The 126,443-nt window shown below is 46.7% G+C and overlaps 1 protein-coding gene and 1 pseudogene across 1 annotated transcript; both read right to left on the bottom strand.

The window, feature by feature from the left end:
* Window positions 1-8,970: 8,970 nt before the first annotated feature.
* Window positions 8,971-9,074, bottom strand: LOC127688263 (uncharacterized; annotated as a pseudogene).
* A 38,258-nt stretch (window positions 9,075-47,332) lies between these two features.
* Cdhr3 (cadherin related family member 3) lies at window positions 47,333-106,909 on the bottom strand. The gene is made up of 19 exons (XM_052184740.1): window positions 106,864-106,909; window positions 99,896-100,098; window positions 96,301-96,466; window positions 94,470-94,567; window positions 83,576-83,670; window positions 82,797-82,901; window positions 76,794-76,942; window positions 73,842-74,031; window positions 66,892-67,063; window positions 65,614-65,716; window positions 64,547-64,645; window positions 62,127-62,353; window positions 59,707-59,878; window positions 58,061-58,305; window positions 55,458-55,639; window positions 53,435-53,448; window positions 51,934-51,965; window positions 48,936-48,984; window positions 47,333-47,481 (listed from the first exon to the last, which is right to left on the bottom strand). The coding sequence occupies exons 1-19, from the start codon at window positions 106,907-106,909 to the stop codon at window positions 47,333-47,335; spliced, it is 2,496 nt and encodes an 831-aa protein (XP_052040700.1).
* Between the last annotated feature and the right edge of the window lie 19,534 nt (window positions 106,910-126,443).

Here is a 126,443-nt window from a genome sequence, read left to right as displayed (position 1 = left end):
CCTTCCTTGCAGAGCTCCACATCTCTTGCTCAGGATGCAGGCCAGGTAAAGGCAATCTGGCAGCAGCTGACCACATCAATAGAGAAACTGACAGATCAGCAGCTACCCACATGAGCCGCTGCAGAACCTGACTTCCTACAGTGGCCTGCACAGGCCCCTAACAGCTGTTTCATTGCTGCTATCCAGCTCTCCCTGCCCTATTCTCTAAAGAGAACCAAGATCGAGAACCATCAGGAATTCTGGGAGGTGTAATTCAGCTTAACTAAACTGACACATCTTAAAATCAGGCACAGCAAAGATGTCAGTGTGGCCAGACAGGGGTGAGTGTGGGGCTAAGTGGTAAGGGAGGACTACAGAGTACGTTCTGAATAAAACATACCTGAGTAAACCATCTGAATAAACACAGATGACTTCCTCCAACTGTACCAAGAACAACTCACTAAATGTAGTGCTGTAGTTTTCCAGGATGAAGAAATGCCATCAAGAAATATGGATAGAGCGGTAACGAACAACACTGGTAATGAAAATTTTAACAAATGCTAGAAATTTCCCATTGGAAACTTGGGTATCTGAGAAGAAGTGGCCCATGATTTGGTCCTAAGTAATAGGGGGGTGGCCTGAAATAGGACCTTGAGTTCATGAAGTTGGAGTAATCTATGGGTTAAGGAAGTTGCTTTGCCCTGCCTTTTCTAATGTTGCTTGCTTTTTGTAATTTCATGGGAGTGCTTAAGGCTTGCAGATACCGGTGTAAGACTCACCTCATGGCCTAGTTTGGTGTCAGAACATCAGCAGGGTGTGGTGAAGCTCAATGGTCACTGTGTACTTCCCGGATTCACTTGTGTGGCTTTGTGGCTAAGCAGTGGCCTCCTGGGCACTGGGATTGCAGGTAGACGTCACCAAGATGGCTTTTTAATGTGGGTTCAAGGAATTGAAGGAAGATTCTCTTACTGGCTTAGGCAAAAACTTTGCAAAGAAGTCTTCTAATCCCCAGCTGTCTTAGTGTTCTATCGCTGTGAAGAGATGCCATGACCACAGCAACTCATAAGGAAACATTTAACTGGAGCAGTTCAGAGGTTTAGTCCCTTGTCGTCGTGTCAGGCAGCACATGGGCAGACTTGGTGCTGGAGAGGTAGCTGAGACTTCTATACCTAGATAGGCAGGCAGCAGAGAGTGACACACTGGGCCCGGCTTAAGCATCTGAGACCTAGCTCAACCCTCTGTGATACACTTCCTCCAACAAAGCCATACATACTCCAACAAACCCACAGCTCCTAATAGTGCTACTCACTATGGGACTATGGGAGCCATTTTTATTCAGACCATCACAACAACGAGTTCATTTTTTAATGTCAAAGTTTTTTTTTTTTTTTTTATTTAAGACAACCCTACCAATCCCAGAACTTGTGTCCCTATTGTCTCAGCCTCCTGAATATTGGGATTATGAGCATATGCTATCTACCCAGCTTGTAAATTCATTTTTGAAAAGCAGTGAATATCAAGCACCAATGTAGGAGGAGAAAGGATGTGATTGGCAGGTTAGGACCGAGCAGAGGCTATTGCTTCTTCCGGCAGAGATAGTAGGAGGGGATGGGGAGATTAGAGGGGGTGTGGAGAGTTGGAGGGATGGGGCCAGCCATCTAACTCACGATTGGGTGTCAGCTTCATTGTGTTCATCACTGTATAAGAGTGACACAAAGACCAACTGTACACTAGTAACAGTGGACTGTTGTCCACCAGGAATGTTTATCAATGCTTCAACACACTTCAGTGAATTTTTTAAAAAGCATATATCCATGAGAACTGTAAAGGAATTTCCCCTCAATCCCACTACACAAAGGCAGCAAACAGCTCCTTAAATATTCAGCTAATGATCTGGAACAAACTTTCAAATGAAGTGTGACATGTTGAAGGTCTCCTCAACCAATCACCAAGCAGAGCCCTGTGACACTCTCTGCAGTTAAGGATAGGGGATAGGAAACCTTGGCTCTGAACTTTAGGAGAGAACCACAAAGTGTCCTGTAAGCCTCTCTTGGGACAGATTTCCATTTGTTTATTTTAAAACCCAGCTCCAAAATGGTCATCTAAATTCTAGGGCTAGAAAGTATTGCAGGGTAAGTGTTCATCTGAGTGCTAACATTTGTCTTAGATCAGGTTAATACTGTTACATGCTTTATAATTTTCTTCTGTGTGATCACTTATTAAAGTTTTTATAATATTTATACACTCTTTATTTTTCATACTGCAACATAGAAAGCAGTTTTAATTCAGAAAGAGTTAAATAAATAAATAAATAAATAAATAAATAAATAAATAAATAAATAAATGTAGGGTTTCATTTTGCTTATTTATTTATTTATTTTTTACTTATTCAAGATCCTCCTGTCTCAGACTCTTGAGTGTGACACCATGGTTCATGGAGTTGCTTTAAAATCAACGTTCTTAGACGTGCTCACACACAGTGCTTACCACATCATGGGCAGAGTCTCATAGGTCGTCACCAGATACTGTGTTAAAGTAAGTGACCACACATAACATTCCAAAGAAAACTCATTACTCTAAGTTTCTCCTATGCTTCCAACTATCTGAACTTGGGACTGAGACCCTCCTTCCAACTTCAGGGTTAATATAAGGGTCTGTGGGCTGCCAGCATGCCAAGGTCACAGGTAGCAGTAGGAGGCCACCAGGTGCACACAGTAAGTCTACCTCCACTCTCTCACTAGCTCTTGGAACATGGGTTCACTGTAAAGTGCACAGGGTTCCGACAGAAAACATCCAAGCAAATATGATGTGTTTAATGTTGACTCCCTGGTCAGGAATGCAGCTCCAGATGTGAAAAAACTTGTTCTCAGGATTGAAAGAACGAACAAAATCTATTTTGTGGAAACCAGTTTTAGGGTGATTTGGTTTTGTGCGTGGGTGTTGAGAACATGAGTACTTTCACTCAGCTTACTGAGCTTCTTAAGGCAACAAGGAAGGCTAAAGTCAAAGAATGAAAGCTGGTGTGGAGTTGCGCCTCACTGGAGACTGCCCTGACACACTCACCCAGACGGTGAGCTTCTCTTCAGAAATGGAAAGATCTTGGCCTGCTATTTATTACAAAATTTACTGGAAATTTTTCATGGTAATGACTGAGGATGGCCGGTCACTGAAATTTTAATTACCTAGTCAGTGAAGAACTGTAGATGTTTCTGAAATGGCTGATGACCTGGTGCTTGTCACAATAGCTTCACATTATCATTCCAAAGGCTCTTCATACTTATTTCCACTTGATCACCCTCTCAGGCTGCCACTCCCCAAATGTCATCTTGAAATCTTTCTGCCCTACAGCTGCTCTGAGGAGTAGTTAATGTGTGTGTGTGGGTGGGGGGGCAGGAACAAACTTAAATGCCTCAGAAGCCCTATTAGAATTCTGAACTGCAAACAGCACTAGTGAATGACTGGCTGGACATTGGGCTTGGCTTTCTGGAAGGCAGTAAGCCCCTGAAGTCCAGCAGCAGCTCTCCTTGTGGTCCTCTGGTTGTCTCCCAGGATGCAGGGAAGAAGTGTCTCTGTAAATCTTATCTTGCAATCTTTTCATAACTAGGAGAAAGATCTGAAATAGCCCTGGCAGCTTGATCAAGACTGGCTTCCTCTGCCAGCAATATGTAAAATGTGTTTTTCAAGGATAAAAATTTTGGGTCCTAGGCCATAAGAAGATACATGATCTCTGTGCTCTCAACCCCCCACACTGTTTGTCTTTGTGCTTAAACAGGAATCATTGCCTTCCCCAGACCTAGGGCTGCTTTGAGCCAACTCCTTTCAACAGAGCCCCATTTGAGTGTCAGTCTCCAGTGAGGTGAAACTCCACACCAGCTTCCATTTCTGGCAGTTAAGCTTTCCTTGTTACCTAAGAGGCTCAGTAAGGTGAGCGCAAGCACTCTTGTTTTTAACACCCACTCAGGCAGTTTCCAGAGAGATCAGTAGCATACAGACGAAGGTACTCGTGGCTGCTAAAGCATCTTTGGGCAAGGGCTCCGCGATGGAACACTGTATTTATTTGTTATGCAAAGTACTGCTCAGAATGTCCTCGCAGGGATGTCTGGTGCACCATGCTTCCTGTTTTCTGTAGAATTAGCACAGCGTGCTCAAAGCATCGAGGCATGGAAGCGGGCAGTGCTGGTGGCAGGGCTAGTGGCTGTACCTCTTGTCTACCCTCATCTCTCTTGCCCTGTCTCCTAGGAAATTTACATTCTCAGGGAACTAACTATACCTGTGATCCTAACTCACTCCTCAACAGTGTAAGGCAAATGCTCAGGGGAAGCTGGGGTGGCCCTCTGCTTGTCCCCAAGACACCTGAAGGCCTGGCTTAAATAGAAACAGAGAGGAATAATTTGCACCCAATCCAGCTTCTCAAAGTGGGGTACATGTGTTTTGGAGGACAGCAAGGGCCGGTGAGTCTGAGAAGAGGAGCTACAGAAGAAAGACCGCATAACCCTTTTAGTTTCTCCGGAGTTACGCTTAGTTTTTAACTTTAAGCGTAAGTTAAGAAGTCCTGTTGTCACTAAGACAAGCCTGCTTTTCCTGAAGTGGGTCTGGCTGTGCCCACACCGGACACTTTGGTCTCTGGTCCCACCCATGTGTGTAGAGCTCCTGCCGTACTGCAGATGAGAACGATGTGACTCCCTCCTGGGGAGCTCACTGTCCAACCAGGAGGAACAAGTCAATCGTTGGTGTGACAGGCTCATCAGGGGCTGATGGAGGGCCACTGAGAAAAGATCCCTGAGCTGGTAGGGGAAGCTGGCGAGAGGATTAGTGCAGTGAACTAGGTAAGGATGGTACTCATTCTCTCAGCTCTTGTGTGACCTGGCCACATTCCTGCCTACCCAGCTTCCAGTCACCACTGCTTCCCTGCCAGATACAAGATAGAGAGACAGCACCAAGCCAGTGCCCTGCGTCTGAGTCTGTGGTCACAATCTCCTTCTGAAACCTGATGGCTTACAAGTCAGAGCTCAGCCTTGGGGCACGCCCTGCGGTGGAATTGAGTAATGTCATGCTCATCTTGACTCTAGGAACTCCAGATACCACTGGCCACCGGGCTGCAGAAATTGCTTTGTGAGCCAGGAGAGCAGAGTGTGATCAGTTGGCAGCCTGTCTGGAATCCTGCCTACTGGGTGGGGCGAACAGGCCAGGTGGAATTCCAGGCATGTTCTCCTCAGAGACCCAGAATGGATTCTAGCTGTTGCTTCTTGATGTTTTCCTGGGATGGTAGGCTCCCTGCCCAGCCTCATCTCAGGAAGTGTCCCCTAGAATCCCACGCTGACACTACAGAATGCACCCTCTTCCCAAAGCTCGCCGGGCTCCTCTGTAGTAATATCACCTCTTCCTCTCCCACCCCATAAGACATTGTCGTATGAAGTTCTAACCTTAAGAGGCTCCACCTCTCCTGTTCCTTTGTCCTTTACCATATGTTGTATTCATTCCAAAACCAATATTTGTCTTTTTGATGAAAACTTGAAGCTCACTGGCCTCCTCCTCCCTGGTCTCCCATACCCTTTTGCCCTCTGCCGCAGCTTAAGAATTCAGCCATGCAATCTATCTGTGGACTTCTCTGTCTCTGCACCAGGCCCTGAACAGATTCTATGGGGTAGAGCTTGCCTTTGTTGCTGCTATGAAGGTCTCAGCCAACACTGACTGTAAATGTCATGTGGACTTTCTTTTTAACCATCTTTAATCTGTGTGGTCTTAAGCTTCCTGTCTATACTCTGTCTATCTATCTTCTATCCATCTATCTATCTATCTATCTATCTATCTATCATCTATCTATCTATCTATCTATCTATCTATCTATCTATCTATCATTTGTTATTTTGGGAGACGGGTCTTACATTGTAATCCTGGGTGGACTAGATTTAGATATATAGACTCAACTGCCCCCAAAATCACAGAGATCTGCCTGCTGCTGTCTCGGGAGTACTTGAATTAAAGATATGTAGCCTCAAACATCTTATTTAGATTTCACCTGTCCTCTTGAATTGTAGTGTTATGAAACCTGGGCTCAGAAAACAGTATTAAACTGCTATTACTCCAGCTGCTGTGATTTCTTCTCACTCAGGATTCTCTGTCTCCTGGAAACATCCATAAGACAACTCACTGACTTATAGCCTGCAGTCAGGTAAACTCAGACCCTTCGCAGGATTACCTGGTACACAGAGTAGGCAGAGGAAGCAGAAAGCAATGTCCCAGAGACTTGGCTCCTGCTCTAGAATTGCCAGGACTGAATGGCTGTAGCACATGCTTGGTCTGGCCTGTAGTACAAAGTCTGAGACTCATTAGATTGGCCTCCCTTAACCATCCCATGTAATACAGCATGCACATGCCGCTTTTGTGTTTTCCATGGATAGCATGTGATTTCACATGAATGTGTCCTTTGTCTATATTTCCCCACATAGTGGCTAATTCTATAGAGACTGATACAGTTCTCTACGTAGAACAGAAGCCAACACAGCAGAGCAGGCCATCAGGACAGAAAGGTGTGTTCGTGCCATGCACCAGCATGTCAGCCCTGGTTCGTTCTTGGGCCTCTCCTGGAAAGTATGGGGGGTCCTTTAGAGCCCTAACACGTCAGCCATGTTAATAGTGGGTGAGTTGGTGTAGCATTTTGGAAGGTAGTTGGGGGTGTCAGGGAAACATACTCTGCATAGGTCATTAGAGCAGAAGTGAACTCAAATTAAAGCTATTAAGAATGTTAGATGAGGATGGCAAAATAGCTCATCTGATAAGTGGGCTTAGTGCCAAATCTGAGTTGAGTTCATTCCCTGGAAATCCATGGTTTAAAGAGGATAACTGATTTCCATGTGTGGATCTAATATCCACACATAAACATAAATTATATACATAAATATTGTAAGTACATTGTATACTTATATATTATATGTATAGATAATATGTATTATACATTGTATACTTATGTATTATAAGTACATGTATTTTTAAGTATATGTGTAAATATCTATGTGTATATATAAAAGGTTGCTTCTTGTATAATTAATGGGGTACAAAACATACTGAAAGGGGGTCACAGACAGCTGTTTGGTTGACCAGCAGAACATAGGAACATGATTGGAAGTAGGGTGCTTAAATAGGCTCAGTGCTACCTATAAAAGCATGGAGGTCATTCTCTTACAAGCACTGCTTGATAAAAATCCAAGGAAAAGTGATCTTCTGCTGGTGCCGGGCCAGTATGGGCATTACTAGATGTGTATAGCTCACAGAACCCCAAAGAGACAGCGAAGGGGCTCTGGCTGGCATTCCTGTGGTCAACTGACCATCAGAGAGGCTCCAGTTCACTCCACTTTTTTTACATTTCCCTTTTAAAATATTTTTCTTCTTCTTCTTTTTTTTTTTTTTTTCCTGTTGGCTTGAAGTCCTGGCTGGTCTTAAACTCACAGAGATCCGTCTGCCTCTGCATCCTGAGTGCTGGATTAAAGGAGTCCTCTATCACGCATGGCCTCCTTTTAAAATATTTTTACTTTTTAAACTTCTGGGCAGAAGAGGTATATCTTGGAGCACGTCTCTATGAATGCTGATTTAGGCAGCCACATAAACACTGTCCAAATCAAGACACTGAGCGTCCATCCCAGAAGGTTCTATGCCCCCTGCGAGTCCTTATCCAAGGTAACTACTGCCGAGTATCTTCATCTAGCCCGTTCCTTTTGAGCTTCATGTAAACAGGACCACAGGCGTGGTTGTTTGCTGTTTGCGTGCTCTTGTTTTTGTATGCTTTTTCTGTCTCTCAGCATAATTACTGTGAGGTTCACACTTCTGCGAGTCTCAGGGATTTTCTTTCTGTAATAGCTGTAATTTTCCTTTGTATAAACATACCAAGATTTGTCTACCATTTCCTGTTGTTGGACATGGGGGTTGTTTGGTCTAAAATTGCACTAGACTTTCTCGTACAAGTCTTTTTGTGTCTACTCACTTTGCATGCATGGGTTTGTGGTGTGCATGCATGTATGGTGTGTGTGTTGGGGTTGATTTTATGCATATAGTGTGTGTGTGTGTGTGTGTGTGTGTGTGCATGTGAGGCCAGAGGAAGAGAGGACAACCTCAGGTGTTGCTCCTTCTCAGGTGCTGCCGCCTTCTTTCTTGATACTGGATCTCTCCTAGGAGCCAGGGCTTGCCCATTAGGCTAGACTGCCTTGATCCACCTGTCCCCACCTACTTCCCATTGCTATTACAGGAGCACACCACCCCCTGGCTTTTTACGCAGATGCTGAGAGTCAGACTTCACCGAGTGAGCTGTTTCTCTAGTTCCTGCTGCTCACATTTGACCATTGCGTGGAGGCTGCATTTTTTTGTCATTTTTAAATTTTATTTTAAAAATGTATCATCATCGCCATTAGTGTGTGTGTGTCTGTGTCTGTGTTTGTAGTATATGTGTCACAGAGGACATGTGTAGGTCAGAGGGTGACTTTGTAGAGTCAACTCTCTACTTCCAACTTTATGTGGGTTCCAGGGATTGAACTCAGGTCACCAGGTTCACAGGACACACACCTTCACTCCCTGAATCATCTTGCTGGCCCATATAAATGTTACTGACAAAGCCCTAGTACAGTAGCTGGTCTTGGCCTGAGGTAGCATTAAGGAACACTGTGTAGGAACTCAGTTGCCATGCCCCAGATGATGTCATTTTATTCTGCCACTTATATTTTATTGGAAAAAAGAGGATCTGAGAGAAAAGATATGAGATTTTAAGTGATTATTTTGTTTTTTTTCTCCCGGCCCCTCTTTTGTTGTTGTTAGTTTGTTTTTCTAGACAGGGTTTCTCTGAACACCCTGGCTGTCCTGGAACTCACTCTGTAGACCAGGCTGGCCTCAAACTCACAGAGTTCTGCCTGCCTCTGCCTCTCTCTCTGCCTCTCTGCCTCTCTGCCTCTCTCTCTCTGCCTCTCTGCCTCTCTGCCTCTCTCTCTGCCTCTCTGCCTCTGCCTCTGAAGTAGTTGCCACAACCTTAAGCATGTGGGTGTTGTTAGGCCAGAGGGCCTCTTCCATCCTTGTCAAGGGGAGTGTTAAGCCTCTCTGTTTTCATTCATCACTTTTTTCCCTTTGAGGCAGAGTCTCACACTGTAACCTAGGCTGACCTCAAACTCATAGAAGTCCTCTTACCTCAGCCTGGAGTGCTGGCATGATGGGTGGATGCCCCATGCACAGCTTCAGGGTATCATTTTTATGTGCTTACAAAGGAGTTTGCATTCTTTGGAGAGACAGGATCTCTCCACATAGCCCTGGCTGTCCTGGAACTCACTACATAGACCAGGCTGGCCTCTGGAGTTTGAATACTACTCAGGAATTTGTATTCTTACCAGAACCAGGAGAACAATGAGATAGGATACGAATTCAGGAACCCAGCAAAGTGCTTGGGAAATGGCACTGAGCCACCGACAGCATGTGGCCCCAAGGGAAGGAGGAGGCCCTCCTTCATCATCCTCGCAGAGGACGCGCTCACCTTCATGAGCGCTGTATCATCACTCGCCCTGTAAAGCACCATTTCCCAGAACTGAGATGAAAAGCGGGCTCTCCCTAATTTCTGCAGAGAACTTCTATTCGGTGTTTCCCAAGTGATTCTCATCTCCATGGCAACACCGCTAGTAAATACCCAGTTTCCTAATTCTAGCCTCCTCAGGCATCACAGGATTCAGACGATCGGATGGTCGCTGATTAACAAATTGCTGTGTGTGGCTACCACAAGAGACAGCTCATACTAATTTTAACTTAACCCATACACAGAGACACAGCTTTTATTGTTCCCCTTTAACAAAGAAACAGGAGCACAGAGAGGTGGTTAACTCACCCAAAGACACAGCAGAGCCAGGATATGAGTTTATACTTCTGGCCCTTTGGCCTAGCACTAAGTCTGACAGGCTGCTTATGAGGAGGGCTAAGGAGCTTAGCCTCAGCTTGGCCTGGGGAGGAGGGTTTGGAGACAGCAACCACGCCCTTCTCCTCCTGCATGCTCTATTGAGTCTACACCTCTCCTCCTCAAGCAGATACATACCTGGCCTCTGATGGCAGAGCCAACATGATTTCATATGTTCTAACTCGGAGGTCTGCCCATCAGTATCCCTGTAATAAGAGCTCATTCAGAGAAAATCCTCCAGAGAAACAGTCACAGAGAATCATTTAGGACAACAAGCAGCTTAGCCAGAAAAGGTGGCCACGCCAAGAGTCCCAGCATTCAAGAGACTGAAGTGGGAGGAACCTGAGTATGAGACCCACTTGGGCTCTGCAGAGAATCTTTCTCTCCAAGAAAGAAGAAGAAAACAATGAGTGTATAAATGAATATTTTCTGAATTACATGGAACAATCTGTAGTCAGCATGGGGCAGTATGAAGTTGGGAGAGGCAGTTCAGAGGAATGAACACACGTTCTATAGATCATTCCAGAAAAAAAATGCTATTCATCCCGAACACAGGATTTCAAGTATTAACAGGAAGCCTTGGAGGCAAGGAAAGAGTCAGGAGACAAAAGTAAAAGGAGGTGTTTGTCCTCTAGTGTCAAACTCAGCATGGAGACATACCTCAGGGCACCCAAGGTGAAGCCATGTTTCAGACATTGTTGGGGTGCTCTCGTCTTTAAGTGAGTTCAAGGCACTGTGGCCAGTGGAATCCTTTCCTGGAACTCTAACATTAGTGTCTGAGTCCTTGGAGCTGTTAGCTGTGATATCATCTAAGGTGCAGGAACTTACCTTAGGTTAAGTTGACTTAGGATGATTTGCTTTCTCCACCAATTAAAGAATTAAAAGACAGGAAAGAGCTTGAAAGCCAAGCAAAGCCAAAGTCTGTTCAAAGTGATGCGGCAAGTGCAGAAGCCAACCCTTGTGAAAGGAGAGGGTGGAGTCCAAAGGAGTCCTTCTGGGGCGCCAGCTGATATCCAGATATCACAATCCCCTTTGGGGTTCTCAGTCTCATGATCAGGCTCAAACAATCTCTAGGACAATGTCAATAGTGTTTAAAAGTAAACCCCCAGGGCAGGCAGGCAATGAATGTAGGTGGCTACTCAGAGGAGGAGAATGGAGAAGAGAAGGAAAGCCCATAGTGTTAGAGTTACCCTGTCATGGAGGTCAGACACAGGGGACACACAGTCACATGTCAGGTAGGAAGGCTGTAGAATCAGAAGCCCAAAGTACCAGAAAAGGCCAACATTAAAAACTCCTCTTGAGTAGAATGAACCGGTTTTCCCTGAATGTTCTGTCAGACAGACATGAAGTTGCTCTGGTTGGAGGTTCGGGGTTCTAGTAGACAGCAACTTCAGGGAAGGAGTCAGGAAAGCCAGACTGGGAGGCTCAGCATGAATGACCTGTGTCAGGGACCCCAGGAGGAAATGCCTTCCAGTCCTATGAACAGTGGGGACATGTCTAATAAGATGCTGGCTCCAGGGGCCCTGGGCAATGCTCTCTTTCCCAGAAAGGGAAAGGCCTCCAAGTACCAGTCTGCTGCATAGAGTGGAAGTTTCAGGGAGAATGGAAGCAGCTGCTGGCTGGGCCAGTGGGCTTGGCATGGGTGGGCCACACAGATGCTGGAGGAGGAGGGGCAGCCCAGGCTCTGTGCCCTGAGGTCTGTTCCTTAGCTGGCCAGAACCACCAGCTCCACCCTTCAAGGCTGAACTCATGCCCGATGGTAGAGGTAGATGCTTGACTGAGTGAGGAGTCAGGCTTGACTGAGCTAAACAGTCTCTTCAACATGAGCATGAGTCATTGACGTGGGACCCTCTGAGCACTGAGGAGTTGAGATGCGGTGACTCACACAGCCCTTCTGGTCCAGCTAACCTGATGTGTTGAGCCAGAGTGGCTGCCAGGGCATCAAAATGCTCATGGCTCTTAATCCAGTCTCCCCTCTGGCCTTAGAGTGGGACAGTGCGACGGGAGACTGAAGCTGTGGACTTTCCTGGTCATAATACTCTCTGAACCCACACACCCAGGGCCTAGCCTCCTGAGCGCCTCACCCTCTCATTCCTCCGCAGTATAGGGCTGGGACAGAACCATACTTAGGCAGTATTCATGGCAAGCTTAGCAATGAGCCTTGTCAGAGACAAATCTGGGCCTCAACAAATCCGAGTTCCAATGTAAGCTGTGCTGCTGCCTGCTGCCTTCTGTGAGACTGAGATAGATGCTGAGTCTCGCTAAGGTTCAGCTTTCTTGTATGTAAAGTATGGCTAATTCTTCATGGAGCTGACGGAGGATTAAATGCAGAAGCATATGGTAAGCAGGAGGGGGCCCAACAAGCGAGAGAGTTTCCTTTATCTAAGCAACCGAACTGCCTGATCACTCGAGAGGGAAAACCAGTGGAACCTGTCAGGGGAGGCACCCTGTTGGTTTTAGGGTCACATCTGTCACTGTGGAGGGTGAATGGAATGTGCTGGGTCCCACGTTTATCCTAGGGAGAGGCTTATCCTGCAGCTGTTGCCACAGCAAGACCCACAGGGGGATGTTTGCGATGTGGCTCTGTTTCAGCCCAGCATGGCACTATTCCTGGATCTACAGCCCAGACCTGATGACACCTGTTTTCTCCACATGGCTTTCCAGCTCCTCACTCCCACAGCCTCCCAGCTAGAGGAGGGAGGGAAGGGCTCGGTGGGCTAGTCACTGCAGAAACCTTTAAGGGAAGCATGTCATTCTTTAAAAGTTATTTGAATATGATAACTGTGCATGTGTGCACATTGTTGGGGGCCGGTATGCATACCCGGTGTGTGTGTGTGTGTGTGTGTGTGTGTGTGTGCGTGTGCGTGTAGATGACAGAACAACACTATAGAGTCAGTTCTCTCCTGTCACTTCTATGGAATCTAGAGGGTGAACTCAGATCCTTGAATTTGTATAGCTGACACCTTTACCCATGAAGCCATCTTACAGGCCTTACATTAATCTTAAGAGTGTTTCTGTATCAAAGCAAAAAAGACTCTTACTGGCTTTGGCTTGTTCTGATGAGCTGCAGTTTCAGCCTCAGCTTTCTCTCACCTGGACCTACTCTGATTCGAGTATTTGATCTCTGCAAAGTCACTACACATCTTGGAGTCACTATAGGGTTTACAGGAGATCCTTAGGGACATTACTTCTTGGAATGCCTACTAAAATCCCAGAGGCAGGAAAGTTCTTAGCTTGATTTTTTTAGGCAAAGACATCATGTCTGAGAGAAGTTGGGCAACTTGCTGGCGGTCACACAGTTTACTGGTGTCTCGCTATTCTTCCTCCATGAATCAGGAAGAAGCAAGCACTATAGCTTGTCTTGTAGAACTTTAGAAATGCATTTTGTATACATGTAAGCACTCTGCTTCTCACTTGGATTTTAGCCTCCTGTCACTCTTGGAACAGAAGGCACATATGGAAATACTACCCTTGGACCATGCTGTAGACTCTGCTTTGGGGAAGCAGTATACAAGGGTTCCTGGGGTGGCTGGCCTTCTGTATTCTAAGACATTTATTCTCTCCTAGTACAGGCCTGCTGCATCAGCAAAATCAGCCCTGTTCAGAGAGTCCTGCACCAGAAGCCTACAGATGTCCCTCTGACCCTGTGCTCTGTCAGGCTAGGCAGTAGTCTGTCCAAAGCAGACCTGTATCCTTGAGAGCCTCACACATAACAGAAGAATAAGAGGTCCAAAAGGTCACTACCAGGCAGCTCTTGACAGGTCGGGTCAGATGGGTGTATCTAGAATAGAAAGAAAAAGCCTCTGCAGAAAAGGATGACAGAGGCTGCTTCAGTCGCACCAAAAGACCACTGCATCACCTTTATGGAAGAGTTATATTACCTCTTATCTTGGTCACCGTTCTATTGCTGTGAAGAGACACTATGACTGTGGCAATGCTCGCAAAAGAAAGCTTTTGATTGGGCTGGCTTATAGTTTCCGGATTTAGTTCCTTGTCATCATGGCAGGGAGCATGGTGGCCCTCAAGTGACGCGGTGCTGGAGAAGTAGGTGGAGTTCTACATTGGGATCCACAGGCAGCAAGGAAAGACAGGGACTCTGGGCTTGGCATGATCTTTTGAAACCTCAAATTCCACTCCCTCCAACAAGACACACCTCCTAATCCTTTTAATCCATTCAAATAGTGTTACTCCTTTTTGACTAAGCATTTGGATATCTGAGCCTATGGGGGCCATACTCTAAAATAGTCATTAAACTTTAGTATGAGTTTTGGTAAAGATGTTCAAATTATATCACAGGAGAGTAACCATGGAGATTCAAGAGTCTCTTGGTTTTGCATTCAATCCAATTCCATTTCTTAGGATATGGGTGATGACAGGCTGGAGAGATGGCTCAGAGGTTAAGACTGCTCTTCCAGAGGTCCTGAGTTCAATTCCCAGCAACCACATGGTTGCTCACAACCATCCGTAATGGAATCTGATGCCCTCTTCTGGTGTGCAATGACAGCTACAATGACATGTGTGTACTCATATACAATCAATCAATCAATCAATCAATCAATCGGCTATAGATGATGGTGGGAAGTCACTGTATCTCTCTGTAACCTCATAACAACAGTCCAGTACCATCTGAGTGAGTTACTACATGGTTGCTCCATCATGTCCATTAGTAAGTGGTCAATAAACGGTGCTGTTTTCACAGGTGGGGTCACTTAAGAGTTCTTCTCAAGACTACATGTTGCTGTTAACATGCAGTAGATGTCATTCCTTGCTTCAGCTGTAATTCAAACCCCTGGACGAGGCTATAAGGTTGCCTTGCACATGGATGTATCCCCACTTCCTGCAATGCTGCCTGGTGCCTAGTAACAGCTTGGCTTGCAGAGAGAAACCAAAGGGAGAAGGACTAAGAACCCAAGAAGTAAAATCTCCCCGTGCAGTTGGCCGGAGCTGCGTGGAGACCTGTCCAGCCAGCCGCTTATGTAAAGGTCATGGAAAATGATAGCAGCCTCGGCTGTAGAACAGGTTGGGACATGAGGTAGAGAGGAAACTCAAAGCAGGAAGGCATTGCAATAAGGACACAGATTGTGGCTAGGTGGCCCACCAGGAAGCAAAGGGCTCATGGGCTCCTAAGTGAGTCACATCAGGAAGTGGCTCCCACGCCCTGGTTTTGTTCAGCACTCACACTCTCTTGGACATAGAATGGCACAGAAGTTTCTGGTTATTCCAGAATGGCTTTCCTGATTTCAGAATGTGCTTTCTAGTGCCTGTGTGGGTGGTCCGAGACAAACAGAGATAGGCATCTCAACCTCATATGCTCCAAAGGAAAAGTGCCCATTGCCACTGAGGCCACCCCTGTCTATGCCATGCCTTGTTGTGTGGGGGCTGCTCACAGGGGAAGGGTAGCTTTGTCAGCTTAGGGAAGCCATTTCTTACCTGTCTCTGACATAAAAGATGCTGATTGCCAGTGTTTCCCCGCCCAGGGTCCGCATGGAGCTCAGTCTGGAGCAGTGAGGGGAAGGAGGAGTTCATATTTGAGATGTGATCCTTCTAGCTCAGCTGGCTGGCTGGGACTGGAAGACCAGCAAAGGAATTCTCTCTCTCTCTCTCTCTCTCTCTCTCTCTCTCTCTCTGTGTGTGTGTGTGTGTGTGTGTGTGTGTGTGTGTGTGTGTACAGGAAGGAAAGGCTTTGGGAAGAATTCTGGAGGGAGGGCAAGACAGAGGGTTCTGCAGAGTCCAGGCTAGGTTTCACAGACAAAGGCCCACACTGGGGGGAAGCCTTGGACCTGGATTCAAGATGTGGGTCTCGCCACATTCACTGCCCGTGTGCTCTGTGTGTAAAATGCCGATTCACACTTCCTCCCCAATTCTTTCTGCTCCTCCAGAATTATATGACTCAATGTACTTGTTGATTCTAGGCCTTTTTATAATGCTATACATACCTATTTTTTCTAGTTTATGGTTTATCTTTTAGGTTTCTTTACAGTATCTGCAATAAACCAAGAGTCTAAATTATAATATAGGTGAAATTATAAGTATTCAATGAGTTGAGATTTGTTGTTGTTGTTTTGTTTGTGTTTTATTGAGACAGGGTCTTACTATGAAGCCCTGACTGGCCTGGAATTCACTCTACAGACCAGGCTGGCCTCAGACTCACAGAGCTCTGCCTGCCTCTGCCTCCTGAGTGCTGGAATTAACATGTATAGCACCACACATGCCTTGAGCTGTGATCTATGGTGTGTGTGTGTGTGTGTGTTGCTTAAGAAATTCCAATAGACATCACTCTTGGTCTTGCAGAGGACCCCAGTTCAGTTCTCAGCATTCACTTCACTCCATAAATCACCAGAAACTCCAGTTCTAGGGAATCTGATGATTCTAAACCCCAAGGGCACTCAACTCACATATACACATATAACCACCAACACATACAAATAATTAAAAATAAAATAATCTTCAAAAAAAGAAAGAAAGAAAGGAACTTAGGCCCTGGAGGAGGCAGAATGAATAAGAGCTGGAGGCTGGGAAGAACTGTGGGGAGCTCTTCATCAGGGACGACATGACTGATGCACTCAGGAAGCTCGCGTGCACCTGCGCGAACTCTGAGCAACTGAGTGCATCAGTCATGTCGTCATGATGGGTGCATCAGTATTCTGGCCTGGACTCGGGAGGACTGCATGCGGTCTCCTCAGTGGTGTTGCTGCTGGTTAGTAGTCGACCCTTTGTTAAAGACCCCCCCCCATTAAATTCACTGGGTCTCAGTCTCTCTCTCTCTCTCTCTCTCTCTGTGTGTGTGTGTGTGTGTGTGTCTTTGTCTCTCTGTGTCTCTTTGTCCCTCCCTGTCTCTGTCTGTCTCTCTGTGTCTCTGTCTGTCTCTCTGTGTCTCTGTCTCTGTCTCACTATCTTCCTGTCTCTGCCTCTGTCTGTCTGTCTCTGTCTCTGTCTCTGTCTCTGTCTCTGTCTCTCTGTCTCTGTCTCTCTCTCTCTCTCTCTCTCTCTCTCACACACACACACACACACACACACACACACAGGAACCAGGAATGGGGGTGCTGAATATGACGGAAATGTGTTATTATATCTGTGAAAATTGTTAATTAAAGTTAGATGAAGAGGGAAGAAATTTCCAACCCCACAAGCAAGAGAGCACTTGATTTCATTTTCTCTGGATGAATGTCCCCCACACAGGGCTGCTGCTGATCGCTAGTGTTCTAAGGTAGGGATGGGCAGACCCTAAACATACCACGTCGTTGCCCGTGGTGTTAGGAGGACTGCGGGGACCCTGTTCCTATAAACTGGAATAAGTTTCCACTACAGTTTAGCTTCCAGCCACAGCTCTAAGCAACCACTATGAACAACCCCAACTTGGGCTCTGCACACAAGGTGCCAATGAGTGGAAGGCCAGAAGCATCCATGGGGAGGTGGAGGCAGCCCATCTTGGAGAAATCTCAAAGCCCAGCTGTTGTATCCTCTGAATACAGTGGCTGTCACACAGCTGCTCGCCACATGCCAGGCTCTGCCAGGGACCAATCTCCTCGCTCATGACAAATCTTCCTGTCAAGACCACAGAGCGGGGCATTGTAACGCTGTGTTAGCCTGCGTCTCCCCAGGGTCGATCTCCAGACCGAGATCATCCCAGAACACTGTGGACAAAGGAGCCATAGTTGGAGCTGGGCTCGAGAGGGAAGCAGCGTGGAGAGCGGAAGCCCCTCCCTCCAGCCAACAGGTCTCCGCCCACCTCCCGGGGAGGGAGGAGCCAGAACAGGGCACAGCAGTGTAAACTAGGCAGCTCCGAGCTAGCAATGCCAGGCAGGCTCCCAGGCAGCTTGCAGACACCTGCCCTGGCCTGATTTTCCTGTTCTGCCTGTCAAGGCTCCTGGAAGACACTTGACAAATACGCCAGCTCTCTGGCCTTTGAGCCAGGTCTGGAGGCCATTCTTAAGCATTGAACGGAAGAGAAGTCAGAGGGCCTTAAAAGAAACCCTGTACTCGTGTCTCGTGTCTCTTTGCTCTGCCAGTCTGGTATTTAAGGAGCCCGAGAGGAAGGGGTGGAGGGTGGAGCACTTGGGGTGTGAACACCTGAGTGGGGGCACTGGGCGGTGCTTAGGTTCTAAATCCAGGTCTCCAGTGAGAAATCCGGTAAGAAGGTGTGTGTGGCAGGAGTAGGGGTGGGGCTGGGGAAGCTGCCAGGGTACTGGGGATTGAAGGGATTTATCTTATCGGCAGATGTTGCATTTGATGACACCAATTTTCAAACACCAATAGCAAGAAGGGCTGTTGGGAAATGATGCGCTTTTGGGTTTTTTTTTGGGGGGGGGGGTGTTATTCACTTAGAAGATACTGAAGTATAAATTTGCATCGTCCCTCATCAAAGGAGCCAGCCTCGGCCTCTTTCTGGGTTCCACTTGGCCAGCCTCACACTCTCACTTCTGCCTTCCTGCCTGCGGCACGGCCCACCTCAGCTCCCTGGGTCTTTCCCTCCCCTAGAGACCCCCAAGTGCTCACACTGCTCCCTGCCTCTCTCTCCCTCGACAGGCAGCGAGCGATTCTGGTCATGTTAAATGTAAACTTTCCCACTTAGATCAAAATGGTTAACAGACCCCATCCCACCCATTGCTAGTAGACTCACTATATACTGTAAGATATATTGGACGCTCAATGAACTAATTACACAGCAGAGGTTTATAGACGACCCAGCGGGTAGAAACTTGCCAGTGAAGAAAGTAACCATGAATCTGAGAACCATATTAAACGCAGCCGTGTTTACATGGGTGCAGCTAGATGCCTTTGGAAGCCACTAGATCACAGATACCAAAAGCATGGTTAGCATCTGTAGGCTGGAGACTAGTGGAGAGAGAGTGTGGGTGCGTGCTGGCTTCCCCAAAGCACTCTCTTCTTGAGGAGTGCGGTAGTCTGCTCAGGCCCAGCAGTGTGCTGCTTTCTCTGGGGTTTCCCACAGAACCAACTCAGGGCTTCTGCCTCTAGAACCCTGTTGTACTGATGTGGATGTGACCCAGACTGCCTGCTACTGTGGAAAGTCAAGACCCGTCAGAATGGGAACACTGGTTGGAGCCAGAAGGTTCTTCACCATTTGTAGGTGAAGGAAACAAACCCCTAGAGAAAGCTAGGAGGCTCCTGTTAGGTGCGTTTTTTACAAATGTAGGGAGTTCCCGAGTCCTGGAGGTGAGACACGGGCACTATGACCTCCACAAGGCCACGTAAGACATTTCCAAAGTTCTCCCAGTTCTGACTCTTAGGGTTTGCCTCACGTCTGCTGGACTGATTTCCTGGCAGAGACACTACACAAGTGAGAAAATGTGTCTTCACCTCCAGCACGTGTGGGCAAAATGCCCATGAAGGGTGTCGTGGCGCCACCTTCTGCCTCAATCCTGAAACTGCACGTTCACGGGGCTCATGCTCGTGGGCCCATTCCCTGCCGTCCCAACCCCAGTCAGTCTTCATGGACAGAGAGAGTCTTGGGCTGTTCTTTTCTTAAGGTCCAGTTACAAAGCTATTTGTAGAAATGTGTTTTGTACAGCCATATTGTGAGTCAATAAAAACACTTTTATTTTAATTAATTAGTTAATTAATTAACTTTACATCCCGACATCTGTTTCCCCTCCTTCCTCTCCTCTCCTATCTATTCCTCCTCCATTTCTCTTCAGAAAATGGATATTAATCAGCTTTGGCATATCTAGTGTCAGTGAGAATAGGCGCCTCTTCTATTGAGATAGACAAGACAGCCCTGTAGAAGGAAAGGGTCCCAAAGGCAGGCAACACAGGCAGAGTTAGCCCCTGCTTCTGCTGAATCCCACACGAAGACCAAGCTATGCGACTGTTACATATGTGAAGACATTCTAGTTCAGCCTCATGCGTGTTCTCAGGTTGGTGGTTCCGTCTCTGTGAGCCTCTATGGGCCAGATTAGTTGATTCTGTAAGTTTCCTTGTGGTGTCCTTGACCTCTCCTTCTGACTCCTTCTATCCTTCCTCCCCATCTTCATTAGGATTCCCCAAGCTCTACCTAATGTTTGACTGTGGGTCTCTGCATCTGTTTCCATCTCTGCTGAGCTAAGCCCCTGTCTGCGAGTAGAGCAGGATCTCGGGGTGGGCCCATGGCGTGGGTCCCAGGCTGGACTAAGTCATTGTTTAGCTCTTACCTCATTTTCTGTTCCAGCTTTACCCCGGTACATCTCATAATAAGAATAAATTGCAGGTTAAAGGTTTTGTTACTGCACGGGTGTCCCTATCTCTCCATTTGGAAATCTTGGCTGGTTACAGGAGATGGACATTTCAGGCTCCATATCTTGCATCGCTGGGAGCCATAGCTAGGATCACCTTCATCGATTTCTGGGAGTTTCCATTGCCCTAGGTTTCTAGCTTGCCCCAGAGATGACCCCTCTGACTGATTCCAGTTACCTCACCCAGTACTCTCTCCCTCGATTCTCCCCCTCCTGTTCCCATTCCCACCCCCCAGTCCAGACCCCATCCTACCCTCAGCCCCCATCCACCTGCAATACTTATTCTATTTCCCCTTCTCAGTGAGTTCCACAAATCCCCCCTTGGGCCCTCCTTGCTACTTAGCTTCTTTGGGTCTGTGGGTTGTAGCATGGTTATCCTTTATGGCTAATGTCCACTTATAAGTGGGTGCATACCTGGTTTGACATTCTGAGTGGGTTACCTCACTCAGGATGATTATTTCTAGTTCCATCCATTTGCCTTCAAATTTCATGAATGTCACTGTTTTTAATGGCGGAGTAATATTCTGTTGCATAAATTTTCTTCACCCATTCTTCAGGTGAGAGGCATCTAAGTTATTTTAGCTATTATGAAATAAAGTTGCTATGGACATAGTTGAGCAAGTGTCCTCGTGGTATAATGGAGTATCCTTTGGGTATAAGTTAAGGAGCTGTGTCTTGGGTAGGTCTATTCCCAATTTTCTGACCAACTGCCAAATTGATTTCCAAAGTGAATGGACAAGTTTGCACTCCTGCCAGCAATGGAGGAACGTACCCCTTGCTCCACAGCCTCAGCAGCATGTCCTGTCGCTTCGTTTATTTTTTATCTTAGCCATTCTGATGGTATAAATGGAATTTCAGAGTCGTTTGATTTGCATTTCCCTGTTGGCAAGGGATGTTGAACATTTCTTTAAGTGTTTCTCAGCCATTGAAATTCCTCTATTGAGAATTCTCTGTTTAGATCTGTTTTTCTTTTAAATTGGGTATTTATTTTGTTGATGTCTAGTTTCTTGAGCTTCTTATATATTTTGGACATCAGCCTTCTGTTGGATGTAGGGTTGGTAAAGATCTTTTCCCATTCTCCCACTCTGTAGACTGCTGCTTTGTCTTTTGATGGTGTCCTTTGCCTTACAGAAGCTTTTCAATTTCATGAGGCCCCATTTGCTAATGGTGGGTCTTAGTGCCTGACCTGTTGGTATTCTGTTCAGGAAGTTGTCTCCTGTGCCAATGCATTCAAGGATATTTTCCATTTTTTCTTCTATCCAATTTAGTGTACCTTGTTGAGATCTTTGATCCGCTTGGACTTGAGTTTCGTGCAGGATGATAGATATGGATCTATTTGCATTCTTCTGCTGCAGACATCAATTAGTCCAGCACCATTTGTTCCATATGTTCTCCCCCCCCCCCCCCCACAGTGTGCAATTTTGGCTTCTTCATCAAAACTTAAGGTTTTACGTGTGTGGCTTTACTTCTAGGCCTTTGATTTGTTGATGAACCCGTCTGTTTTTATGTCAGTACCATGTAGGTTTTGTTACTATTGCCGTCTACTCTCTGTTTGCTTCTTTGTGTTCTAGAGCTTTCAGGTGTGCTGTTAAGTTGCTAGGAAGAGCTCTCACTAATTTCTTTATGAAGGCACTTAGTGCTGTGAACTTTCCTCTTAGAATGCCTTCATGGTATCCCGTAAGTTTGGGTATGTTGGGCATTCACTTTCATTGTATTCTATAAAAACTTTAACTTCTTTATTTCTTCCTTGACCAGTGGTCGTTGAGTAGAGAGAGCCATTCAGTTTCCATGCTGTTTGTAGGCTTTCTGTTGTTTCTGTTGTTGTTGAAACCCAGCTTTAATCCATGGCAGTCAGATAAAATACAGGGAGTTAATTCAATTTTCTTGTATCTATTGAGACTTACTTTGTGACTGAGAATGATCAGTTTTGGAGAAGGGTATTTGGTTAATTTTAGAGAAGGTTCTGTGAGGTCCTGAGAAGAAGGTGAATTCTTTTGTGTTTGGGTGAAATGTTCTATAGATATCTATTAGGTCCATTTGAATCATAACATCCTTTAGTTCCATTATTTCTCTGTTTAATTTCTGCCTGGATGACCTGTCCATTGATGAGAGTGGGGTGTTGAACTCTCCCACTATTAATGTGTGGTTTGATGTGTGGTTTAAGTTTTAGTGATGTTTCTTTTACAAATGTGGGTGTCTTTGCCATTTAGGGCATAGATGTTCAGAATTGTGAAGTTGTCTTGGTGGATTTTTCTTTCAATGAGTATTTGTCATGGGGTATCTTGTTTTCTCCATCTATGATCATTGAAGGTTTTGCTGGCTATAGTAGTCTGGGCTGACATCTGTGGCTTCCTAGGGTCTGCAAGACATTCTGCCTAGGATCTTCTGGTTTTTAGTTTCTGTGTTCAAGTGTTGGGTGTAATTTGATAGATCTGCCTTTATATGTTACTTGGCCTTTTCCTCTTGCAGCTTTTAATATTCTTTCTTTGTTCTGCACATTTAGTGTTTGATTATTATGTTGCAAGAGGGTTTTCTTTTCTGGTCCCAACTATTTGGTGTTTTGTAAGCTTCTTGTGGTTTTACTGACATCTCTTTCTTTAGGGTAGGGACATTTTCTTCTATTATTTTGTTGAAAATATTGTCTGCCACAAGATGAGGCAGGAGGGCTTCCGAGCTCATGAGAAGACTTCAGCTGATGGCAAAAAGAAGAATGGGAATCAGGACGGAAAAGCAGGCGCCTGAGGCCTGGGTGGGGTGTGGCTGGCTACCCAGTCCCTTGGAACCATTCATTCCAAGTTGACTGTTCTTTGCCAGCCTCTCACTAGAGCCCCTTTTCTCCCAGGACAGGGACAGCCCAGCTGAGAAACACAGGTGATTCCTTCCCTTCCTTAAAAGATCTCTTAGCCCCCAAGAAACAAGTTTCAAAGTTGATTGAGAAAGGAAAGGGTGGGATTCAATACGGAAAAACATAAAGAGGGGACAGATGGAGCTTGCTAAAACGACCAGATTCCCCTCCACCTTAGTTAATCTGGGAATGACCTAATTTACATAGTATTTGCATGAATTTCCATTTCAAATGAAAGCTGCCTAACTTCAAACATATAGGAGAAAATAAATGAGATCAAGCAATCTACTGTAATTGAGCAGAAAGGTTGAATGGCAGATAGACCTAGCCTTTAAGCCCTGGCTCAGAAAGGGAAGGAACTGGCCCTTACCCTGAGTAAGAGGGAAGCTTTCTGCAGATTCCCACTCCCTCAAGAGGGTCTGTGGCCAGCGATCTGGAAAGCCTGAGGAAAGGCCACTTAGTCTCTGTCCCAGCCCTCCTCCCCTCGGGCAGTCTTCTCAGGAAGAATCTGAGCTGGGAATAATACACAACAGGCAGGAACTCTCTGTGCCAGAACTGGTACATCAGCCAGTGATCCCCATGTGATGGGGATCATTTCTGCCCCACCTCAACCTCCGCTTCTGCCTTCTGTCTTCTGCCTGCCACTTAGCTTCCCATCCCCTAATTCTCACCCTTCATCGAATCCCCAGATCTCATCACACACACACACACACACACACACACACACACACAGCCTCAAACATAAGTGAGCTTCCCATGAACATCCTTGCTGGGCGTGGCCCCCAGGCTGGCTGCCCACTGGCAATCTAGTGATGTCACTCTAGGACATGCCACTCACCATGTTTACAGATCATCAGTGCTTTTCCTAGTTTCCGGTCTGATTCAGATCTGGGGAGACAGCAAGGGCAGACCGGATGGGCACAGAGCCAAGGCTGGAAGCTAGGGTGTACCTTGTTCTGTAGGAAGTCACCCAGGCAAGGGCTGGCTGTGGCCTGTCACCAGAGATGAGCTAGTGTGAGTGAAGGATATGGCTTTGAGCGCGCTGCTTATTGGCTTACAGACAGTTCTGCTAGGCTCATCCCAACAGCGACCTAACAACACCTAGCAATAGCTTTCGTCATCACCTGTGCTGTGTGCTAGATGCTAGCAGCCTGCTAGCTTATAAGAGGACTGTTCACTACCACAGCCCCCCTCTTCTCCCTCTCCCTCTCTGTCTCCCTCCGTCCCTCCCTCTCCCTCTCTCTCTCTCTCTCTCTATCTCTCACTCTGTGTGTGTGTCTCTCTGTCTCTGACTCTCTCTCTGTCCCTCTCTCGCTCGCTCGCTCCCTCCTCTCTCGCTCTTTCCCACTTTCCTTCTCCCATGTGTTTCTGGCCAGCCTCTTTCTGTCCTTCTCCGTCCCCCCCTTTCTCTGCCTCTACATTTTTTTCTAGGTCCTTGCTCCTCTCCGTTTCCCCACAATAGACTTTTCCTTGTATTAGATCTGTCACATGGTGTGGTCTCTCAGGGGGACACCTCACAGCATGGGCCTGCCAGGTACCTCCTTACCCCCCACTACTGCCACATTATATTTCATAACCTTCTTGTAAGTCCATCACAGAATGTCTTCCCCAAGAAGCATCTCCTGCTGAGACTCGATCCCTCCCATGTGATTCTCTCACCTTTGGTATCTGCCTCCACCCCACCACTTCCTTCACAGAGATGCAGGTCATGCCTTGTGCTGGCATTTATGTTCTCTGGATGCAGTGTCTGTAGAGAGTCCGCAGGGCATCTGTCTCTCCCTGTACCTGAAGCTAAAGCCGGAAGGAGTCTCTCCTCCTGACCCCACTCCCTTGCTCCATGAAACAAAAGCCAGAACAGTCTAGCTCCTTCCTGGGGTGGAAGGGGATGTGAGGAGACATGACAGAGGAAGAAGAAGAAAGGACTGGAAGGAGTGTGCTCGTTAATATTTCAAACATGTGCTTGCCCTACACTTCGCTAGAAAATAACGACCTATCCTGTATAAACCAACAAAACCCATGGCGATGGTAGAGAGGAAATGAGATGAGGGAAGGGAGGAGATGAAGGAAGGGAGGAGATGAGGGAAGGGATGGTAGCAAGACAGAAGAGGAGGAGAAAAAGACTGATTGAATGGTCAGCACTGGTCAAATTCTGTGTGTGTGTGTGTGTGTGTGTGCAAGTGTGTGTATATGTGTGTATATTGGTGTGTGTGTGTAGTGTGTGTATAGTGTGTGTATATGTGGGTGTGTGTATGAGTGTGTGTATGTGTGCATGTATGGGTGTGTGTATATGTGTGTATGGGTGTATGAGTGTGTATAGGTGTGCATGTATGTGTGTAGTGGTGTGTGTGTATGTGTATGTGTGTGTATGTGTGTATTGGTGTGAGTGTATGTGTGTGTGTATGTGTGTATTGGTGTGTGTATGTTTGTGTATTGGTGTGTGTGTATGGGTGTCTATGGGGGTGTGTGTGTATGGATGTGTGTATGAATGTGTATAGTGTGTATAGGTGTGCGTGTATGTGTGTATTAGTGTGTGTGTATGTGTGTATAGGTGTGCATGTACGTGTGTATTAGTGTGTGTGTATATGTGTATTGGTGTGTGTATGTATGTATTAGTAGTGTGTGTGTATGTGTGTATTAGTGTGTGTGTATGTATGTATTGGTGTATGTGTTTGTATTGGTGTGTGTATGTGTGTATATGTGTGTGTATTGGTGTGTGTGTGGGTGTGGGTGTGTGTATGAGTGTGTGTGTGAATGGGTGTGTGTCTGTGTATGTGTGTATATGTATGTGTGTGTATATGTGTGTATGTGTGTATATGTATGTGTGTGTATATGTGTGTATGTGTGTGTATAGGTGTGTGTATGAGTGTATGTGTGTGTATGTGTGCATATGGGTGTGTGTATAAGTGTGGGTGTGTGTGGGGGTGGGTGGGTGTTTTGCCTGTATATATGTCTATGTAGCAAGCATGTACCTGGTGCCCAAGGAGGCTAAGAGAGAGAGTCAGGTACCCTGGAACTGGAGTTACAGACAATTGTGAGCCACCATATAGGTGTTGGAAATCCAGGCCCTCTGGAGAGCAGAGAGTACTCTTAACTACTGGGCAATCTCTCCAGCCCTGGTACTGTTGAGTTTTTCCAAGACTATACCCCCTGAGCCCTCGCCTACTAGCACCCCTGGGCCAGACCAATGGTGCTTGATTGCCAGGCAGGGGTCTGAGGGCAGCTGTGGGAGACCAGCTTACCCAGTCCTGAGATGGCTGGAATTCACTGGACAGCATCCACCAGTCAGTGGATGCCCCTGCAGGCCAAACAGAAGGCTCTAACACCTAGAGTTTTCTCATTCTACCCAACCTCTAACTAAGGCCAGTTCCCAGCCATCCCACTTCCTTTCAGGGCATCTCAACCCAACACAGGAGTTACACGGATGTAAACTTTGTGGGCCACACTGCTCAGGTGCAATAAGCCAGCTCAACAGGGGGAGGGGGATGATAGCGGCTGAAATATGCAAATGAGGAAGTCGGCCCATGAGTCAGTATGAGGAGACACAGAATGTGCGTTTGATCTCACTTCCATTTGCTGTAAAATTATTCATCTTCAGATGTTTTTCATTTAAAATCATTCTTAGTTCCCAGGCCACAAAACAAAACAAACCAGAACAGCAGACCGGTCTTGGCTTTAAGTCAATTCTAAAGCAGGGGGTGGATCTTCTTAAAGGTAGGTTGGAGCAGATGAACTTAGGGAAGAGTTGGCTCTGGAGCTGTGAACTGAGGCTCTTTGAACGCAGCCAAAGCTATCAGCTTTCTAAAGTGCAGCACTTAGCAACAGAAACGAACATCAGGTGTGTGTGTATGTGTGTGTGTGTGTGTATGTGTGTGTGTGTTGTATGTGTTTCCCCAAGGAGCATCACTGTGACATGAGGATTCAATCATGGAGAGAACTCTCAGACTTTGTGGCTAGAGAGTTGTGAGTGATGTCCCGCTCTTTACAGAACAGGGAAGAAATCAAGTAGACCACGCTCGCTGCATGACAGAGTAACAGTAGGCGTTTCTCCACCATCGCTATCTAGACTTGAGATGGATTCCACTTTCTCTTGTGTTCATGAGCCTATGTCATCAAGTAAATAATGTTAGTTATTAGATTAAAAACAGACGTGGGTAGAGGCATGATCCTTGAGAAGAACGCACAGGAGGTCCATTCCTGTTAAGGGCTGAACTTTAGAAAGTCTGTAGCTTTACCTCTAGGACATAATTGGGAATGTTTTTCAAATTTTTAATTTTGTGTACATGGGTGTTTTCCTTGCTTGCTTGCCTATTACCCATGGGGGCTGTACTGGCTGGTTTTGTGTGTCAACTTGACACAGGCTGGAGTTATCACAGAGAAAGGAGTTTCAGTTGGGGAAGTGCCTCCATGAGATCCAACTGTGAGGCATTTTCTCAATTAGTGATCAAGTGGGGAGGGCCCCTTGTGGGTGGTACCACCTTTGGGCTGGTGCTCTTGTGTTCTATAAGAGAGCAGGCTGAGCAGGCCAGGGGAAACAAGCCAGTAAGAAACATCCCTCCATGGCCTCTGCATCAGCTCCTGCTTCCTGATCTGCTTGAGTTCCAGTCCTGCTTCCTTTAGTGATGAACTGCAACGTGAAAGTGTAAGCTCAATAAACCCTTTCCTCCCCAACTTGCTTCTTGGTCATGATGTTTGTGCAGGAATAGAAACCCTGACTAAGACAAATTGGTACCAGGAGTGGGGTATTCCTGTGACAACCTGACCATGTTTTGGAGAGGACTGTGGAAGGACTTTGGAACTTTGAGCTAGAAAAGCCATTAGGATATTAAGAGCTCTGTGGAAAATTCTGTAGGAGCTTGGAAGACAATGTTACAAACATTGCAGAAAATGGAGGCCTGGCTTGTAAAATTTCAGAGGGAAGATTAAAGACTCTTACAGTGGCCATGTTTTGATTGTGAAGATTCTGTGGTTTTGGTTAGCTGGGGCTGAAGAATCAGCTGTGAGTAACAAGATACCAGAACCACTAAAGCAAACCTTTGTGTTACTGGGACTACTGATGCTGGTTAGCTGGAGCTAAGAAATTAGCGGCGATTAAGAAAAGACTAGCATCACTGAGATGAAATCTTCTTGGAAGTGTTTTCTGAGAGCATAGAGACTGTGTTCCAGAGATAGCCACAGTTGTATTTTGTGCTGTGGCTGGACTTGGTACTGTGTAAGAGTCACCCAGATGGTGCTGGTTTTGAAGGCATGAAGGGGTCATGAAGAACAGCTGAGGCTCTTGGCACAGTGAGAGGCCACGGAAGGCCACTGGTGAAGGTGCAGCCTCAGTTGCAATTGATAGCCCAGGACTTGAAGGGGTCATGTATAGGAGCAGAGGCCTGTCACCATGAAGAGAGCCTATGAGAGGCTTTTGGTGAAGCCTAATTACAGTGGAAGATAGCAGCGTTTTGGAGATGCCAGTACCATGGGATGACCACCAAGAACAGCAGCAGCAGTGGAGTACAGGCAGCTGGAGCCTAGAAGACAAGCTGTGTGCTACAAAGGGCAGAGGTGGAGAAGTGACCCAAGTCCTTGGAGGAACCCAGAAGATTGTGAGTTGGATCCCAGACATTGAACCATTGGGGTTTGAGTTTTGCTTTTGGTTGTGACTGTGCCCTGATATGTTTCCCTCTTGAAGGAAGAAAGCATTTTAGTGGAGCCACAGTTGAGAGACTTTGAATTTTTAAAAGACTTTGAATTTTAAAGATACTGAACATTTTGAAGTGATTGAACTTTTAATGTGTAAAGACTGTGGAACTTTTAAAATCATTTAGATCTTGGGGATGAATAAGAAAGGGTTGAGGTTTAATAGTGATGTGTTTGTGTGTCAAGTTGACAAGGGGTCAATTGTACTGGCTGGTTTTGTGTGTCAACTTGACACAGGCTGGAGTTATCACAGAGAAAGGAGTTTCAGTTGGGGAAGTGCCTCCATGAGATCCAACTGTGAGGCATTTTCTCAATTAGTGATCAAGGAGGAGGGCCCCTTTGGGCTGGTGCTCTTGGGTTCTATAAGAGAGCAGGCTGAGCAAGCCCGGGGAAGCAAGCCAGTAAGAAACATCCCTCCATGGTCTCTGCATCAGCTCCTGCTTCCTGACCTGCTTGAGTTCCAGTCCTGACTTCCTTTAGTGATGAACTGCAATGCAGAAGTGTGTAAGCTCAACAAACCCTTTCCTCCCCAACTTGCTTCTTGGTCATGATGTTTGTGCAGGAATAGAAACCCTGACAAAAGAGACTTCAGAGTCCCTGGAGTTGCAGACAGCTATGAACTGCCATGTGAGAATTGAACATAGGCCCTCTGAAAGAACAGCCAATGATCTTTACCACTGAGCCACCTCCCTAGCTGGGCATAGTTTATGTTGAAGCAATGAGTGCTATTTATAGATTTTAGAAGCAATATCTTGTTATAAAAAAAAAATCCGCCAGGCGGTGGTGGCTGGCACATGCCTTTAATCCCAGCACTTGGCAGAGGCAGGTGGATTTCTGAGTTCGAGGCCAACCTGGTCTACAGAGTGAGTTCCAGGACAGCCAGGGCTACACAGAGAAACCCTGTCTCGAAAAATACAAACAAACAAACAAACAAACACAATAAATAAATTAATTAATTAAAAATCTTTTTTTATTTCAAATGACTTAAAATATTATTTTCTTTTTAAAATACATATCTTTTACTAAAAATATTTTTTCTCCTCTACCCATGTCTTATTGTCTACTCAGAAGCTTGTAGTGAGGTCTCTGATATATAGCTGATGCTCAAAAACATGTGTGATGAATGAGTGAAAGAATTCCAGACCTTAAGGTTGAGGTACAAAGGCCCTGCACATTGAGGAAGCAGACCGCAGCTTCGGGACTGGGTGAAGCTCAGTCAGCCAGCCTAATCTTACAGACATATGCAGTGAGGGACTGGGAACGACATCAGGAAACATATTGTCCTGTCCACTTGGTCTTGTGAGAACAGGATTATTTTCCCAAGAATAAAAGCTACACACACACACACACACACACACACTCACTCACTCAGAAGCATTCACTTGGTGTGAACAGAGGCATGTTTACGGTGGACCATGACAATGTCATCTATTCTCCATAATCACCAGCTTCTGGGAGACACGAACATACTTTAGGGAAAGCCGGCATGGAGAGTGACTTCTAAGTAAAGTGGGTAGTGGTGGCATGTGTGCTGAGGTCACCTGGGGTTGCCAGTGCTGGGGGTAGTTTGAAGGACAAATATGGGGACTGAGCAGGGGTATGGACAGAAGCAGATCTCTAGCCCTGTTCCTTACAAAAGTCCTCTTCCAAGGAACGCCCCAGAACTCTTCCAAGATGCCCATACCTCCCTTGGCCTTACGTCTCCGATCGAATGATGCAGTGACTATTGTGTCAGGAGGTTTCCTGGCTCAGACAGGGAGGCTTCAGGATGATTCTGATCTGGGGGCGCTGGTACAGGCATGTTTCAAGTAGGGTCATCTCGAGTTTCCTCCTAGATGCGGAACATTCTATAATATTATGTAACAAATGGGTTAAGGACTGGGCTTTGGTCGTGTGGCATGGAAGTGGGTGGCGAATCTCAAGACTAAAGAAGAGTAAGAAACAAAGCAGATGCTTGCCTCCCAATCTCCCTCCGTTCTGAGGACTGCGATGAGCTGGGCTCACAGTGTCGAAGACACTTCTCCTGCTGCATGAGGAGACGGGGGAGATCCTTGGCTGCAAGCAGAGGGGGATACACAAGCTCTAGGGACTGGGCTGTCTGGGGGAAGAAGACCTGCAGTCCTAGAAGCTGAGGCTGTAAACAGCCTTTTCTGCCAGAAGCCACCTGAACCCTGGTGGCCCACCGTTCAAGTGTTACAGACAGCTCCCAGGGGCTCCGCAATGCCTGGTCTTTGCTGGGTAGTCCCAGGAGGATCGTCTCTCTGCCAGCACTGCCTTTGAGCTAGCCCTAGAAGCAGCAAACTAAGCACCAGAGGCTCTCTGAGTGTGAGGCCCCCAGATCAGCAGAGGCCCGTGCTGTATATACACTAGTTGCCTTGGTCAATGCTGACTTACAGGAACTCCATGGATAGCAAGCTACTTCTGCCAAGCCTGAGTGACCTCCCAAGTGGAAGCCCAGAAAGAAATGAGAGGTCCCAGAGTCCCTCAGTCCTCTCTGTGAAAGAATTTTGGATTTAGCGTTTTGTCTCATCACTTTGTTTTGCTTATTTTATGTAGGTGAGACAAACATCTGGTACCCAGAGCTCCATGCATTTTTCATGTCTTGCTAGCCCCTTGAGGTGTTATAACCCTTCTTCACTTCCACCCTGGTAATTTGAGTATGAACTTCACAGAGGCTAAGTAAGTCAACAAGAAGCTTTTATAGTTGGCTGAACAGATGTGTTTCTGGGAAATGGGTGTGTGTGAGCAATGTCCCCTTAAACATAACTCTTGGCAGCACCCCACCACCATCACCTAGAGGAACCCCAAGAGAAAGCCCTAGGGACAGGCAGCTGGCAGAGTGTCTAGGGGTGGGCACGGGACAGCCATTCTTTCAAAGAGATCCCCTGCTTCCCTTTAGAGCCTGCGCCTTCACACAGTGTCCCCTCCCCCCTTTCTTAGGGACACTGGCCCAGCATTGGGCAAAGGACAAGGGCCAGACAGCCATCCTGCACATCATGTGGCACAAGGAACACTCCAATGTTAAACATGTGCTGCTCAGCCATTCTAGTAGATTAAAGGCAGAGGCTTTGGCGTTCTGTGCCAGTCATGACTCAGCCCTTTGGCATACTGGGGGAACAGGGGTTAAGCCAAGGAACACTCAGCTGAGCTGAGCCTATGCTGACTCATCCCAAGGGCTGACGAGTTCCCATCCAAACTCAGAGAATCTTGAATCTAGACTTGCAGAGACTTCAAGAGATTCCTTAGGGCAACTGAAAGCTAGAAAACTCACCCAGCCTGGCTTTGTCCCCTTTCAAGAACAATACTGTTCCTGAAGCTGCATGGGTAGCAAGGACAGCAATTAGGGCATGCAGCAACCAAAATCTGTCCGCCAGGATTTTTGTGGAAAAAAAATCCCAAGTAAGTTCATTGTTCCCACTGCTCCAGAAGTGGTTAGTCAGGGAGGAAAAACAAAGGTCTAGTTTTCTAGTTTTCTAGTGCTGTCTAGTTTTATGTCATCAGAGAGGAGGGAACCTCAGTTGAGAAAATCCCTCCATCAGATCAGGCTATGGGCAGGCTGTAGGGCATTTTCTTAATTAAGGATGACAAAGGAGAGCCCAGCCCTCTGTGGGTGGTGCCACCTCTGGGTGACGGTTCTGAGTTCTACAAGAGAGCAGACTGAGCAGGCCATGAGGAGCAAGCCAGCAGGCAGCACCCTCCGTGGCCTCTGCATCAGGCAGGGCTCCAGTTTCCTGCCCTGCCTGAGTTCCTGTCCTGACTTCCTTCCATGATGATATGGAAGTGTAAATCAATAAGCCCTTTCCTTCACAAGTTGCTTTTGGTTATGGTGTTTCATCATAGCAATAGAATCTAAGATAGTCACAGATCTTGTCCCTGGAACTGTTGATAATGGTGGAGTAATAGGGTCTTCTCTAATTTTCCTTGTCTATAAAACAAGGAGCGAGGCTTATGACCTTGACCTCATAGCCTCATATTCTGACATAGGTCCCGCATTCCAGGGAGAGTTTTCTCTCTAAGTTCTGCTCAAGCTACAGGGTTAGGTGGGCTCTGTGCAGTTCAGCAGCCTGCAAGGTACATTCACTCCAACATTCACAGTGAAGTTCCCAAGCCCTGGACCTGCTAGGCTGTCACCTTCCAGATGCTGATCTTAGCACATTTACCAGCCTCTTAGATCACTGAGCTAACCAAAGACTGACTGATTTGTGGATTCATTCTCCTAGAGCCTGGATGCCCAGCCTGTTTTGGTGAGTCACTTTCTCAGAGCGATGTAATCAGGCTGAGGTGGGGGGCGGGAGTGCCATTCCATGAATTGGGAGTATGGTGACGTCAAGTCACGGTGCTTACAGTAGCCCAGTGACATCAAGCAGAAAAGCTTGCCACTTCTGCCAATCCATGCTTAATGCAGTTTGTACTCCGTTAATGGCCCAGGCTCAGGTTGTATACCTGAGCCAGCTGTTTCCTTGGCTGCTTTCTTTGGAACCAGTTGATGCTTGACCTGAAGTGTCTATTGGCAGAAAAATGGAGCCGGAGGATGAGTCCAAGGTGCCCAGACATGGTCTTTCTGCCGTCCTCTGCAGGAAGGGTCCCAGAGTACAGGCAGCCCCACAAGTCTCCAAGAAGGTCAGAAGCTTTCCAGGCAAATACCCTTAGCCAGAGGAAAATGGGGTAATTCCTAAGTACATCTCATGCATAGAATCTCACGGAGTGGACACATTCCTATTGTGCTGGTGCCTTATTATCCTTATCTCCCTTTGGCTTGGGAGGAAACAGATCCTACCCTACCCGTGGCAGAGTTGGCTTTTTAATCAAGGCATCAGGCAATAGCAGAGTCCACTCCTTCAATCAGCCATGTCTTCTCCAGTGTGGAGACAGGTTACCTTGGGGTTGGTTACCCAGACTAAAAAACCTTTTTTGAGCTAGGGAGATAAGTCAGTAAACTGCTTGCCTTGCAAACACTAGGGACTGAGTGAATTCTCCAAACCCATGTAAAAGGCCAGATGTGGTAGTGCATGCACTGGGAGATGGAAACAGGTGGATGCCTGGGCTTGCTGGGCAGACAGACCGGCTTACTCAGCAATTTTCAGTCTTCAAAGAGACCTTGTTTCAAAAAACTAGGTGATTGGTAAGTGAAGAACAACACCCACATGTGTCCTCTGGTGTTCACATGCACTTGCATACAAACATGCACACACAAAGCCACATATGAACCCATACCCACATGCATGCATTAGGCACATACACATACACACATTGCACTGGCTGGTTTTGTGTGTCAACTTGACACAGGCTGGAGTTATCACAGAGAAAGGAGGTTCAGTTGGAGGCAGTACCTTCATGAGATCCATCTGTAAGGCATTTTCTCAATTAGTGATCAATGAGGGAGGGCCCTTTGTGGGTGGTGCCAGCCCTGGACGGGTAGTCCAGGTTCTATAAGAGAGCAGGCTGAGCAGGCTAGGGGAAGCAAGCCACTAAGTAACATCCCTCCATGGCCTCTGCATCAGCTCTTGCTTCCTGACCTGCTTGAGTTCCAGTCCTGACCTCCTTTGGTGATGAACAGCAATGTGGAAGTGTAAACTGAATAAACCTTTCCTCCCCAACTTGCATCTTGGTCATGATGTTTGTGTAGGAATAGAAACCCTGACTAAGATACAGAGAGAGAGAGGGAGAGGGATAGGGAGAGGGATAGGGAGAGGGAGAGAGAGAGGGAGAGAGAGAGGGAGAGGGAGAGGGAGAGGGAGAGGGAGAGGGAGAGGGAGAGGGAGATGGAGAGGGAGACAGAGACGGAGACGGAGTCTCTTTTGTGACACTCCTTTAAAGATGTATTTTATTTAGGTATGTGTTTGTGAATGTGTTGCCTGCCTGCCTCTCTCTCTCTCTCTCTCTCTCTCTCTCTCTCTCTCTCTCTGTGTGTGTGTGTGTGTGTGTGTGTGTGTGTGTGTGTACCTGTGGAGGCCAGAAGAGGGCATCAGGAACTGAAGTTACAGGTGGTTACAAGTGGCTGTGTGGGTGCTGGGAACCAAACCCTGATCCTTTGCAAGAGCAACAGGTGCTTTTAACCTCCAGACCACCACTTTAGCCCCATGTGATACTCCTTTAATGGGGGAAACAATCAACTCCAAATTAAGACACAGCTCTGTTGAGATGGGCCACAGGTTTGCCAGGGTATAACTCTGGCTGTATAGGGTCCTTTAGGCTCAGAAGTAGTTAACTTCCATGATTAACATTCCTCCAGGAGATGAAGTTACCAGCAGCCTTAATACTCTGTCTACCTAGGGACATGACATACAAAGGAGACTTTTGGTAGAGCCAACCCACCAGTCAGATTATCTCCTACTGCCAACCCTGGTGGTTAAAGATTTTATTTTATCACAAAAGGGGGATTATCATGTCTTCAGGTTCATTAAAAGCTCACATACCAAGTTAACAGCACTACTTCCTACACCTCCATAGCGATGGGCCCAGGCAGGGTTTCCAAATGGAGCCTCCTGGTAACCTTAAAGGACCTTGGCTTGAAGCTGGAGATCTTGACAGTACAACACTACAGAATTTACTCGGGTAAATTCAGAATTTACTGAGGGCAACAGGTGGTTATCCACAGCCCTGCCCCCAGTCACAGAGGATGATTACAGGGCAACTATTCCTTTACCCAGACCTTCAAAAGGAGTGGAGAGTGCTCAACCCTCACTGCCACGCCTCATCTAGAGACCACTAGTCCCACAGTGAGGACGATGTGGTCCTCATATGTATGACACTCCTTGCCCCTCAACGTCACTCCAGAAACCCACAGCACAAAAGTCACCAGAAAATCACAAGCCAACTTCTGAGATGATAAAATCTGGCACTGTTCAGAGAGCCAGTAAGCATGATGCAAGAAGAAGAGACACGCTGTGGGGGAGCCAGCCCTTCACACCCATCTTTCCTATCAGCAGCAGCATCACCATCTCCCATTATTAATACACCAGGGAGTATTCCAGACCTATCCATCACGGAAGATGACACATTGACACTCTCACCTCCTACCGGAGGAAAATTGTCATTGTCCCCAAGGAGGGAACTGTCCCCAAGCTTTCCTCATCCAGTTTGCTGTGTTCTCACCAGGTGAGTCTGTGCAGAAACCGCCAGGCATTGCCTGATGTGCCCCCACTCAGCCAGTTCTGCCCAAATGAGAGACTTCACGGATAGATAATTCAGGAAACTGATTCTAAGAACAAAAGGAAAACGAGTCAGCCAGAAGCAGAGAGGAGCCATGAACACGTGCAGAAGAGCTAAGTGGAAAATACAGACACTCAGGCAGCAGTTGCAAACCCTGCGTGCAGCGGCTGGCAGCCTGCCTTTCACAGGTGGGTACCGCTCTGTGCTTAAGGGGAAACAGGGACCTGCTGCTGCCTCGGAGGTGTATATTGTTACAACAGTGTTTGTCAGAGAGAGTGTTGAGAGGAGCTGCTTCATGGAGAATGGCAGACTTATATGGGCAAGCGTTTACATTGCAGGAAGGAGGCAGATTCACAGGGACAAGTGTATGCCAACACGACCATGTTTCCCAGGATGCTAATACAGAAGAGAGCACGGCCGGGGCCTGTCTCATCCCTTTGCTGCCATTATAACAGGATATTGAGATTGGGCCATTGCTGATGGGAAGAAATGTATGTAGCTCAGAGTCCTAGAGGGAAGAAAATGTAAGCTAAGGTACAGGCTGGCATCGGCTTGGCTTCTGGCGAGGGCCTAAAGTTTCTTCGCTTCAGAGCAGAAAGCAGAGGGGCAAGTGGGTACCTGCAGACGACAGAAAGCAAGGACCAAACTCCCTCAGCAGTTAAAGCACCAATCTATTCATGAGATGTCTGCTCTCTACTGACGAGCCCCTCCCTGGAAGCTCCACCTCCCAACATGCCCCAGTTACAACCAAGTCCCAACATGTTTCAAAGGGTACAAACCCTATTCAACCTGGAGCAGGTTCAAATCAGTTATTTCCCAATGAAGGTATAGGCTGGAAGAGTAGCCAAGTGACTATTACAGTAAGTAGGGTAATTCGATCCCTTTAAAGGATTGCCAAGAAAATCTAGTATTTGAACATGGGCCGTCATTTTCATCAGAACCCTATGGTTTAAGGTAACAGAATCCAACTTGATGAGCTGACAAAGGCATTTGGCGATTTCCACCACAGGGAAGTGATCTAAAGCAAGGACCAACCTCAGTAATGCTAGACACATGTGCTCCACATCACTCAGGAAACGGCATTCGTCGCAGCTCCCTCCCAGCTGCAGGCCTCCTCTGGCCGGCTGGCCCTTTCCTCAGCCCATCAAGTAGCCAATACTGGTTTTCCAGGTTGGCAGCCAGTAACGACAGCACTAATCTCGTGGGTCCACCTTGAGAGGTGTAGCCATGACTGAACAGTCATAGAGCTTGGGAGCAGCAGTCGTCTGAATGGCCTGGTGTAGGTCACATGCGTAGTTGTAGATACAGCAAATCTTGGGAGCCCCAGCAGAACACAGAGCCTAACATAGAAAATGGTTGTTGCCTGAGAGATGCTGAGCAGGTGACACTCATAACTCCCACCTTCAGCAGGGAGTTGAGCAAAGATCCTCCTCCTGTCTTTAACCTCTTTAACTGCCAAATGATTTTTAAATGATTGTGTGTGTGTGTGTGTGTGTGTAGTGTTGTGTATGCACACATGTGCATACAGTGCTGGGATTCAAAGCCAGAGCTTTCTGCATGACAAGCATGGCTTCCTGATCTCGGTCATTATAATTTCCTGGTGAATTTATGTTGTGTATGCACACATGTGCATACAGTGCTGGGATTCAAAGCCAGAGCTTTCTGCATGACAAGTATGGCTTCCTGATCTCGGTCATTATAATTTCCTGGTGAATTTATCAGTTGAGGTTTTTACAGATATGGAAGTTTCACTATGATTGATTTAAATAGAAGTCGTATTTATGAAAGCACCTTAACGGCTCACAGACTGTCCACAGGGCTCAGGGTAAAAAAAGCAACTTGTGCTCTGAGTCAATGAACAGTTTGGCGCCAGGCCTTAGTTACATGCTGCTGTGAGCATCTCTGTCCCTCTGCTGTACTCTACCCCTATCACCAAAGCAATCCCATCTTGAAGCAGTCCCTGGCTTCCAACCCTTCTAGACTCGTGACGCTTCTCTGATGGTCACAGCCTAGATCATATGCCTGAGGCCCAGCTCAGAAGTCTATAACAGAGCTCCGACATCTGCCTTAGTGAAGCACCATCTAGAACATGGCTGTTTGGCAGCTTCCTGTTACTATAAGAAAACACCCGAAGCAGTTATCTTATACAAATAAGATGCTTCCTTTGGCTTACAGTCCTAGGAGGTCCAGTGCAAGACTGGGAAGATCTATTTCTCTGGGCTTCTGGTGGGGGTGCGAGACAGCGAAGGCAGAGAGCACATGGCAGAGAAAAGTGTTTACCCCCAGTGTGTGTGTGGGGGGGGGGATAGAAAGAAGCTGTCCAAAATTCCTCTCAAGGACAAATCCCCAACAGCCTTCTACCAGGTCCCATTCCTAATGGTTCCACTGCCTCCCACCTGTACCAGCCTGGAGCAGGGGCATGCCCTTACCACAGACCTTTGGGTGAGCCATTTCCGAGGCAATGCCATATTTCCCAGGCTTAGGAAAGCTATCTAAACGCTGGACTGGCATCCACAAGACCACGCCCACTCTACCATCCCTAAAAGGTCAGGCTGCTTATCTCCCTGGCTCTGGAGAAACTGAGAGATTGAAACAAGGCTCTTGGTTTCCACGTGGGTCCTCCCAACTAGCCGGTGAACCTATGCCTATTGGAACAAAGGGCGCCACGTTGACACTATTGGCCAATAAAACTTGAATTAAAATGTGGCTTGAAGGTAGTTCTTCTCAATGAGACTGGCTGACTGGACGCTCACAGTTTCCTTATAAAGAAGACCTAAGTGGGTCGTCACTGCATGCCTGTGCCCCCACTCACCCTGGAACCCCTACAAGTAGCTAATTCAGCCTGTCATGGTCATGTACAAATGCTGCCCTGAGCTACTACCACCAACAGAACATCTCCCCAGCCGTGAATGGGGACCTGGCAAGGCTCTCCTGGTTTGACAAATTTTGCGGGACTCTCAGGTGCTCCCACTGATAAACTCGACTTTCTGCTTTATTAAGGAGCCAAAGTCCCTCATCGAATATTTCTTTTTGGAGTAACAGCAATGTTCCAGACACTTAGCTAACAGTAAACATATTCTGCCCCTGTGAAACCCTCAGATTAGCCAGAGCATACGTGAGGTGAGGGAGGAGAGGCGGTGTGTGTGTGTCGGGGGGCAGACTCTGGGTCATGTGCTATTACTTTGAAAGATGTACAGCTTTCCGTTTTAAGCAGAGGTCTCTGACCTAACACAGGAGCATAGTCATTCTACCTTCTGAACACATAACCCAACCATAAAACATCTCCTGGTGGAAAACATTGGTGTCATCACCAACTCGTTGTTACATTTAATAAATGAAAAGACTATGGCCAGAGGAAATGATGACCACTGCAGAACATCTCAAGCATGCCAGGCATGCGCAGCTCCTGGTAAGCGCCAGAAAGAACGGCCTTGGAGCCAGTCCCCCACCTCCAGAGTGTGATATGTTCCCCTACACTGGGACGGTGCGCAGAATCTCGACCTTGACAGGACATCTTTCTCCGCCAGCTTCACCATTTCTGAGGAGGCGGCAGCTGCCCAAGGAGACCACTAGGTGTCGCTGTGAACCTGTGAGAGCCAGGCCTTCCACGGAGAAGGGCATGGCTAGGTCTGTTTTCAATCAACACGTTGTCAGTTTTTCACCCCCGAGGCCCCAGGGGTGTGCTAGGAATTTTTATTTCTTGAGAAACCCTGTGATTCAGCTGCCCTTTGCCGGTCCTGCTTGAGAGAACAGAGGTTGTCCTTGCTCCTGGCAGCCCCTCTCCATGCAGGGAACTTCCCAGCCGGAGAGCCACCAGCTATAGCCTCAGGTCTCTCTTCTTGTCCCCCACCTTTCTTCCTCGTTCTTCCCCTTTTATTTCTATCTCCTGTCCGTGACATCATGACCTATTCCCTATCAAAGTCCCCATCCCCGGAGGCCTCCTTGAACCCTTAGGACGTTCAGGATATCCAGAGCAGAAACTCTCTCCTTCTGACTCAGCCTCAACCCTTGAGACCCTCTGCCACAGGACCAGCTGTGAGGCCTTTGGCAGCTCGCTGGCTCAGTGGTCCTCAACCTACCTAACACTGTGATCCCATAACGTGGTGACTCCCAGCCAGGTTAAGAACCGTTGCTTGCCCTTTCTGAGCTTCAGTTCTCTACTACATAGTGCCTTCAGGTGCACACACCGAGCAGAAGATCACTCCGAAAGCATCAGGTATCTCAGCATGTAGCAGACAAAGGTGGAAAGTGCTTTAAAATACCACAGGGACACTCATATAAACAGGGTGACATGCACAGCCGCACAGAATCTGGGACCTTCTCCGGAATCTGTGGAAAGATAATTGTTCAAAGAACAGAATGTCCTTAGAAATGCCCACACTGTGGCTTACTATACCTCCTTACTTTGTCAGTCCTGATTAATTTGTGAAAAGACCAGCGGGGGGCGGGGGAGGGGCTGCCTTGGTTGATAGCCATAGTTTGCTTGGCAAGGGGCCATGATAACTGTCCTGGAGCCTTCCTGGAAAAGGCCACTTGTGGGTAGCTGGATCTTGTCTCCCCTCCAAGTTTGGGCGGCATTTTCTGGTTTCCAATAACCACATTGCTGACGCGGTTTGCGGGAGGTGGCGGCAAGCCAGATTCTGACCTTGGGTGCCTGAGGCTGCTCTCTCTGCAAGTGTGGAGACCACAGGCCCCAGAACCTCCTGCGCAGAAGTGGAGAGTGACCAACCTGGAAGGACTTTCCCGGAAGCTTATCTGGATCAGACAGGTGAAGCAAAGGGCAAAAGAAGAGCAGGCCTCTGCTGGCAGACGTGAGTAACTGCTTCCCTTCAGCCTAGGGAAGAAAGTCTCCTGCTTCTCCACCTTGGGAGGCACCTGGGTCAAGAAGAGCCTGCCCTTGCTGAGCTGCATGTATACCATGTGGTCCTCTTGTCTTGGGCGCCGCTATGATGTGTAAGTGTGTGGTGGAGCTAAAGTAAAGCTGAATGATTTGTGCACTATGAAGACAAGCGAAACTGGAGACACTCAGGATGTGCAGAACGGGCTGATATGAGAGGCCTGCGCTCCCACCTGAGGCATGGTGATGTCCAAGCAGGTGCTGCCGCTGAGCGCCAAGTCTGAGTCTGTGGCCTTGCAGCAGCAGAGGTCTGAGGCGATGTTTGTGGCACATGTTACCACCAAAATCCATGCCGGATGTCCCTGGTCTGGGCTGCTGCTTGGGGCCATGCTGATGTCCAAGGGCTGCCCAGAGCTTGCCCCGCCCCTCACCTGCTCTGGCATTCTGGGAGAGCAGGCTGCACTTCTGGGGCAGCACTGGAGAACTGGATCTGGCATGGAATCTAAGGCAGTGAGAGCAGGAGAGCTGGCCACACCCCAACCCTCGCAGACACTCTTTTTTACACCATCCAAAGCAAAGTCCTGGGGTGGGCAGGGTTGTGGGAGACTCTTCAGTCAAAAGACCCATTAGGATCTGGTCATCTTCAGAGCACAAATCAAAGGCCTTTACAGTTGAGCCTTCCCCCATAGGCTCAGCACGTTTCCTGGCTCTGTGGCTCCTGAGCACATCCTCCAACCTCCACTCATCTGTTTTAAGGAGGTGAAACACAGACCCCACTTAGGGAAAGCCGTGAGGGTCAGCAGTGAGCTGGTGAAGGTGAGAGGCCTCACTCACGCATTAGCCCATGGCAACCAAGAGGCTCGTCCAGGCCAGCCTCCCGGCCCTTATGGCTGGGGATGGCTGCTGGTCTGAGCGGTACTCCAAACCAAGCCTGGCCCCTCGAGCCAACAGGATGGGATCCTGGAAGGGACAAATGGCACACTCTGCAGCTGGGCAGACAAATTCTCACCTATCTGTTCGAGATCCTTGCGAGACCCTCGCGCACTGCTGGGCAGAACGTGCGACAGAGCAGCGACTGTGGGATGCCATCTGGAGGCATCTCATAAAAGCTGTTACTATATGACCTGCTAATTCCATTCCGAGACACATGCCCCAAATAAATAAGAACCGTGTCCACGCAAAAGCCTGTACGACAGGGTTCATTTGTGGCAATATTCACTGTATCAAAAAGAATTAAACAACCAAAATAAATACCCACTAATGAATGAGTAAATATGTGATGCATGCATCCAATGCACCATGAATTATGTAGCTAGGAAACAGATGACGTACTGACACCTATGGTAGCTAGGAAACAGATGACACCTATGATGTGCCTGGATCCTGGAAATGTTATGCTAAGCGACGTATGTAGGACAGAAGCGGATACATAGCAAAGGGTTTCATTGATATGAAATACCTTAAGAGGCAAATCCATAAGACAGATGCTTAGCAGGAGCCAGGGCCCGGGGATGGGAGATGACTGTTCGGGAGCATAAGAAAACATTTGGGGATTAAATTGTGGTGCGAGCTGCATCACTTTGTGAATACAGTCAACCGCACTGAATCCTATGGTATGCGAATTAAATCACAGTAAAATGGTTACTTTTAAAAAGCCCTTTGGCGTGCCAGCTGGAGTGTGCGCACTCTGACTGGATGAACAGATGAGGCGGGCAGTGCAGGCGTGGGGCTCTTGTGAGCTTTGCCTATAAATCAGATTAACCGGCGGAACCTCAGTGAGCTGTGCCAGCTCCCAGGCAGCCACAACCGCCACAGGCTGCTTCGTGGAAACTTCAACAGTCCTGATTGTGCTGAGGTCTAGCACTTGCTCCGTGCTTGGGCCTGCTTCTCCTCTAGACACTATGCAGAAAGATGACAGAGATTTGAAGCACGCCTTGCCTTCTGTGGTCTGGAGGCTTCGAGAAACAAATTCCGGGTTTTCCAGACCCAAGACTTGGAGCGACCATCCTGATCTGTGCCCATGGAAACAGACAGATGCACCATTTCAAGCCCTGAGTGCTAGCTTCCGAAGGACTGATGTGGAGTCACGTGCAAAAGTGAGCGTGTCTCCTTGCAGCTCAGGACCCCAGTGGGAAGCAGGCAGGCAGAACTGTACTTTTCTGCAATGAGCTGATCCAACATATTGCTTATTTGGGTTGAGCAAGCGCCCTTAGCCTTTCTTGGAGTCAGGGGAAGAATTCTGACTAAGAAGCCCTGTCCAAGCTTGTCTCTGCTTCTTGGTAACATTGCTTAGAATCTTGGCAGGAAATTCAGTGTTGCAGAAACACAGAGGGGGCCCTCTGCTCTGCCAATACATCTCTGAGAGCAACAGCTACAGTGGGCTAGATACCAGGTGTTGCCCTCAGGGGAAGTAGTTGTGTAATCTAAAGTAGCTTGGGGAGACTCCACAAAGGACCTTTTACCTGATACAGGCACAGGGCCTGGGAGAACCCAGCACTCACTTCTTACCTGAGACCTCAAAACCAGCTGCAAGATTCCCATTATCACCATCTCTGCTGCCTGGCCCAGGCCACCACTGTCTTCCGGCTGGATTAACCCAATAACCGCTTGTCGGTCTTCTCCTTCCACGTGGGTCCTCGTTCTCGTTATATCTGGTCTCACATCAGCAATTGGAGGGTGCTTCAGCCCCTCAGAGGCTGCAAGGGCTCCCCATAGCATTTGGAGAAAAAGCTAAAGCCATGACAGTAATCCACAACCCCCCCAGGATGCGCACCTCTTGCGTACCATGACAGCATGTCCCCAACACCCCACACAGACAGACAAGCCCGTGTCTGTGTGCACCCACACCTTGCCCATGTCTGAAGCTCTCTGTCTGGAAGGTTCTTCTCAGATATCTGAATGGTCCTCCTCATACCTCCACTGACAGATTCCCCCTTCACTCTGTGGGCCTTCCCTGAGCCTCTCTTTAGAGTTATGCTCCTGGTCCACTAGAACACCCGCCTTTCTTCTCAAGGGTATTTACTACCATTACTATATCATCTATAGGATGTGTAGATTTTACATCATATTTATATCAAATGTTTCCTTCTCTCAGTAGAATTAGAGATTAAGTCTCAAGGGAAAGGCAAAGGCTGTTAAAGGGGCCAACCAAGCTGTAATGGAGGGGGTTCCTCAGGTGTGCTCTGGTTCGAGGCTGCTACTCTGGAGAAGCTGTGGGTGGGATTGGTGTGTCTTTGCCTTTCTCTGATTGGTGCTATGTTAGAACCAGGGCCTGCTTATTTGTGGCCCATTGTTACATTTAGCAGCCTAGACTGTTGTGGCAACAGTGGTCTTGTGCCCACTGATTCTCAGCAGGCAGCTTCCTGGGCTGAGAACTGTGGGTAAACAAGGTACTTTACTGGGAAGGTTGTGGGCCAGATCTATTTTTATGTACATCCCATAAATACATTTTATTTACTTACATGACTCTCATCCCCTCACTAGAACATAAACACAAAGGACACTGGTTCACTGCTGTGTGTGCTAAGTCCTTACAGAATGCTGTCCTCATACTTTGTAGACACTTGGTAGCGGTCAGCTGATTCTGGGTCTGTGTATCAGATCTAGATTAGAAAAGCCGTGGCTACCATTTAGAGTAGAACGCACCTCAACTCTACTTGATTCAGCCCAGTCCTTCAAACGTTTGCTGAGTGCTCGCTACAGACTGTGTCGGTCACTCCAGGTTGTATAACACAAATACAGCCTGAAAAAATGTATGGAACGGTAGTTTCGGTGCTTCGATATAGGTTCCAAATGAATCAATCCTCAGCTTGGATTTCTTCCGACCTTCAACGCCACCTTCAGGTTCGAGGTCTTACTTTCAGATACTGCTCTGGTCTGTGTCTACTTTCCTCTAGCCCTCATTCAGTTCTCTAGACGCACCCATGTGGTAAGAAAGGAGAGCAGAGGGGGCAGTTTGAGGGGAGGGAGGACTGGGATAGGAGAGGGCTAGGGAAGATTAGAACACAGGTGCTCACCACAGCACCGAGACCCCTGGTCTCCTCTGTGAGCTGAGCTGGTCATCTTCTGAGCTGGTTATTACCATAGGGCAAGTGCCACAGTGGGTCCTGATACAGGTGACACAGGAAAGTCTGCATGATCTGTGTCTCCCTTCCTTCCCCTCTTGACTTTTTCATGGGGTCCAGATTTAAAAGCCCATTGGCCACAGGATTTATCAGCGTTCTACAGAAGAGCCTCATGGGAATGTGGGTATAACACCTGAGGCTCATGGGAATGTGGGTACATCACCTGAGGCTCATGGGGATGTGGGTACATCACCTGAGGCTCATGGGAATGTGGGTACATCACCTGAGGCTGGTCCTCCACTTAGGCATCTCCAGTACTTTTTGACAAAGGCTCCTCAGTAAGTAAACACACACACACACACACACACACACACACACACACAAATACATACACACCTATAAGAATGCACAATTCTGAGTTACCTATTCCTCCACAAAAGAGATTCCGTGCTTTGGTCAATTTCTTTTCAGATAGAAACTCAAGGAAATAAATTTTTAAAAATTGAGACGGGACAATCCATCTGCAGCCCGCAGTCTGTCACAGCAGACGAAGGACAAGCAGCTAGCTCTATGGATTCTCAGCCATGGACATCAAACTTCAAGGCCAAATACACAGAAGGAAGTGTGGAGAGCTGTGCTCTCTCCTCTGTGGCCTCCAGCTGTCCTGCCCATTCCTTGGGCTCCCCTGGTCTCAGCTGAGAACAATCAGCTTTCTTCTTCACACAAACCCGGGCTCTCCCAAAGCCTGGTCTCCTGCCGTCACAGAGAACAGAGAGCTCCCTACATCCAACTCTTTACAGCCTTAATGGTCTGGTAAGCTGCTGTGAGGCCCCAGTGGCCTGCATGCTGTCATAGAACTTCATTTTCCTTGCATGGACGCTGAGAATTTCTGAAGAAGGTGTCTGAGTCAGGGATCCATAGACTTAAAACAAACAAACAAACAAACAAAAAAAACCCTCTGAAATGGGCAATCAACCACTTCACCCGCTTTAACCCCACAAGGAAATGGCTTAGCTTTCTTTTGGACGATTTATACCCATTCAAGGGAGTTCCCTGGCAGCCCAGTGTTATTAATAAATCATGTCTCCGGCTAGGTCAGTTTTACAAACGTCTGCTTTTCCTGAGAGGCTGCGCCGGCTCAGGCGTAAAGAGAAAACGTGCTACCATGCTCCCTGAGGTCTTCGTCTTCTGTGGGGATTCTGCTGTGGGGCCTCCACGGTGGAGAAATGGCTTGCTGAACGGGTGCATTCTCACTGACACTTGCTGGTAATTATTGCACTAAGGCCTCTGCAGCTGGGGATCAAGGCAACGAGAGCAACTGAGGCCCGTGCAGCTTCTAGGCCTCTGCTGAGAAGCGCCTGTTCAGTCCCATCAGGCCAACGGGAAGTTTGAGGTCTGCCGCTGGGCAGAGCTTCCCTATGTGCACACACTTAGACCTGATGGCAGGAAGTAGGGAGGAGCAGCAGGGCTGTATTATTTCAGATTGGTATTATTTATTTCAGCTTTGAAGAAATGTACCTCATTCCACGAGTCGTCTTCATTCGAATAGCTAAGACGAAAAGGACTGGCAATCCCCAGAGTCAGCAAGGAAGCAGAGACTGGACCTCTCAGTCTCTGATGCTGGAGCCAGCACCTTAGAGCTCTGAGGCAGTGGTCAGCCATGGCCCTGCCTCCTCCCACAAAGATGGAGGAGAACTGGATTCCTTCTGAGCTCAGCATGATAGCCTCCCACTTTTAAGGGTTTTTAAAAGGCAAAGCTAATCTATAACGATGAAGAGAATAGTGGTTGTCTCTGGAAGATGCCTGCATACTAACAGGGTAAACACCTCAGATCCACATGCTTTGGATACCACCAAATAAAATAAAGTAAAATAAAATAATAACATTATATTCCTTCTTCCCAAATGAATGGTTCACGTTGTATAGTCTGTGTCTTTCAAAAATGATGCATGGTCATTTGCAAAGGTGTATAATGTTGGGCTGTCGTTATTTATTTATTTATTTATTTTTAAAGGTTTATTTATTTATTTATTTTATGTATAATGAGTACACTGTCACTGTCTTCAGACACACCAGAAGAGGGCATTGGATCCTATTACAGATGGTGGTCTCGAGGCACCATGTGGTTGCTGGGAATTGAATTCAAAACCTCTGGAAGAGCAGTCAGATCTCTTAACCACTGAGCCATCTCTCTAGCCCTTGAACTGTATTTATAAGTGAACACAAGGACAGACGTATTAGCGGAAACGAGTTGGGGGGGCTGAGCTGAAAGGACTTCCTGACTGCCACTGTGAAGAGCGAAGGGAGGGGGGAGTAGCTTGGCATTCAAGTGTAGACATTCTCTGATGATGAACCCAGGTAGCTGTAAGCCTAGAGAGAAAAAGTTCCTGTGTCATTTCAGCAAAGGACCATTACGCTACCAAACCCCGCCTCAGAACTATTTTTAAATGTTTTTTCAGATCCCTACTTGGGACTCTGGTTGCCCGAATAACCTTTTAGCCCACATCTTTGCCCCTGTGCCAAACACTGATACTGTCCCCATGGGATTTAAGGAGATGCTCCCCCACCTCCCTCACACACACAGGCTTGCCCCAGCCCTTCATGAGGGGGCTGGCAGATACACACCTGTTATTTCCCTGTGTGTTTAGAGCCTGGTACTTCTCCAGCTGTGCCTCTGTGCTGGGTACTGGGCTCCGGCCAATTCAGCAGTTGGGTTAACGGGCCTTTCCACTTTCTGGCACCAGTTTTTGAGTTGAATTCATATATTTCCCCGGTCACTAGAGGGCAGATGATAAAGCAATCATAGAAAACAAAATATTAAACAATTCCGTTTGTACCCACTTCTCCCCTGTTCTGTTCTGATGACTGGGGAGTAATAAGGAAGGCTAGGAGATATGACCCCTGAAACAGAAAGCAGTTTGTGAGGAGCCCAGACAGTCTTTCCATGCCTGCTTCCCCCCCAAACTGTGTGGCCCAGTCACTCGGTGGTTCTCTAGATAGGAAGGTTTGCAGGTTCAGCAAGAATCTGGAGGGGGGGGGGAGGGATGCCAATTTCAAGTTCCTTGTGACCATCCAATAAATTAGGTTCAATTTCTAGTGGGGTTACCCATTAGGGTCTGATTTATTTTTGTTTTAAAAGATCCTGTATCCTCCATTTAAAAAAGGAATTCATTAAGTAAGTGCAGGAGCCTTTGAATCCATCGGGCTGGCAGAGAGTGTAGACAAACTGATCTGGGGATGGGGGGGGGGGCTGCCATTTTTATTGTGTGGGAGCCAGCAGACACTAATTGATGTGTTTGTTCACATTAGGCCAGTTGGCTCATTTCTTCCCCCTTTCTTCTCTCAGGCACACAAGGACTGCAGAAGTCCTCCCTGGCTTTCTTTTTGTAAGCTTGGGTTTGAGGCGAGCCGGGCTCCCGCCACTGCAAAGCAGCACAAGTGGTCTCTCTCGGCTCAGGATCCCACCAGCACTTATGCTAATGTGGGCACATTATGGTAACAAGTACCTAATAATAGAGGGAAATTTAATTCCAACAGCAGCAGCTTCTCGCTGGAGAGGAGCCATCCTCCTTCCAAGGGCTGGAGCCGTTTGCATGCGAGGGTGGCAGAGAGCCAGCACACTTGGAATTTGGTTTCCTTCCCTTTATTCACGTCTATAATTGAGCCTTTGTAAGCCGAGGGATGTGTGTAAAGGAGCTAAATTTGGAGCTGATTTCAGGGGGCCAATGAGAGCTCTGGAGGCCAGCTTTACCTTATGTTCATCATGTCAACCAAATTCTTGGCCCTGGTCTCGGGGTCGGGCAGCCACACTTGCCACTTCTGCTACTAATAAGATGGCACCAGACACCAGACACGTGCAGGAAGGACCGGGTAGGTGAGAGAGGATCAGTGAGCATGGAAAGGAATGTGACTTCTTGAATTTACTGGTTTCCTATACTATAGTTTGTAAATAGGCAGTTGGGGAAGGAAATCACACCCTAGAGAGCGAGCCTGCAGGTGGGAGGCGCTGAGGCTCGAGGGGCGGGGCGGGCAGGCGAGCCACGCCCACAAGTCTGTCTCAGCTCCATTTCTGCGCAACTCAGCGTGTTTAGCCTAAACCAGTCAACCTCATCTTATGGATGAGTGGCCAAGGCGCTGAGCAGTGCTTAAAAGGATACTAGACACACTTCCCGACTCTTCTATCCCAGAGCACACGGAGCAATCCCCTTAGGTGAAATTGTCTTTTGGTTACCTGGATCTACGGCTTCTCCATCAAAGACAGAATTCATCTGGATAGATTCCTAAGACAAAAAGGCTGCTTCAAGCACAATTCCAAAATTCTCCCCAGCCAAGGTTACCCATCCTCACAGGCTGAGTCCCTCACACAAGGCTTCTTTTCTTTTCTTTTTTCTTTTCTTTTCTTTTCTTTTTTTCTTTTCTTTTCTTCCTTCCTTCCTTCCTTCCTTCCTTCCTTCCTTCCTTCCTTCCTTCCTTCCTTTTTAAAAACAAGGCTAAGCCCAGACTAGTCTTGAACTTAAAATGTAGCCAAGTCTGCCTTTCCTGACTCTACCTCCCAAGTTCTGGAATTACAGACCACCATGCCTGACTTACCTTGCTCAAAGCAAGCTTTGAGATATTGATTTATTCAACAGCCACTGGGCCATGTGTTAGGGACTTGTCTACATAACTTGCCACTAACCAACAGGGGCTGCAATAAAGACACACAGCTACGATAGGAGAAGTGTCGGATGCCATGGGACACAGTTGGTGAGCAATTAACCCAGACCTGTGAGTTAAGAAAGAGTTCTGAGAAAAATACTACCTAAGTTGTGTAAAAGCCAGAGTTAAAATGCCAAGTGCCTTGGACTAAGAGCCACATCTCTTCAGGGCATCGCTGACAGGCAGAGTTGGAAGTAGACCCACAGGAGCACTTACCCTGGGCCTTGGCATCCCAGCCAGGCACTCTGCCCTGCAGCTACCTACCTTGCCCTACCGCTTACCATCACAAAAGCCATCAGATCCTAAGCCCCACCCTTCACGATCGGTATTGTGTGCCATCCCTCAGATCTGAGCTCTGTCTAAGGTACCTGTCCCCAGTCCATGGACAGCCTTTCACCATATGATACCCACCCCCAAAGTGGCAAAAACAAAGGTCTTCAGCATGCTAGCAAGAAACTATTTAGGGAGGAGAGGCCTTTTCAATGTGGCTTTTCCTTATAGGTACCATCTATCCACTTCCTCATAGCTCTTGGATGCTGTAGAGAAGTATGAATCTCATGTGTTTCAACTACTAGACCATCTAAGAAGCCCCACGTTTTATGTCATGAGGGTTTGTTTGTTTATTCACTCATCCATTTATTTATTTATTTATCTATCAATGTGGCATAGTTTTAAGGCCATCTATGAGTGGCATTACCCTAGTAACCTAGGATGCTTCTTTTAGATAGTAAGACCTTGGCGTCCCAAGGCTGTTTCTTCCTCCTATTAATAGACTAACCTGAAAGTAGAAGCAATAAGATATTGAGTGTAAAGCAAAGATCTCCCTTTAGCTGCACTGACTGTCACCCCCTCCCCATGATGCCTACTTACCAAAAGTATGTGTCTTAGATCATAACAAGGTTTATTATGGGGGAAGCAGAGAAGAGATAAGGGAAGTTATCAAGTTTTATCTCTTCCCAATGAGTCTATCAGGCCCAGTAAGAGAAAGCAAAAGAGAGTAAGACAAGAGTGCTGGTTTGAATGAAAATGGCCCCCATAGGCTCATATGTTTGATTTCTTGGTCCTCGATTGGTAGAACTGTTTAGGAAGGATTAGGAGGTGTGGCCTTGTTGAACGAGATGTGTCACTGGGTGTGGGCTTTCAGGTTTCAAAAATCCATTCCCATCCTCCCTAACTCCCCCATCCCTACCCCTCTCTCCCCTGTGGTTGTGTCTCAAGATCTAACTCTCACTTACTAATAAGATGGCGCTGCTGCCCCAGTGCCATGCCTGCCTGCCTGCCTACTGCCATGCTTCCTGCAATGACAGTCATGGACTCAAATCATTTGGAACTGTGAGCCTCAAATAAATCACTTAAGTTGCTTTAATGTTTTATCACAGCATTAGAAAAGTAAGACAGTGAAGGTGCGACTCTAGCCAGCCTGTGTGCTGAGCATAGTGAGACGTCTGGCAGTTTTCATGAGATTTCCCCAGCTGTTGTCGTGGAGTGGCTGTCATTTATCCCTTTTCATGGCGAGGAATCTAAAGCTTCCAAAGGCTTTGGGGTCCACAGGATCGTGTGGCTAAGAGGCAGGTAGAGCCAAGACCAGACCCAAGCTGTGCACTTTCTCTGTCACTTATTTGCAAGGTTTTGGAAGAGTTGAGAAAAATTAATCCTGTATGTTGCAGGATTTTTTCCTTTCCAATCACATTAGGACAGTGGAAGGCCTGTGATTGGACAGGAAAAGGGGGGCAGAGCTAGGAGTTGGAGAGACAGACAGGTTGCAGGAGGAGAAGGAAGAAGAACTGAGATAGCTTCGGATGTGGACCCACATGCCATGTACTAGCCACAAATAGTTATGTTTTTATAAGGTCAGAAATATTGGGATAAAACTTTTATCATTATCAATTGGCTCTAACATCTTATAAATTGTAATATGTTTTATACATAAATCTGATTGGTTAATTCAGCTTTAAGAGTTTTGATTTACTTGGTTACTGGAATGTGGGTCCGCTGATTACTGGGGTTTATGGGGGAGAGGGAACACAACTGGGATGCTGTGGGAGCTAGCTGGGAGAGAATAGCTCAGGCTGTGGGAACACGCTGGCTGAACAGGACCCCTCCCCCAACCCCAGGGGCATAGTGTTGTGGCCCTACAACTAACTTCAGTACCAGAGCAGGAGCAGTGCCTGGCAGAGCAGGAGAGTTGGTGGGATCTTTTTTAATGTTTCCCACAACACCTGTGGAATACTGTAGGACCTGTTCTGGTCCTTAAGATCTGTTTCCCCAAAGCACCTTTTTGGAGAGCTGGTGTGGATAATAAACACCACAACTCAATATTTATGAAATCCAGAGCAAATGTGTCAGCAGACATGTTCAGGGAGGGAAGGAATCCTATCAGGATCTTGCTATGCAGCAAGATATGTCAGTGGGCAAATTTGTGAACCTCCCAGAATGCATAAATATGGGCGTGGTTTCTCTTCTCATGTAGGCAGAGACAGGGTGACACTACCCAGCACCAAGGCAAACTTCCTGTGGCTGACCACACTTACCACCATGGCCTCTCTCTTCATACTCTTCGAGTCTGCAGGGAAAAGAACAGGCCAGCACTGAAGCTTCTCGGATGTTAAACTGACCTTAACATTCCACCCACAGTGGGATTTCCCTGAACAGGCTTTGACTTCAGTCTTATAGACATATAAACTTTTTGTTTTTGTTTTAATGTTGTTGTTGTTGTTGTTGTTGTTGTTGTTGTTGTTTTGTTTGTTTATTTTTGTCTGCAGACTTGTTACTTGACAGCTTTCAGTTTTTCTTAGAACATACATGTTTATGGACAGCACATGACTAAAATTTAAAAACCTTTTCTAGATTATTAATACTGGTCTTAGGAAGTTAAGTCCAAATGGATTTAGAGATAGGGGAAAAAAAGTCTGTATGTTTGTAACAAGGGATTTTTGACATCCATTCCCTATATCCTGATTAAAAGAAACTGAGATTGGGGCTGGAGAGATGGCTCAGCGGTAAAGGGCAATTGTTGCTCTTGCAAATGACCCAAGTTCGATTCTCAGTACCCACACGGTGACTCACAATCACCATTACTCTACTCCAAGGGCTCCAATGCCCTCTTCTGACTTTTGAGGGCACCAAGCATGCATACATGCATATATACACATGCAGGCCAACCCTCACACAAAATGAAATGAATAAATCTATTTTTTAAAAAGCTAGCAATCTAGGCAGTCTATGACATTTCTGTTATTAAGATATGCTCTCACCATGTAATCAATAACTACTATAATCAAAAATTGAACCCTGTATTCATATACTTTGTGCATATCAACATACCCCTATGGATACAGTCACTGACTTATCAGACTTCTTTTTTAAATTATAGAATTATGCATTCTATGTCCTGTCTCTCCCCATAGCTTGGAGTAGCCTTGAGGTGATAACTCTTCGTCTGTGTTAGGATAGATATCTCCTTGGGCCTGGGGCTCTCAGTAGATCTTGCTCAATTTACCAATTAACTAGTCTGACCTAATGAACTATGTGAACAATGATCAAATCCATTAAAATCTGAGAAGAGAGCATCAGTGTTCTTTCAGAAGAGGCACTTGTTCAAGACAGAGCATTCACTGTCCTTGGGGCCAGCCACCCCCTCCGTGGGCAGCAGTCAGGAAATGCTGGCTATGAGGACACATGTCCCTACCGAGGTTGAACTAGGTTCCATGGGAGATAGACCTAGACGATTAAACTGAGCCGGCTAAAGAGGAACATGGGCGAAAAGTAGGCAAGGCACAAGTGAGTGGACCAAGAAAGCCAAAGGCACCCTGCACCCTGCACCCTGCACCCTGCACCCTGCACCCTGCATCTTTAACCCTTCATACTACATCTTACACCGTGCCCTTCCTTGCCCTAACAATAGATGCTCTCTGCTTCCCCATTAAAGACATGGATACTCCCTGAGTGAACCCACATTTGAGCCTTTTAGCATAGTATAACAGAGCAAGCAAAAGACAGCAAACCAACCATGAGAACATGCACTGTACATACCTCCTTTCTTGGTCCTACGAGGGAAAGGATAAGCATTAGTTTCCTGGACAGTATTCCACATAGATATGCACATGTGATAGCGTAGGGCCTCCAGGAAACTGCTTTCTTGGACTTTGGGGACTAGCTTGAAAATGGGCCAGGGATGGAGATCAAAAAGTTCTGCCTACTACCTGTTCTAAACCAAGCAGTTTGGCAGTTGATACCCTGGAACTACAGAGGATCTAGGAATTTGAAACTATTGCTTCTTACAACTCCAGGGAATACAGTGACTTTGGTGAAGGTAAAACCAGTCCAGTGAGATCACCAGCCCATTCTTCTTTGCCCATTCCCAGCCCCCCGCCCGCCCCCCAGTAGCCATCAGAGCAGAGAAGTTGTCTCACAGCAGGGAGGCTAGAGGCCTGACAACGTCAGTTTACTATAACAAGAAAGAACTGGACTGGGTCTTAATGCTCTTCTTATAAAAGCCTTGGGTTCAAAAATTCTAATTTCATTCTTCACTATTTGACAAGTGCTGATTACCACATATTACAACTAACTTTCTGAAGGTACAAATCTGAGTCTGAATTTTTAGCTATTTTCTCTTTTGAATTCATCCATGATGAAATCTGTATTTAGAATGTGAATAGGAACAACCAGGTTTGAGGTGCACATTTACCACATAGTTATAATGATATGCATGTAAGTTGCAATATCTATTGGGCCACTATACATCTTTTAAGAATGCCTACTCAAATTCTAATGTGACATTATCATCCTTACATGCTTAAATATCACCCTTTTAGAAACAAGGTAGGGTTTTTTTCCCTGTCTTTCTCAAAGTCATTTGTAAACAGAATGCAAACAAAAATGTCTTTCTAAATTCCAGTAGATGCTCAAGGATTTCTTACTCAAAGTCAAGGTTTCCAATAGTGCAAACCAATAAATACAGTGGGATGCAATGTACAGCCTTAAGCTAATGTCTTTTAAACCGTCTTACATCTAGACATGTAAAATTACTTGGTAGTTATAGTTAATCTTCAAATACTCTTAAGAGGCATTTGAATATTATTAATTTCTTTTTTGCCATTTAGAGGTGCTGAATGTCAGGGCATTCAACTGCAGGACATTTGGGTATATGGTTAAATTTGGGGTCTAGAATCATGAGTTCACTGGGTCTTGTCTATGAAGTTAAAACTGCAGCAACTTCAAAACCATTGCTGTGCATTGGCAGCATCAGCTTGGTGTCAGGAATGCTACCCAGTATTCTCCCTTCATTTGCTCGGCTAGTTTTACAGAGGAGGAAACTGATACTTAGAGAATTTCATGTGCTCAAACTCAGGTGCCCAGAAAATGAGGCAGCTTAGATTTGAACCTGGAACTTGACCAACTCCAAAAATGCTGGCTCACAGCCATTGTGCTCTGGCTGTAGGAGTTACTGAGAATAAATCTGGCCCCAGGAGAAGTCTGTGAAGTCTTAAGAATTACATGTCTGAGCAAATGAAGAGTAGGGAGGAGAGAAACCTGTCTTGCAATTACTGTGCATTTCCAAGATGGCGGGAGAGTCACATGTAAGAGAATGTTCTAATGGCATACAGGCCTAACTGGGTCACTGGCACTCAAAGTTGAATTCTCTAATCTGTTGCATTGTCAGTGGTTGGTTTGGCTTCCTTTACTCCCATCCCTTCCTATAAATACTCTGCAGAGAAGAGCCATTATATTCTACTGCTCTTCTGGGGGGGGCAGAATGTTAGGGGGTATTGGGGGGGGGGAACTTTTCAGGAGCGAGTGTCCAGGGCCAGGTTGCTGGAAGCCCACTTACTAGATTCCATCAGCGCTGGGGTAAGCTACTAGAGAAAGCCAAAGGCTGTGGTCCTGGCCCCACAGGTGACAAAGTGGGTACCCCAAGGGCAGTTAGAATTCTTTCACTTCATCTCCTATTCTCCCCTTCAAGCTGGGTACCCTGCCCTGCACAAAACAAAACAAACGAAACAAAAAGCAAACAAACAAGGAAAAACAAAGAAAGTCCCAGTCCACCGGAACTCACAGAGGTTTCTTGTCCTTCCTGGTCACCGAGGAGCAGTGTCGGTAGACTGCTTTGGCCAGCAGCGCCATCAGGGACCCCAGAAGACCGACAAGAACTATGGAGCCCAGAGTGATGATGAACGGCACGTACCACGCAGACGGGGAGTACATGTTTTCCCTGCGGATCTGGTAGATAATCCTGGGCTTGGAGGGCAGAGAAGGGGAGAGTGAGAGAGGTGGAAGCATCTTTGACATTCAGCATTGCAGTGTGTGAAGTGTCTAGGACACTACCCCTCCTGTCCTGCAGATCCAACCTCTGTGAGCCCATAGTTCCCACTTCCAGCCGTGGCCTCTTTATTTTCAGTCCATTAGACCAGAACCCAGAAAAACTGGGGAACTGCGTATCAGCTCCTGACTTAAGTGCACTGTCTGTCTCTCTTTCCCTTTCTCACATCTACAAGGTCCACGAGCTATTTCTCCATTGCAACACAGCATAATCCAGGGACTAATTTAGACACTGTCTCTCACTGGGAAGGCAGGAGCCATGAAAGCTGTTTTATTTTTTTTATATACCTTGTAAGCTTTTCAGTGTTCACTCGATCCAGCTGCCACTGCCAGATGAGTGGGCTGTGATCACAGTGAGACTTTAAGTTCGGAATCTGCTTCCTGGAGTGGGAGACAGATAACCAGCCAGTCATGGAGATTTCGGAATTGGAAATGTCAAGGTCAGTTGTGCTGTAAACCTAAGAGACTTGGCAATTTCTTCCTCAGGAGAGCCTGGCAGCTCTCCCCTTAGTAAGGGTTCTCAGTGTTTGTTGTGGTTTGAGAAGGAACTCCCCCAGGCTCAGTGTAGGAACTTGCTGCCAAGCACAATGGCTTAGGCTTGATTCCTAGAGCCCACCTGGTACGCGAAGAGCACTGGCTACTATAATTTGTCCTCTTCCTTCCACACATGTGGGGTGTACACAAACACACACATATGTACACTTGCACATGTATGTGCACACACACATGTACACACACATATATGTGCAAACATATACACATGTATACACACACACACACATACTAGTGCACACACATACAACAAATGAATAAATAAATAAATAAATAAATAAATGCCATAAAAATCTCAAAAGGAGAAGCTGGAGAGATGGTTAAGCAGTTAAGAGCACCTATTGTCCACATCAGGTGACTCACAAACTTCTGTGACTCCAGTTCCATGAAACCCAGTGCCTTTTTCTGGCCTCCATGGGCATCTACATGTATGTGACACATATATACACAAAACATAAAGAAGCCTTCAATTGAATACATTAAAAATGAAGCCCTACTCCCAGCTTGAGTGCGGCACTGCTTGCTCCCCAAGCTGGTAGCACTCTGTTATGAGGTCCTGAAAATTTTAGGGGGTGGGGCCTAGCTATAGGTACCCTTGCTGGGAGTGCACCTGCGAAGGCTATACCTGCTTTCTGGCCCCTTCCAGCTCTCGGGTACTTGTAATCATGAGGTGAGGGGTCTCCCCACCACACACTCCTGCTGCTATCTTGTTTTGCCCAAGTGGACATGGCAAAGGAACCATGGTCTTGAACCTGCTAAAATTATGAACCAGAGTAAATCTTCCTGGCAGACTGTTCCCTGCCATGCCAAAGGTTCCCTCTCGAGTCTCTACTCACTGGGGTCTATTTTTCTTTTCTTTTTTCTTTTGCTTTCTAATTGTTCAGTGTGTGTGTGTGTGTGTGTGTGTGTGTGTGTGTGGTGTTTTGAAACTGATTTTTCTCTGTGAAGCCCTGGCTGTTCTGAAACTCTGTAGACCAGGCTGGCCTCGAAGTCCTGCTTCTGCCTGCTGGAATTAAAGATGAGTGCTATCACCAGTCTGCTGCTGGGGTCTATTGACTTCAAAAGGTGGGGGAAACATTACCAGCTGTTGGCCAGACTCTGAGAACAGATGATGGCCTCATTCATAGGGGAAGATGGGGAAGAGAAGGAGGAGGAGGAGAGAAGGGAGGAGGAAGAAAGTACACCCTCTCTGTCCTGATGACCTCCCTCACCCTCTCTGTCCTGATGACCTCCCTCACCCTCTCTGCCCTGGTGCCCTCCCTCACCCTCTCTGTCCTGATGACCACCCTCACTACAGACCCATAGCCTGTGATCTGAAATTTTAAAAACTATGAGCAAAAACAACGTTTTCGAATTTAAGTTCCTTACCTCAGGATCTTTCCCACAGTGGTGCAGTCTACCACAGTGGTCAATCTTTGCTCTAACACACACCTCACATAGAAACATTCTTCTTCCTCTTTGGCTTTTTCTCCCCACCCCGTCCCTTTATTTCCTTTTTAGGTGTTCTTAGCTATCCTGAAACTTGCTCTGAAACCCAGGCAGGCTGTCTGTGAATTCACAGAGATCCACCTGCCTCTGCCTCCCGAGGGTTAAGATTAAAGGCGTGCACCACCACTACACAGCTCACACTTTTCTTTCTGTGAGAGGTCAGTGGTTCTATGTGTCCAAGTTCTTACACAGATTTCCATCTGCTACTCAATGGTGCTTCCAAGAAAAAAAAATTTTTTTTTGGTCTGCCTCTACATCCAAAGGTCTTATGGCGGGAGATTACAGGTCCCAGATCCTTACCCTGGGAGTTGTGACGGTCGTGGCTGGGTGAGGAATGACTTTAACACTCAGAGTCACTGTCCCTGTTTCAACAAGAGCCTGGGCTTTTGTTCTGCCAGACAGCAAGTTGTCATCAGTAACATAGACAAGCAGCTTGTAGTCCCAGACTGTATCAAGGCTACTATAGTCGAAGCGGGCTGCCAGCAGTAGGCGTGTGATGTTGGAGCCAGTGTTGGGAGAGAGGGCGAAATGATTGTTGATGTTGCCTAAAGGAGATTTGACCCATGAATGTTGGTTAAAGAAATAGAGGAGAAAATAAAGATTCAGAGAAAACTGCATTTGTTGTTATTCCCTCAATTGCCTACACTTTATTTATTTATTTATTTATTTATTTATTTATTTATTTATTTATTATGTAACAGGGCTGGGTCTATGATATCCTGCAAGTGAGGATGCACTGGATAAGGAACCACAGTGCCCCTGTCTTAGGGCTACCAAGGAGAGAGTTAGTTGTCCTGGTGTGTGGGCAGCAAGACCACAGAGTGAGCCATACCCCTAACCATGGACCGAGTTTGCCTTATACCTTTTGTGGAGCCTGTCTGGCCATCTTGGTGTCACGGGTCCTGAAATCCTCTAAAGGAAGGCACGTCCTGATAACTCAAGGACTTCAGGCCCAGGTTCTTGTGAATTTACCCCATCTGCCTCCTATACACACACACACACACACACACACACACACACACACACACACAGCTCTGATGGGGCCCACAACTTGATGGTGCCTAGGCCGGGAAGAAGGCCAGCCCAAGCATGACTCTTGCTCATGCCAGTGTCTCTAGACTCATCACTGACTAAAAAACTAGAAAATGGAGCAGATGATGCAATTTTTACTTCCTTAGCAGAGAAATGCCCGGTAAAGTCCTCAGGCCACTGAGTGAGGATTAGCCCATCCTCTGCAGTGGTGGTCTCCAGGCACCGTCTGCCCCTGGGTTTTGTGGCACACTGGCTCAGAGGTTTCCCACTGCTCTGCCAGGCTCAGCGGGCGGCAGAGATTTTCAATCTTTCATGTGGAATTGTTCTGCTTATTTGGGTTTAAATCTCTGGCCCCGGCACTTCATTAGATGAGCTATTTTGGTCTCATTTCCATTGAGGGGTGCTCTTTCCCCCCTCCTTCCCACAATGGCATATTTTTAAAGAGAGGAAATGAATGGAGCAGAGGAGTGTTGCTGAAGACAGGTTTCAGAATGCGTTTAATCTATTTAATCTATTCTTATCCCGAGAGAGGCCTGGGAGTCCCTTCCCCCACACACTTTTTTTTTTCAGGAAAAGAGGTAGTTGAAGAGAGGAAATAAAAAATATATATTATATTCATTATACTCTGGGAATTTGGGGGAGAATATTCCATTAAAAGGATTCATTCTTCCTGGGGCTTTGCAATAGCCATGTGGAGTGAGTCTTTGCAAAACCCACATGGGGCTGTGGGACTATTCGGACAAACCAAATGAGACAGCACAGCTGACAGCACCGGGAAGCACAGGGACCCTTGGATTCTTCGTGTAAAATTAGCCCTCCCCAACACTGTGCCCACCGCAGTGTATGAGCAAAGACCCACACACTGCCTTGTTCCTACCCGAATGGCCCAGAATTGTTGACACTGAGTACACTACCTGCGCCAATGGAGTATCGAAAAGATCTAGGGCTAGAATCGAGGTCAGTGCACGTCAGCTTGAAATTCTGAATGTTTGTCCCAACTTTTAGATCCACTGGGATGGCCATGAAGTAAAAATTTGGAGTACACATTGGCTTTTCGTCATTTTCTCCAATGATGTTCACAGTAACCTAGAACAGCAGGAAGGTGGTTTAGAATATTATTACCTGTTAGTCGGTGCGTGTATGGCGAGGGGAGGGGCAGAAGCCAGCTTGTGGTTGGAAGTCCTTTCCTATCACCATGTGGATCCCAGGGATCAAACTCAAGTTTTCAGGCTTGACAGCAATCGCCTTTATTTGCTGAGCCATTTCACCAGCCCCAGCCTTAAGAGCTAAAATGCACGGAGTGCTTACTGTGTGGGATACATAATTTGCATGAATTCACTGATTTAACCTTGTGTGTGAGAGAGAACATGATAGCTCCCATCTACAGATGAGAAAAAAGGGAATTCAGAGACAGCAAGTAATTGACATAAAACCATTCAAATAGTGAGAGGCTGAGCTAAGATTTTAATGTGGTTTTGTCTTGCTCCGAATCTTTGCTATTAGCTTCTCTGCTGTGTGTATGCATGTACAGCTCTCTCTCTCTCTCTCTCTCTCTCTCTCTCTGTGTGTGTGCATGTGTGCGTGCATGCGCGCCCACACACGCAAGGAGCATGCACGCAATCAGTCTCTAACTTCGATGTACATCACAATGGTTCTCAGCTCTGGATCCATTTTCTTGGGCCCACTTGGAGTCCCTGAGGATGGGGCCCAGGCAGTTCCTGTTAAGTTCTTCAGCTGACTGTGCCATGCAGCCTGGCCTCCTGCTTTTGCCACGGTCTCACCTGCAGCCTGGGCTGATGGACCTGCACTGAGTTCCCAGTCGGCATGCCACAGCAGGCATGTAGATTTCATTGCTGGGTCTCGGGCCTGGGGAACTTAACCAGCAGAGGACCCCATATTCTCAGTCCTACAAGGGACTTATGCAATCATTTTGGCTCATCACACTATTTAAAGGCTTATGAATTTCTAGTCATATTCATTGTACTTTTGAAATGTAGGGATTTCAGCTATTTCTAATACTGGGAATAAATTGAACTATTCACTCTAGTTAGCATCCAGAGTGGAGTCCATTCATTTCTTTAAAAAAGTGTGTGTGTGGGGGGGACATTCTAACAAACAGCAATCGTCTCCAGCTTTCCCTGGGCAGGAATGTTGGGCCTCATGAATCTCTGAGGACACCATCCCTTTAACTCAAAGCAGGCCGCCAGAGGAACTGAACTACCTGGCACTGGCTAGTCACGTGACTTTCCACAGAACTAGAGCCACGGAGATAAACCTTGTTCATACCCTCTCAGAAAACTGGGAGCATGACTAAACAATGAATCCATTCTCCTCATTGCAAGCCCATTGCTGTCCTTCCCACACAGGGCTGCCAGCCAAGTTGCTTCCCTCATACCTTTTCTCTTCAGGAGTGGATCTTTATGGGCATTACATGGCCCTTTGATCATCCTAACAATCACCCCACAGACCCACCAGGGACTCATGGGATGATGCTTGTGTGAGGTACCAGCACCCCTTGGAAGCATGCCTGGCGTGCCATGTGAGCTCCACACACTTGTGCGCTGAGAATCTGCACTCGACAAGGGCCTCAACATGGACCTCTGAGAAGCAATGTCTCCACAGACATCTGTGGTGGGAGGGATGTGCGGAAGGCTCTTACCCAGTCTGGTACTGCTGTGGAGTGCCGTGATCATGGGAGGTACAGGCTTGTGGGAGGCCCATGGGTCATTAAGAGGATATTCTCAAAGGGATTGGGAGACCTAGTCCTGCTCTCTCCTTGCTTCCTGACTCTTGAAATGTGAGCACTATTAAACAGCGCATGCCACCTTCGCCAAAGGCTCAAACAGATGGGCTTGACTCTTCAGAGCCAGGAGCCAAAGCGTGCTTCTCTTTACTTCAGCCATAGCCACTATGTGATTTTATCATCATGGTACAAGGTTGAATCACAGGATCATTGTAATATCTACTCCATCAGGTGTGCACGGGGTGGGGCAGAAACAGGCCAAGCTGCTTCAGGAAGAGATTAAGAACTACAAAACCAACTGCTCTGGCTGTTTGCCGCTCGCCACCAGCCCATAGAAGAAAAGCAAGATTTAAAGTGCCCTAGGAGTAACTTGGTTCCGCAAAGCGGCTTTGGGGCTTCAGTGCCTTGCTATCGGCCTTAGCACGTCTCTCCATTGCTCACAGATGGGGGCCTCAAATGGTTGCGGATCTTTATGTCCTGGGGATGCTTCTCACCCTTCTCTTCATCTACCCTTTCTGCCTCTGCCGCATGCTGAGGGTGTGAAGGAGACCCCCGAGTCAACCAGCTGGGTGACCCAACAGCCCCACTCACAGTGACTGAGCTCCTGTCCTCGCCGTTGGTGGCCTCGACCTCGAGCATGTAGACAGGAGTGGTTTCGTGGTCTGCTTTCGTTATTAGTTGGAGTTCTCCTGTCTTGCGATTAATCCAAAATATGTTTGGGTACTGAGGGCTGGCCCCTCCTCTGGATATGGAATACACCACTGGACTCTGGGGAAAGTCCGCATCTGTCGCTCGCACCTGCCCGACCTGGGTTCCAGCTGCAGGAATAGAGTATGACCATTAGTACTGCCCTGGGGGGAGGCATCCTCACGGCCGTTGACAGACCTTTGGACGCTTCCTAGTTGTCTCAGGTCTGTGCATTTTATATAGTTGTATATAGTAAGTTCGAATGGTACGAATGGGCATGCTGTTCCCACTCCCAACTTTCAGCAGTACTGCTGTCTAAAAGTCTTTTGCACTTTTCAAATTTTCTATAATGATACTGGGGCTGGAGAGGTGGCTCAGTGGCTAAGAACACCCGATGCTCTTTCAGAGGACCCAGATTAATCATCAGCACCGATGTGGTAGCTTGCAACAATCTGTAACTCCAGTGTGGGGAGATCTGATTCCCTCTTCTGGCCTCTCCTAGGACCAGTCTTTCATACAATGCACTAACATACCTGTGGGCAAAGCATTCATATACATTTAATAAAAATAAATAAATCTTTTTTTAAAAAGGGACATAGCACTTGATGAATACCGAGTATAGATGTTTAAATTCTGTTAATTCTGCTTATTTTACGGCTCCTGAAATTCTTGTTTTGTAGAAGTTCCTTATCATAAATTGCATTCTTGTGGGAGAGAGACCCTGTTATTCACTACTACAGGCTAGCATCAAGTGTGTGACCTGTAGAAGAAGGCCAAAGTCACAGTAGCAAGATCAATGGCTTTATTAAGTGCTCAATCCTGTTCAATACGTAGAATACACTGGGCAAAGTGTAAGGAGCTAAATGTGTTCCCCAGACCATCTTTTTGTGTTTTGTTTTGAAACATCATGTCAGAAAATAGAGACTGTCACAAGGAGAATAAAATGAACAGGAATAATTGGAGGAGGCTCTGCTTTAGATTGGCTCTGCCTTTCATTATAGAAGAAATACCCGTGATCTCAAGGCACACGGCTGGGGAGGATCTGTTATATTTGACAGAATATGCTAGATAACATAGAAAGCTAACACTTATTATCTTCAAGTCAGGGAAGATGAAGAGAAACTGAAGCTGGGAGCAAGGATTTTCTCTGGTCTTGTTTCTGTCTCTGTCTGTCTGTCTCTTCCCCCTCCCCTTCCCCCTCTCTCGTGTGTTTTGTTTTCTATTATCTGTCTATCTATCACCAATCTATCATCTATCTATCTAGCTACCTACCTATCTATCTATCTATCTATCTATCTATCTATCTATCTATCTATCTATCTACCTATCTGTCTATCTCCTGTCTGTCTATCTATCATTTATCTATTATTTATCTATCAGTCTCCCCATCCTGCCTGTGTGTGTGTGTGTGTGTGTGTGTGTGTGTGTTTTCTCGCAGGGCCTCACGCCGTCCACGCTAACTTTGAACTTGCTGTGAGAACAGGTGGCCCTGAACTCCTGTTCCTCTTGCCTTCACCTCCCAAGTGCTGGGACTACAGGCTCGTGTCACTATGTCAGTCATGAGAATTTTTTCTTGATGGGACAATAGCCCATGAAAATCAAAGTTTCATTCTAAAGTCAGTGACTGCCAGTGAACTAAAGAAGGAGGAGGACGTGGTCTTACTTTGCTTTTAAATAAAGAAACTAGAGAAGTGGTAAATCTTTTCCCTAGTTGGAAATTCCAACTGGTGAACCAGTAAGCTGGTTAAAGGAGAGATCAAGAAAAACTTCACTGAGGATTGTGGGATGAACAGAATCAAGCAGACAGAAAGGAAGCAATCAAGGCATTCAGAGAAATGCAGTTTAATCAATTTTTAAAATCCATGTTTCACCTGGAGGTCCCTGCAGTGGCAAGAGCAACTCAAGAGTGGGCTGGAAGGAAGAAAGGGGACAGGAGTGGAGAAAGGGAGGGGGGGAGGAGAAGGGGGAAGGGGAGGGAGAGAGGGAGGGGCAGGGAGAGAGGGGGATGGGATGGGGATGTGGAGGGGATGGGGATAGGAATGGGGAGGGGGTGGGGAGGGGGAGGGGGAGAGGAAGAGGGAGAGGGGGAAGAGATGGGGGAAGGAGAGATAGAGAGGGGAGAGGGAGGGAGAGGGGGGTGGGGAGGGGGTTAGGGAGGGGGAGAGGGAAGGGAAGGGAGGAGGGGGAGGGCGGGAGGGAGGGGGAGAGGGAGAAGAAGAGAAAGAGGGAGAGGGAGAGGGAGAGGGAGAGGCCATGCCTTTGCAGAGCCCAAGTCCTGTAAAGCCAGGCAAGAGTCTACGATATGGGACTTCATCCCTACCTACCTGGTCTTCTCTCTAGCACATCAAACACGTAGGATGGTCTCTCAAAGATGAGAGGAAATTCATTTTCTGGGCTTGTTAGGATAGAAATGTAGATGCTTTCTAAAAATGGAAATAGAAACAAATCCAAATCACAACCTGTACTCATTTGTTCAGTGAGCACTTTGAAAGAACCTTCTGATGTGCGTGGGCTCTGGGATACAGATGGAAACCTGGCTTCAAGACGCTGAGTTTTGTAGGCTCTCTGACACAAATACAAGCCTCTATGGAACCTGGAGGAGAAAGTCTGAGATGACCCTGACAATGATTGAGAGGGGCAAGTGTGGAGGACACAAGTATGAAGACAGGGGCAGTATGGGGTGGGGGAGAGTATGAGATGGGGGATGGTATGGAATGGTGGGTGGTATGGAATGGGGGATGGTTGGAATGGGGGAGAGTGTGGGATGGGTATGTTATGAGATGGGGGATGGGGTGGGGTGGCGGAGAGTGTGGGATGGGGGATGGGGTGGGGTGGGGGAGAGTGTCTAATGGTGGACAATGAGGTATGGAGAGAGAGACTGAGTGGAACTAGGATAGCAGAGACAGGAGAGGAGTGTGGAATGGGAGGAAGACTTCTTGCCATGTACAAAAACACCTCTGCTCCTTGACTCCCTCAGGACAGCTGCCAGTGATGTGGTACAGCTGAAGAAAAGGGAAGTTGGAGGGAGTGGGGAGGGGCAGCCACTGAGTTAGAGAAGATTTGTGTGCCAGATTATAGAAGTGCTGTGTGCCAAACCCAAGGAGAGTTTAACCGTGAACTTGACAGGTTCACGGTTACAAAGCCAGTGGTACACTGGCTTTGCATTTCTAGATCACTGACAGAAATGGTGAAGCCACATGGGAAACAAGATTGGAGGTAGAGAGGCCCTTAGAGCACTAGAGTACTGTAACGTGGAGGAAGTAGCTATGGGGGGACCAATTGGTGAAACAGGGAGACTCTGTGCCCCAAACCTAGAAGCTCTAAGTGCAGTTTAATATTGGTGCCCATGGGGATGCCATATGCAGTAAGTGGAAAAATAAAGGAAACTTGCCTTTATAGTGCGGAGGGGCAGCGTCTTGCACCTGCACTATCACACTGTACCGATTGCCAGCTGCGAGGTTGCTTGGATTTTCATAATCTAGATCACCAATCAACTAGGTCAAGACACACAATAGATTACATGGCATAAACAGCCCCATTATTGAACTGACAGTTCTGTTTCCATACAGTCAGTGGCCGTGTAAACTGCCAGCATCCTCTGGGAAAGCATTTGCCAGAGCACCTGAGGAGCTGCGAGCCCATACTGTGACAACACTGGAGGACTCACGCAGGATTTAGCAGCAGAGAAACATGTCTCCAAGGATGTCCATATACCTAGCACTTCTGCCCAACAAACAAGGTTCATCCTTTCAGGTCACTGGAAGAAAAGCTCAATACTGAACCTTTTATACAGGAATAGTTTCATTATTTAACATATGTACAAATATAGAGAGATACACAAAGCCACATAGAAAAGAGACAAAAGGCATCAAACTGTTGACATGGTGATGCCCCTCAGTGCGCCCTACATTTTAAAACGGTGGATATGTATTAAGAACCTAAGAAAAATATGAACTTTCCCAAAATAGAAATTAGTTTTTTATGATACCATTACTCTCTAGGGGATGGAAGACGGCTTGAGATGGGAGGTAAGAAAGGATACAGGCTGAGGAGAGAGGTGGGCAGCTCTCTCTCACCCCCAAGGTCGGCCACAAACACCCCTCAAGGCCTTGCTCTTTTCCCCACATCCTGTGGCAGAGCCCGGTGTGAGCAGGTCTCTCACAAACTGAACCCCGCCCTCCATGCTGTCCATCCTATCTGCCTCTGCCCCTGTGCATACTTTCCACCTGCTCCTTGTTTGACTCTGTGTAGGGTCTCTGGTGGTCCTGTGATACAGAATCCATCAAGATGGCCCAGGCCCCGCTTTCTCTCCCTTGTGCCTCATTTGAGGAGTAGGCACTTCAAAAACAGAGGGGCTTGCGTGCAGAGGGCGTGGCCGCGGCTACAAAGGCTCACTAAACCGAATGCAAACAAGGCGCGAAGTCCTGAGCACCCCAGCTCAGCTCTGCCCCAGCTCAGCTCTGCCGCAATGGACTGGACGGTGCTGACACCTGGGTGACATAAAGGGCTCCCAGGAACACACAGCCACTATTAAGTCTCTCTGTTACCGCGGCTCCTGGCGAGAGGAGGCTGCCTGGCAAATTTCTCTCTGCAGGGTAGCAAAAGCACCATGCGTGTTAGGCCAGCTTCCCCCGGTGTCCTTTTAATGATACAATGACCATAAACTGACCACAATTCTCCCGGAGCCAGCTGGATGCTGTGAAAATCTGCCGCTGCTTCCCACTCCAGATGGCGTGGTAAAGTTGAATTGGTTGTTCGGAGCTTCGCCATCATCATCAAAGCAGAACTTGTTCAGGTCCAAAAGCAACGTCCCGTTGGCCGCTCTTTCAGGCAGCATAATGCTGGCAAAAAGGCATAATTCAATATTTTCCCCTAGCACATGGCGACTGAGTCGGCCTTCTAACCTAGGCGGAGGCTAGATAGATACCTCCTCTACTTCATTTTCAGTTCTACAAGTTCTTGGCTGTCACAGTATCCTCCTCACTGGTCTCACCATTCCTGCCTTGCTGGGTGCTTTGAACACAGCAGCCAGAGGTATCTTGTCAGTGTCAGGTCATGAGAGGATGCTCCTGAGACAGGCGAGCTCCTCCATCCAGTCACCATCCTAAGTTGGGGTCACGGGATTCTTCTCACCAGCTTCTAGTTTATATCTCTGACATCAGCTCCTCCTTATTCATGCTCCCCACCCCACCCCCACTCCCACTCTGGCCTCTTGATGTTCCTTACACAGGCCACCAGGGCTCTCGCCTCAGGGTCTTTGCTCCTCCTTCTGGAACACTCCTCTGGCAAATCTCCAGAGTGATCCTTAGAGTCCCACAGAGCCCCTTGGGAGGTGCTCTTGGGAGGTAGTGGGTGGAGTCATCTAAGAGTAAACCAGCTTACTTGGACACGCCCTCAAATCGCATTGTGAGACTCCACCCCTTTCTCACTCTTTTGATCCTTAGTCACAAGGGGAGTGGTTTTGCTTTGTTGTGGACTCCCACTGTAATTTGCTTTCTTGCTATAGGTCCAAAGCAACAGGGCCAACCTATTACCCTCCTTCTTTCATTTCCTTGAGCTTCTAACCTAATGTCACGTTCTTTAAACTATATTCATGATTCCTATCCACTGTTTCATCTGCTGTTTTCCTCTTTATTTGAAATTCTTAGAACTTAATCATTATCCAACATGCTACACATTTTACTTATTCAGCCCGTATATTGTCTGCTTCCACCTAGACTATACACTATTCGAGGGCAGAGATCGCCGTCTGCCTTGTTCTTTGCTCTGTCAATAAATATTTGTGAGATGAACGAATGGTAGTGTGTAAGAGCATCGTTGTGAAGAGAAATGAGATTTCCACACCCAGACTGTTGGAAAACAGTCCCCTCTGCCCCACCTCTAGTAACCCAGCAACAGTGGCCAGGGTCGTCAGCCTCAGCCAAAATGTGACCCATTTCCACAGTTGCCCTATGCAGATGCACTGTACCCTTTATAAGAAGCCAGTGCTTTCACCTCTGGGCTTCTTTTTTCCCTTCACCCTGGCTCGGAGGCAGCCTCTGGACCCCCCCCCCACCCCCCAGTAAACCTCTATGTGAGATCTGCTGCATGGTGTGATCCCTGCTGCAGCATTCCTTAGCTCTGACAAACCCAGGTCCTCTGCTGCTAAATCCTAACGCTGACTGCTGGGGTTTTAACTTGTTAAGAGAAGATTCCTCAGCTCCTGTTCTTGGAAGATTGAAAGTTCCTTGACATTTGTCCTGGAGCCTTCAGTGTCATAGAGGGGCATCTCAATACCTCAGCCTTGTAGAGACAAACCCATTGTTCTCAGGGGGAATATAAGAGAGCTTATCAAGGGCTGGATATGAGTGGTCACCGTCCATCGGCACAAACTCAGGGTTCTCCGAATATCATGGGGCACGGAGGAAGTGGCTCTATGAGGGTCACTTATGGAACAAAAAAGTCGTGAATCAAAGTATTTGTCAAATACACCTGTGGGGACCGTGGGTGGGTGGGTTGCAGCGAATCAGGGGAGGCTGCAATACATTCCAGATGCTGTCTGATGGCCTCTTAGGCCTCAGGTTGCTGGTAGCCAGAGTCCCACTAGGAATTTATTTTAAAGTTTTGATCGTCACAAGAATGTTAGGTCAAACACAGGTGGGCAACAAATGACTTTCAATGGGACTAAAAGTAGCCCAAGATAATTAGGCTCTGGCTTGCAACATTTTAATTCTCCATAATCATGAACTTCTACCATTTGGTATCATAGAATCTTTAATATGGGCTCAGCTTTTCCTTCCCCTTTCCTTCCTTCCTTCCTTCCTTCCTTCCTTCCTTCCTTCTCCCTTCCTTTCCCCCTTCTTCCTTCCTCTTTTCCTCCTTCCTTCCTTCCTCTTTTCCTTCCTTCTTCCTCCCTTTCTTTCTCCTCTCTTTCTCTCTCTCTCTCTCTTTCTGTCTGTCTGCCATTTTTCTTCCTTTCTTTCTTTTCTCCTCTTTCTTTTTTATCCAAAAGACATTTATTAAGGGTTGACTCTGAAGTCCTGGCTTCAGCCTCTGGCCTAGCCAAGCATGGTGAGAGACTGAGAAAAACTAATTCCCAAAGGCTTCAGTCTATACCGGGGTGTGCTCACATCTTCAGTTTCTCCTTTTCCATATTCAAAATGGCATTAGTTTTTGCTGCATGACACACTGACCCCAGTCCTAGTGACCTGAAATAACAGTATTTACTGTTGCTTGCCATCCTATGGGTGGGTCATCTGGTAGCTCTTGGGGCTCTGGCTGGACCTGGTTTGCTCTCTGTGATCACTGAAAGCTGGGTTAGGGATGGAGGTGTGGGCTGTCCACAGGACTAGTGCTGGAAAAGGATTGCACCTGGTTCTCAGAGCGTTCAAACTACAACAGGGTGTAAAGTACTCTGATTCTCTCTCTACATCCAAAGTATCATCTCTCTACAGCCAAAATATACTCCTGCTACACTCGACAGCCTCTTCCTGTAACCGCTCAGCAACAGTGGAGCATCTGCCTGCCAGAGAGAGCACAGGGACCCCATGTGTCCACAAGGCCACACTGGCAGAAAGCACATCTGCCATTTTATTTCTGTCACCACTGTGCAATGCCATGGTTTTAGTCATTGATGCTTTGAATAGGGGACACTTATTAAATTCTAACTGTGTGCTTTAAGAAGTGTCTCTATTTCCGTTGTCTCCAAGATGTTTGTACCCTTGCAAAGAGGACTTTGGAAGGGTTCCAAGGCTTATCTAAGAAAGTTAAAGCCTCTGGACATCATTCTTCATTGTCTGTTAGGATCACTGCAAACTTTAATTTCCATTGTGATGGGGCAAGACGGTGCAGAAGTTCTTCCATCTTGTATTCTTGCTGAGGCCATCTCAGGTTTAACTAGAATTTGATCTCCTTGATGGAGAATCCAATGGAAAACTACCCAACGCTATTTTAGGAACCAAAGGTCAGGATGTCCTAGCTAACTTATTTCAGCTTCTGTAAACTGCCTATTTCTGTGGGATCCCTCTAACCAATCACATATCTTTGCTTCCTCAAAGCTGCCTGCTTCTAAGGGCTTACTTCTGCGAAGGCCCTGGCAACTGCTTAGAGAGATACTGGGCACGGTTTCTGCCTCAAAACACTCCATGTTCTGGATACTTGGGGTTACACCTAGGTCCATGCCCACTTGGGTGTGGTCCCATCCAGTTTAAATAAATGAATTCTAATTGGCTACACACTATATCTATGTGGCCATCTGTGGTGAGCTCCCCATAACAACATCAGTTATATCTAGGCCAAAAGTGTTTGTGGATCTAAGGTTTGATTACAATACTGCAGATCTGGGAGAGATAATCATCTAGAGAATTTGGGATCCTAGAGCCAGATTCTGCTCTCCCTCCCCTCCTCCTCCTTCTCTTCCTCTTCTCTCTCTCTCTCTCTCTCTCTCTCTCTCTCTCTTTCTCCCTCTCTCTCCCTCTCTCTGACTGTTGCATGCTAGGCACATACATTAAACTACATCAGCAGTTTTGACATGTTCTTTCATTTTTCTAGACACTTGGAATTTTTCCCACAAACATTTCTCTTGGAAAGCCACGCCCCCTCATCCATCAATCCCTCCCTTCCTCCCTCCAAGGGGAGCTGCGCTGCTCTGCTTCACAGCCATCAGGCCCCTGGGGCCCTCCCTGTGCAAAGGTGACTGACTATGCCCAGCGGCTGGCTTTCTGAATCCACCTCCTGCTCAAGAGCAGCTTGCAAAGCACTTTCAGCTGAGTGCTTGACAATTTACAACCTGAGCAGAGGCCATCCAGCTGCCTTCGATGTCTCCAGTGGAGCCCTGGGCTCATTTGTCATCAACCTGGGAAAGCCACAGGTCCTTAGTGCAAGGGTGTGGGAGCCTGTAAGGACCTGCACCCTTCGGGCTGCCCTGCCCCACCCACCCACAGACTCTGAGCCCCCAGCTGCTGCTAATGAATGCTGGAGCCCAGCCCACCCACTCCCCAGCCTATCGGCAGAGACTTCAAAAGTCACAATATTCTAGTACAAATGTCAGAGGCTGTGCAGCTCCTTTGTCCTGTGGTTTTGTTTTGCTTTCGTGCTTGGCATCATAATGGCTGGGATGGAGAAGGGATTAAAGATAGGATGGTGCGTACACTGGACAGGACTTCTTAGTACCTTAGTCCCACGGGGCTGGTATGTTCAGGAGCCGGGTGGGGCTTAGGGGTGGGGACATGCAGGCTGAGCTCTTGAAGTGAGGATTTCCATTTTGCAGCTCAAAGAAACAAGCCATTTCATGGACCTGCCTCACAGTCTAAGCCTTTAGCAGCCCAGCTGGGAGTTATCCTCATTGGAAAAGCCTGGAGATGAAGGCCATACTGTTTGGAATTATCTTCAGTAATGAATATAATTAGCATAGTTGCTGATTTAGTGTGATGGACTTCAGGTCTAATTTGGAGAGAAGATCAGGACTCTGTGGGCTTGCCTGGAGGACCTACAATATTTAAAATGTGATTTCTCCAGGTAATATGGAACACTGTCTATAAATGATCCTGCCACCTCAGGGGATTCTGGACCACAGGAAGCCCAGAAAATTCAATGAACTTATTTGAGAAAAAGAGAAAATAAACAAAGAGGATTGAAACAGCGCAGTCTGCTCCAGGCACTGATACCCTCAGTGCAAAGGAATAGAGAAGAGCCTGAGGGCTCAGGATAGCAAGAGAATTTTCCAGGAAACACTTGGACCACTGCAGAGGGCTAGCAGAGACGTAGATTTTTCAAGGCGAGTGAGTGAGTCTGCAAAGTTCCATTCTGTCTCTAGGGTCCACACTTCCTTTAGCAGAGTATGAGCTTAGTTTGTGCATGTGATGCTGTGTAAACCACACCCTTATTATCTATGGCCCCCATCCCTGCCCATCTAACAGACTAAGCATCTTAAGCAAGTTGGTAGAGTAGTTAGTTCATAATACGGTTCAGCCTATGACTGGGTTTGCCAGGGCCTCAGCAGGGAGAAGATAGCAGATGAGAATACTTCTAGGAGATTCGGTAAAGAGATGACTGCAAAGGGGTATCTGGGTATGTGTAGAAATTTTAAGGGCTGGTACATCACTCAGGTCTCATTGCTACTACTCAGAGACTGGAAAGTACCTGTGGAGGAAGAAGTCCCTAAAACTGGAACCTAGGGACTGGGAATTTTGTGTGCAAAGGGCTACCTCACAGGAACTGAGCCCTTCAGAACATGGAGGGGGAGGGTTGAAAGGGAGGCGGTTGATAAGCCACACCCAGCCTCACTCTTTCCCCCTTTTTATGAAAGCTCCCCCACTAGTTAGAAGATGGTCTGCAAAGAGGGTAGTGGGCCAGGTTCACGGTGGATCTGAGATGTGTCCAGACAGACTGCGAGTCACAGCACAGATCCTCTAGCACTAAGAAGAGCATGAAAGTTGTGAAAAATGGGGAACTGGTGAATTGAACGTGATAGCTATTGATAACCCCTGATGGTCTTTGCCTAGGGCTTTGTCTTTTGCCTGTCTGTGCTATGTATTAAATCTGCCCAGAGTCACCCAGAGCAAACCTGAAAAAGCAGTCAAAGATACCCCAAGAGTCTCTGCCAATAGGGTCATCAAAACAGAGGCCAGTTCTGATATTCAGTCTCACTTCAGATGCAGGGCACTCCGCCCACAAAGGGTCATTGCTGGATGCACCCCCACCCTCAAATTGACCCCATTCAGATTTCCAGAGACTGGTTAGCAGGAAACCACAGAGCGGAAGCTGTTATGGTAGAATTCCCAATGGGGTGGCTTTTTGACAAAATAGCACAAAGACAAGCTAGTGTGTGTGTGTGTGTGTGCAGTAATCTAGATTCAGAAAGAACTTTATGGGCTAGAGTGAAGGCTCAGTGTTTATGAGCACTTCTGCTGTACCAGTGGACCAATGTCTCCATGGAGTCTCACAACTAATGGTGTATAGCTCCATTTCTGGACGTTTTGATAACTTCTGACCTCTGTAGGGAACCAGGTAGGCGGCATGTAGTACACAGCCATATATGCAGGCAAAGCACTAACATACATAAAATAAAAATGAACAATTATCAAAAGGCTTTACTTTAAACTTATTGTGAATTAATTGTGAGTCAAAGAACAAGTAAAAATAATATAACTCATGCCCCACATGCATTCTGTATTTCCCCTTCACGTATATGCAATTAAGTTGCATAAAGTGAATTTGATTTTTGTTTTGTTTTACCCACTGACTTGTTTTGATTTATTCATATTATTTATTAAGATTTCTTTGAGAGTGCCTGGTTACTAATCCTGACTCTCCAGCATCTAACTGCTAACAGCACAGTCTTGCCCCTAGTGGCAATAAGTAAAGGAAAGACACAGCCCAGAGAGGGCCTGTGGTGTTACTGGAATGAAATAAAATAATAATATTTTTTTTAAAAAAAGCTGTAAACACAGGTAGAAAGTGGAAGAGAAATAATGGGGAGGAGGGAAGATGGGTAAGGAGAAGGAATAACAAAACGATCTTTGAACGAATTGGGACACCTGACATCCATTTGTAGAGAGTCATTCCCCAATGCAACGCTACACCAGAGAAGCCAGGGGTCAAGGGACACCCAAGAGGAAATACATCCCAACCTGTGACTACCTGAAGGTGAGCTTTCTGCAGGTCGCAGGGTTGTCATTGATGTCTTCCACGATGAAAGTTATCTGGATGCGGTTCTCCTGACCTCCAGAGGGTCTGTCCCTCACCAGAACTTCCAGAGAAAGGATGGGATTCTGTCTCAGCTCACCTGCATCTCGATCTAGCCTTTGGGCCACTTGGATTGTCCCTGTCACTAAGGAGGCAAAGGTTAGAAGACAAAGGAAGAATAAAGGCCCAGGGACCGTGGAGAACACAGGGAGACTGTGCCAGAATGATGACCGGCTTGCACCGGGAGTAGCCCCTATACAGACATGTCCTGTACCCCTGCGTGTGCTCCTGGGTTTGATGTTTATTGGAACACCTGACCTGATCTTTTTCTGAAGCTGCACTTTAGAGTTCAGGGTTGGACCCTGGGTACAGCACTGTCCACGGCTGACAGAACTGGTGGGTAGCTGACTTCCATTTGAACCACTGGATTCTCTATTGGAGAATCTGTTGCTAAGAAACACACATCGGAGAGTGAGTGAGATACAACTGAAGCTGCAGGCAAAAGCCCAGAACTCGAGCTGCTGAGATCCTTGGAGCAGTGCTGGCTCACATCCGTCCTCTGCCCTGATCACCCGACTCTTTCTTATGAGACATGCCTCCTCTCCCTTCCTCTGCCCTCCTCTTCTCTCTCTTCCCTTCCCCTCCTCTCCTATCTTCTCTTCCTTTCTCCTGTCTTGTGCTTAGCTAGATTTGCTGTCATTTGTATTACTTGAAGCCAGAGTCTTAATTTAAATACTCAAAAACAGGTATAGGTGTTTCAGAGGTAGAGTGTTTGCCTAGCATGGATGTGGTCCTGGGTTCAATCCCCAGCACTACTGTGTAATGTGTGTGTGTGTGTGCTCATTAAAAGTTCATTTTTGTAACATTAGTGGGAACAGAATTCTCATCCAAGATCATCTATCCCTACACTCTTAGCTGTGTGAATTCAACAATGTCAAAGCCTTCAGAAGTTTCCAGAGGTAGAACCCAGCTGCTGGCTTTGCATGCCCACCATTCCCCTAGACACAGACTAGGTATTCTTTGTTCAAGAGCATATAGGGCCAATGACTTGGCCAGTGCCACATGGTCTGGGGTTGTCCAGTGGTGGCTTCCACAAAAGCATTATGTAAAGTGAAGTCCATTGGGCTGACATGACCTGAAATTATGGTGATGGGACCATATAGTGGCTAAGAGGAGAGGCTCTAGAATCATCCATCTTGGGCATCGAGGTGCCCCAATGAGATGGGGGTTCTTGGGTAACTACTGTACTTGTCTGGGTATCTTGGTTTTCCTTTGTAAACTATGGATAGTGTTAGTCCATTGGGTTGTATGAGTACCTGGGAAGGAATGCATGTGGCCCCTCTACAGAATGTCTGGTCAGAATTATGTGCTAATACTCTGGTAAGTTTTGTGTACTAATGCTCCACCACTGGCTGTTTCAGAGGAGTGGAAGGTACTCGGCTACATATGGGAGCATAGCTGCCAAAAATCTAGCAAGCTGATGTGCAGAGACACTGCCCCGTGCATCACCATTAGCTACACGGAGCTATTTAGCCTCTGAAACGAGCCCAGTCTGAACTGAAATATGCTTTAAGTATAAAACACACAACATGTTTCCAACAAAATACTATCAATTACCTTTAAATATCAATTAGATTGTAATGACAATATTTTTGGATCCTAAGAGTAATTTTGTTTTTTACTTTTTGTCTTCTTTTGTTTGCTCATTTGTTTTTGAGACAGGGTTTCTCTGTGGAGCCCAGCTGTCCTGGAACTCAGTCAGTAGAGCAGGCTGGCCTAGAACTCATAGAGATCTGTCTGCCTCTGCCCCTCATATGCTGTGATTAAAGGTATGCACCACCACCGCCCAGCTCAATTTTGTTTTTTCAAATGAGACTATTGAAGATGCTGAAATTCTACATCTGTTTTCATTCTATTGTAGTATTGACACCATTCCTCTCTTCTGCATCCTCAGGAATGTGTGGTCGGAGCAGGCAGATCATGCATCTCCACAGGCCCACCTTCCTCAGAGTGATGGGGCTGGAGCATGCTACCCTATAACATGGCGCCCTGATATCTCAGACAATAGCAGAAGCAGGAGGACCTCTCTGCCATTACTCTCTCCACCTCTGAGTGAGCATCAGGCTTTCATTTGAGAGATATGCCCAGAGACAACAGTATATATCATCATCTAGAAGGACAGGGATACCCGAGTGCCAGGCCTTGCACCATTTACTCCAGTTTTAGACACTTGGTCATTCAACCATAATTGTCCCTTCACTTCCTCATCAAATTCAGTATAAAAATTGCAATTTTTTAGACATGTGTGGTGGTAAATGCCTATAACTCTAGTTCTCAAGAAGCTGAAGCAGGAAGATTGCTGTGAGTTGCTATAACTCATAGCTACAAGTTCTAGGCCAGGCCAGTCAGAGCTACATAGCAAGATCTTGGCTTTAAGATATATATACATATACACATATACACATACACATACATATACATACACATCATATACACATACATCAGTCAGTGCTATACAGAAAAACCCTGTCTCAAAAAAGCAAAGCCAAGTAAATAAACAAACAAAAAGCAACCCACCACAAAATATAATTTTCCGTATATCCTTAAGTCTTCATTTCTACACAGATGGAGATGCGTGAGTTCTATTTATAGGGGCTTCAACCTTAATCTTAATGACAGTTAAGAAAACCGTTCATATCCCCCATAAAGGTGAAAGGTGACCCAGCTGCTCACACTTAGTCCTGCTTAGACTTCACCATCTTGGCAGGTGTCTCCTGCCTTCAGCACACCCTTTCCCTGACAACTAAGGATGAACCTGGACAGAAAGGCAGACCAAGTGTCAGAGGGAAAAGAAAGCATTGTAAAACCACTTTGAGGATGCAGGAGAGGGTGCAGCACATGACTCACACTGGTCTACCATGAAATAGCTGCTGGTGGTAGTGACGCTGTAGAGGAGTTGGCCAGGAAAGCCCTCATCATCAGGATCCACCGCTGTGATGTTCGCCACCATGGTTCCTAGAGGCACTTCCTCTGGGATGGTGTACACTCTCCTTGAGCTGAAACAGAAACACTGCAGCCGTGGCTGACTTGCAGGGCAGGGGAGGGTGCAGACTGGGCGGTAGGTATGTTGGTGTGCGCTAAATATAGCACCGCACTGCTTGAGTTGCATCAACATGTAGAGAGAGCACAGCAGCTGAGAGGAGGGGTGACTGCTGTCTGTATTTCCAAAGATCACATCCTTGCGGACACAAAGAAGAATGCCAGACTATTACTGCAGCAATTTAGATGGTCACAGCCGCTGCGGGTCTGCCTGCCTGCCTGCCTGCCTGATGCCTTTCCTATCATTAACATCCTCTCACATAAAGACACTTCCTCTACCGTCAGCTTCTGTCCTCCCAGTTTCTGTTCAAAAGGTGTCTAGGCTCTTTTTAAAAACCATCTGGACAAGATGTTCAGAGCCTCGGGTTTCTTAATTTGTGCTTGACTCCCACCCTGTGGATGATTCCAGAAGCCCAGTATTGTGTCTACTCTAGAATCATCTCTGATTTTTCCCCTTTCCCTTCCCCTTCCTCCTTCCTTCCCCCTTCCACTTCCCCCTCCCCTCTCCTCCTCCTCCTCCTCCCCTCTCCTCCTCCTCCTCCTCCTCCTCCTCCTCCTCCCCCTCCTCCTCCTCCCCCTCTTCCTCCTCCCCCTCCTCCTCCTCCTCCTCCTCCTCCTCCTCCTCCTCCCCATTCTTCTTCTCCTTCACCTTCTTCTTCTTTGCCTGAGGATACAATTCTTCCACATGGGCCCTGGGCATCTTTCCAGGTGGCACTCACCATGATGCCAGCTCTCTAAGCCCCTGGCAGTCAGAAGTCATTGTATTGTTCACCAAAGGGCACTGTACATATTATAACTCTACATGTCCACTTACAGACCTCCATACTTTTGCAAAAGGTCAGCAGTGAGATCATTTCAGAGAAGCAGAGTCACCTTTAATTCCCTTTGTTAAGATGCCACTTTCCCATGTGGTCCCTCCTTGAAGGGAGGCGATCTTCATCTTTGCTCTAAATGGCTGCCTTCACGTCGGGGCTCAGATCACTTGGCTGCCTGCCTGTCTCACCTAGCTTGCCCAGCTTGTTGGGCCTAACTCGGCCAAAAATCTACGGCCTAATGAAAAGACCTGAGCCTGGGAGCCCGGGGACCTGCCTCACTCACTTCCTTACTAAAGTGACTCAGCACAGCCTGCTTAAGCCAGCCTTGGCCTAGCTATGCTGATATAGAATAACTTCATTGGTCCTGTCCGTCACCCATTCCCTCTGTCACCCTTCCCCGCCTCTTATGTCATCTCACCCCACCAAAAATCCCCACCTCCTTCCTAACCCTATATAAGCAAGAGGCTGATTTAATAAAATGAAGTCCTGCTTTGACAAGACTTCCGACCAGTTATGTTTCTTTTGGGCCATCAACTCTTGCCATCCCGCTCAGCCTGGGAAAGACCAGGTTGGACCGGGTTCTCTCCTCTCACCTGGACCTGCTGACCAAGAGCCGACAACAGCTGTCACCCAGGGAGGGCCAGCGGAAACAGACACAAGAGAGCCTCAGGCTGGATTCAAGAGAAGCAGGGACAATCTGTAGCCAGGAACTCACACTAGCCTGACCCCATGGACCCTGCCCTGAATCCTGGGCCCAATATCATGCGTGAAGAGGGTGATCCCACCATGTATCTCACCGTTGGGGAGGAGCAAGCTTATTGTCCAAAAGGTAGCTCTGATGCTTGGCCTCCTTGCCCAGTGTTCCTCAGAGTCCGTAACTTTGGTGGACTGAACCAGCAAAACCAGGGCTGGGCTAGCAGGGCCCAGAGGCAGAGGCAGAGGAAAGAGGCAGCCTATCTTTTTCCAACCAGCATAATCTTGTTTCTAATTCAGGGTGGTTTTTCTTCCATCCACTAGATTGAGTCTAGTAACTTCCCAGCCAGGGTCATAAGGACGCCTTGTGGTCTGAATGATAAACTGTTCCCCAGAGTTTCTGGCATTTGAATATTTGTTCCCCAGTTGGTGATTTTTCAAGGGAGAGGGACTTAGAGGGTGTGTCCTCACTGGAGGAAGTCTGTCACTAGGGGCAGGCTTTGAGGTTTCCAAAGACTCTCCCTTCCCAATTCATCTCTACTTCCGGTTTGAGGTTAGAGGTGTGAGCCCTGTACTGTTATTCCGGCTGCCATGTCTGCCTGCTGTCATGTTTTCCTGCTGTGATGGTGATAGACTCTTACCCTCTAGAACCATAAGCTCCAATTAAACCTCTCTTTGTGTAAGTTGCCTTGGCTGTGATATCTTATCACAGCAAGAGCAAAGGATACTACAGATGTTCACTGCCTGCACATCTGGTCCTGGCTTTCCACTTTACTCTCTGGACCAGCAATGCCAGCATCACCAGGGAGCTCAGTGCAAATGCAGATTGCTGAGCACTTGATGGAGACTTGAATGTCCACTGAAAAAGCCAGGGATATGCATACAGTCTCCAGGGTCAGAGGTGACCATTAGGCTTCCTAGGACAGCAAGATGATGACAGAGGGGGGATGTGTCCTTACCCCTATCTTTGACTCCTTCTAGACAGAGGTTCCAAGCTGGGAGATGATTATACCTAGACACATTTCTTTTTTGTTTGTCACAACTTGTGGAGGGAGCTGCTCTTCCCACATTGAGGGAGATGCTGATAAACACACTCCTTCACACGGGACAGCGCTGTCACAGAGAAGCGTCTGGTCCAAGTCAAATGTGCCACTTAAACCCTTCTCTGAAGCCTCTATAGTGCATGCTGGGTGTGCCAAGTCCCCATGAAAAGAACAGGGCTGGCTGTTGGGGACAGTGCCTCAGGCTCTCATGCCAAACAATCTTGCCTTGGTTGTCCTGCAAGTGTGGCAGAAGATTAAATGTTTTAGTATTTGATTTGGGGATCTAAGATTCATGTCTATAAAAATTATATATCTGTACCTATGTCTATGCCTATATCTATCCAACAAAATGGCCTAATTTCAGGTCTACCAAAACAGAAAACAAATATGATTATCATTCATATTCCCCACTCAGCTCTTTACTACATCTGACTGCCAGAACTCAGGGACACAGCAGGTAGGGCTGGGACCAGTGACCACATTCTCTGTGTGAACTGGGCAACTTCCTTCCTGTGGATGAGTATGCAGGGAGACACTGCCAGGCACCTTAGAAGAGGACTTCCAGTGAGTACAAAGAAAGCAGGCAGAGCAGGGAAGAGCTACTTGCTGACATCTGAAATAAAGTGATCTTCAGTCAGCACCACACACACGGGAGAGAGTAAATATGTCCGTGTTTTCAGCCTCCCAGCATAAACATCACACCCACAAAGCAGACAGTCAGACATCTCCACTCAGGGATGAAATGGGGAGACAGTCTGAACAACAGAAACAGCACTCGCCGCAGTGGCCTTAACTAGATATAAAGACGAAGAGCTATTTCCACATCTGCTGTGGCAGCCTCACACTCAGACTCGTCCATACCTGGGTCAGCTTGAAGATTTCATCTCGTAATCCACAATTAAATAATTATACTTCAGACTAGCAGAAGTTTTGAGAGACAAGGAAATAAGAAATTCAAGGTGCCGGGCGGTGGTGGCGCACGCCTTTAATCCCAGCACTTGGGAGGCAGAGGCAGGTGGATTTCTGAGTTCAAGGCCAGCCTGGTCTACAGAGTGAGTTCCAGGACAGCCAGGGCTACACAGAGAAACCCTGTCTCAAAAAAAAAAAAAAAAAAAAATTCAAGGGATCAGGCAAGCTTTCAATTCAGCATCCGGTGTAAGCCAACTGCATCCTTTCCAACTCATGGCTATTGAGGGCTGGGGGTGCTGGTAAGTGAACACCCTGAGTGAAATGGGGCAGTGTCCCACCCTTTCTAGAGTACAGACTCCTGCAGACACACCTCCATACCTTCCATGAAAGTGAAGCAAAGCTGACTCAGAGTCTAAAGGTCCATCTCTAAATTCACAAGTGAGAACCAAGGCCTTTGAAGCTACTCTCCAGGTGGTCATTTTCCTTCTCTGCCAGATTACTAGCAGCTCCATTTTAGAAGACACGGCACAAAGCAGATTGGTACCCAGAGGAAAATTTGTTTTCTCTTTGCCATCCTATCAGTTCGCTTTTTTATCTGTGGTGTGGAGACTAGTTCAGGCTCTTCGACCCCCAGCCTCACAGCTACTGCCTTCCTAGACTTTTTGGGTGAATCCACTGAGCTGTGTAGGCCAATGGTTCAGCCTGTGTCTGACCGGGTATATCACAACTGTTTCTCATCCTATTGGTTTGAGAAACCTCCTGCTGTGTTTCTAGGCTATCCGGTCTGTAGAGATGCCCAGGCTCTCTGGAGCCCAGTACTAGGCACTGATGGAAACATCCTAGGGGAAGATTACTTGTTTCTGCAGTTGCCATACCAGAGTTGGTCTGGGGCTAATGTAAAGGACCAGGAACTTTTCAAATATGGCATGTTTGCAAAGTGCTGCAAAGTTATCCTGGGGGATACAATGGGCTTATTAGCTTCCAGTCTTAAAGCATGTTCCTTTCATATGTGCTTGCATGTTTTTACGTGTGCAGGTACATATGCACATGGGAGCTGAGAGCATCCTTGGATGCCGCTCGTTAGGGCTGTCCACCGGTCCCCGTTTTTGGAGAGTGCTTTTCACCAAGGTCACTTGGCTGCCTGGCCAGTGGGCCTCCATGTTTGTCTGTCTCTGTCTCGCCAACACACTCAGCTTTTGGACATGGGCTCTGGGGATGGAACATAGTAAGGACTCTACCTACTGAGCCTTCTTTCTCTCCAGTACTCTTACAATGGTTTTGCAAGTCTTGTTCTCATGCTTGTGGCTTTTTCAAATATTTTCATTTTATTTTTAATATTTTTAAAGATGTATTTTATTTATGTATCTGTCTCTGTCTGTCTCTGTCTCTGTCTCTGTCTCTCTCTCTCTCTGTGTGTGTGTGTGTGTGTTTGTGTGTGAACATTTGGTGCCTGAGGAGGCTAAAAGAGAGTACTGGATGCCCCGGGGCTGAAGTTACAAGCTGTTGTGAGCTGCCTAATGTAGGTTCTGACACACTGAACTGAGTCCTCCTCAAGAGCGACAAGCTCTCTTGACTGCTGTGCCATCTTTCCAGCTCTGCCTTTACTTTTACTTCCCAGATAATAACTGTCCCCCGCCTTTGCGTTTGCTGCAGCAGCTCGTGCTGTATTCATTCACAGCCATTAATCCTGCTGACCCCCAAGCACAAGATGGTGCTGTTTCCCTGTGGCTGGGGCCTGAACCCAGCCAGGGCAGCAGAAAGTCAGGCTGCTTAGGTCATCTGCTGTCTCTAAATCCCAAGTTTCCTTCCTGAATTCCTGTGTGCGGTAGGCCATGGTCTTCCTTTGGGCCTGGGTTGAGGCCAGGACCTCTCTCTTTCCCAACACTCATATGCTCCCTCATCTCAGCTCTACGTGGAAGCAGCAGACACCACCAGGTGCCTTTCTGGATCCACCAAGCCAAGAAGAAACTTTGGTATGCCAGCAGCCTTAGGACACCAGTGTGGGCCTTAGGGTTCCATTAACACAGGGCACTTGGTTAAACAAATGCCTGTCTTGCATTTATTTTCTCTGTGTGTACAGTGACTCACAAGGAGTATTGTGCTCAGCCCCACCCCTCTCTCCACCATGTCCACAGTCCCATGGTGCATGTGAATGTGGGGGTCAGGAGGTGTGGGGTACAAGGGGAACGTGGGGTTGAGAGGCATAAGGGACACTGGAGAGCTCTACTTCGCCCTCTCGTCTAGGCCAGGGCACAGCACATCTCTGTGTTTCGTCATGAATGTGTCTGAGAGGGCTGTGGAACTGAGCATCTAAGGTCGGCTTGCTCTGTCCTGTGCGCTCTCAGGCCTACCTGGTAAAGCGTGGGATCTCATCGTTGATGTTCACGACAGTTACCTGGAGAGCTGTGGAAGCTTCGAGATCCCCGCTATCTCTTACTCCCACAAGGAGGTTGAAGCTGCCAGGGGAAAATTCCAAGGGAGAGAAACAAGCTTTGCTGTTAAGCAACTTCCAAAGGTCAAATGTGGCCCCCTCTCTTCCCCTCTCTCATATCTCAGTCTGGAGGGTTTTGTTTTGTTTTGTTTTTTCCCCACGGCTTCTACCTCCTTGGACAAATGTCCACTCAAGCCAGCCAAACCTCTGCCTTTACAATGTCTCTACAATGGACCCATTCCTCTCTCAAAGAAACAAGGCTCCCATTTTATCCATTTGTTTGAGGTGCTGGCTATGGAAACCTCCCATACACTAGGCAAGCACCCCGACATTAACCTATACTCCATCCTCAATAATTACTCTACTTCTCTTGACTAGTATAGAGCCAGAAGCCTCACATGCCTTTCCCAAGGCCTACAGCTTCTGTCTCTAAGCCTGGCCTCTCTTCAGATGTTATCTTGTCACAGTGGCTGCCTTTGCTGCCCCAAGCACTACCCTCCTTCTCCCAGCCCTCAGCTCTGGGAATTCTCTCCATTTCTCCACCTGCGTGTGGCCAGGGTTTTTGGACTCCTGAAGCTGAACCCCTAGCCATACCCCAGGTTGCTCAGGGACCCAGCCCCCTATTTGCATCTAGCCAGTCCCTCATCTTCCTTGTGCTTTGGATAGTCACACCTCAGGGGAGGCCATTGACAAGGTTACCTCTTGTGCCCTGCTTCAAAGTCCAGTTCCGTGGTGGAGAAGAGGGAGCCATTGGCAGACATTCTGAAGTTCATCGAGGGAGAAATGAGGAAATACTGTATACAACAAGGGAAAGTTAGAATTAAGTCAGTACAGCCTCAGGTGTGTTTGCTCACGTCCTGTCTGGTACTCTTGGTATGTACAACATTCTGAATGATTTCAGATGTCGAGATAAGCAGCTCTGAGACTTCATGGCTGCCCAGGAGAAAGACCTTTAGATGTGGTTGGTCTGAATGCCTGCCTCTGATGAGGACTCTCTAAAGAGCTGTTCCCACTACTGAAAATTTACCAAAAGGCCCAGCCTGGGTAAGTTCTTCTGCTAGCTTTAGTCTCCCTCTCCATGTCCCTGTCATCTGACTTCTGCTTAACACTATAACTTGACACTAATCAACACTGCCTAAGCATACCTATGCCATGTTAAATAGTAAAATCATGCCCAGCATGCATGAGACCTTGTATTTATTCTTGAAAGAGTTGGCAATTAGTACAAACATGTACCAGAGCATCATTCATTGAAATGATAGAAAGAAAAGAGAAGAGACAGTTTTGACTTGAGAATGTGGGAGACAACAGGACTTAGAGCTGAGAATACACTGCTCTTAAATTTTATCCTGGTTAAGGGCTACTAATAAAAGTAGTCTTCTCACATATTTGGGTAGTTGAAGTTTTTGGTTGTCTTTGATACCAGTACCCAGTGCTACTCTTTTGACAACTGTCTGTCACACCTATGAAATCCAATAGAAACACATAGGCTCGTGCATATAATCCACCAAGGTCCAGGCCACAGGAGGACCATGGCTGTGTTCCTCTACAGGTGCTCATCAAGATGGCTTCCTTGCCTGGGATATGGAGCCAAGGAATTGGAGAAGGGCTTGCATCAGATGGACTGAGTTCATGACTTGATCCTTCTCTTGCTTGTCACTTAGGGACAATACCAATATTTTCACTCCTTTCTGTTGTTGGTGTGCTGTTGGTTGTTGGTTGGTTGCTATTGGTTACTGTCAGTAGAGGTTTGTTAAGTAGTCATGCACAAAGAAGAAACAAGAAGAAATTAGATGTCCTGACGACAAAGACCAAACCTACCCCAAGGAACTCGACACCCCTAACCAACAGGAAGCAGACTGACAATGACATCATTCCCTTTACCCTCTATCCTTTTTCTAATCTATCTAGTATTAGGGGGTTGAAAGGGTGGAAAACAAAAAGAACCCACAAAATAGTAAACAAAGGTCACACTATCTATTGGGAAAACTGAATGAGAATTCATGCTGTTAAATATGAGGGCCAGTAAGAACACACTTTATAACCCTTCATTGCAAAGGGCTCTGAGGTTAGGAGCTGTCATTAATTGTGGCTAATCCATAAGGCCTTAGATGGGTGAGTCCAATAATGAGTGGAAGGTTCAAAACCAGAACTATGGATCCCAAAGTCTAGTATCAAAGACACGCAGTCAAGATCTCCAACCAATGATTAATGTGGTGTGTGATCACTATGGAGTTCCTAGGACCAAAATAGAGTGACCAAAAAATAGATTAAGGGTTTCATCTTGGGCCAATATAGCGTCTTTAAACCATGTTTGAGAAGTATTTACTTTCTGTTTGTTATATAATGATATTTTTCTAGTTATAATGAGCATACATTTACACAAAAATGAAAGAAGACAGAAAAAATATTAAAAAGTCACTAACTGAAATCTGTGTGTGAAATACCATCATTTTGATGGATTACTTCCTGTTCTTTCTGTGCAAACACACACCTTCCAAAACCTCAAGATGATGTGCTAATCAAATGGCAATATTGTGTTCTTTTTATTTCTGTCTTGAGCGTTTCCTCACAACCCTGTGTCTCCTATCGACCTGGATCAACTTCTGAGATTGGAAGAGAAAGTGTGGTCCGGATGTGATGTCCAGAGACTCAGTCCTTTGACTGTCCAGCCTAGTTAGCTAGTGACAGCACAGCATTTTAAACATGGGTTTATTTAATAGCATCCTCTTGGTGTTCCTTTAGAGGGGTTTGCCCGGTTTCAAGAAGAGACAGTTGAGCAATGCCAGGAAGTACTCTTCTGGGACCTTCTCTCAGGACTGCACCGCCTCTCCATTGTAGATTCAACTTTGCAAGCCCCACCATCTCTGTAGTTAAACAGCAATAGGTTGGCTGTAAACTACCTACATGCAAAGGAGTCGGGCTGAGTCTTCCCTCATTAGTAATGAGAGGCCCATGTTGAGTGTGATAGAAGAATGAGGTTTTAGGGACCCATGGGGACATTTACTACATGCGCCAGAATCAGAATCTTGTTTATAAAACTCCAGGAGGCACATCTACCTATTGGGTTCTAAGCAGTGGGTACCTTGGGATACAGAGACGGCAAATATGCTCTGTCTCTCAAAGCTTATTGGACACTGAGGGAACAGAGCAATATGGGTAAAGCACTGTAAGAGGAGTCAATACAGGCAATTACAGGAATCAAAACCTTTTACACACATTTGAGATACAACGTCACAAACTGGGAGAGTAAATGGTGTGTGTGATTCTGGAGAAAGGCCTGGGAATTTGACTCTTGGTCCCACCATTTCTAGGATGTTTGTGTAGGATAATAACAACAGAGCCTACCCACGGAAGAATCTACAACATGATTGTCTTAGTCACTGTTCTATTGCTGTGGGGAGACACCATAACCAAAGCAATTTGTAAAAGAAAGCATTCATTTGGAGTGGCTTACAGTTTCAGAGGGTTAGTCCATTATCATCATGGCAGAGGACACAGCAGCAGGAGGCAGGTATGGCTTTGGAGAGGGGATAGGAGCTGAGCCTAGTATGGGCTTTTGAAACCTTAAAGCTCATCCCAGTAGCACACCTCCTCCAACAGGGCCACACTTACTCCAACAAGACCACACCTCCCAATCCTCCTACTGGCACTTTCAAACACTGGCACTCCCTGGTGGCTAAACATTCAACTACATGGGCCTATGGGGCCATTCTTTTTCAAACACCACATTGCTATGACAATGCTTGGAACAAGCTGGACCCATACTTGGTGGTAGCTTCTACTGTTTAGCTAAAATTTAAGATACTATTATAAAGGTGGAGCTCAGTAAATCATTTGCCTCCCATATTCAAGGCCCCGAGTTCAATGCCTGGCCCTCCAGCACCTTAAAAAGTAGAGTAAGGTCCTGTAGGAAAAGGTGTCCTTTGTGTCCATGATCCCAATGTGTAACAGAAGCTTCCCCTACAGGGGTCTTGGCTAGATATTCAAAAGTGGGTTTTTTTTCCCTTCTGATTTCTCACCGATGAGAGACCAACATTCCTATCTTTCACTTGAAATATAAATAAAGAATATATCTAATAAAAATTGAAAAAAAAGAAAATCCTTAAAACAAGCAGAGTATGGTGCTGTGTGACTGTAGTGCCAATACTCGCAGGGCAGAGCTGGGGATATTGCCGCAGAGTCAGCCTGCAGTTCAAAGTGAGATCCTTTGGTGTCTCAAAGCCAACCACGCCAGCACCAAAAATCTTAGAACAACAACAATTAAAAAAAAATCATGCCAACCATTTTATTTTAAGTGTGGTAATGCTATAGGTGACAATGAAACCGTGAGTTTAGCCTAGAGTCTCAACAAATACTATAGGAAAGAAAGAGTCAAGGAAACAGGTAGAATTGGCATTGGTAACAGAGACTGGGAGCACGAGGATTTATTCTTCATTTCCATTATGCTGATTACTAGAATCTTTATAATCTTTACATGTATGTATGCATGCATGTATGCATGCATGTATGTAATGTATGCAATGTATGTAATATATGTAATGTATGTAATTGTATGTAATGATGCATCATGTATGTATGATAATCAGTGCTAGGCTAATTCTCATTTCCTTCAGTCTCCACACTTTGTTCACGGGCACACAGTTTTGTGCTCAGAAAGAAGATAATATCTGTAGACTAGAAATATTGTGTCATGTGGCCCCCTGCCAGCGACTCAGTAAGGCTTTCTTGTAAAACCTGGCATTCTTGCCTCCTTTTTAAAGGCTTGTTTAATCAAAGCTCTCCCTTGATATTCATTCTTGGAAAACAGAAATTAAATAGAATGAAAAGCAACTGCAGCCCCTCTCTGCCCCAGTCCTGGCTGAGAAAAGTCCTGAGTAATCAGATCAATTCAGCGAACAAATGCTCATTAGACAAGCTCTCTGCTTTCCTCTGGGACTATCCCTGCCTGCCTCCCACTGTTCTGTTTGCAGGCTCCTGGTGGCTCCTAGTTGCCCTTGGTCACAAAAGCTTCCCTTTGGAAGACACAGGCCATCCTTCCTGCCCTATTCACTCTGCAGAAGGCTTTTGGTTTAGCCAAAGGGAAGGGGAGGTGGCCCAGTTTCCAGAAATGTCAGCTCCCAGGGGTCTAGCAACCTCTTCTCGGCTCCTTGCTACAGTGTGGGAGCAGCTGGTGATATAACCGGGGGTGTCTTACCCAGCCATCCCTGGCTGTCAGCCCTCTAGTACAAAAATCAACATGAATTTAACCTTGTCTCCTAGGAACAGGGCATCCATGCCACACTGAGCCAGTTTCCAGATGGAAGCAAGAACCCTTGTTCTCCCAAGTCCAGGAGCAGCAATGACACTTGAAGACACTGGATTCAGGGCCCCTTGCCCCTCAAGGTGCTCTAGCCCACTCGAGTATGGGACTCTGGCCGGCCTTGTCCTTCTCCCCATTCCCTCTGCCTTGCTGAAAACTGTTAGATTACATTGCTGAAGCCAGCCATCAAAGTCTACTCCGTCCTTTGGCCACTTCCTCCTCCCGAGGCTGACTGCCAAGGTCCAGCTAGCTATCAAAGCATTGGAGTCCAGCAGTCATGAGACCCCGTTTCACTACCCTAATTAACATTCCCATTTAAGGTTAAGCACCTCATCCTCTGTCTCCTGTATTTTTCTCTTATTCTCTGCCCTCTGTACTTATGGGACAAATAAATCTCCTATTATCTTCTGAGAATTTGGTCTTGGGGCATCCTGAGCCACTACCTTACACACAAATCCAGCCTCACCCACAGGAGCAGCACACAGAGTGGGGTCTTTCCATCAAGCTGGGAGTTAGAAATACAGTACACCTGTCTGGTAGACTTCCCGGTGTCAGCGGAAAATTTTGAAGCAAGCAAGCAAACAAATGAACAAACAAGCCCATCCATTCCTCTTTCTCTTTTCTTCTCCGCTATTCCCGCCCCAGCTCTGGGGTGGCAGGTGAGGGGAGAAAGGAAGGAAGACTTTACTGAAGAAAGCAACACTGGTATAAAGCTGCCCACTGTGGCGCATCCTGGCATCTGTCTGTGTGGAAGAGCTAAGCGCGGATGGCAGTCACTTAAGTGTTTTTAAGAGACGCTGATAAATTTGTGTATTGGGAATTTGGTAGCGCTTGCTTGTTTGTTTTCAGAGACAGCATTTCATGTATCCCAGGCTGGCCTCCAACTTGCTTTATAACAGGTTTTATAGCATCTTTAGGACCAAACCCAGGGCTTTGTGCATGATAGGCAAGCATTCTAGCAATTTAGCTATGTCTTCAGTGTCCAAAGCTGGTTTACTAATGGTTACTCATTGATAAAGCTCCAGCTCTAATCTCTGTCTCTTCTCTGGGAGGAAAGCCATAAGGAGTCTTGAGTCCTGTCTTCATGACACATGCTCTGCCAGTCTTAAGGGCAACTATCCCCATGGACCCAAGAGTCTCCCCAGAAGCCTGCACAGCCATCAGCAGCTGTGGGTCTGGGGATGGAAACGTCCAAGACCAAGGGTTTTCCTCTGTACGCCTCATAGGAGGACCTAGGATACAATGACTTTTGCCATGACTTCAAGGGGTGACCTCAGAGTTCCCAGGCAAGACATGATGTGAAGGGGATGTGCTGGAGAAGCTACCAGGAAGGAAAGGGTGAGGCACCTTGGCAGAGTCTTTAAAAGGTCTGAGCCCACTTCTGGGCTTGAAAACCTACCCAGACCCACCAATCCCTAAGCACAATTCCTCACAGTTCTCTGACCTTCACATGCATACTCCTGACACACCAATAGTAAATAAATACATAAATATGCCATCTATTCATGAACTTTATGGGTCCATTCAGCATAGAGTACTCATGGGAAGAAGGAACGGCTAGTTCCCCTCAGAATTACGAGCACGAAGATGTGAGTGAGAATGTTCTGTTGCTCTACTAATAGTGAGGTTATTGCTCTTTTAATTTAATCCTTTGTCTGCCCTGGTGAAGACAAAGTAGACTTCGTTTCATGCAAAAGACCTTCCTTAATGGAAGGGTCTGAGAAATCCCTTTAATGGAAGGACTGTGCACTAGATCACTTTGCCTCCAGCTGCAAAACCTATTAGTATCCTCAGAGTCTCCAAGGAGGCCATCGGCAGTGAGAGTGGGAGAGTGGGAGGGTGAGTCTCCTTTGGCCGGTGGGTACCAGAAGTCTGAGCATTCACAAGCAGTGTCTTTCCCTTTGTGTACAGACTCTGGACCCTAGCTCTATGTGTACTTCGTCAGAACACAGAAGGACCCCCAGAGGATGTAACTACATCAAGACGTAACCTGAGCAACCACATGAGACATCAGCCGGTGTGCTTGTCGCCACCCAGCCCCTTAAATGTGGCTGATCTAATGGAGGTGAGTCAAGGAGTAAAGTGTACACCATGTTTTACGACCATATGAAAAGGGAATGTCAAATGTCTTGTTTGTCATTTGATGGTAGTCATACATATTGAATTAAGCTATATTGTAACTATCATAATGAAGGACAAAAGAACAGAGGGAAAGGTCTGTAGAAAGGAGTTGACGTGAGATCATCTTTCAGAAGAGTTTTATTAGGAAAGAGATTTCAACCATTGTGTGTGTGTGTGTGTGTGTGTGTGTGTGTGTGTGTGTGTGATCATGCCCATAGTCAGCATGATGAGATCCTGAAGGAAAGGAAATCTCCCCTTCAAGTTCCAAAGAATAGCTTCCTTATGAGAGACAAGGGCCCTGTTTTACATGACAGGGGTCCCGAAGGAAAGAACCTTCCGATCTCCAGAACAAAGTGGGCTTCCTGACTCATAGGTTTTGGTGAATGCTGGGACATCCAGAGCCTGTGAGTTAGCCTACATTCTAGGAGGCAGGTACTCGTTCAGACTGGGCAGCAGAGGGAGTGGAGGGGACTGGGCTGAGTCACTGCAGGCACCTGTCAGTCCTTTGTCCTAAGGGACAGACTGCAGGGTTGTGTGGCCTGATTTCTACGATGGAAAGAGGAACCGCTAGAGCGTCTGTGATCTAACAGCAATTAGTGCTACGTGGTTTCTTGTACTTTTAATGTGGGCGCTAGAGCATTAAAACAACATCCGCAGTACTCGTCTGTGGTTGCACAGGTCTATACAGTATGGAACAAGGGTGGTCAAACTGATATACAGCTGCATGCTTATCTGGTTTCTTTCAAAAGGAAGGAGAAAGGTGGTGGCTTCTGGGTGCACTCCCATTTTATATGGTCTGTGACATGATGTCACTTCCTTAAAATGGGTACTGCCTGGAATGCTCCTCACTTTGCAGAGTCGGGGTTTCAGTGTGTGTGTTAGATCTTTGTTGAATCTACCCTTCATTTAGGGCATGGTTATCTTATGGAGCCCATCAGCAAAGGGAACAGGCACAGACCTAGCCCAGGTGGCTTTCGGGACGTGTTTAGGTGCTTACTCAAGTCTGTTCTGGCTCAGCTCAGCAATTCTGAACACTGTACTATAAAACAGTCTGAAGTTTGCATGCTAATTCAGTGTTTGCCTGCTGTGTGCCGGCATCTGCATGCTTTATGCAGCTTCATCTGTTCTCAGCATATGCTCAACATGAGAAAGCGTTCAGAACCTAACAACTGGCCACCGTGCAGAGTCCACCACTACATCTAGACCTCACAACCCCAAACCCTTGGTAACTTGAGCAGTCAGACACCTGTGAGTATTTGAAGTGCCCCTGAGGTTGCAACTTCAAGCCAAAGGCGATCAGCATAGATTTAATCAATCTAGAGTTAACTGTATCCTTTCTGCTTTGCACAGAAAGCTCTGCCTCTTGGCACCCCTACCTGCCTGCCTCCCACCCATGCCCAGAAACCATCATTACTTTTCTTCTAGTCTTTGATCCTTTTAGACAGTGTTAGCTGTCCGTAGAGCTGTACTGTCCCACACATGAGTTAAACACATCATTAATGCTTTCTTTGATAAGCCAGAAGTACCTCCAAACAACCCCACAGTCTGTACATGCCCTAGATTTACATTTCCCTCCAAACAACTTGACATAGCTGCATAGTTCAAAAGGAGCTGCATAGTTCAAAAGGAGCTACTTTGTTGCACTGGTGACAAGAAACTTTAAATAAGTTTATCTTGGCTTATGGTTACAGAGGGCCACCTCCCTTCCAGGACAACTGCACCTGGAGTGGGTTTCTGGTGGAATGGACCCTTATGCCAACTCTATAAATTGGAAAAGTTTTAAAAGAGAAACTTAAAAATGGGAATCTAGATAGGTATAGTAGAGTATTATACCTGTAGTTCTAGCACCTGGGAAGCTGAGGCAGGGGGATTACAACACCAAAAATAAGAAATAGCCAGGAGCCATGGCACATGCCTTTAATCCAAGCACTCTGAGGGTAGGACTGGGCGGATCTTTGTGAGTTTGAAGATGGCCTATGTATATATGAACAAATTTTCTTTACCTGAACACTGTGGTAGTTTGAATGATGAATGTTCCCCATAGCCTTGGGAATCTGAATAATTTGTGGTGGTGTTTTGGAAGTTCAGGTGGTGTATAGCACTAGGGGTGGGCATTGAGAGCACAAAGTCTCACCTGCTTCTGGTTTGCTCTCTGTTTTGTGCCTGCAGTTTAAGATGTGTGACAGCAGTTGCAGCTGGCTGCCGTACCTCCCAGCATGAATGACCCTTCTTATCCCTCTGGGACCATAAGCCAAGATAAACTCTTAAGTTTCGTTGGTCATAGTGTTAGAGCCTGAGAACTGCTGAAGGAAGAGCCCAGACTCAAATCCTATGCAAAGGCAAAGCGTGTTCATTCTTCAGAATCAACCAGCTTGTAGGGGTCACCACTGCATCAAAATGGCGACCCCCGGGGGAACTCTCAGGGTCCCTCTTTATGCAGGGCTAGGGGAATTTCCAGAATGATTAGGTAATCTCTAATGTGATTGGTAGGGTCAAAGCAATGACATTAAAACAATTTTGATTGGCTACTTTGTTAGTTCTTCTATGTTTGGTGAAACCTTAGAGAGTGAGTTTCTCTCTAAGTTTCATTGGTGGGTGCTGGGAAAGCTACAGGGTTGGTTTCTGATTGGCTTGTGCCTGGTGGCCTGTGGTCCGCATTCCTATGTCATGAATGTTTAATCACAGATGTCCAAGCCATATAAGGGTGCCCAGTACAAATGGCCCCATGCTTGTTCTTCAATCAGGGCTGTTCTTTGGAGGGGGGGGGTGATTTTATGGCTTTGTTCCTGGAGCTAGTTACTTAGTTCCTGGGACCATGGCTTGTTGAGGGGGTCATGGTGGTCAGTTCCTGGAACAGATAACTTTCCTTTTAAAGTCAGGCCTGGCCCTGAAATGGAGTTTATGTCATTCTCTAAATAGTATTTTGTTTTAATTTTTTGTATTGTTGTTGTTGTTGTTGTTTGGGAGGAAGGTAGTTTTTTAAGACAGGGTTTCTCTGTGTAACCCTGGCTGTCCTGGAACTCACTCTGTAGACCAGGCTGGCCTCAAACTCAGAGATCTCCCTGCCTCTGCCTCCCAAGTCCTGGGATTAAAGGAGCACGCCACCACCAGCAGCACACAGCTATTCATAGTATTTTATCACAGCCACAGAAAAGTGACAGACAGAGACCTCAGGGCAGCCTATGCTAACTTTACGGTCATCGCCCCACTGACTGAGCATCACTGGATGGACACACACATCACGTGCACAACACAGTACCCCATGCATGGCACTATGGCAACTGATAAAATGAAGAAACAAGCAGGTCCCTCTATCCATGTCCCTGGCTCCTTTAGCACGTCCCCTTTAGTAGTCCATGATAAGATTCGTCTCAGGGGCCTCCTGCTTTATACACCAAGGCTTAGTTAGGAGACTCTGAATAGGCGTACTTCACTAAGGTACTCCTGTTTTGTTTTTATTCTGTGATTTTTTGTTGTTGTTGTTGTTTTCTTTTTTTTATAAATCGAATTATACTTCTACATAGCAAAACTTAATTTACATAGAAAATTTTCTACTTTTTCATGAAACATGAGTATAAACCACAAACTCTGTGACTGGAGAGATAGCTGGGAGAGTAAGAGCACTTGGTATACAAACACGAGGATCTGAGTTCAGATTCTGGCACTTGTCAAAACAAGCAAACAAACAAAGCAAACAAACAAAAAACAGGTGAGGTTGAAAGTGGCTGTGATCCTAACAGCGTGGGGCTCAGACTTGGGAGCCTCACTGGGGCTTGCTGACCTCTGCCTGTCTCCAGGCTCAGTAAGAGACCCTAACCGAAGAAAATAAAGTCAAAGACTGACAGAGGGCCTTCTTCTGGCCCCCACGAACACGAGTGCATTCAGGTTGTCTTTGTATCAGGTTGGAAGCAAATGCTGCTGCCAGCTTGACCTGGCCTGGGCCTGCTGGCTTCCCGTGCAGCCTCTCACATGAACAAGGCGTGCCTGCGTCAGCTGCTCTTCTCTTTCTGCTGTCGTGGACACAGGACACCACGAGCTCAATGAGATCACAAAGCACTGTGCACCTCGAGCCCTGGCCAGACCTGCTCCCCGATGCCTACCTGTCAGGCTTGGCTACCAGGTTTCTGCCCAAAGCTTGTATGGACAACAGCAGCAGCCAAGGATACTTACCCCGAGGGGTATGTTCTGGCTTGTGTCTTCTGGGTCAAATGCCTCCACCTGGTAAATGAAGCCAGGGTTTGGTCTTTCTGTGACATAGAGGTTTAAACCTGTTCCAAGTCAAAGAGGAATAAAAGCGTCTCATCAGACGGGGAACTCCAACACCAGCCATCCAGATGCTGCAGCTGAACAGAACCAACTAATCTTGCTGGTGACATGAGAGAGAGAGCAGCAAAGATGAGACCCAGGGAAAATCCATTTGAACCAAGTTGTTTATGGTGATCTCTACAATACTGGGTGTCATGTCTTCAGTCTTTATGGTGATCTCTACAATACTGGGTGTCATGTCTTCAGTCTTTAGTCAGGTCCTCCACTGGGGGAGGTGAGGGGGTGGCAGTGACCTGGACTGTTGCTAGCTGAGAAAGTGGACCAGGATGAGAGAGAAGTTGGGAAGCCACCCTAGCACCTCCAGTGTAATGGTGTTCACGTTCAGATCCCTTTTCTTATGTTCAACTGACCCTGTGGACCACACTTGAACACCCAGCGGAATGTTTGTGATGAGTGGTCATACAGAGGAGCAGGAAAGAGATGGAGGAATCTAAGAGGTCTCAGATGCTCAGGGAAGGGACCAAAAGCCAGTTCCATATGCTACAGCGTTCCTGTTCCAGCTGTAGGCTCCAGCCCACGTGACTTTCTGAGGCGTGGCTAAGGACATTGAAAGGAGCATTCCTTATGGGTACCAATCCCTTCCTTTATCCTCACAACAGATCCATAATAACAAATACATTTTGACTATTCTGATACTCTAGGACTTTACAATTAAGGAAACTGTCAGAAAGGTTACAATGTCATCTCATGTAGTAAGTGATAGGGTCAGAATTCAGATCCAGCCTTAGGGTAAACTTGGATGTGCTATCAACTAAAATAGGGAAGAGATTAGAGAAGTTTGGGATTCGGGATAGGGTGAGGCGGGGCATGAAGAGTTTGGTTTGAGAGTCTTGCTAAGTTTGAGAAACCTTTTAGAGGTCCAGGAGACCCTGGGGGAACAGATGAGTGTCTGAGTGGTGAGTTCAGAGAGAGCCCGAGAGGAACAATGGACTTGGGGGTTCTCACTGTACAGAGAGTGCACACAGCTAAGAGTGTGGCAAATCTAGGTTTCATCATCTGTATTGGGTTTTTTTTTTTTTTGAAGCTTATTTATCCTTGATGTCTCTCTGTGTATGTGTGAATACAAATGCACACCTGTGTGCATGGTTCACGTGGGTGTGCATGCCACAGCATGCATGAGAAGGTCAGAAGCAGCCTTGTGGGCCAGCCCTCTAGATCCGCCCTCTCGATCCGCTATTATGTAGGTGCTGGGTATTGAACTCAGGTTCCTAGGCTTGCACAAGAAGAAGGTTCACCTGCTCAGCCATTCCTCGCCCCTATTTTTATTTTTTTGTGATATTAGGAAGCGAACCCACGGCATGTGATACAAGCATCCCACCTCCAAGCTACCTCTCCAGCTTTCCACCTTCATAGAACGTCCGTCCCCTGCCAGGCCCCGGGCACACAGTGATAAACCTATGGCGGGCAGAGCCCAGGTTCTTCGAAAATGTCCCATGTTGAGGTCCACATGTTCAGCATTCTTCTGGGACCAAGTGGGACAGAAGAAGCACAGATGCGAAGCTCTAAAGGCTGCTGGGTGTCACGCGTGGGCACGCTGAGAGGAAGCCAGCCCATTTCTCCCTGCTCCTCAGGCAGCTGCCTCCTCTGCAGAAGCAGCTGCTTGATCGTTTACTTTTTTCTGTTTGGCTCTGCCCAGCAGGGTCCTCCCTGATGCCACTGCCTGGGTACGTCTTACCTTGTGCCAAGCTGCCTTGGAACTGAGGCGGCTCGTTCACATCTGTCACCTGAACTGTCAGGACTTGCACGTCTGTGACGCCAACGTCATCCTTAACATAAATCTGCAAATCAAATATTTTTGGTCCTCTTTCAAAATCCAGTCGTTCTTTCCCAGTGGTGACAACCTGAAATGAACACAAGATTCTCGGCATCCACGGGAAAGGCCGGCTCCACAGGCAAGCATCTCGCAAGGGGCTTTTACTAAGAAGGGAACATCCCACTCCTGGTGACCCCTTGTCACTCACTGTCTGAGACGGCCACTCTTCTGCCTCAGTCATTCCAACACAAGCCCTGTGACACTTCTCAGAAAGCCCTCCCGTGGGTGATGCTGCCTTTCATAGGAAAGAAAACTATTCCGCTGTAATTAACAGGGAATGGAAAGATGCAGAATTTTAATACGTGTCGAACTTAGCACTAGGCCCCTAGACAGGCCCCTCAGCTGTCCTGGACACAAGTTCTACAAGCCCAGGGACATTGCTATGGTTTAATTATCCTCTAAAATGCGTGTGTTGAAATGGAATGAGCAGTGTCACAGCACTGGCTGGTGTTGAGCTAAGCCATTAGAGGTGTTGGTGGGGTGGTGAGTGTGACCCTCTCCAGAGTGAACCAATGCTTTACCTTGAGAGCGAGCTCTCACAAACTCAGCTCAGCTTCCCAGGCTTTCCTTGGTTATCCTCTGACTCTCTTCCTTGTCCCCTCACCAGACTGTTTTGCTCACATCCTTGTGCAGCAAGAAGGCCCTGGCAGAGATCAACACCTCGACATGGGACTTGCCAGCCTCCAGAAACAGGAAGCATCACTTTCTTTTCTTCATAAACAAAACCAAGTCTATGATATGTCGTTACAGTAGTAAAAGTCAGACTAAGGCAGACATCTGGGACTAAATCTCCTCTCCTCTCTTCATGTGTCCTCTTATCTCTGTCTATCTCTCTGTCTCTCTGTCTTTCTATCTCTCTCTGTGTCTCTGTGTCTGTCTCTGCTTCTCTCTCTGTGTTTCTCTCTCTCTCTCTCTCTGTCACACACACACACACACACACACACACACACACACTAATGCGGATTGAACCCAGCACTAGACAAATACTATACCGCCGCACTATCACTCTAGCAGAAGCACTGGATTTCTTGTAGAATTTTGGCTTCTACCACACCCAGGGCCAGGACACTCCTCATGGTGTGATGAAAGCACTTGGCTCTGGTCCCATTCCTCTGTGGAATTTCTGTGCAAGCCCAGGGGATTTCCTGTCCCTTTAGCTTCCCTCCCCCCATGTGATTATAACTCAGGAAACCATCCCTGTGCTAAGTGAGCAATTCACACTTTGGCAGAGGTGAGTGTCAGGAGGGAGAAGAGTTTGCTGTGAGCGATCTCTATTTAGAGAAGGCTGCATGGAAGAGGTGGTGGGTATCAGGTTTGACCTTGCAAGATATCGGCTGGTTACAAGAAGAAATGACAGCCACAAGTGAGTGTGTTCAGTGAAGGAAGACAGGATGAGGGGAGAAAAGGGGACAAGGTGACCTGGTGTCAGCAGACAGCCTGTCTATCGAAAGCCTCATAGCCACTCATCTGGAGCTGGGCTATCTATTCTGTCTACAGAAGGTGAGACAAAACAAACATATCATAAGCAGAAACTCTGCACTAAACTTACTTTGAAGCTCGATTTCTAGTAATGTAGCTTCCCCATGCCTCAGTTTCCATGTCTATAACATGAGAATAAAAATATCTCCAGCTTTATAAGGTTGTGGTGGGGTTTGAATGAGCTGACTCCAGGGCTGTGCTCCAGCATTAAGCACTCTCTGCAGGGGTTGGCTTCCTGCCTGAGGAGTACACATCCGCCTGACCAGGCTCCTGTAGAGACACTCCAGTGCCTGCCTACCCATTTATACACCAGCTTCCTGCTCAGGCTCGAGTCCTCTGTGTCCCCAGTTAGATGGTCCTTTCCCTCAATATCACCCTCGGGAACTAGCTTGAACACCCTACAAGAAGCAAGTAGAATTCTCTCAAGGGTCCAGATTTCTTAGAACCAAAGAGAGTGTGCTCCTAGCAACACGAATGGGGAAACTGTCTGTTCTCAGCAGTGACTATCAAACGTTTATGTGGCTGCCCCTTGCCACGTCAGTCACAGTACTTCATTTATCACAGCAACTGTAGGTTGGCCAACATATCTATCTCCACTTCACATATAGGGAAACTAAGTCAGGGAAGGGGAGGGGGAGAAGGGAAGGGAAACGGGTCTCCTGAGGCACCAGAGGGGAATAGGGGGCTTCGGTTTGGCTGAAGGAAATCTGGCTATAGAATTCGGGGGTAAACAGTAAATTTGACTTTATGTATATGGACTTTGACATCATCCTGAATAAAGCTGGAAAAGTAGTTTGGGTCCACAGTGCTCAGAACCTTGACTGGAAAAAGAGAAATCAGACTAAGCCATGGGAAGGTAAAGGAGAGAAATGCCTTCCCAGGACCTTGGAGAGTTCCACCGCTGCTGCAGGGCCCTCCTGCCCCCTCCCTCCCCTGCCTGGATGGCTCAGAGCTTTCCTTATAGAGTCCTGGAGAAAACTCCTCGCCCATGACTAGCCCTATAGGGCTGAGGAGACCCTCGGCTTGGCAGTAGTGGGGTCTACTTGTAAATTAACGGCTCATAAAGATGTTAAAAATGAGAGGTCCAGGGCTCCTAGCCCTGGTTTCCAGTTACGGCTCAGCTACATATTAGCTGTGAAAGCTAGGTCAAACTACACAGTCTCTCTGTGCTTACATCTGTGGATGGGAGGTGATGTTAAATCACAACCATTGCACCTTGAGGATTTCAAGAGCAGGAGCGTGAGAATCATTTTCAGTGGTGTCCAGCACTCTGCAAGTGTGAGCAGTTGGCAGGGCTTAGGGGAACAGACTGGCGGCAGCTGCTAAAAGCAGGCCAGATGTCATGAATAGATAGGCAGGGCAGCTGAGTCCTGGAGCCAGCGTCTGGATCCTGGGAACTTCCGTCAGATGATGACTCAGGGCATGCTTCTATAGGCCAGCTGTATCTTCCTGCTTCTTTGATGTAGAGGATGGACTAGGTTTAAGAACAGCAGAGCAGACTTCCTAGATTCAAGGTCACCAGGACTCAAATTGTCAGAATTGCCTTTCAGAACCGGGTCCAGGAAATGGGAGGAAAACAGTGACAGAGCCCACAAGGATGCCTGGGATTTCAGACTCTGGAGACCACCATCTGGGTGCAGATCTAACTTTCATTGTTTAGTACAATAACTTAGAGACAACTTTTCAGCCAAATTTGGATGCAGTTACATAATCAAGAGCCAAGAAGGGCAGTACACTGTCCTGCTGAGTCTAATTTGCTAGCCTGTGAGTCTGGGGGAGAGGGTGTGGGTGTCAATCACCCAGGGGTATTTTCGTGAAGACGAAGTAGCCATCACCCTGGGTTCAGGTCCTTTGTTCTGTCTCACCAGTCGGTTTGCTGGGAGCCACTTTAGATGGCGTCCTGTGTATGGCTGGATCAAGATTCTGCGCGTATCTTCTTTGTAGATAGACATGGGGGCATAAGTGAGGGGCTGCTTACCTGAAAGTTGGTTGCTGACAGTCTGTTCACCTTGAAGGCCTCAGTGAAGGGCCTTGGGTTGATTACCAGGGGGAATCCTGGGATCACAGGTGACAATGATACTGATAAATTCACAGAAAACTTGTGCACCAAAGTGCCAGGTGGAGCATTCTCGGCCACGTTGCTGGTGGCAGGCAAGTGGATCAGTTGGAGCGCTTCTCCTCCTGTAGATTTAAACAGAGGCAAGGTAACATAAACACAAAGCTTGCTTAGCCTGTGACTTCATTTTGTGGCAACAAAAGAGACTGGTCATTCCCCAAGACTGAATGCTTTCACTAAGCACTGGAAGTGAAAACACGGGGTCTTCTGGGAGCCAAGGAAACAGCCTGGAGAGCAAAGCCTGAAGTCCCCACCCCTCCTGGCTGCCCTCCTCCCTCCAGGCCTTGTTAAGATCCAGGAGAAGAGTCACTTAAATGCCTTAGCGTGCTAATGGCATCCTCTCTCTTGCAGGGGCCCAGAAGATTCTGGAAGGTTCTTTTCCTTCTTGAAGTACTGTTGGATTCATGAGGTCATCTGAGAATCGAGTGTGTGTGATTAGCGAACTTCAGAATCATGGGGGATTTCTCCTCATCCACTAGCAATGTCAGGACAGTGATGGGCTGTTGTTGTTGGAGGCTGTTTGGAGGCATCTTTTAGAAGATCAGTCAGAACTTCTTGTATGATTAATCCTCATTTCACAGAGGAGAAAATGAGAAAGTCAGGGGCTTCACTAGAGATGGGGGATTTTATTGACACATATTTCATTATGCTTCTCCCAGGAAAGACTAGGGACCATTGCAAGGAAGCTATGATACTAAGCTAGATCTGGCCACTGCAGAGGCCATATTCTCTCATGTTTTTACAATCTTGCTGACTACAGTGGGCTGGGGTGGCTAGTATCCTCCAAGGGTTCATGTCCCACAGAAATTCAATAATACCCTATGTAGTGGGTAGTAATTAAAAGAGTCCCACTCCGCCAGGCCTCTGCACCACTCCTTCTAAGTATCCGGTGAAGCATGACTCTTAAACTTGAATAGTTAACCAAATACATTTATGTATATAAAACTCCAAATTACAATGATAAAGTCTTATCCCAATATTTCTAACCTCTCCAAAACTCCAGAAATAACGTCTGAAGCCATCTGGATATCCGAGTCTCCCTCTCTGCTCTGCTCATCTAGTCCACAGAGCCTCCTCTCTCTCCCCGCCCCTCACTTCTCTTAGCTCCTCCTCCTCTCTCCCCTCCAATCACTGGCTTCTCACTGCCTCAGTGTGAATGGACAGGAAATATCTTGCATCAAACCTATATTTTGAAATAGCTCCTTTACAGGTGTACATTCTGAATTAGGTAGGGTATCCACTTAGCCCAGTGGCCTGTGACCCTATAAGTAAACATACAAAAATCATATAAAAAGCAGTCATAAGTAAACATACAAAGTAAGAATGGTATGGGGTAGAGGAAGAAGAGATTGGAAAGATATCATCATGTCCATTAATAAATGGCCATCCACAGCAGAAAAACTATAGGCACAGAGTTGGACCGGAAGCTGGATATAGTGATACAGGCCAGTAATTCTAGTCCTTAGCAGAAGGCTGAGACGAAGGAGGATGAAAAGTCCAAGATACATGTATGTGCAGAGTGGGTTTAAGACAATCTGGGCCATTCGGTGGGACCCTATCTCAAAAATTAAAAATATAATAAAATAAAAAAATAAAAATAAAAATAAAAAGGAAGGATAAACAAGCACACAGCAGATGATCACGTTCCTAGCACACACAGGGTCTGGGTTCAGTCCCTAGCACTACACCTATGACCACGCAGAGAACTCTGCTGGGATGTAAGCCTGGCGGGAGCCTGAAGCTCTGGATAACCTCCTCCTGGGTGTCCACAGCCTCAGTGGGAAGAGCACTGGGGCTGCCAACCTTGGCCCATCTCCTCTGGGGTACTAGAGAGGTCAGAGAAGCTCTGTTCCCCAGGCTGAGAAGCTCTGTTGGCCACTGATGGGCCCTGGTGTTACTGGGATGGACACACTGACTTTGCTGCATTGTTCGTATCTTTGAGAAGACCTGAGTGTGGGATTAATTCCCGGGGAGAAGGAGCATTCCAACTGGGGAGCCTGACTCCAAGATCGACGTCCTCGGTCTTTCTTAAATGTCATGCTTTGAATGACAGAAAGGGAGAGATTGTGGAAGAAGCAAAATGATCCAGTAACCTCGAGCAGTCTGTATCAGGAACAGCTCATTCTGTTTATGGATAAAGGTAGGCTCTCCTTAGCTGTGACCTTTCTGCCGACATCCATGCAAGAGATGTCCTATCGTTCTGGTGACCTCTTCTCAGGATAAGGTCATGTGCCAGGATCATTAAAATGAAGAAAACAAAAACAAAAAAATTCTGGCAGCATTTGCTGGAGATATTGGCAATCACAGTAGCCATTATAAGGTCTACACACCCCATTCTCCCGATGCCCTGCCAACAAAGAGGTGAGACAGTGCTAGCAATTACAAAAATGGTGTTGCATGCTAACACGGTGCATTAGTGAGTTAAAATGTTCAGAGCATTAACCAATGCATTCCACAGGTAAGATCGAGGGATGTCTCCAGGCACCCAGCTGAAAGTGATGTACTGCCTCTGCCAGAGGTGACCAGCCACGCTCTAGCAGAGGTCAGATGCTCAAGGCCAACTCTCCTTCCTAAGACACATTTCCGTCTTAAGGCTGGTCTTCTAGAAGATTATTTTGGGGTCTGGTGAGCAGGCAGGAGGCTTTAATGCAATTCGACTTACATGTGTGCTTTAAGAATCAAATTACAACTGTTGGCATCTAACAAGAAGAAAAGGCACTTGAAAATGGATTAACAGCCATAGAGCTGGCTGCGACATCTTGATGCATGAAGAACCTGTTTCCCCTAAACCACAGCCTTTCTTGGAATGAGCCTCTGGGGCCTCCTCCTGAGAGCCAGTGTTGAGACTCTTGAGGCCTCCCCAGCTTCAGTTCCTGCCAGAAAGCTGACCACTCAGGGCCGCCAACAATAAGTGGCAATGCACAGCCTTCCTCTCTAAATTATAGCCCTGCTTTTGAGACACAAAACAAACCTCACCTAAGGTGACTGCTAATCCATCTGTATGTACCTTTTCTTTTTCCATGTTTGTGGGGTTAGTTTTCTCATGCCTGCGTGCATGCCTTGGCGTGCCCCCATCACGTACACACTAATAACAAGGAAGCAAGTAGTCCTTCGTTCTCTCCTTTAATCAGAGTGTGGGGGAAGCAGAGATTTGAAATGGGAACCCTTCAGCTTCATTCCCACTTAAACATGTGACTGTGCTGGGCTTCCGTGGGACTCCAGTGTCACCTCTCTTGTGACACTAGAACCACCCAAATGGCTGCTAGTCAGGGTTCTGTTGCTAGGGAACACCCACAGAAGCCTAATGGCAGAATCTGAAAATCTATAGTTTGTTTCAGAGAAAAAAAATACTATAGAACAAAAACATTAAGGAGACTCATCACAGCTGAAGACGCAGCATATAATAAGAGACACAGAGGGCCAGAGCCAGGCAGGATCTGTTGTCACTTTTTCTCTAAGGGCTTTGGCATAATGTACTTTATTGGATTACAAACCACTGTTGCATGTATAAATACTGTCTTGAGCTATTTCGTGGTATAATAACAGGATACTATCCACTGGGCAATTTTTAAACAGTATGCACTTCTTTGGCTTAAATATGTCTGGAGGTACTAACTGAGGGTTGGTATGTGGTCAAGGCCTTCTGGCTGCTCCACAATATGCCCTCTTCAAATGAGAAAAAGGCCCAACTTGCTGTTTGTTTGAGATGGGATCTCATTTTGCAGTTCAGACTGTCCTGGAACTCACTATGTAGCTCAGGCTGACCTCAAATCATGGCAATTCTCCAATAGGACACAGAAGAAAAGAAGTGGACCTCAGTATTTATTCTGAGCATCACATTAGCTTGTAGTGAGCAAGAAAAGAGTGTGTTGGTCTAGGTGCCTCACCCCACTGTTGCCCTGAGAAGAGCTGGTTTCTTTTGGACTTTTCCTAATTCCACAGAGGTGGGCAAGAGGGGAAGAAGCCGGGAGGAAGCCTCTTCTGAGGCCAGCTCTGAAAAAAGGAAGAGAAATGTTTGCAGTCTCGTTGAGAGTCATATACACCACAGAAAGACTTTCTGGAAATTGACTTTCTTCCTGAATTATCAAACCATGAGGATGAGTGTTAAGATGAAGCCACATGGGCTGGAGAGATGCCCAGCAGGTAACGCATCTGCCGCACAATCCTGACAACCTGAGTTCTAGGTCCCATGTGAACAAGGAAGGAGGGAACTGACTCCATAATGACATGCAACATGATTTGTGACATGTCTCGTTTCCATGGGGTGGCACAAAGTCCCTGGAGGCTTTCTAAAAATGTAGACATCTTCTATACACCTAGGGTTTAAATGCACTGGAGTCCTCTGAGGGGTCCTTCATTTTTCTGACTGGCAAAAAAAACCATTTGGCTCTTTGGTGTTTATGAAATGTAAAGACTTTAGTCTCAACCCTTTCCCACAGATACAGTCAAGAGTTTGTCTCTTTTTCGTTCTCTGGGGATTTCCTTTGTAAGTCATTGTCAGAATGTCATACGATCACTTCCCAAACAGAAGCTTTCACTTTTCCACATCTTGGTAGGAGACGGGGAGGACAGAAACTGAGTCAAATACAGATGTGAAGTGGACAGAAGATGTGAGGCTCTACATTTGGTGAATGTTCTCTACAGTTGGTGTAAATGTGAAAGATACACATGCACCAGACTCTAAAAGATGATGTTCAACCCAACTTTACATACTGGATGCCATCATGGTAGCGAGGGTCCTTGGAGCACTGGAGATGTGAAAACCCAACCTTGTTGGGCTGACACTGTGGTTGATACTAGAAAAGACTTACAGGGCTCATGGCAACCATTTGGGTCTTGTACTGAGCTGTTTGAATAGAGGCAAGGGCTGTTCCAGGGTGCAGTGGGGGAAGGTTTATGATGAACCAGAGGAAGGATGTAGGAGATGGTGTGTTTGGCATGGGCCTTTAATAAACTTTGGACCTAAGGAGAGAAAAGAGGAGGCTGCTTTGCTAACTTTCAGGCTGCTGTCATACATTCTGAAGGCAGGTGCACATGGTCTTCCCTCACACCCAGAACCTCCCAGACCTCTGCAGTTCTAGAGCAACCACAATCAGGTTCCCAGACTCATAAAAGATGAGAGGGAAAAAAAGGACTATATCTCAAAAGTCCTTCAGAAAGCTTGACCGTGGTGGGCAGTGTGTAAGTAGTCTGTTAGGCCAGAAGAGGGTGGGACGCACTTTTCTATGGGAAATCCCAAGTCCACAAGTACCTGTAAACTTGTACAATTTGTTTCTTCCACATATTTGATGACAGCGTTCCAAATGACAGTGTTCAAGGGAAAGTCAGTGACAGCCTAACCTCACTCTTCCCCTGGTGACAATAAATGTCACCTCTTAACTCAATTATAGCTCAAAAGCTCATATTTCGGGGGAACTTTCAAACGTTTCAAGAGCCTTCACGGTCTGCTTTTACTCTGCAGACTTTCTGCCCTCTACAGCTAAAGCTTTGGGTGAAGGAGGGGCCAATATTTTGAAGCCCGGTTATTTTTTTTTAATTAGCAGATCCAAGAAGAAAATCAAATATTCATTTTTGTGGATCTTGAAAAAGCATTTTGATTTAAAAATCCATTTTGATTTAGAACTAATCATCTAGATAAAACCATCTCCTGAATGTAGAAAACATTTCTACCTTACGTCAAAAGCTAGCATCGTGCCTTGGGGTACAGAAGCAGGAATGTTCACTTTTCTTTTTAATTAAAAGTGGTCAGGAAGGACAGGCCTGGCAATTAGATAAGGGAAAGAAACGGTGCATACGGCAACCAGCAGAGTGGACTACCAATGTTCATCCTCTTCAATCCTGGAAAGTATGTGTGAATTAAAGGAGACACTGCTAGAGATGCTGAGAAAACTCGTTAACAGCTGACCATTCATAGTATGCCAGTGAGCAAAAAGATGAAAGAGAAGAAAAGACTCTATTTATAAAATTAAAGAAAGAAAAATACATACACCCAAATAATGAGATATGGATATAAATATCCACATAAAGGAAACTAAACTACCTTTGAGGGAACGAGAGGAAGATTTGAGCAAATATCTAGAACTATGATTGGAGAATGAACGGCATAAATCATCAGTACAACCTTACTATGCTGCTAGGTGCTCTTCTAAGTATTTTCTATATAACTCATCAAGGAGGTAAGTTACTCCTAAATTAACCTGCAAATTAACACGAGTGAGTATCTTATGCATACATTACCTATTCAAAATATAACACTTCATCTAACAAGCTTAATTTCAACAATCCAAAGGTATTCTCAAAAATCATGGAACATTTTTGAAGTTCATGAATGGAGAGAGTGAATAGGAAATGTCAGGCGGGATCTTGCTTGGGTCTTTTAGCAGAAGAACTGGCCTTTGCTCTGTAGGGAGACAATTGCCCCTCCATAGCTGTTTCCCTGAAGGATGACTTGCCAAGTTCAATGCCTCTAAGAAGGACAAATTGTCACGAAGGCTGACCTAGGCACCTGCACACAGCTAGACTCTACGAAGCACTTTTCCCAACCTTAGTTCTCAGAGAGGCTCCTCACACAGGCCAGTCCTTAAGGAGTGTGCTCTGTACAAGGCCAGGCCCTGCCGTGGTCCTTAAGGCATGTCTGCTCCAGGACCTCTGACCCCAGGACGCAGCCTCTCCTGGGTTACTGTCTCTCACACTTCCTTGCAGAGAAGCCCTCACAGCAGTGAGACTCACAATGCCCATGGCTTCTCTGGGGAAATTCCATGAAATGGTGTTCTGCAAAGCAAGCAGGCCAAGCAAGGCTTTGCAGTACACAGGGCTCACTGGGCTCTTACCTGAGGTGATTCCTAGGAGAGCAAGGACAATGACTGCCCCCTGCATGCTGGACGGCTCCCTCTGTGTCCCACCACCGAGGATCTTCAGTGTTCTAGCCCACGTTTATTCTAGATGCCACAATTCTCCTTTCCCTCCTGACTTTGTTGCCACGCAGGAAACCAAACAGAGGCTTTGATGGTAACTAAGGGAGACTCTAAACACTGTTGTCTGTTTGTTCCTTGATGACCTACACGTGTGATCACCTGCTACCCACTAGGCCAGCTAGCCCCATCCTAATTAGTCCCAGGTCTGTCCCCAAAGTCCTCATCCCTAAGTCTCCACAGAGAACTCACGGGAACTGAAAAGGGCAAAACATGCCACATTAAACGTGGTCAAAGCTGCACATCCTTGTCATGAACACGGTGGTCATTACTGTCCTGTAACCAAGCCTGTTGTCATTTGCCCAGGTAGGGGCTCCAAGTGAGGGGGGTCTCTTCTGACCTGAACTGAGGCAAAGGTTCAGACTTGGAACTCAGCGAAACTTGTTCTCAAGGCGATAGCGAAGAGCTGGGGCCAAATGGCTTCTGTAAAGCAGGCATCCGGGTGATGCTGCCCTTTGACGCTGTAAATTAGTTACTTTGTTGTTGCTGTAATACCTGACAAAAGGATCAAAACGCTTATTTTATGTCACAGTTATCAGGAGTTGTCATCACAGCAGAAGAGCAGGCAGCTGTCACACTGGCTGCATCTGCAGGGGATGAGTGCTGGTTGAAGCTGGCTTGCTCCTGTTTATTTAGTCTGCTACCCCAGCCTGTGGATTGGTGCCACCCATATTTAAGGTAGATTGTCCCACCTCAATTAACCAATTTAGAAACTACCTCACAAACATGCCCGGAGGTGAGAGCTGTAGGTGATTCTTGATACTGTCACCAATATTAACCATGGCGGATGCCATCTACCACCACGGCCCCTCCAGAGGTTGGTTGAAGAATATTGGAGTCAGGCTTCTGCCCAGTAGGGAGTGGGGTGGTCCTTTACTACAGCTCTGTGACTCACTCAGGGCACACAGAGAGCTGAGTGAATGAGCACAGTTTGACTCCAACTTCACTCAGGCTTGGGAAAGATGGCTGAGGAGCAGTGAGAAGAGTAATTGGGTCAGTGGACACGGCATCTTCTCCAACTCTGCCCCTGCAATGGGACCCAGCCTGCTGTAGGGGAGGAATATCCCAGCAGCCCCAGATGTGGAGCCTTTGGGCCAAACCCTGAATCAGGATGGAAATGGTTGGGGGAATCCCAGGTGCTGTCTGTCAAGAACTGTAATTGCACCCTGCACACACACTTTGGTTAGCCAGGAGATGAGACTCAGATTCGTATCGGTAGGAGTTTGAATGGTAGATGTGATGAATAACTGAAGGCTCTGGTCCCCTCTTCTCTGCCATACAGGTTTTGGGAAAGGTTGGGCAGAGAGATTGGAGAGATGGCCTGGCCCTGTGTCCTCTCTCTCTCTGTCCAACCTTTCCTCAAACCCTGTATGGCAGAGAGGAGGTGGTCAGAGCTATGCAGAATGCTCGGAGTCCCAGTGCCAGCACCGCGAGTCTGGAGATAGAAGAGAGGAAGGAGACAAGACTCACTCATATTTGTAGGACCTTGAATGGTGCCGACCATGAATAACTGACTGCGGGTGACCAGAGAGTAAGGTGCTTTAAGGAACAAGATGGGGAGAGTCAAGCCTTACATTTGCAATCCCCACATTCAGGAGGCTAAGGCAGGAAGATTGTCGGCTTGGGCTACATAGCTAGCATGAGTGACAGAGGAAGATACAGCCCCAAAACCAGATGAGAGAAAGGAGGACTGGGAGGGGAAGAGGAAAGAACAACGTAACAGAGCTTTGTTGAAAGCAGCCAGGAGAGGGAAACGAAGCATTTCAGGGTTCACCGAGTTGGGGCTGCTCCTGGGCTGGGGGCAACTGAGGCTCAGAGACAGGTGACACTGGCAGTCAGTGCTCTTTTCAGAAACCCAGGGCAGCAAGGCTGGCTCCTCTTACCAGTCTGCTCCAAGATGCCTGTGTTTCTATCCTAGCTAGAGGCCCTCGCTTCTGACGACTTATCTCTACAGCTCCTGTGCATCCTACAGGAAACTTCCAGGCTCACGTAACCAAACGTGATTCTGATCCTTCCTTCGCTTTGCAGCTAAAATAACAAAGCCCTTGGCCCTTTAGCTAACTTAATCAGGAAGATTTGGAATGCTGGTCTGCAGGCTTCTGTTTGAAGCAGCTAAATGGTACAACAACGACAACATCATCAACAACAACGACAACATCATCAACAACAACAGCAACAACCCATAGACTTTGCTGTGTGACCTTAAGTAAATTACCTAACCTTTCAGATCTCAATTCTTATGCCTACCCATCGGGCAGGGAAAGTAAGAGTTGCTCTCCAGCATTACTGCACAGTGAATGAGACAAGGGAGTGACACAAACAGCTCATACACATCTTCTAACATACTGTTCACCCCAGTGGGACATCTACAAGGCAGGCAAGGGACACACAGTAGGTGTGCAGTATTCCCTGGCTGGGTAAAAGGACGAATGTACCACAGTTGCCAAGTTACCAATTCTCACTCGTCGGTTTTTCCTGTCATATTAGTTACTGTAAATAATCCATTTCATTATGCATAATTAAAGCTGAAGTGATGGCTCAGATTAAGTTATGGAAAACGTCAGAATAATTAAGGCTTTGAATTAAAGAAACTCACATCTGCTTAATTTTCAGCCTGACTACACAGTGTTTTAATGTTGCCCTATCTTCACTGGGTTCCCGTGGACCCCACTTCCTCCTCCCACCTCCAGCTTCCCTGGAGCCTGGGGGCCACATTTGGAAGGGGCCTTGTGTTTGTTTTCTCTTGTAAACAGCTTCTGTTTCCCGCTCCAGAGTGGAGGCCAATGCCTGTGCCTGCCACTCCTTCTAAAAACTCAAGATTCAGATGGAGGAGCTCACCCACCCTCTCACAAGTCACAGAGGCTACAAGGGATCTGACGGCCTTGCTCTCTTATTTGGATTCCAGGATGCTAAGTTGTTCCACTCACCAGTTCCTGTCTCCACAGGAAGATAGTGAGGGACCTCATAGTCTTGGGCCAGAACTTACGGGGCCAGGGAGCCTTTTACAAGGTACAGGCTAGCCCAGCAGCTTGGTCAGGCCTTGGAGTACTTCTAGGGACTTCCCTGGCTGCAGCTGCCATGTCTGGTGTGTGTTTGATGTGTGTCTGGTGTATTAGTGACATTTGTTGGCTTAGAACTTGGAACACATTTTTCTCCTGTAATCTACATGCACTTGAAAGAAATGGACAGATGAGACACTGAAGCTGTGTGGTAAATGCTCAGTTGTTCTGCCCCCCCTTCACAGTTCTGAGGGCATGAGGTCGGGGCTGGAAGTTAACCACCACATGCCTATCCACCCCGCTTACAACTCTGGCTTCCAGTAATATAGACCCCAGGACAGGACGTGTGGGATGTGCTGTTCTAGCATCTAGCATCTTGGTCCTCCCAGGGCCATATTCAAAATGGGGCCAGTATGCAAATGCCACACAGCCTCAGGCAGGAGTGAAGCACCCTAGTGGCCTCATATCCACATAGCTAGCAGCACTTACACATCAGCCTCCAGACAGTCTCCCCAAAGCTCCAGGCTACAGGAACTTAACATTTTTCTTTTCTTTTTTTTTTTTTAAAGATTTTAATCTTTTTTATTTTATACATATAATTTATTTTTATGTTCATTGGTGTTTTACCTTCATGTATGTCTATGAGAGGGTGTCTAAAGGCCCTGGAACTGGAGAAATGACTCAGCAGTTAAGATCACTGGCTGCTCTTCCAGAAGACCCATATTCAATTCCCAGCACCCACGTGGAACTTAGCTTTTCTTTACACCCCACATTCTTCCCACTTAACACGGTACCAGCTTCATAGCTAGTGGTCAGACAATTGTAGAATTAATCTTTCATTTTGTAGTCTCCTGCTCTGTATCTTTCTCTCTTTCTGCACACCCCAAACATTTGTGCGGGGACATTCTGTAAGAGGCTTTGTGGAGTTAGAAGTAAAGAAATGTAGTGTTTCTCCCTTCCAAACCCAAGAACAACTCCCTCCCACGCCAGCCCTGAGGTCTGCGGGTGGGGCCCCTGCCAGGCTCAGTGTGGAGAGTGGGGAGACTGACCTTCCAGAGCCTCAGTACCACCTGATCTCGGGGAATCTAAGGGTTTCTAGAACTCTGTGCTTCTTGGGTCCAGAAAACCCAGGTCATTTGCAGTTTTTTAAAAGAACAGTTTGATGAAGATACATTTCACAGACAATAAAATGCAACCAGTTAAAGTGTAAAACTCTCTGGTTTTTATTATATTCACAGGGCTGTATAGCCATCATCACAATCAATCTTAAAACATTTCCATTGCCTTAAAAACAAATCTTTCACCCCTTAGCAGATGCTCATTTTCTTCCAGGTTCTTCCATCCCCCAAACCTGCACCCATCAATCTATTCTGGTTTCTATGGACTTTCTGATTCTGAACATTTCATATGGAATCATATAGCAAGTAAGGTTCTGTGACTGGCTTCTTACACTTAGCATAATATCTTAAGGAGACACCCAGCTTGTAGCCTGCCCAGTACTTAGCTCTTGTTTTTAACTGCCAGATAATATTATTCTGCTATGTGGATGAGCTACATTTCTTTTGTTCAGCCACGTTGAGATTACTCACTCATCCATAGATAGACATTTGGTGTATTTCTACTTCCTGAAAGCTGCCATGAGCATTCACTCACAAGTCTTTACAGGGAAATGTGTTTGCATTTCTGTTGGGGAAACATGAGCATAAAGGTCAGGTCATATGGCAACTGAAAGATTATTCTTGTGCACAAATATCTAACTTGCTTGGGAGCCAGCTCCCTCTCTATTATTCTTTGCTGGTATTCCTTGTTCTAAGCCAAGGGTCTCCACATAATGTAACCTCTGTCATCTTTTTCAAATATCATTATAGCAGTTAATCACTTCCTCTTTTGTCCTCTTTGTGATATTCAGTTGTTCATTCACTAAAAGTTGATTACCTATAGTGTATCCTCTGTGCATGATTAAGATTAAAGCAGAAACAAAAACAAAACAAATTCCTTTGCCAGCCCAATCAACAATACTCTGGAAGCACTGCTCTTCCAATCCATCCATGCATCGATCCATCCATGCATCCATCTATCCACCCATAAAACCATGTATCCATGTATCATGCATCCATCCATGCATCAATGTATCCATCCATGCATCCATCCATCCATGCATCCATGCATCCATGTATCCCTGTATCCATCCAATCTTCTATCCATCCATCCATCCATCCATCCATCCATCCATCCATCCATCCAGGCATCCATCTATGCATCCATTCATTCATCCATCCATCCATGCATGCATGCATATATCCATCCATCCATCCATCCATCCATCCATCCATCCATCCAGTCAGCTCACCATCACTCCTTAGAAACACACTGTGTATAATCAACTGAGCGTGGTACCAAGACTGTTATTAGTTACTTTCAAATCATTAAGACAAAAACAAAACCAACCACCCAAAACCTGAAAAAGACATGTTAAAAAATTATGGTTTATTTCAGTTCCTCCTCAGAGTGATTTTCAGTCTTTTATAACAAGGAAGACATGGATGAGGAGCTCAGCTTCTGTCCGTGGGAGCATGCAAGAGAAACTTGTTTAACAGCTCAGACCAGGAAACAAAAAAAAAAAAAAAAAAGTGGTCAGAACAAGCAGCAGGGATGAATTTCAAAGCCTGGGCTCTGGAACCCAGTTCCTTCTGCCAGGCCCCACCTCCTAAAGACTGCACAGCCTGCAAAACAGTACAATTAACTGGAGACTAAGTGCTCACAACATCAGCCTGTAGAGGACATTAGAGCTCTAACCCTGTTGTGATACAAGTGTCCCACCAAGGTCCTTAAACACCGTCCAGAGACAAACCCATCCTAAGCCCACAATTACAGTCAAGTGTTAATGGATGCCTGAAGCTGTGACAGCATGACTGAATGGTAGCAAGGAATCAAATTAAGATGGAAAGTAAGACTGTCAGAGAGAGAGAGAATTTCCGGATGCACGAGTGAGCTGGAGAAATGCAAAGGAAAGGCCATCAAAGGGAGGGAAAAGACAGCAGAGAGGCCTGAAGAGGTTCGTGATTCTCTGCCAATCAATTTACCTCCAGGGACTGTAATTTTAAGAAATATATTATTTTTCACTAGCTGATACATTCACACAATATAAAATTCCAAGTATTCAAGGGAATAAATGGGCAGAAAGTCTTCTAGTCTTCACCTGTCCCTTTGGAGGCAGCCATTGTTGCGGACTTGTGCTCCTCCTAGAAGCAGCCCAACACATGTTCACTTACATAGTCATTACTTTTATAGAAATGGAAGCTTAGAATTTGATACAAGCTTGGACTGTCTGGGAAGAGGGGACCTCAGCTGAGGAAGTGTCTTCCTCAGATTGCCAGGAGACATGTCTCTGGGGCACTTTCTTTACTAAGAGTTGACATGGGTGGGCCTAGTCCACTGTGGGTGGCACCATCCCTATGCAAGTAGCCCTGGGTTATTTAAGAAATCAGGCTGAGCTTCCACAGCTTCTGCTTCGGGTCTTACCTGCAGCTTTGTGCCTCGATTGAGTTCTTACCCTGACTCCCTTCGTGATGGACAATGATCATGACAGGGACATGGAAGTCAAACGAATTTTTTCTTCCTCAAGCTGCTTTTGGCCATAGTGTTTTATCACTGCATCAGAACCCCTAATTTTGACAGATATTCTAATACTCCGTGCATTAGAGAAGCTTGCTTTAAAAAAAACAAAAAACTAGAGCAGAAGTTTGTATCTTTTAAAATATAGGATGGAGACTGTACAGCCATGTCCCATATTATTTATGCAGTTCCCTATGGTGGGAAGTTTACTGTTTCCAGCTTTTATCTATTACAAATGATACTGCACTAACTATCCTTGAATATGAGATAATGAACATGTGAGAATGTGCTTGCCAATGAAATTTCTAAATATGAAATTACTGAATAGAAGAAACTGTGCATTTAACTTTTCTGATGCATGCTGAGTTAGGGTCTTATTGCTATGAACAGATGCCATGCCCAAGGCAACTCTTATACTGACAACATTTAATGGGGTTCAGAGGTTTGGTCCATTATGATTAAGGCAGATCATGGCAGCATCCAAGCAGGCATGGTGCAGGAGGAGCTGAGAGTTCTGCATCTTCTTATGAAGGCTACTAGAAGTCTGAATTCCAGGGAGCTAGGGTAAGAGTCTTAAAGCCCACACCCACAATGATACACCTCTTCGAACAAGGCCACCCCTCCTAACAGTGCCACTCCCTGGGCCACCATATTCAAACCATCACATGTGTTATCAATATATCCCTACTAATGGTGTATATGAGCCTGGAAGATACCCCAGACCCTACTCTAGACAGTTACAATTATCAAATATTTTACCTATCTGTTAGATAAAGAAATATCTCATTACAATTTGCATTTCCTCTCAAAAAATGAAATTGCTTTTCGATATATAGAGGCCCTGGATTTGATCTTTAACACACACATACACAACAAAAGAAAAAAGAAAGAAAGAAAGAAAGAAAGAAAGAAAGAAAGAAAGAAAGAAAGAAAGAAAGAAAGAAAGAAGAAAGAAAGAAAGAAAGAGAAGGAAAAGGAAGGGAAGGGAAGAAGGAAGGAAGGAAGGAAGGAAGGAAGGAAGGAAGGAAGGAAGGAAGGAAGGAAGGAAGGAAGGAAGGAAGGAAGGAAGGAAGGACATGAAGTAAGATGGGAGTTGAGCAAACTCCTCGTTGATCTTGACTTCCTAGAGCGAGACAGAGCAGAGAAATTCCTGGTGTCCCTGCTGGCCCTAGTCACTGTTGCTGACTCCTGCTGATTCGGTGGAGCCTGGATGTTTGTTCTGGGTTGTGCCACAGTTGCTGATTCATGTTTGGTATCCTGACACAACCCAAACTGGACTTTTGGCATCCTGATGATTGGAGATTGAAATTGCCCCAAGGAACTAATTCTAAACAGCATACAGCAGAACCTCCAGGCTTCTTCTGGATCAACCTGCCATTGCTAATTCATGAACAGCATTTGAGTGGATTGAATTGCTGCTGCTGAGTACGAACTGAACTGCTGATAAACTGACAACACAGATTGTTTCTTAAAAATATCTACCATCTATCTATCTATCTATCTATCTATCTATCTATCTATCTATCATCTATCTACCTATCTATCTATTATTTATCATCTCCTACTAACCCATCCATTCATCATCCATCCATCTATCTAGATATCTACCTTCCTTCCTTCATGTATCAAGCTGCCTACCCATATATCTATTTCTGTTTCCATCTCTCTATGTCCTTTATATCTGTCTGTTATCTACCTACCTTCATCTACTCATCTACCTACCTATCTTTATATCTCTTCCTTTATACCTAGATAGCTATGTATCTGTCTATCTGAACACTTAATATGTTCATTCTATTTCTCTGAAGGCCCCAACTTTTATAATCATATTCTAAAGAGAGGTGCTGAAGGCTTAGGAGTTCAGTGTCTCTTTGTGAGAGTCACAGTTTAGCCAATGGGAGAAGCCCCATTGGTTACTTTTTTTAAAGTAACCCTTACAAGGACAATTTAAAGGTGGGAAATTTTATTTGGCTCGTGGTTCATTGAGGGGAAGGCATGATGTCTGGGACTGTCTTGGTCTAGAGCCATGGGACTTTGCAGCATGATTTTCTGTCATCTCAGCAGCTGACAGAGAAGTAGAGAGCTCAGGCTGGAAGCAGAGTTGGCTCCTAACCCTCAATATTCTCCTTCTCACCCTAGTCTGCTAGCTATGCCCCAGGCCCAAAATATTCACAGCCTTCAAAAACAGTGCCAACAGATTCAGTAATCAAATACACACGTGGGAGATGTTTCAATGACTTAGGGCACACATGGATGATGTCAGGGGAGATGGTATGTGTGGAGAATCCATCCATGCCCATTGGCAGAGCACATTTGTCCTGTAATGCTGACAGTGCCAAGCAGCAACATATTATATTGCTCTTAGAATGTATGAGAGCTCCTGTTCCTCCACACACTTGGGATGACGTCTCAGTTCCTGTGGGAAGCTTCTCCCTCTAACTGTTTATCACTTGTCAAATAATACATTTCAGTTAAACTGATCATTTTCTCACAGTCTACAGTTTACATTGTAAGACCCCCAAAAACCAAGGGTACCCTAGCACCCCACGCCTTGGAAGGCAACACCCAAATCACTCGCAAGAAATGGTCTCAATGCAATAACATGAGGATTTCTTTATTCCAGAATTCTGGGTTCCACAGCTGTACACCACGCAGGGTTAGAGGACTGTGGATCCCGAGTGCCGAATTGCAACAGCTTTTATAAGTTTACAACAAAGCCCACGAATCACAAACCAAATATTTTTTAGCAGGGAGAGCCCATGAAATGCGAGCCAATGATTTGTACCACTCCATAGTTTTTAGGCCAATCAGTTTAAATTATCGGAGCCCGTGCTCAGTGGACCAATTAGTTTCCTATTTTCTTGGAGTCTATAGCTGCGTGAACTTCTGCATAGGGGTAATGGCGTAAGCAGTTTACAGAAGCAAGATAAACTTAGCTCATTTCCAGTAACCTTGTGGGGCCAGGATCACCTATTCAAGGCCTTTTTGCCTAGGTCTTAAAGGGTGGACTCTGGAATGTGACCTTTTACCTGGTTTCTAACAAAGAGCACAAAGAGCAGGCTCTGGAATATGAAGTGTTTGGGGCGCCTTAGAAGGCTGGAGTTAGGCTATATTTTCTATTCTTTCAATATCACCCATAAACACACACACACACACACACACACACACACACCACCTCTTGCCCCTATGATCAGTAATCTCTTCAAAAATTCTAAGATCTTCCTAGTCCCTTCGAATCACTGTTCCGTGGACCGGGCTATCTCCTTCATTCTCCCTCTCCTCCACCTTGTCCCCAACACACGCACTTTCTTGTGACTCCTCTTCATCTTGTCCTTCTTCAGACAGGCCTTTCCTGACTTTCCACTCCTGAACACTCTCACTTACAGCATCCTTCTTCCCCCCACTCCTGGTTCTTCCCACACAGTTTTCTTCGTGGAGCACTTTGTTTTCAGTGCCCCGACTGAACACCATGAAGATCGGGTTCACGCATGTCTTGTTTGTGTGTGGAGCCCCGTGTAAATGTCAGCAGTGTTAACTTGTTAAGTGAATGAAACACTCCGTGGAGGGATGCTGGCTCCGAGCTGTGCAGCCACCCAGCTGGGTCCAGATGGAGCCCACAGCAGCAAAGACATTAACGAATGAGCCACCAATCACGAGCCGTGAATCAGCGCGGTATTTACATTCCTTTGTCAAACATCATCGCTTAGGGTTTGAATTAAGAACAGGCTCATTGTTTACAGTCGCTGCTGCTTGTTAAAAATTGATACAAAACCCACATGCTTAAGCGGCTTGATAAGTGGGTTAGAGTCTTGGTAACCCAGCGAAGAGCCAGCCTTCCTGTCCAGATGCGAAGAGCCAGAAGGTTCCGGTTGATCTTAATTGCTCTCTCAGCAGGAGAGACGGTTGGTCCCAAGGCTGACCCAGGAAGGCAGGAGGTGGCTTCTTCGGTGTTGGGCCTGCCCTTGATCTTGCTCCTCCCAGCACTTGCTCTGTGACTCAAAGCAGATTGCTTAACTGTTCCCCATCTGAGCAAAACGGGAAAACAGTGTCTCCATTGAGGAACTCATCAGGGGGACCAAAGACAGTCCTTTTGTGTAAGTTCTCCGTGTGACAGATGTTCCAAACAGCGATTGCATGCTCCATCGAGTCACCGAGCCCGGAAAGTCAAGATCTCTCTGTTGAATGCCTAGGCCTTTCCACTGGCTGTAAGTGGAAATAAACACAGGGGAGAGGGGGAAAGGCAGTTTTCCCTTAGCATTAAAATTTATGATCATTTCAAAGGAACTACAAACAGGGCTAACTGATGTTTTTCCCCAGTTCGGTTCTGTCTCTATTCATTCACTTCAAATCTTCTTTAGAAGTACCTGAGGATTCGTTATACATAAACTATAGATTATACTCCTGCCTTACATATTCTCCCATGCTATGAAAACCAAGTACACACTGATAGCAACAGTGCCTCAGCTATGGCAAATAAAAGTAGGCATCTGCTCCGTGCTTCCCACTCAGAAGACACTACGCGTGCTTACTGCGCATGCTTACTGCGGACTGACTGTTTAATCCCCACAATGGCGCTGAGATAGTTGCGGTACTTTTATCTGTTAGTCTCCATTTTACAGATGGGGAAAATGAAGCACAGAGGTGTGGAATAAATGTGCCGAACATGACTAGTCTGGGAACTGGTAGCACTTTAGATACAAGCCGTCTGACTTCTCAGTCTGGCCACCGCAGGGACTCTGTGCTCTCCGCAGCTGCAACCCCTGCTCGGGTCCTAGTGGTGTGGGCTGAGGTGAAAGAACTGTAGCTTAAAGGATCACCCTGGACCAGCCCTATGTTAGGTTTTGTTGATATTTTGCTTTGTTGTGGTGTTAGTCCCAACTCGGGTAGAAAGGGGGACACCAGGAAGGAGTTGAGGGCTGTTTCTGGGGTCCAGGTACTCTTGTTTCTCAGAATAAGGGGCCTGGGCTTGATGGTGTTTTGAGTTCAAGGACAGTCCCCACAACAGGCCACTCAGCATTTGCTGGTGAGCTACCTAACAGGGTGTGAGATGGGGCAGAATGAGCAAATGATTTGTTTAGGGAGAGAAAAGAGCCCCAGTGCTCAGGGAGCCCTCAGGGAAGGAGAAGACAGTGAAGGTGGATGCCGACACAGCCTTCCTAGATGACCCCAGAGGGAGATGGCTGGTTAGAGCCTGGTGCCCTCTTGTATATGGGGAGCTCCCTGGTGAGGTTGGTACCCAGAAACCCCTAGACTTACCTTCTATGAGCCTCTGCAGATTCCTTCCCTCTTCCTCTGCTCTGTGGCATCCCAGAGTCCTTGAAAGAAGTCAGGCTGTGGAGCATCAGGAGTGTGGATGTCCCATCAGCCTTGGAGGAACTGGCTCAAGCCAGTTCTAGGCGTCATTATGACCCTTAGAATCAGTGAGATGTTCACCCTTGGTAAACTGGCCATTTTCTGGCCGTCCTGCCTTTGATCAGCAGAAAGGCCAAAGCAAGAACAGTACATCACTCAGTGTGCAACCCCCTAGCTGAGAACAGCCACCGATGGATGTCCCTGTAAAGAGTGTGGGATCCAGAAGCCATCAACACACAGGTCTCCTCTGGGCCAGCTTAGTGTCTCCTGTGAAAAATAAGCACAGCCATCGGCCATTTTCCTGACCCACCTGACCTAGAGGAGCTTGGGTCCAGTAGCTCATGTTACACATTGATTGCAAAATCAACCCCAAGGAGGGAGTTCCCATTCTAGCTTGCTTTCCTGTGCTTCGGCACTCCTTCGGGTAAGTCTACATTTCCCAGTCCACCCTTCGGGTGCATGGGGGGAGGGTCTGCTGGTGGAGCCTTATGTTGGGTGAGCAGTAAAGGGAGTCAGGCAGGACAGAAGAGTTAGGGATGGAAAGGAGGGGGCATAGCTAAGAGCCCAGTGCCTCTGGAATGTAAGGTGGCTGAAAATGACAAATGACTGACTGGTCACCCGGGCAATCAGAGGTCTATGAGGTAAATAAGAGTGGGAGATAAGCGAGGTGGAGGCTGGAGGCAGTGTTGGTGTCCAGATGCTGGGTCTGGGCCAGCACATGGGCAGGGAGGGACTGCTGGCCTGAAGAATTCCTGCCAGGTGGTGCAAGGGAGGCAAATGGACACAAGGACATCTGTATTCTGTGCTTCCGTTCTAGGTGCTTCCCTGGCAGGCTCTTGGGAGGGTATACAAGCTCACATGTCATTATTCACTGATGCCCGTGAGTTCTCTAAGCACATGAACATGACAGGGGATGAGTGAGGGGGAGTGGGGAATCAGAGAAGCCTAGCTTATTACCCCGATCTTCCTACCCTTTCCTACCCCTTACATGGGGCCTTGAGGATGAGCAGAGGCCTTCTCTCTGTGTGCGCTTCTGAGGTTGGTTGTCCATCTGGCCACGTCCCCTGCTTATGATGGGTTCACTGCATTTCTTTCTGACTGGGGACAAAGGCTCCTACCCAGGAAAGATAGGCAGAAGAAAAGACTCTGGAAATTCAGAACCCCTTACTAGGCCTGGGCAAAGCCGTCCTGCCCCTGCCCTGGGCAGTAGTTGGCAGCTCTAGCAGGGCTATTGATTTCATTGTCATGTCTGCTTAAGAATGTGCTGCCGAGAGGTCTGTTGACAGATCCATGTCCCTGGGAAATCCCAAGCGAAGCAAGCAAGTGTGAAAAGAAACACTGAGAACAGATTGAGCCCTCTGTGTCCTTGAGCTGGAGGACAGCCTCACTGTCACAGCTTGGATCCTGATGGCTTCATACTGCAGTCTGGCTGTGAGCTGGGACAGAGAGTAGCATTGGAGGGGTCACTGGACAGTATGTCCAATCATGAGCTAACTGGGTCCCTTCCACAGTATGCTGGGCCTCTTAGCTGCCAGGTCGTACCTAGACTGGTGAAGTAGATATTCTGGTTTTATTTATTTAGGAACATTGTATAATCATTTGACCATAACTTGTAATCAAATAGCTTTATCAATAGCTCTTGGATTGGCTTAATCACGTATGTGTGGCATGTATCTTTGTACCTGTATGTGCAAGTGTGCATGTATGTGTGTGTGTGTGTGTGTGTGTACACACATTTAGAAGAAGAAGCTGTACTGTCAGTAATCCTCTATAGCTTCTAAGGGACTTCGATTCCCAAGCCACAACCTCATTTATTCACACCACACTCCTGGCTGAGGTTTCTTTGTGCTCACTTAATCCAGTGGACCCCAGGCATGGGCAGGGCTTCATCCATTGTGTCTTCTGTAGGGAACCACTTGGCTATAGCCTTTACCCAGTGCTTGAACCAGGTGAAGGATAAAAAGCCACCTGTGTTTACCCCATGCAAACCAACCTAGAGGGCGAAGTTCACTCAACATTGCCTTGACTGAGCCTCTGTCAGTTGTGGGTAATAATTCACTTGGCCCATTGCCAATGCCTTCCCTTCCCCTCAAGTTTGCCTTAAATTTCGTTGAACTTAAATACTTCTAGCAAGAGCAGATTCAAATGTAGACTTATTTGCCATTAATAATAACCTTCAGTTTGTAGATTTTAAAGCCCCGTTAATAAGAAAATAAGTTAGCAGCTGCATAGCACTCTGGGAGAGAAAGCACATACACTGCGCGAGAGGTCTGCTGATCATCTCTATAGCGTAGCAATTATTTTTAGCAAGTTTTTAGTGGAACCAGCTGGCCATGCATATTAACTGCTTTCATGCCATTTGCATTCATTTCTGATAATGTTTCTTTCCCATCCCAATCACAGAGATTGATGAACTTAAAAAAAAAAAAAAGAACCCCCCCCCCTGTCCCTCCCCCCCCCCCCCCGACATTCTGCCTTAGTGCCTGCGTTCAGAGAACTGGCTGGGCACTCCAGACCAAGACCCTCATAGATTCAGTATCTAGTGAGGCTTACCCTGCTTTTGAGAGTATGACATTTCTGTAGCCTCACAAGGCTGAAGGGACAGAAGGAAGACACAGACGGCTTTTGGAAGTGTCTTATAACAGGGCGTTAATTCTGATCATGATTGGCCTTCTCACTTAACTTGAGCAGTGCCACCTGGAGGCTCAGTTTCAGCATAAGGATCTTGGAAGGGCACAACCGTTCAAGCATAGCGCTTTATCATCTCAACCATCTTTGTATAACTAGGGATAACCAGAAAGAAACCAAGCAGGGTGGGCATGTAGCTCAGTAGTACGTAGGTGCTCAGATGCAGGAAGCCTGGGTTCTGCTCACCGAGAACTACTAACCTTAACTAACCATAACGGTAATGGTAATGGTAACCCTAACCCTAAGCCTAAGCCTAAGCCTAAGCCTAAGCCTAAGCCTAAGCCTAAGCCTAAGCCTAAGCCTAAGCCTAAGCCTAAGCCTAAGCCTAAACCTAAAAGTTTCTGGTCAGTCTATAGTGGTGATGACATCTGTCTTAGTTCAGGGACACTCATGTGACTCACTACCTCTTTTTAGTAAGCTCTCTGAGTTCGAATCTTTTTCAAGTAGTCTCTGTTGGTATTCTGTCTAAGCTCCACCCCACACCTACCTGGCAATAGCCAGGTATGCCCCGCCCCATAGATCTGGCCCACTATAAAAGGGGCTACTTGCCCCTCCCCTCTCTCTCCACTCTCCCACATCCTACTCTCACCTTTCTGCCCCTTGGGTTCTCCTCCTCTCCCCCCTCTCTCCACGTGGTCATGGCCAGCCTCCACTCCACTTCTCTACTCTCTCTCTCTCTCTCTCTCTCTGTCTCTCTCTCTGCCTTTCTCTACCATTAACTCCCATCCTCTACCCTGAATAAACTCTATTCTATACCATTCCTGTGTGCGTGTGGTCCCTCAGGGGTAAGAGGTACCTGAACAAGGGCCCACCTGGGCACCCCCTTCCCCCACACCACTGTGCCACACTCCCTTAACCCCCAATTCTCTCTTTTTAAGCCCCTTCATTTGGTGCTGTGACTAGGATGAGAAACACCGTGGGTTTTTCTTAAGCCCCCTTCAGTCTCTGTTGGTGAATCTGAATAATCTAATGAAAGGAAATACACAACACACACACACACACACACACACACATGCACACACATAAACACACACACTAAACAGTTTTCCCTCAGTGTTCCCTCAGTGTTCCTTCTCACAGAGTCTGAATACTACCCCACTTTTGTACTGGCACTTGCCAAACCTGTATTATACTTAGTAATTCTTCATCCCCTTTTCTTCTTCACCAGTGAGTAAGCATTGTTTGGACAGATGCTCCCTGCCATATCCCTAGAGACTAAGACAATGTTGAGAAACACTGGAAATCAGCTTGTTGGTTGGATGCATGAATAGTGCGGTTGAAAAATCTACTTCTGTCAAGTGGCAGCTGTGGATCACACAGCTTTAGAGGAGAAAAAGGCAGTCTAAGCCAGGCAACCATCAATCAGCTTCTGCCAATGATTCTCCTTTGGCACTCTCCTATCTGCCATTGTCACCAACCAACACCTTGATTGCTACTCTTTCACTGAAGTTTGACTTCTGCTCCACAGGAAACACTTTACTCCATCAATCCAATTAAATGAGAAGTTTAGTAAATATTTGTCTATGTCAAGTGCTATGCTTTGCACACTCCTTTCCATGAGTCAACTGGTCTACCTCCTTGGGAACACAAGGAGACAGGTAACCAGTGGAAGGGACAGGGACTAGGAAGTAGGGGTGGCTGCTAAGCAGAGATTGTGCTAAATACATTGATATTGCAAACATGATTCCAGAAGGGCACACATGATTCAGTCCACACAGAACACTGCTTTCAAATATTGCTATGCTGACTAGTTTTATATCAACTTGACACAAACTATTGTTATTATCTGATATGGGAGAACCTCAGTTGAAAAATGCTTCCATAAGATCTGGCTGTAGGCAATCCTGTGATTTATTAGTGATTGATATGGGAGGGTCCGTGCCTGGGCTGGTGGTCCTGGGTTCTCTAAGTAAAGAGACTGAGCAAACCACAGAGAGCAAGTCAGTAAGCAGCATTCCTCTATAGGTTCTACATCAGCTCCTGCCTCCAGGTTCAGGCTGGGCTTGAGCTCCTGTCCTGGCTTCCTTCAATGGTGGACTACAATGTAGAAGTGTAAGCCAAGTAAACCCTTTTCTATTTTACTTGATTTTGGTCATGGTGTTTCACCACAGCAATAGTAACCCTAACAAGGACAACTGCAACTAAATATCTAACCCCCCCCCCAAAAAATGCAGAGAGAAACCATTCTTTTCAAATCATTAAAGCAGTTCCCCAAAGTTTCTCTACCAGGCAGCAGCATATCGATATAATTGTAGTTATATTGGCCAAAATAATAATAATAATCTTGAAAGACATGTTTATCTCTAACCAGATCTCTCTTTTTAATCTAAATGAAATTTCCTTTATTTTTAAGAACAACCTTAACTTTTGTTTTAATTGTTACTTATTTTATGCTTGAGTGCTGGAGGAGAAGAAGGAGGTCAAAGAGTATCCGATTACCTATAAATGAAGTTACCGGCAGTTGTGAGCTGCCTGGTGTAGGTGCCAGGAACCGAATTTGACTCCTCTACAAGAACAGTATGTGTTCTTAACCTCTGAGTCCCTCCACTTTAATAATAAAGAAACAAACAAACAGAATGAATAGCGCACCAGAGACTTAGTAGTAATGATATGATGGTGTGATAAATGTTAACGATGGTGATTATGGAGGTGGGTATAGTGGCAGTACTGGTGGTTAGTGGTGGTGATATAGTGATGCTGCTGATGGTGGCGATGGTAATAATAGGATGACAGTGATGATGCCTGCAATGCTGACTAGAATAGTAGTAAAATGGTGGTGGTAATAATAACGGTGATGGTGGTAGTGGTGATGGGTTGGCCAGGTGTGGTAGTGGTAGTGGTGATGGTGATCATTGCAACCGTGATGAGAGTAGTGGTGATCAATGGTGATGGTGGTAGCAGTGATGGTGTGATAGTGACAGTGTTAGCTGCTGGCGATTAACAGGACTCCAGTGAGGAGCTCTCTAGGCTCTGCTTTTTGTCCGCTCTAGCTTTAGTCTTCCGTCCACAGCAGAGGTACCACACTATGTACAGGCGAGGCTGGGACCTGGGCAGGGTTGACCTGCCCACGGGGCCTTTGCCTATGCTGTGTTTAGATTTAGGGAAATGTTGCCATCTAGTGCCCCACAGGAGTCTTAACTCTCTAAGCAGACAAGGCAGCCAGCCTCCAGCTGCCTCCCTCGTCCCTCCTCCCAGGTCGGAAGCCAGGCATACCCTTCCAACGCCAACTTCAGTTCCTCACAGCAACCTTGGAAGCATCCCTGCGGGTCGTTTTTGTTTCATTTTCAATTTTTTTCTCCTTTTGAAATAGATAGAAAGGGAAATACCCAGTAATCACAGGGTGAAGATTTAGCCACAAGTTACTATTTACTGTGCTATTTAATAACATTTATTTAATAACATTTATTGCATAGTAAACAGGGCAAGGACTTAATAGTAACTAGCAATGTAAGAGTGAAGTGAGTGGAGAGACACTGGCCTGGCCTTTTTCTTCTGAGACCTTTTGCATCGAGTGAGGTGGCCTTCCTGGAGTCACCCCTCAGCACACAGAGCTAGAACGCTCCCCACACCCACCCGTGTGTGCAGTCAGCTTCTCTCCAGCCATCCTGTGCTTTCTGAGGAAACAGCTAGATAAACCTGTCAGCTAACTGGTGCTTTGGGTTTCTGATGCCCTGTCAGGAAAAGGGGTGTTGTTAAGGCAGGGGTCCAATGATTTAGTTCTTTAGCGGGCACTGGGCTAGCCAGGCTGGACGAGACAGACGTTCTGGGCTAGAAATCGCTGTGGTGTCTCCAAGGCAGCCTGGCCGACCTTCAGCCTAATCCTGATTTTCGTGGTGTTTGGATCACAATTTGGATTTACACATCCGTGGGTTTCATGCTAATCTTCCCCTGTTCCCTTGAGCAAGGCAAGGTCTACATCTATTGTGTCCACTGCTGTATCCTAGGAGCTGACCAGAGGCCCTGGTACCAGGCACCATCTGATGATTCTCCGAGAGAAACGTTTACACGGCTTTGGGAAAACTTTAGTGAGTGGCCAAGGAGACATCCCAGGTGCTGGGAGACTTCCTTCATCCAGACTCTCAGGGTTTTGAAACTGCCCAACCCTAAAGCCCTCTGCCCCCTTAAAATCTTGGTTTGGCCCTTCAACATTTTAAAGCGCTCTGCTCTCAACATTCTCACACACAAGGAACCTGCCACTGGGCTGATTCTAACAGAGAAAGAAATGCGTAGAAGGCAGAGCATTGTGGAAGAAGACAGAGGTAAACCGGGAGGAGAAGGGAGTTGTTGCCTCACAGCTGTTCTCCGCGGAACTCAAGAATACCCTTCGGCATTTGTTTCCAGGAAGTCAGAGGGACTCCTCACCGGAAACAAGGGACCCCAGAAGACACAGGCACTTGCTTGGGCAACGCTGTGGCTCCAGGCACGCTGTCGGCTGACAGGGTATAACAGTCCATCTGGGGACTAGCAACCTTGTTGAAATGTTGAGAACAAAGGCTTTTTTGTCTTCTGCCACTTGTGAGGCAGCGCTTTTCAAAGGAACTCTAATTATAAATCCTTGTGAGTAAACTTGGCAGCGTTGAAGATCTGCCTTGTGTCCTAACTTTCTCAGTTGGCTTCGGCCTGGCTAAACCCCAAAAGCCTCTGCAGAGCACTCTTTTTCCTAATTCCTAATCCCTAGAGTGGCTTCAGGGAAATTTCATCCATATGTTTTGGAGGCATTTGCAGTGAACTCATGTTCTGCTAACAGAAATGTGTTCTCAAGTCACAGAGTCCAGAGCATAGCAT

This window comes from Apodemus sylvaticus, chromosome 6, assembly GCF_947179515.1.
Source record: "Apodemus sylvaticus chromosome 6, mApoSyl1.1, whole genome shotgun sequence".
NCBI lineage: Eukaryota > Metazoa > Chordata > Mammalia > Rodentia > Muridae > Apodemus > Apodemus sylvaticus.
Note: the sequence above shows the minus strand (reverse complement) of the source record. Positions and strands in the feature narration are given on the sequence as shown.

Excerpts from the sequence above, each read along its gene's own strand:
- Cdhr3 (XM_052184740.1), bottom strand. The coding sequence starts at position 106,909 with ATGCAGGGGGCAGTCATTGTCCTTGCTCTCCTAGGAATCACCTCAG. Across the intron at positions 96,467-99,895 it reads TGTCAGCAACCAACTTTCAG|GTTGTCACCACTGGGAAAGA; the intron begins GTAAGCAGCCCC and ends TGTTCATTTCAG. Across the intron at positions 58,306-59,706 it reads TCGATACTCCATTGGCGCAG|GCAACATCAACAATCATTTC; the intron begins GTAGTGTACTCA and ends AATCTCCTTTAG.